Consider the following 136,778-nt stretch of genomic DNA (forward strand, 5'->3'; position numbering starts at 1 on the left):
CGCTACGCCGCCGCAACTTACGGAGCAAGTGCTTTGTGAATACTGCACTTGCTCCTGTAAGTTGCGTCGGCGTAGCGTAAATACAATACGCTGCGCCGCCGTAAACTTAAAGCGCAGCTACCTGAATCTACCCCATTATAAATACTTTTTATTAAATAAGTGATCACATGGCCTGTGTTCTCAGCTACATAAGGGGCTTAGAGAAGAGAGGGTGAAGACTGCAGGGCGGCATGTCACCAGGAGGTAAACATACGTACAGTGATCTTACCATTTATTACCTGTGCATGGGATGTGTTAGCATAAGTCTGACCATTGGAGTACAGGCATGCTGTGTGCAAGTAGTATGCAAAAGATGAAACTCCCACACTTCACCATCGGCCCGGAGAGTGGAACGCACACCATGTTATAGGCAGCGACCACTACTTACACATGTGTAAGGCCGTTTTTGCTGTTGTAATGCCCAATCTGGACATTGTTGACAGTTTTAGCTATAACTATTTCAATGAATTTTTATTTTGTATGATGCTGTTTTTCAATAAACAGTCTGAGGATTTTACACTGTGAGGAGTTTCTCTTTTTATATACCGCACAACTGCACTTTTTCATACTGGAGCCCCGAAGTCATCACTTGAGGTAACCTACACCAGAAGGAGAAACCAGAGGATATCACAGTGGGACAGGTCCCCATTAATGACCTACAAGCACAGTAGACTCCTATTGCTATAAGGTAAAGGAGTCCAACATGAGTATTCACAGCCTCCCACGAGGTGGATGCACAGATACTACTAACAACGGAGCACTATAGTACTTTCTCCCAAGGAAAGACTGTTTTGCACAGCCATCACCATATGCACTATAAATGTTGCGTTAAAGTTTTCAGAAATTACGGATTGATTTATTTAGATGAATTTACAAAATTGGACTTTATCTCAAGCAGTTATTAATGTATGCACTTATATGCTGATTTTCATTGTATTATTTAATCAGTCTATTGATCCACCAAGCACAAGTTGGTATATGACACTGGTATGGTGTAGTCACAAAGTATTGTAACACTGATATTTAGTACAACCTATACAGGGCTCAAGTCCTGCGGGAACGCGTGGGAACGGAGTTCCTGCACTTTTTTCACAGCAGGAACGCAGTTCCCTTTGCAGGACTAAAGCAGCCGAGCCGCCCGAGCCAATCCTTCACTAAGCGGCGATGCCCAGCTTGACTCACTGTCAGGGGCAGGCGAACCTTAGTAATCCTTTATGTTACTGGCCGCTTCCTGTATATGGATTCATTGGGTAGTGTGCGGGTATTCCGTCACTTCCTCGATGCCGCAATGTCTCCTGGGAGCTTTTGTCATTGTTCCCAGGAGACATTGCGAAGGTCTGCCACGAGTTATCGCGGGATTTAGAAAGAACTTGCTTTAAAAAAAACATGCGCTTTAGTAATTATGCATATGAGTGTATCATATTTTTGTTTTTGGTGGGGGAGTGGATCTTGGGTGGGAGTTCCCACACTTTTTTCCCCAGGACTTGACCCCTGAACCTATAGGTGGAGCAGACACTTGTTATTTCCTTCTTGGCCCTCTAGTGGGGACAATACTGACAGCAGTGGTCCAAATATATATGTTCAAAATTACAAAGATTGTAGATTGACCATTGTGGGATAGATGTACTTCCATGTGTAGCATTGGCACTTTGAAATAGGAAAGCAGTGGACTGGCAGGATCACCAGGTATTTCACACAAAAGCAAGAAAAGCAACGAGAACAGGATACTTTTTCGTACAAGTACACAATAACATAGACATAGATCAGGAATGTTAAATGTTGCAGTAGTACACACATTTTAAATGTTGGATACCATTAACATGATTGTGAAGGAAAGAATGGCATTAACATTATGATGGAAGAAGAAGAATTAATTATGCACAGGGAAGACAACTGTAAACAGTAAAGCAGAAAATATCTGTGGCACATACAATTTAAAGGCTAAGGGGCAAATCCACAAAGCAGATGCGCCGACTTAACTCGAGATTTCTAATTTTACTCCGCGCGTATCTTTGCGCCCGATCCTCAAAACAAAAAATCCGGTTTTTACGTCCTACTTAAAATAATTACTCTGGCGCATCCTCTGACGCAAATTACGCTAGTCACGCCGCTTTATTTGATAGGCAAAGATGCAAATGAGGGAGATAGGGCGATCCTCAAAATTAAGTGTGTGCGCCGTAGATTACGCCCTGTGCGCCGTAGATAACGCCCTGTGCGCACCTGTTAGTTTTCTGGAGCAAAATTAGACTTTATAAAAGCAGCCCTAATTTTACACCAGCCCTGTAAAGGTCTGTTGAAGCAACACGATTTCGGAAGAGCTGCCAACACTTCATTGTGACTGCCAAAATGCCTGGGCCATCAATGATAATAACGGCACTCGCCACTTTACAGGCGCAGAGAAGGAGGAGGGCACAGAGGAGGAGGAGGAGGGCACAGGAGAGGATCTACCGGCCACGCCAAGATCTCTTTGGCATGACTGCGTCTGAGGTCATTGGCCACTTCAGATTAAACCAGGAAGCCATCCTGGACTTAACCAGGATCCTGCAGGATGATCTGAACACCCCAACCCAACGATCCCATGCCCTGCCAGCTCATATTAAAGTTATGGCCACCCTGCATTTTCTGGCCACTGGGTCTTTTCAGAGAACATGTGGAGGTCTGGCTGGGATGGTACAGTCCTCGATGAGCAGGTGTGTGCACCAGGTTGTCCCTGCAATACTGAGACGCATGGGCAGTCAATTTGAAAAGCCCACCCAGGAGGACCAGCGAATAAAGAGCATGGCTGATTTCTATCAGATTGCACGATTCCCACGGACCATCGGGGCCATTGACTGTACCCATGTGGCACTACAGCCCCCCCATGATACAGAGCACCTGTTCAGGAATCGAAAAAACTGGCATTCCATCAATGTCCAGGTAATCGTGGATGCCCATGGCCTCATCTGGCATGTGTGTGCCAAATTTCCAGGTTCGTGCCATGACAGCTACATCTTTAGGCAGACCAACATAGCACGTGAATTGGAGCAGAACGTGTATGGAGACAGCTGGCTGGTTGGTGAGTGACATGTGTGTCAGGTATGTCCCCCCCCATGATGCAGACATCACATGGGGCACATGCATGACTAATATCCTCCTGTCTTTTGCCTTCCAGGTGACTCTGGATATGCCCTGGGCCCTCACATGATGACCCCATTCCGGAACCCCCAAACCCCAGGAGAGCAACGCTACAACGAGGCTCATATTCGCACCCGGGCAGTAGTGGAGCGTACTTTTGGCCTGCTGAAGTCCCGCTTCAGATGCCTGGACAAGACTGGGGGTACACTGCTGTATTCCCCAGACTTTGTGTGCCAAATAATAGGGGCTTGTTGCATTCTTCATAACTTTGCAACGAGAAGGGGACTGGAGATTAACTTGCGTGCTGACCTGACCCCCCACCCAGGCAATCCCCCCCTAGCCCACTCTACCCGGTCTACTGAGGGCACAGTAGCCAGGAGACGCCTGGCAGAAGGCATATTTTCTCAGTAAATGGCCAGAAAAAATGTCACAATGTTTTTTTTTTTTTCCGATGCAAACGCACATGAATTATGTGACAATGTTATTATTTGTTTTCACTGCAAACGCACATGAATTATGTGACAATGAGAATGTTGCTTTGCACAGTAAACGCACATGTTTAATGACACATTGAGAATGTTTTTGTCTCTGGAAACGCACATGATTTATGTCACAATGAGAATGCATGAATGCACACCACTGTGGTCCCTAGCACAAACACATCACATGCACATCGAATTGGATTAGATCCAAGTACCCCCCCCCCCCCCTTTGGTACTTGGGAGCAGTAACGCCCCGCCACGGCTCCAATTATGTCACTGTGCATTCATACACCATTCAGGAACCTAGGATGACTTTTCCCTGGTCCTGGGGATCCCTTCTCCACCAAAACTGAGGGGGACACCCTTATTTTGTCAGGAATGCCACCCCCCCACATTCACACATCATTCACACACATAAACCAAATCATAAGTACAGTATAATAACCAAAAGTTTTAAATAAAAAAAAAAAAAAAAAAAAGTACCCCTGGTATTTAAGTCCGGCGGCGAGTGCTCCGTCTAGGCTGCCCACGGGCAGGGGCACGGGCACGGGCACGGCCACGGGCACGGCCACCTGGAGGATCTTCACGGGGGGGGGGAGCAGGGGAGGGAGTATCTTCATTGGGGGGGGGAGCAGGGGAGGGAGTATCTTCATTGGGGGGGGAACAGGGGAGGGAGGAGCCTCCCCTGGTGTCTGACCTCCGGCTGGCCTGCCCTCCAAGGCCACTGCTATCCTGGTCAGGCAGGCAGTGATGGCAGCCGTATTGGCCTGGCCAGCCCGGGTGTTCTCCTGCACAGCCCGGGTGTTGTCCTGCACAGCCCGGGTGAGGGCAGTCACCTCCTGGCCCACGCCTGTTGTGGCGGTATGCAGGGACCACAAACAGGTGATGACACCCAATGAATTGGTGGCCACATCACTGAGTGACTCCCTCATTACATCCAGGCTGTGCTCCATCTTGGCCATAGTTTTTTTGATGTCACCCAGACTGCGGGTCTGCTTGGCATTGTCCCTCAGCAGACTGGCCGGCATATGCTCAGACCCCACCCTGGTGTCCTGGGTCGCCATCCTGCCTGCCCCTGAGGCTTGTGGCCAGGTAGGAGGGGATAGAGTGACCCTTGTGGGTTGCGGCATGTTGTGGGAGGAGTGGGAGGGGCTACCCCTGATGGTGGCCTGACTGGTGCCAGCCTCTGGGGGATCCTCTGGGGTAGCCTCAAGGGGAGCCTCTGGGGTAGCCTCAAGGGGAGCCTCTGGGGTAGCCTCAAGGGGAGCCTCAAGGCTAGCCTCAAGGGTATCATCAAAGGTCATCAGATCTGTGGCAATAATGATTTCCCGGCCAATCTGGAGATCTTCTTCCTCCTCCCCCTCATCCTCCTCCCCCTCATCCTCCTCCCCCTCAGCCTCCTCATGAGGGGAGGTTTGGCCACTCCCCTCCCCTGGGGACTCCTCAGCAGGCTCCTGTCTTTGGGGTGGTGCAGCAGCCTGGCCTGATGGCCCAGCAATCTCCTGGTCATCTGTGGAAGACACCAAACAATCACAGGTTTGAGGATCCACACACTTGCCACATGTTCCCTTCCCCCACCCACACATGCTAATCACCAAAAAAAACTAAAAAAAAACCTTACCTGGCCTCACAGGAACATCAGACTGATAACCAGGCAGGCCCACCACCTGCTCTGGCTCGAAACACCGGGCCACTGCCCATTCCTCCTCAGTCAGCCGGATGGGGCATGGTCCCCCTCCTCCAGTGCCCCTCCTATGCGCAGTGAGCTTGGCCACCTTATTGCGGACCACGCTCCTCAGATCATTAATCTTTTTCTTAATGCCAGCGGGGGTCCTCGTCTCCCCTCCCCCCGCCGCATTTATGTGATCTGTGATTTTGGCATATATCCTCTTCCTTTGGGCCGGGGAGGTGTTCCGGCTATCAGGCCCATGTAGATATCTTCCATATTGTATGACATACCTGGCTAGGATTTGCTTTTCAACATGTGAAAAATTCAGCTTCCTGCGTTTGGGGGCCATCACAGACACCACCCAGCAACAAGAAGCCAAACAGGACAAACACACAAAAATACACACACAAGCAGACAGCTACTACAAAGTCAAATACAAACACACAAAAATACACACAGACAGCTACTACAAAGTCAAATACAAACACACAAAAACCAAACACAAAATCCAAGCAGAAAAAAAAAAAAAAAAAAATTACCAAAAACAATCAAACAAAAATTACACTTATCACAAACAAACAACAACTACTATCTACTACTCCTCCAACACTTCTCTATCAAACACAACTTACCAACAAACACTGACAAACTAAGAGCAGAAGCAAATTGCTCATGGAAGGGAACACAGGGAAATACTTTTGCAAATGAAGTGTGTTTGACTGGAGCTAGTTAAGCACAGTGCGATCCTCAAACTAAGTACACTTGGCCTTTTACCTATCTCACTGATTGCGCCAAGCAAAGTTCTGCACATGCGCAGTGAGCAGCAGATTCGTGCGCGCATGCGCAGTACGGCCGGACCTTCATTTGCATGGGGTCACGGCTCATTACAATGAAGCACGCCCACTTCCTTCCCACTTGCCATAACCCCGCCTTACGCCTCCGTATTTACGTTACGGCAGGCGCACTTTTGGGCTGTGGATACGGCAATTACGACACCAACTTAGGGCGCCGTAACTTAAATGACATAAGTTAGTAAAAACTTATTTTGCGCCGCTGGCTGTGGATTTGGCCCTAAGTTCACTTTTTTTTCACTTTATTGTTTATTTTTTCTAAATTCCAGCTTCCCTATATACCAATATAGCATTAATGTACTTCTTTTGCAAAAATAAAATGGCTTTCTATTTATTCGATTCAAGCATACCTCACTGTCTTTATAGCTGTTAAAAAACACTGCTCCATTACCTTTGCCTTACTTCCTGGACAGACTTTGGTCAAGATACAGGAAGCTGGTAAGCTCATTCCTGTGTCATGATGTAAAATCTGACCAGGAAGTAATTCAGAAGTAATGGAGCAGTGTTTTTAAACCGCTACGGTATGTAGACAGTGAGGTAAGCGTGTGTAGAATAAAAAGACATCTGTTTTATTTTTTTGCAAAATAAGTACAATAATGCTGTATTGGTACATAGGGGAGCTGAAATTAGGAAAACAAAAAGATGAACTTGGCTTTTAAATCTTGAAGTGATGTTTTGTTTTCTTTTTTATTCAAGTTTGGATTTGTCAGTGACTGTTTCTCTTTAATCTTGCAGTTGCATGATCAAAAATTGTGTGTGGAGATTAGCCTAAAGACTGCTGCAAGTAGATGGTGTTCATAAATGTTCAGCATGTAGCTGGGAACCCTTTCAGCTGCTCACTGCACAGGTTTGAATGACTATGATCCCGGTATGCATCTCAGGCCCCGTACACACGACAGAGTTTCTCGGCAGAATTCAGCGAGAAACTCGGTCAGAGCCGGATTCTGCCGAGAAACTCTGTCGTGTGTACACTTTCGGCCCGATGGAGCCGCCGAGGAACTCGTCGAGAAAATAGAGAACATGTTCTCTATTTTCTCGTTGTTCTATGGGAGAACTCGGCCCGCCGAGCTCCTCGGCGGCTTCAGGGCTGAACTCGCCGAGGAACTCGATGTGTTTGGCACGTCGAGTTCCTCGGCCGTGTGTACGGGGCCTCACAGCCTACCATTGCCATCAGCTTTATCCCGTTTATCACAGTGTGAGTGGTTAAGCATTTAGAAGTGGTTAACTATTGTTTCTTGAGTGTGTGCCATTTTCTCATTGTGTAGTTAGCATTTGAGATGCTTTCAGACTGCTTTCCAAATGCTGCTTGAAAAGTGCATAAAAAGACACTGGCCCAGATTCTCAAAGGGCTTACGACGGCGCAGCGCCATGTACGCCGTCATAAGTCCTAATCTGGGCCGCCGTATCTATGCGACTGATTCTTAGAATCAGTTACGCATAGATATCCATTAGATCCGACAGGCCTAAGTCTCTTACGCCGTCGGATCTTAACTGCAATTTTTTTTTGGCCCGCTAGTTGGCGCTTCCGTCGATTTCCCTGTCGAGTATGCAAATTAGCTAGATACGAGAATTCCCGAACGTACGCGCGGCCAACGCATTAAAGTTACAACGTTTACGCTAGGCTTTTCCCGGCGTAAAGTTGCCCCTGGGTCTATGAGGTGCAACCAGTGTTAAGTATGGCCGTCGTTCCCGCGTCGAAATTTGAAAAGTTACGTTGTTTGCGTAGTTCGTCCGTGAATGGGGCTGGACGCCATTTATGTTCACGTCGAAACCAATGACGTCCTTGCGACGTCATTTGGAGCAATGCACCCTGGGATATTTTACGGACGGCGCATGCGCAGTTCGTTCGGCACGGGAACGCGCTTCATTTAAATGCTACACGCCCCCTACCCGCCGAATTTTAATTCCGCCGGGTGATTTACGTTACGCCGCCGCAACTTTACACGCAAGTGCTTTGTGAATAAAGCACTTGCCTGAAAAACTTGCGGCGGCGTAACGTAAATCAGATACGTTACGCCCGCCCATTTTTACGCCGATCTACGAGAATCTACGAGAATCTGGGCCACTGTAGGCATTCTGTGAAATGCGTGGTAGAACAAAGAGTCATTGAGTTTCCAATCTTATGCTGCCCGTACACACAGCTATATGTAGCCACCAGAGGTTGATGGCATAGATCAAGGTAACCTGTCATTCATAGCTATGTTTTAGGACTTTGAAAGAAACTGTTGGTAGTATGTTGCCTTGACCTGTTCACTTATTTCTGTGATTGACAGCTAGTTAAATTTATCTGAAAACTGTCCTGTGTATGATTAGAATTTGTATTGTATTTGGTCACTTTGGAACACAGAATACCATATCCTACAACTCTGTCACTCAATACATACAGTGCCTTGCAAAAGTATTCACCCCCTTGGCATTTGTCGTGTTTTGTTGCCTCACAACCTGGAATTAACATGGATTGTTTGAGGATTTGTATCAAATAATTTACAGAACATGCCCACAACTTTGGAGATGTTTTTGTTTGGGGCTATCACAGCTCCAAGTCACTTTGCATAAGTCTCTATGAGCTTGCCACATCTTTGGTTTGTGCTTGAGAATAGCAATCTTTAAGTCTGACCACAGATTTTCTATTGGATTGAGGTCTGGGCTTTGACTAGGCCATTCCAACACATTTACATGGTTCCCCTTAAACCACTCAAGTGTTGCTTTAGCAGTGTGTTTGGGGTCAGTGTCCTGCTGGAAGGTGAACCTCTGTCCTAGCCTCAAATCATACACAGAGTAGTACAAGTTGTGCTCAAGAATATCCCTGTATGTTTCCTAGTCCTGACTGCTGAAAAACATCCCCACAGCATGATGCTGCCGCCACCACCATGTTTCACTGTGGGGATGGTGTTCATTGGGTTATGTGATGTGTTGGGTTTGCTCCAGACATAGCATTTTTTTTGATGGCCAAAAAGTAAAACTTTTGTCTCATCAGACCAGAGCACCTCCATACATTTCGGGAGTCTCCCACATGCCTTTTCGCAAACTCAAAATGTGCCATTTTGTTTTTTGCTAAAGTAATGGCTTTCTTCTGGACACTCTGCCATAAAGCCCAACTCTATGGAGCGTACGGCTTATTATCACCATATGTACAGATATTCCAGTCTCCTCCAGGGTTACCTTAGCTCTTTTTGCTGCCTCTCTGGTTAATGCCCTCCTTGTCCGGTCCGTGAGTTTTGGTAGGCGGCCATCTCTTGACAGGTTTGATGCTGTGCCATGTTCTTTCCATTTGGTTATGATAGATTTAATGGTGCTCCTTGCAATCATCAAAGATTTGTATAATATTTTATAACCTAACCCTAAAGCCTTGTACACACGACCAGTTTTCCCATCTGGGAAAACTGGCCGTGTGTATGCTCCATGGCAGTTTCCCAACAGAAAAAACGCCGGGAATCCCGGCAGGAAAAATTGGAACACTTTTATTTTTTTTCCCGCCGGAATTCCTGTCGGTTTTTAACTTGCCAGTTTTCACTAATAATGTGACTTCTGAAGGTAATTGGTTGCACCAGAGCTTTTTATGGGCTTTATAACAAAGGGGGTGAATACATACGCACATGACAATTATCACTTTTTTATTTCTGAAAAATAGTTTTATGTATATATTTTTCTAATTTTACTTCACCAACTAAGACTATTGTGTTCTGATCCATCACATATAATTCAGATACAAAAAAAAAAAACATTGAACTAAAGGCTGTAATGTAACAAAATAGGTAAAAAGCCAAGGAGGGGTGAATACTTTTGCAAGGCAGTGTATGTGGAAGTGAAAGGTATGCATACAGAGATTTTCTATAATCTCATGAATTATATACATATCTCTTTACCCTGTGTTTTCTTATATTGAGAATGTTATTACTGTATTTTTATGTGTAATGATATTTTTAATAAAGAAAAGTACAACACATTTATTTTTGCCAATTTGTTTTATAATTTGTTTATTAATGTGTTGTAGAGTATTAATGTTAGATGCCAACAGCATGGACTTTATAATCCGTTTCTTTTGTAAAACTTTGCCCGTGCAACACAATCATTCGAGTAGTCCTTCCCAGTTGTACGACTGTCAATTGCATCAAAACTGTTGACGTTCCCTGGACCAGCGTTGTATGCAGAAATAGCACCTGTAACAAAAAAATAAATGATATTGTATAAAAGTTGGCCAATGCGGTTTAAAAAAGACAATATCATGTGCATGGGCGTCCGCTGAAATTTTTCAGGGGGGGGGGCGCTTCGGCACTGGCGATACACAGTCGCATTTAACCCTTTCTTCAACCGCTAGTGGGGGTTAAAATCGCCCCCCCCCCACGTTAAAATGTAAACACACCCCACTGTGCCCCCTGCATCTTTCAACATCTCTTTATCACTACTGTGTACCCCCTCTCCACAACTGCATCACTGCACCCCTTTGCATTACACAGCACCCTGCACCCCTTTATATTACACAGCACCCTGCGCCTCTGGACTCCTTTACATTACACAGCACCCTGCGCCTCTGGACTCCTTTACATTACACAGCACCCTGCGCCTCTGGACTCCTTTACATTACACAGCACCCTGCGCCTCTGGACTCCTTTACATTACACAGCACCCTGCGCCTCTGGACCCCTTTACATTACACAGCACCCTGCGCCTCTTGACCCCTTACATTACACAGCAAACTGCACCTCTGGACCCCTTACATTACACAGCACCCTGCACCACTGGACCCCTTACATTACACAGCACCCTGCATCCCTCGACCCCTTTACATTACACAGCACCCTGCACCTCTGGACCCCTTTACATTACACAGCACCTGCACCACTTAACATTACACAGCACCCTGCATCCCTGGACCCCTTTACATTACACTGCACCCTGCACTGTGCAGGACATTAATACATGAGTAACCATAACCAGTGCAGGACATTTGTCCCCCCCCCCCAACCCCACCATGCTGCATATTAAAAAAAATCACAGACAGTCATCACAGTTAATAATCTTCAGACTGCATCATTCCGTATGGCATGATGCCATATGGAATGCAGTCTGAAGATTTTTTTAATATGCAGCATGGCGGCGGGGGGGAGGGGGGTAAATGTCCTGCACTGACATTAATACATGAGTTACTATGATCACTAACCAGTGCACCCTCCTGGCGTTTTAAGGGTATATATCTAGTATTTTCAGAAGGGAAGTCAGTAAAAGCAGGCTGGCTTTTCAGTGCAGTAATGCAACACACATTGGCACACTTTGCACATATTAACCCCTTCCCGACCGCCGCATGTACATTTACGTCGGCAGAATGGCACGTACAGGCACATTGGCGTACCTGTACGTCCCTGCCTTTCCGCGGGTCGGGGGTCCGATCGGGACCCCCCCGCGACATGCGGCGGTCGGGTTCCCGCGGGGAGCGATCCGGGACGACGGCGCGGCTATTCGTTTATAGCCGCTCCGTCGCGATCGCTCCCCGGAGAGATACGTATAGAAGAATACGTATCGGCCTAAACTGAGGAAAATATTTTATTTTTTAATATATGTTTTTGGGGGATATTTATTATAGCAAAAAGTAAAAAATATTGAATTTTTTTCAAAATTGTCGCTCTATTTTTGTTTATAGCGCAAAAAATAAAAACCGCAGAGGTGATCAAATACCACCAAAAGAAAGCTCTATTTGTGGGGAAAAAAGGACGCCAACTTTGTTTGGGAGCCACGTCGCACGACCGCGCAATTGTCTGTTAAAGCGACGCAGTGCCGAATTGTAAAAACACCTTGGGTCTTTAGGCAGTATATTGGTCCGGTCCTTAAGTGGTTAATGTTTGCACTGAAATTTTTTTTTCCCAATAATTTTTATTGAAAATTATTCATATCAAGTTTACAAAGCAAAAGCACTGACATTTTTTAATGGCTCCCCAATGCACTAAAGGGACACACCTGCTGCATGGTAATCGAATAATAACAATCACAATTTCATATAGTAAAAATGAAAGTGTATTACCATGCAGCAGGTGTGTCCCTTTAGTGCATTGGGGAGCCATTAAAAAAATGTCAGTGCAAACATGTACAAAGTGTGCTAATGTGTGTTGCATTACTGCACTGTCTGCAAAGCCAGCCTGCTTTTACTGACGTCCCTTCTGAAAATTAGCAAACAATTAGCGCTTTAAGGGGATTGGTAACAAAAACCTTTACAGACTGTCTGTGTCTGTGTGTTAGACTTGCCTCAACAGCGCGCAGGCTCCTCTTGGTACAGCTCTCTACGCTTCTCCCTGCCATCAGTATCACCAACGTGATCCCCTCCCGGCGTGAGTGACGTCACGCCACCAGGACGAGCACCAGGCTGGACTGCAAAGTTAGGGGGAGTGAGCGATCATTGGCTGGCCGGAAAACAAGGGGCGGGGAGCGGAGCGAAAGGTAAACAAACACAGTCACAGACTGACTTGATATGCTGCGGACATGAGAGAGACAGTGACAATTGGCGGCGCAGGTTCGAGAGGCGGCCGCAGCTAAATCTAAATGTGTGTCACAGTGTCTTACTACTGATTCTAGGGGGGGGCGAACACCCTTCCTTGCCCTATGGAGCGGACGCCCATGATCATGTGCCTACAAAAGGCAACTAAGCTGTTGCAAAACTTTGCAAGGGAAATTGCAGTTTACTAGAGAATGTTCCCCAGAGCTTAGTGAATGTGGCGAAAATTGACTTTGCAAATTATACCCAAACAGCTAACTACGGGAGACATGACATCGGTCACAGCGGTGTGTGGGGACCGCTGCAACAGCTTCAATCTAAAGTAAGTATTTCATAATAAGCTAGTATGCTATGCATACTAGCTCAGTATGCCTTTGTCCTGCAGGTTTTTTTATTTTTCTGAGTTTACAACCACTTTAATGGTGAGTCAAAGAATGGGGCATTAAAATTAACCTGTTGCTAACAGGTTCAGTTTAAAGGGGTTGTAAAGGCTTGTTTTTTATTTTCTAAATAGGTTCCTTTAAGCTAGTGCATTGTTGGTTCACTTACCTTTTCCTTCGATTTCCCTTCTATACGTTTATTTTCTTTGTCTGAATTTCTCACTTCCTGTTTCTCCTCAGTAAACTTCACACCATCATCCGAGCGGTGTTTAGTCAGCCAGAACGGCTTACTGAACAGCTTACTGAGGAGGAACAGGAAGTAAGAAATTCAGACAAAGAAAACAAAGAAAAAAAAAACATGCACTAGCTTAAAGGAACCTATTTAGAAAATAAAAAACAGACCTTTACAACCCCTTTAAACAGGGGTCAAGTCCTGGGGAAAAAAGTGTGGGAACTCCCACCCAAGATCCACTTCCCCACCAAAAAAAAAAACAATTATGGGGGTGGGTGGTAAGTAGATGAGAGGGGTGCGGAGTGTATGGGGTGGGTAGTATCAAATACACCACTGGCCACTGATGCATTAGTGACCAGTGGCAGGTAATTAACCCCTTTGTGCTGCATTAGTGACATCAGTGTCAGTGTTTATGAACCCTTTCATGCTGCACCAAATAGGGGTAATAAACACTGACACTGGTGTCACTAATGCAGCACAAAGGGGTTAATTACCTGCCACTGGTCACCAATGCATCAGTGGAAGTACATTAACCCCCTCATTGCTGAATACCATTGTAAATTAAGTCCCCCCCCCCCCCCAAGAAGCAAAAACGTAAGACACTTAACATACAGTAGCTAAGCCACTGTGATACAACACTGTCTTAGGTAGGTTAGGTCTCCACAACTGCACCTCTGGACCCCTTTACATTACACAGCACCCCACAGCTCTGGACCCTTTTACATTACACAGCACCCTGCACCTCTGGACCCCTTTACATTACACAGCACCCTGCACCTCCGGACCCCTTTACATTACATAGCACCACACCTCTGGACCCTTTACATTACACAGCACCTAGCACCTCTGGACCCCTTTACATTACATAGCACCACACCTCTGGACCCTTTTACATCACACAGCACCCTGCACCTCTGGACCCCTTTACATTACACAGCACCCTGCCCCTCTGGGCCCCTTTACATTACACAGCACCCTGCACTTCTGGGCCCCTTTACATTACACAGTACCCTGCACTTCTGGACCCCTTTTACATTACACAGCACCCTGCACCTCTGGACCCCTTTACATTACACAGTACCCTGCACATATGGGCCCCTTTACATTACACAGCACCCTGCACCTCTGGACCCCTTTACATTACACAGTACCCTGCATATCTGGGCCCCTTTACATTACACAGCACCCTGCACCTCTGGACCCCTTTACATTACACAGTCCTTGTACCTCTGGACCCCTTTACATTACACAGTCCTTGTCCCTCTGGTCCCTTTTACATTACACAGCACTCTGGACCCCTTTACATTACACAGCCCCCCACAGCTCTGGACGCCTAACAGTTATGGACCCCCTGCATGTTACACAGACCCCCTACAGTGCAGACACCCCTATTCAGTACAGACCCACCTCCCTACAGTAGACCCCCCCCATTAAGTACAGATTTCCCCCTTCAGTATAGATCCCCCCCTTCAGTATAGAACCCCCCCTTCAGTACAGATTCTCCCCCCCCTTCAGTACAGATTCTCCCCCCCCTTCAGTACAGATTCCCCCCCATTCAGTACAGATTCCCCCCCCCCCCATTCAGTACAGATCCCCCCCCTTCAGTACAGATCCCCCCCCTTCAGTACAGATTCCCCCCCATTCAGTACAGATTCCCCCCCTTCAGTACAGATTCTCTCCCCCCCCTTCAGTACAGATTCCCCCCCATTCAGTACCCTAATGTACCCCAGATGATCGGGACATGCCAGACAGCACTCGTGGACTTGTCGGATCCCCTCCCCCTGTGTAGACATACAGGAGGAGGGGGAGGCGGGCCGCTTCACTCGGTTGTGCCGAGACTGATCAGAGCAGTGACTACAGGGAGCAGGGAGGGATCTGATGGCAGGGTGTCACTCCAGTGCGGTTCGCAACCCCACAAAGCCACACTATCTCAGGCTCTTCTCTCCGCGTTTTCTGAAATTGCGCGCCACTGCCTAATCCCGCCCGCTGTCTCTGAACCCGCCTGCTCAGCCTCGCTGTCTCTTCAGTCGTGAGGGGGGGTGGGCGCCTGCCGCTCCGCTGCCTAACCTGCCTGCAGTCTCCGCTTCAGTCGGAGGGGGGGCGCCGGCCTGACACCCTCCAGTGTGTGCCCCCCGCCCCTCACTTAGTACACACTGCATTCCCACCTATTCCCTGCTCGAGTCCTGCCAAGGGAACGGCGTTCCTGCTGTGAAAAAAGTGCAGAGACGCCGTTCCCACAGGACTCGAGCCCTGCCTTTAAAGCATACTTATACTTCATCCATTTTACAATACAACAATATATTCCTCTGCTAGAAGGTAGTTACTTGACAATTAGGAAAGATGAAGGAAACATAAATCACTGACAGCTCCCACATTTAACATGACATGTTCTTTAAGATATGTAATCATTTTATATATATATATATATACAGTTTGCTGGATATTTGAGCATTTGAATCTCCACGGATTACACATTTAGTGATGTGGATTATTACCTTTCATAACCTGGTTTGTTGACCAGCTTGGAAATTTTTGCTTGATTGCATCAAACATGGAAGTCAGTATTTCTGTGGCCTGTAAAATATGCTCTTCACTGTCCCATGCTCCTCGTGGACAATGCCACCTTTTGTCGATCTGATGTTAAGAAAACCATATGATTTGTTAATTGAACTTTAAAAAGTACATACATTTAATACTACCGCATTATCCACTTAAGGACCGGGCGTATTTTTCAGACTCAGTGGCCCAGATTCAAGAAGCACTTGCGCCCGCGCAACCATAGGTTGCGCAGCGCAAGTGCTTACTTGCTCCGGTGTAACGAGTGCTCCTGATTCAGGAACCTCGTTACACCGACTGCAGGCTAAAATCTGCGCGGCATAAGGCTCTTATGCCTCGCAGATTTTAGGCTGCATTCTTGCGGGGGCCGCTAGGGGGCGCTCCCATTGTGTATCAGCGTGTAGTATGCAAATTGCATACTACCACTGATTCACAAGCTTGCGCGGGCCCCGCGCAAGCCAGGTACGGAGTTTCCGTACGGCTACTTTTAGCGCAAGGCTGCCCCTTCTAATAGTAGGGGCAGCCAATGCTAAAGTATAGCCGGCCTTCCCGCGCCGTGAAATTTGGACGCCATTCACGTTCACTTAGAAACAAATGACGTCCTTGCGACGTCATTTGCCGCAATGCACGTCGGGAAAGTTTCCCGACGGAGCATGCGCTGTACGCTCGGCGCGGGAGCGCACCTAATTTAAATGATTCCCGCCCCCGTCGGGATCATTTAACTTGCGCGCGCTTACGCCGGGCAAATTTGCCGGCACGCCCTCGCAATTCACGGAGCTACTGCTCCGTGAATGGAGGGCAGCGCAAAATATTTGCGGGGGCGCAGGGCAAAATCGTTGCCCTGCTCCCCCGCAAATATCGCGCAATTCTACTTGAATCTGGGCCTGTGTTTACAAGTTAAAATAATTTTTTTAAATCCTTTTTTTTATAGAAAATTACTTAGAACCCCAAACCCCTTTTGGGACAACAGCCATGCAGACCAATTTGATGCAGTGTATGGTCTGAGCACCGACAGGCTGACCCCCCTACCCTTTCAACCTCTGCAGCAATGCTGGCAGCACTCATACGCCTATTTCAAAAAGACAACCTCTGGACATGATGCTAAGCATGTGCACTCAACTCCTTTGGTCCACCATGGTGAGGCCAGTTCTGAGTGGAATCTGTCCTGTTTAACCACTGTATAGTCTTGGCCACCGTGCTGCAGCTCAGTTTCAGGGTCTTGGCATTCTTCTTATAGCGATATGTAAGTACAGTACGATGTGTTACCCAAACGTACTTATGTTGAGCTGCTATTTGTCATGTACCAGGTGTGACCAGAACTGTGTGGCTAGCAACAGAGGAACACCAAACACATATAAGTGAAAATATAATGATTTATTTAGGTAAGTGAATAATATAAATACAACATCCTCCAATATGACACAGTGCAACAAAACAACCAACAGACAGAGACCCACAAATAACAACAGACAGATATGTACAATAAATGGGAAATGCCAGAAACATAAACAATAGGCCAGGGTCATACACAGCAGACAAAGGGATATTCCAGAAACATAAACGTTAGCCAGGCCAAGGTCATAAACAGGGACATCAGCAGATGGGGTAAGGAACACAGGACAGGGAGAGGATGGATGGTCAGGACAGGGAGACAGGATCAGGAACTCAGGTAGCAGATTTCAGGAACAGGTTCAGATAATCAGGCAGCAGGTACAGATTAGGGCACGAGGACGATACCAGGGAAAGGTATGTTTGCACTTGCCGGGTATTTATAGGAATGCCTGTAATTGGCCTCAAGTTACACCTGAGCGCAAAAGGTGCTGTCTGCTCCACACTGCCAGGATCCATCTGCTGGTGGATGTCAGTACTGCGGCCCAAGGATGACATAACACCAGCAGGGAGAAGTTCCCCTGACAGTTCAAAACTGCCAGGAGACACCTGCTGGTGGACCTCAGTACTGCATGCCAAATGAAAGATGTTACCAGCGGATGGAACCTTTCCTGACACTATTACAAGAACTGGTTGCTTGGAGCCGGCAAAAAAGATAAAGTACAGTAAAACAGAGTCTCAAAAAAGGAAAGAGTTGACAAATGTTAAAACACTTCCTGTGTATAAGGCACAACGGTGCCCAGGAAAGAAACACAGGGTTAAAAATTCTGTAAAGCTGGAGGTCAGTAGGTACCAGGTTGGGCTCACGAGTTATGAGCTAATCCTTGGCGCCAGTTAACGTGGTTTGAGTCTTTGCTTGTTACGTTGAGGCTGCGGAAAGCTGGTTAATGGCATCAGATGCGCTGGACCTGGGTTCTCTGAAGCAGGAGGATCTGGAATTATACCCCAGATATGAAGTTGTTGTAGGGCTGCTTGGAGAGAGGAAATTACATGCTTGGAGCCTTGAAAGGTAACTAAATTTTGGCATGATTAACCCATTGATACAGAATTTTGTGGTTGCGTAGGGCCTTTATCATGGTGTTTGATTGCCTGCGCCTTTTCAAGGTGTGTTGGGAGAGGTCTGCATACAGTTGTAACTGAGCATATGGTTCAGACCGCGTTCCTACAGATTTTGCTTTTTGCATGAGTTGATCCTTGACGTGATAGAAGTGGATGCGCAGGATGACATCCCTGGGTATCGAATCTGGCAAATGTCTGGGTTTAGGGAGTCTATGGATATAATTTTTGACTAGCTCAATATTTTTGAGCTCTGGCAGCAGTGTTTTACATAAGCCTCTAACATAGGCGGTAAGATCTTGCACATCTTCTGATATTTCCCTGATCTTAACATTATTTTGTTGGGACCTATCTTCTATGTCTGCCAATTTGTCTTTGATCCAGATGTGTTCATCAGATTGTGCTGCATGAGCATCTACTAAATCATTGATGGTATTAGCATAGTCCCCCATTTTAACTTCCATGTGCTCCACTCTGTTCCCCAGGGAGGAGATATATTGCTTAAATTGCTGCACGAGAGGGATCATATCTGACTGAATAGTACTCCTGAGAGACAATAACATTTCCTTCAATGTAGTATCCAGCATCGGCTGGTTAGTGGTAGGGAACAAAGAAATGGCATCAGACTGAGCTATTATAGACCCAGGATTAATGGATGGATGGCTCACCTCACTTGGATCTGTAGCAGGAGAGTCCATCCTCATCCGAGCCTTGGTTGGGCTTACTTTAAGTGGAGTGCTGGGAGGAGAGCTGGCTGTGCCTGTGTCATGGAGCTTGAACTCCATGTTGTTGTCAAGGAGAGCCGCAGCTACTGCAGGGTAATTCGCTGACATGACAGTGGAAAGGATTGAAGAAGGCACGGAGTCTGCGCCATCTTGCCAGTGCCTCCCTGCCGGCTGATGCATGAAAGCCATTAACTTCTGTAAGCGTAGCTGCTCGTCCTTTCTCTTGGCTTCCATAGTGCAGGGGAGACATGCAATGATGGGAGCCTGGTAAGTGGGGAAAAACTCTGTGGATTGCCGTGGAGAAGTCGCTGGTGCCTGTCCTGGTTCACAGAGCCTCAAAAATCCACGTCTATCTTGCGCTACGGCCGGCTACGCCCCACTCTGCTATATTCGTTTTATATGGACTTTAAACTGAAAGACCTATGAATAAATGGTTGTGGAACTAACCATCTTGAGTTTTCATTATTTCTTATAGGGAAAATTGCTTTGATATACAAGTGCTTGGGATTACAAGCAAATTTTCGAATTATGCTTGCAATGCAAGGTTTTATTGTACTCAGCAAGTGACCATAAGACATGAAGTAACTCTTCAATTCCTGGGAACCATTCAATGATCTCTTTCCAATCGATTATAGTGAATTTGGTCGAATGAACCCGGGATTGTTTTGGGAGCACCCTTCACTATGTTTCCCTTTTAGTCGTTATTAGCCTTTACCAGTGGCGGCTGGTGAAGTTTTAGGATGGGGGGGCGCAAGACCCCGCCCCTCCACATTTGGCCCCTCCCACTTCTCATAAGCCACACCCCCTATAGAATACACCCACTCCGTCCCCTGTATTCCACTTGCTTCCACTCATAGTGTCAGGCGTATACAGCTCAGCATCACAGCACAGAGTATATAGCCCCAGCATCACAAATCATGGTATACTGTATAGCGCAGCCTTACAGATCAGCGCAAACAAACTAAAAAATTACACTGTTAGTTATGAAGGACTCTAAATGGGCATGAGATTACCAGAGACTGCGGACATACTGCACAAGATTAAATATAAAAAAAACGTTAAAACTTTGAATAGGCGGAGGGGTGGATTAGAGTCCGGCCGCATTTTCCGCCCAAAGTTAGATTTAAAAAAACTTTGAATAAGCGTGTGGGGGGGAGGGGGGGGTGTTCCATTCCGCCTGCTATTTCCACCAATTAAATATAAAAAAACTATTGAATAAGCAGGGGGGGAGGGATTCCCTTCCTGCCGCTATTTCCACAAATTAAATAAAAAAAAACTTTGAATAAGCGGGGGGTGGGGTGCTGTTACGGCCGCTATTTTCGCCCAATGTTAAATATAAAAAAAACTTTTAACAAATGGGGGGGGGGGGGTTTCCATTCTGGCCGCTATTTCCACCAATAAAAAAAAAAGAAAAAGGTGCCGTTACGGCCTCCGCCTCTGGTATGACATGCACCCGGTCTGGCCAATCACCGGCCGTTTAATGCAGGCTCAAACATGAGCTGACAATTTTTGCAATTTAAATTTAGCTTATATGTTAAGCTAAGTTAGATACTGTATCTAGAAAAGTTATAACCAAAACATTAATAGCACCTTTATTGTCTTCACTTTTCTATATTCAGTTTTTGCAGCATTAACTAGTGTGTATATCTGTTATGTGCAAGTGTAATTTCTAAAATGTATTTTATATATTGTGCAAATCAGGGCTTTTTTTCAGGGGGAACTTGGGGGAACTCAGTTCCACCACCTTTGGCTCAGACCCTTTGGTGCCTGCTCACCACAATCACTTGTAAACACAGAAGTCTGGTTTCTGTGTTTACAAGTGACAGCTTTGCACTCTGTGTGTAACCCCCCCTGAACCCTGCACTCTGTATGTAATGCAATCCTTATATTTAATGCCCCTTTAAGACCCTTCTACTGTTTGTGAAATCTGAACAGGTCGTGGTTGAGTTCCTGCACCTATTTTCTGAAAAAAAAAGCTCTGGTGCAAATTATATTTAATCAGCATTTCCAGTGTGCTGCTAATTAATTTTACTATTAATGGAAATCTTTGATTACCTGCATCAGGCCAAAAGCATTGCCATGATCACCCCATTTATTAGCGTCCAAAGCATTGCCAGCACGTGATTCACGAGACATGATTGCTGCAATTATAGCTGCGTCCACACCCGTTTTCCTGGACACAGACATGATCTTCTCCTTGTAAGAGTTTACTCTTTTCAGATCTGTTTCTGCTAGTTTTTCAGATGCTATTATTCCTTTAAAAACGTGAGAAAAAAAATTGTCATTAAAGATATTAGCGGAATGTTTTTATATAGCAAGAAATGTTACAAATTTGACCCAAATATCAAACTACAACTTTGAAATTGTATACAGATATCCAATGGTAAGAAAATGAACAAAATATTTGTGATAGGGAGTGTTGTTTTTTTTTATAAAGATGTAAAATTCGTAAGATTTCTTTGAACTTGAATCAATTTGATCAATATGCGTTAATGTTTTAAAAACGTAATCTGTGTTTTTACATAGAGCAGCCATATTTTTTTATTGCGAAAAACACTCTATGCAGGACTACAGAGCGTAGATGTGTAATAGAGAACTGCTTTTGCAGCTTTCTCAAGGTTTTGTAATACTTGGATGGGGCTCTGTAGTTTGGAGATTCCCTAGTGTGTTGGGTGGGATGGAATCTCCAACCCTGTGTCCAGGTTTTACAGAGGACCAGCAGGGTGTGTGCTCAGGTGCACACAGCCCTCATAATAGAGGTTTAGAAATACCTCAGCACTCCCAGTTGGAGACTGCTTCACCCAAGGGAGACAGGAGGTCTCCAGGAGTCAGAGAGAATGCATGTGGCAGCCAAAGCCTGTGTGTCTGCAAGAGACAGTAAATGGCCTGAGGACTGAGGCCAGAGTAGCTGTGTACATGAGTGTGAAGCTGTCCACACTGAAGAACCTGTGGCCTGTGTGACCAGTGAAAAGAACAGAGGTACTGCTAGGAGTTTCTCCCTCACAAGGCATGCTGGGGGAGGGTACTTCTGGGGCAGACGCCATTTTGAGAGGCTCTTCCTTCTGTTGCTGGTTCCGGGTGCGGCACCCACCTTTAGGGTGTGCGCACATCACGGGCCCCGGCGATATGGCCTACCAGGCCGGGGCGCACGTGCTACGCGGAGTTCTCGGTTCTGTATCCTCATGGCCCGGACCAATTGAAGCTGTGGAGGGGCCCCAGTGATTGACTGGGTCCCCACATTCTGAGAGGAAGATCCCAAGCGAGTTGTGCTGTTCGATGGGGAGTCAGTCTGAGGTGAGCCCGGAGGCAGGCGATCCAACAGGGCCTAGACAATCCATCGGGGATCGGGGTCACTGGACACTGGAAAGTTGTATGTTGCAACTTGTCAGTCAGTGACCCAAAACTAAGAAGCTACCTGAGGGAGATTCAGGCAAATTTGCATTTATTGAGATGGATTCGCTCTATCATCTACGTTCCAGAGCACGGGCCTGTGGCAGCGGGAGGGATAAGAGGAGGGGTTGCCGCGCCGCACAGCCAAACCCATGACTAAGTCTTTACAACAAAACATGTCGCGGCAACAGTGTACGCATGACATTACAAAGCTGATCGAGGAAGCGGAGATCCAGGGAGGAACAGCGGGGAGGTAGTGAGAGATCAGTGTGTTACCTCAGGTCCGCCGTGACCAATACACTCGACTTTGGGCTTTGTCATTTGAACGAGTTTGCTGTGCTGTGCATTGCTCAAATCTATGAGGTTCATGTGCGTGTAATGTTTGATGCTTGTACAGTGTGATATTAAAACAGATTTTTACAGTATCACGTTATTGGAGTATTCTTTATATATTTACATGTGGAGCAATCTGGCAGTTAATTGGTTGGAACCTGGAACATCTGCTATCTGAGAGGTTTTTGTATTCGCTTACACGCCGAGCACGAGAGTGTAAGACATTTTGAGTTGGTGAGTTTTGCATCTGACGGGAGAGGAATCACTGGCACCAGGTGTGGTGGAAGATTTGAAGTTAATTCGTACACTATCAACCAGATTTCATTTATGGGGAAAAAAAATGTATTTACGCACATATTCACATATGTCACAGGATGATGTTTCAAGGACATTATCACTTTGATTGTCTGTGAAAACGGACATTCCTTATAGTTTACTCACAGCGCTGCTTATATATTTTTTACACTATTTATAGGGTTTAAATATATTCACAATTTTAATCATATGCAATAAAATACTGTACCGAAAGTGGCAGTACTCACCTGAAATATTTTGCCCATCTTGACGGCCAGTTTCAGGGGAGGCACCAGTACAAGGGATATGATTGGGATCACCACGTGTGGCTGTGAAAGACATGTTACAGATTTTGATCCATGCAAATAACTTTTAAAGTAGACAAATGCATACACGTTTTATGTGTGTGTATACAAAGTTGTGCTCATAAGTTTACATACCCTGGAAGAATTTATGATTTCTTTGCCATTTTTCAGAGAATATGAATGATAACACAAAACAATTTCTTCCACTCATGGTTAGTGTTTGGCTGAAGCCATTTATTATCAATCAACTGTGTTTACTCATTTTAAATCATAATCACAACAGAAACTACCCAAATGACCCTGATCTAAAGTTTACATGGACATTGGCTTGAAGAAGGAACCAATCAATAGTTCCAAAACGCGTCCCATTTTGATGACCTATTTCCTGTTTGCGGTCCATGCTGGTTGTTGTCCCCTTCTACTGACGTCATTTACGGGATTCCTGCTCCATGCTGATTCAGACGGTGCAACTGCTTCACCTGTGTTCCCAGAGCCTGGGGCTAATCTGCCTGTTATCCTGGGATTTTCTGCTGCAAGCTGTAACATACTGGGACCTTCCTGACGCACAGTCAAATCTGCTTTCAGGGAAGGTCTCTGAAAGCATGTTAGTGTGTGGGTCAGGTGACTCCCCCCTCGGCACATCCCAATGTTCACCTTGCAGGGTGGTGGGCACTCACTCTCCGTGGCCATGCAGTGTACATGGGTGGGCAGCATGAGGAAGCTACTGCACATGAGAAGAATAGAGTTGATGCACAGCTGTGCCCCCCCTCCCCCCCAATTACAACAAGAGTCCTGAGCGATTGTCTCTGTGTGTCTCCCTTCCCTTCCTGTAAGCTCTCAGCTGCTGGAGGGATAGACACACAGAGAATCGCTCCGTACTGTGAGGAGAAGGGCTCAGCTATGGACTCAGCTACATGATGATATTTCAGTGTCCCGACTATCACAGGGAGGAGGGGGATATTTGCATCTCATATCCTCAGCCAATAATACTTTACCCAAGTTGCAGCTCCTCCCACTTGCCACATTTTGACTCCACCTCCATGAGGAAGAAGAAGCCCAGAATAAGTCCTCAGTGTGCCAGCAGCAGCCATGTGAGTTTTTTCTTTATGTTTACTTCAGGGAGGGGGAGGTTCTGCAGCAGTCATAGATTTGTGCTTTTAATGCAGGTGACAGAGAAAGAGGAGAACAGAACCAGTATTCTGTTATCTAGTCATGTTGTCATGTGTTTACTCTGGCACTACCACCCTAACCAGGCACTCTACCACCCCTAACCAGGCACTCTACCCCCCCTAACCAGGCACTCTACCCCCCCTAACCAGGCACTCTACCCCCCCTAACCAGGCACTCTATCACCCCTAACCAGGCACTCTATCACCCCTAACCAGGCACTCTACCCACCCCCCCCCCCCAACCAGGCACTCTACCACCCCTAACCAAGCACTCTCCCCCCCCTAACCAGGCACTCTACCCCCCCCTAACCAGGCACTCTACCACCCCTAACCAGGCACTCTACCCCCCCCCCCTAACCAGGCACTCTACCACCAAAACCAGGCACTCTACCCACCCTAACCAGGCACTCTACCCACCCTAACCAGGCCCTCTACCCCCCCTAACCAGGCCCTCTACCCCCTCAAACCAGGCACTCTACCCCCCCTAACCAGGCACTCTACCCACCCCAACCAGGCACTCTACCCCCCCTAACCAGGCACTCTACCCCCCCTAACCAGGCACTCTACCACCCTAACCAGGCACTCTGCCACCCTAACACTACCACCCTAACCTGGCACTACCACCCTAACCTGCCACCATACTACCATCCTAACCTGGCACTCTACCACCCTAACCTGGCACTACTGTATATCACCTAACCAGGCACTCTGCCACCCTAACCAGGCACTCTGCCACCCTAACCAGGCACTACTGTATCACCCTAATACTACCATCCTAACCTGGCACTCTACCACCCTAACCTGGCACTACTGTATATCACCTAACCTGACACTTTATGTTGGACTATCACATAAAATCCATATAAAATACATTTTTGGTTGTAACATGACAAAAGGTGGAAAATTTCAAGGGGTATGAATACTTTTTTAAGGCACTGTGTGTGTGTAGATATATATATATATATATATATATATATATATATATATATATATATATATATATATATATATATATATATATATATATTATAGTTGGGCCCCTTACTTTTGTTCCTGTCCCCCCATGTGCCTCCCCTAAATCCCTAATTATGAAAGCTAGCGATACCACTGTTGCACTGAAGACTGAGTGACAGCGCAGCAACAGGAGATTCAGGGGCCACTTGTGCAGGGATCGGTGGCACAGCACTTTCCCAAAATGATCAGCGGAAACTGATGGTGCGGGGTGCCGGGCACTGATTGCACCGTTGCGTGATACTCGAGCAAGTATCCTATGGCTCGGGATCATGCAGAAGAGTGTGCGCTATAACGAGGGTTACGCTCTGTACCTGGCTCTCCTGGCCTGCAAGGAGGGCACCAAGAGGGGGCAACTTAGCAAGAAGGAGGCCAAGACCAACAGTTAGCACTAACCATGGTTTGCCCTCTTCTGCTTCGAGGGAGAGCACCTGACCCTCTGGACTCTACATGCTGGAAGGTGCCAGCTGTGAAAAGATCCCCCCCACCCATAGTGGGCAGCGGGGGCAAGGAGAGCATGGAGAAGCAGGTATCCCCCTACCAATATCTATTGTACCCTGTGTACAGACTTGCAGTCTACATGGCTGATCACATTCTACACTGACCCTACAATCACAGAGGACCCTACCCATATCTATGTATACTTCCATTCAGTCCTGTCCAGCTCTTGGTGGATTTTGGGCCATCACTCATCTTGGATAATTTTTTGGACATGGGGTGATCACCCATGTAGATTGTCACTTTATACAGACTGGGGACCATCACCTACCAACATGGCTTTGGAGTGTGCCCTCACCAAAAGAACATGCAAACTACATGCAGATAACTTCCTGGCCCAGATTCAAACCAAGTGAGGCAAGTCCCAACCACTAACCCAGTGTTTCCCAACACCAGTCCTACTATATACCTGTATATACTGACAGTATTATCTGAAAGATGGGTTTCAAAAGTTTTGACAGGGGCGCAGTTTCAGTGTTTGCCATAGGCGCCATTTTCACTAGATACGCCTCTGCACATATCATATACATTCATGACATGCTCCTATTTACCTACGATTCTATAAGTGTTTTAAATCCCTTTTGGGGATATTAAATGTTTTAATTCTGCACTTAGAGGTGCCTTTTTCTTTTACCTCAAAAGTTTACATACCCTGGTGATTTTGGCCTGATAACATGCACACAAGTTGACACAAAGGGGTTTGAATGTCTATTAAAGGTAACCATCCTCACCTGTGATCAGTTTGCTTGTAACCGGTGTGTGTGTGTATAAAAGGTCAATGAGTTTCTGGACTCCTGACAGACCCTTGCATCTTTCATCCAGTGCTGCGCTGACGTTTCTGGATTCTGATTGTCAATTGTCAAAGGATCTGCGGGAAAAGGTAGTTGAACTGTACAAAACAGGAAAGGGATATAAAAAGATATCCAAGGAATTGAGAATGCCAATCAGCAGTGTTCAAACTCTAATCAAGAAGTGAAAAATTAGGAGTTCTGTTGAAACCAAACCACGGTCAGGTAGACCAACTAAAATTTCATCCACAACTGCCAGGAAAATAGGGCCAGATTCACGTAGAGCGGCGCAAATTAAGTTACTCCAAACGTATGTCATTTAAGTTACGGCGCCTTAATTTTGTGTCGTAAGTGCCGTATCCACAGCGCATTTGCGCCCAAATTTGCGCCAGCCTAACTTAAATCCCGAGGCGTAAGGCGGGGTTATTGCAAGTGGGAAGAAAGTGGGCGTGCTCCATTGTAATGAGCCGTGACCCCGTGCAAATGAAGGGCCGGCAGTACTGCGTATGCGCGCACGAATCTGCACTTCACTGGGCATGCTCAGAACTCGGCTCGGCGCAATCAGTGAGATAGGTAAAAGGCCAAGCGTACTTAGTTTGTGAATCGCCCTGTGTATAAATAGCCCCAGACAAACACACTTCCCTTGCAAAAGTACATCCCTGTTTTCCCCTTCCTAAAGCAAGTTGCTTTTGCTCTGTCGTCTGTTGGTGTGTGTTGGTGAGTGTAGTGTTAGATAAAAGATTTGGAGGAGTAGTAGATTGAAGTAGCTGTGTTTTTTTTCTGAGTGTTTTTTCTGTTTGTTTTTCGGTGTTTGTTTTTTCTGATTGTTTTTTCTGATTGTTTTTTCTGTTTGTTTTTTCGGTGTTTGTTTTTGAATTTGTATTAGCTGTCTGCTTGTGTGGTTTGATTTTTGTGTTTGTTTGTTCTGTGAGTATTTGTGTTTGTTTGTTTTTTGTGTTTGGTGTTGGGTGTTATGGCACCGAAGCGCAGGAAGCTGAATTTTTCTGTCAGAGAAAAGCAGATACTTGCTAGGGCCATCACCCGTTTCGGGCGTTATTTGCATGGCCCTGAGAGCCGGGACACCACCCCGACCACCCCGGCCAGGAGATCGTTCAGCGAATTACTGACAAGATCAATGCAGGGGGGGGAGACGAGGACCCCCAGTGGGATTCAGAGGAAGATCAACGATCTTAGGAGCCTGGTCCGTGACAAGATGGCTCAGATTAGTGCCCAAGCCACGGGCACTGGAGGAGGACCACCCTGCTCCGTCAGGCTGACTGAGGAGGAATGGGCAGTGGCCCGGTGCTTCCACCCACAGCAGGTGGTGGGCCTGCCTGGCTTTGAATCTGATGCTCCTGTGAGGACAGGTAATTTTTTTTTTCTGGTGAGTAGCATGTGTGCCAAGGGAATATGTACCAAGTGTGTGGATCCTCCAACCTGTGAATGTTTTGTGTCCTCCACAGATGGCCAGGAGATTGCTGGGCCATCAGGCCAGGAGGTTGCTGGGCCATCAGGCCAGGCTGCACCACCCCCAGGACAACAGGCTGCAGAAGAGCCCCAAGAAGGGCAGGAGTCCCCAGGGGAGGGGAGTGGCCACACCTCACATCATGAAGAGGTTGAGGGGGAGGAGGATGAGGAAGAAGATATGGACATTGCCAGGGAAATCCTTTTGGCTTCGGATGTGTTTCCCCCCTGAGGCTACCCCTGAGGCTGGCAGCAGTCAGGCCACCATCAGGGGTAGCCCCTCCCACTCCTCCCCCAACAGGCCTCCCCCCACAAGGGTCTCTCTCTCCCCTCCTCCCAGGCCACAAGCCTCAGCTGCAGGCAGGAAAGCGACCCAGAAGACCAGGGGGTGGCCGAGTGTCTGCCGGCCAATCTGCGGAGGGACCATGCCCTTCAGACCCGTCATCTGTGTCAGATCAACCGGACTTTGACCCAGATGGAGGACAGCCTGGGCTCAATTAAGGAATCACTCACTGATGTGGCCACAAACTCCTTGGCGGTCATCACATGCTTTTGTGACCTGCAGACCGCAACAACAGGCGTGGCCCAGGAGGTGAGTGCCCTGACCCAGGCTGTCCACGACAACACCCGGCTGCCCTCACACTGAGTCTGAACAGGATAGCAGTGGCCATGGAGGGCAGGCCAGCAGGAGGACAGCCTCCATGGCCAGCCCAGGCGTAGCTCACGCCGCCGCCGTTAAGTTTGGGGGTACTTTTGATTTTTGATTTTTATTATTTTTGTTATTATACTGTGCTTATGATTTGTTTTATGTGTGTGAATGATGTATGAATGTGGGGGTGGCATTCCTGATTAAATAAGGGTGTCACCCTCAGTTTTGGTGGAGTAGGGATCCCCAGGACCAGGGAGAAGTGATCCCAGGTCCATATGAAAGGTGTATGAATGCACAGTGACATAATTGGAGCCGTGGCGTGGCGTTACTGCTCCCAAGTACCATTGGGGGTACTTGGATCTAATCCAATTAGATGTGCATGTGATGTGTCTGTGCTAGGGACCACAGTGGGTGTGCATGCATGCATTCTCATTGTGTCATGATTAATGTGTGTGTTTACTGTGCAAAGATGCATTCTGCGAGGCGTCTCCTGGCTGCTGTTCCCTCAGAAGAGGGGGTACCCTCGGTTACTAAAGTCACTAGTATAGTTATGAGCATGGATGCCCCTGGCATGTTGGCATACAGATTGTTGTCCTGCAAGTGTGTGTGCTCAGCTCTTCCTTAATGGTGTTGCTTTAGCTGACATTTACACGGCTGGTGCAAAGTTAGGGCACCTTTTATAAAGTGTAATTTTACACCATGAAACTAGCAGATGCGCACAGGGCGTAATCTACGCCGCACACACTTAATTTTGTGGATCGCCTTATCTCCCTCATTTGCATCTTTGCCTATCAAAACAGTGGTGTGTCTAGCGTATTTTGCACTCGAAGAAGCGCCGGTGTAATTATTTTAGGTAGGAAGGAAACATCTGGATTTCAGGCGTATCTCGTTTTGAGGATACGGCGCAAAGATACGCGCGGCGCATTTTTCAATTACGCCGCGCATCTCGAGATAAGTCGGCGTAAGTGCTTTGTGAATCTGGCCCATTGTTTGGGATGCAAAGAAAGATCCAGGACTTCAGGCGAAGTACAGGACTCTCTGGGGCAGATCCTCAAAGAAATTACGCGGCGTATCTCTTGATACGCCGCGTAATTTCAAATTTTGCGCGTCGTATCTTTGTTTTGGTATCCACAAAACAAGATACGACGGCATCTGTGTTAGATCCGACAGGCGTACGTCTTCGTACGCCGTCGGATCTTAGATGCAATCTTTCGCGTGGCGTTCCCGTGGCGTTCCCGTCGCAATCCGCGTCGAGTATGCAAATGAGCTATTTCCGACGATCCACGAACGTACGACCGGCCGTCGCATTTTTTAACGTCGTTTCCGTTCGGCTTTTTCCGGCGTATAGTTAAAGCTGCTATATGGTGGCATACTCAATGTTAAGTATGGCCGTCGTTCCAGCGTATAATTTTGAAAATTTTACGTCGTTTGCGTAAGTCGTCCGTGAATGGGGCTGGACGCCATTTACGTTCACGTTGAAAACAATGACGTCCTTGCAACGTCATTTGGAGCAATGCACCCTGGGAGTTTTTACGGACGGCGCATGCGCCGTTCGTTCGGCGCGGTGACGCGCTTCATTTAAATGAAACACGCCCCCTACCTGCCCAATTTGAATTCCGCGCCCTTACGCCGCGAGAGATACACTACGCTGCCGTAACTTACGGCGCAAATTCGTTGAGGATTCAAACCAAAGCCAAGTAAGTTACAGCGGCATAGCGTATCTTACATCTGCGCCGGGCGCAGCGTATGTATGTGGATCTGCCCCTCTGAAAACATGTGGTGTGGCAGTTTCAAGATGCACAATAAGGTGGCACTTGAAGAAAGATGGGCTGCGTGGTCGAGTCGCCAGAAGAAAAAGTCATTACTAGGCAAATGCCACAAAGTATCCCGCTTACAATACCCCAAACAGCACAGAGACAAGCCTCAAATCTTCTGGCACAAAGTCATTTGGAGTGAGATAAAAATTTAGCTTTTTTGCCACAACCATAAATGCTACATTTGGAGAGGAGTCAACAAGGACTATGATGAAATGTACACCATTCCTACTGTGAAACATGGAGGTGGATCTCTGATGTTTTGGGGATGTATGAGCTACAAAGGCACAGGAAATTTGGTCAAAATTGTTGGCAAGATTAATGCAGTCTGTTATCAAAAAATACTGGAGGAATATTATCATTCATCAGCCAGGAAGCTGCGCATGGGACGTACTTGGACATTTCAACATGACAATGATCCAAAACACAAGGCCAAGTTGACCTGTCATTGGCTACAGCAGAATAAAGTGAAGGTTCTGGAGTGGCCATCTCAGTCTCCTGACCTCAATAACATTGAGCCACTCTGGGGAGATCTGAAACGTGCAGTTCATGCAAGACAGTCCAAGAATTTACAGGAACTGGAGGCTTTTTGCCAAGAGGAACGTGCAGCTTTACCATCTGAGAAGATAAAGAGCTGTCATTGACACAACCCAGTTTGGGTATGGAGTGCTGCACACAGTGGCTTTAATGAGGAGGCATGTATAAATGTATCACTGGTACGATACATTGTGCCAAGAGATGTTTGGTGAGAAGGAATTAAATTGATTACATTTATTTAAATAAAAAAATATGTTATACCTACCTGCTCTGTGCAAGGATATTGCAGAGCGGTAGCATTCCCCCCCTTTCAGTCTCCTGCAGATGCTGTCTGCTCCTGCTTTCTGTGGGTTCCCCCTCAGCAAGTCCTGCACTGGGGGGGGTTGCCGATGCCCTGGGTGGTACAATTTACTCCAGGAAGGGGGGGCACTGCGCAGGTGAAGTGCTTCTAAAATCTGTGTGTGTGTGTGTGTGTGTGTATGTGACTAACTAGTGTGACTAATAATAATTACCATTACTAATAATATGAACATCATTCATATTTTAATTACTTTTATGATCAGGGGGATGCCTAGTGACATGTCGGGGATATACTGTTCCCTGTGATCAGGAACAGTGATCGCTGACGTGTCACTGGTAGCTCCTCCCCCTAACAGTTAGAATCACTCCCAAGGACACACTTAAACCCTTCAGCGCCACCTAGTGGTTAACCCCTTCAGTGTAATTTTTACAGTAATCAGTGCATTTTTATAGCACTAATCGCTGTAAAAATGACAATGGTCCCAAAAATGTGTCAAAAGTGTCAGCCATAAAGTCGGTCTTTAAAAAATAATAAAAATGCCGTAAAACCATCCCCTATTTTGTAGACGCTATAACTTTTGCGCAAACCAATCAATATACGCTTTTTTACCAAAAATACAGAGAAGAATACATATCGGCATAAACTGAGAAAAAAAATGCTTTTTTAAACAAAAATTGGGGATATTTATTATAGCAAAGTATTTTTTCAAAATTGTCGCTCTACTTTTTTTATAGCGCAAACAATATAAACCGCAGAGGTGATTAAGTACCACCAAAAGAAAGCTCTATTTGTGGGAAAAAAAAGGACGACAATTTTGTTTGGGAGCCACGTCGCAATTGTCAGTTAAAGCGATGCAGTGCCGAATTGCAAAAAGTGGCCCGGTCATTTGGCAGCCAAATGGTCCAGGGCTTAAGTGGTTAATTATCTGCCCCAAGGACCCTCTACCACCACGCTAGCAATGAGGACATATATGTCTTACATCATACCATAAGCTGCAACATAGAAGGTAAATATGACATTAATAACAATGCAGGTTTAAATATGCCAAATGACGCTTGCCCCATAGGATATAATAGAAAATATATATATATATATATATATATATATATATATATATATATATATATATATATATATATATATATATATATATATATCATTGGAGTACCCTGTTGGGTTCCTCCAATAATACAAGAATTATGATTAATCATTAAAAGCCTTTTAATAGAGAAATAGCATATTTTAAAATCTGCCAGAATTTCATCATTATAATTATAAAGAATTTACCTATCGGCTTTAATGTAACTAGGATATAAAATGATAACAGTTTGTGATAAAAACTCCCACATTCTTTTGATCTAAATGGAATTGTGATATTAAAGCAAAAGGTAAATTATATAATATATGAAAATTACTCAGAAGAGATCAAAGTGAAACTATATAGGAGGTTAGAGGTTGAAGGATAAGGGGAGAGAAGGGCTTGTGGCACACCTGGGAGATACAGTGCCTTGCGAAAGTATTCGGCCCCCTTGAACTTTGCGACCTTTTGCCACATTTCAGGCTTCAAACATAAAGATATAAAACTGTATTATTTTTTTTGAAGAATCAACAACAAGTGGGACACAATCATGAAGTGGAACGAAATTTATTGGATATTTCAAACTTTTTTAACAAATAAAAAACTGAAAAATTGGGCGTGCAAAATTATTCAACCCCCTTAAGTTAATACTTTGTAGCGCCACCTTTTGCTGCGATTACAGCTGTAAGTCGCTTGGGGTATGCCTCTATCAGTTTTGCACATTGAGAGACTGAAATTTATGCCCATTCCTCCTTTCAAAACCGCTTGAGCTCAGTGAGGTTGGATGGAGAGCGTTTGTGAACAGCAGTTTTCAGTTCTTTCCACAGATTCTCGATTGGATTCAGGTCTGGACTTTGACTTGGCCATTCTAACACCTGGATATGTTTATTTGTGAACCATTCCATTGTAGATTTTGCTTTATGTTTTGGATCATTGTCTTGTTGGAAGACAAATCTCCGTCCCAGTCTCAGGTCTTTTGCAGACTCCATCAGGTTTTCTTCCAGAATGGTCCTGTATTTGGCTCCATCCATCTTCCCATCAATTTTAACCATCTTCCCTGTCCCTGCTGAAGAAAAGCAGGCCCAAACCATGATGCTGCCACCACCATGTTTCACAGTGGGGATGGTGTGTTCAGGGTGATGAGCTGTGTTGCTTTTACGCCAAACATAACGTTTTGCATTGTTGCCAAAAAGTTTGATTTTGGTTTCATCTGACCAGAGCACCTTCTTCCACATGTTTGGTGTGTCTCCCAGGTGGCTTGTGGCAAACTTTAAACGACACTCTTTATGGATATCTTTAAGAAATGGCTTTCTTCTTGCCACTCTTCCATAAAGGCCAGATTTGTGCAGTATACAGGGACTGATTGTTGTCCTATGGACAGAGTCTCCCACCTCAGCTGTAGATCTCTGCAGTTCATCCAGAGTGATCATGGGCCTCTTGGCTGCATCTCTGATCAGTCTTCTCCTTGTATGAGCTGAAAGTTTAGAGGGACGGCCAGGTCTTCGTAGATTTGCAGTGGTCTGATACTCCTTCTATTTCAATATTATCGCTTGCACAGTGCTCCTTGGGATGTTTAAAGCTTGGGAAATCTTTTTGTTTCCAAATCCAGCTTTAAAACTTCCATTTATCATCATTAGTCATTTAGGTCAACATTGGATCATTCAGAGATCCTCACTGAACTTCTGGAGAGAGTTTGCTGCACTGAAAGTAAAGGGGCTGAATAATTTTGCACGCCCAATTTTTACGTTTTTTATTTGTTAAAAAAGTTTGAAATATCCAATAAATTTTGTTCCACTTCATGATTGTGTCCCACTTGTTGTTGATTCTTCAAAACAAATTACAGTTTTATATCTTTATGTATGAAGCCTGAAATGTGGCAAAAGTTTGCAAAGTTCAAGGGGGCCGAATACTTTCGCAAGGCACTGTATATGCGAGTCCATAAATAGGAATTGTCCAGGCCCACATGCGGAAAAATCCCCTGGGAAATGCTATTACATAGTGTGTGAAATGTTTCTACACTTTCTTTATATATCGTTAAAACTTGTCATTCCATTTAGATGGCACAAATAAAGTCTACATTGATAACTCCTGATGAAGAGGACCATGTCCAAGAAACACGTTGAGCTTGAACGACTATATTTTATTTATAGCATTTTTATTATATTTTTTTACTAGTAATGGCAGTGATCAGCAATTTTTAGCTGGACTGCGACCTTTCAGTAGACAAATTGTAAACTTTTCATACTTTTTTAAGACCATTGAAATTAATAATAGCGATCAGAGCTAAAAATAGCCTCTGATTACTGTATACATGTCACTGGCAGGGAAGGAGTTAACACTAGGGGGTAATCAAGGGGTTAAGTTTGTTCAAGGGTGGCGTTTCTGTGGGGTGAGTGTACTGAGTGGGAGGAGAGAGAGAGAGAGATCGCTGTTCTTGATCACTAGGAATGGGAATCTGTTTGTTTACACTGGCAGATCCCCGATCTGCCTCTCTGTGGAGCGATTGCGGGTGGCCGGCGTACATGGAGTCCGCCAGACCCACTGATTGGCTTCCCCGCTAGCAAATGGGCACGCGTGCCCATAGATTGCCGTGTAGTAACCAAAGCAAACAAGATCTAATTTTCATTGTATCAACTGCTGGGGGCTCAGTTCACACCTATGCGTTTTTCAACGCTTTTTGCAAAAACGCACTATGAGACACGTTCACATTTATGCTTTTTTTCAACTACTGCATTTTTGCAAAGGGTCAGCGACTTTTTTTAAAAGCAACGATTTTGGTTCAATAGACTTCAATGGAGAAGCTTCAGAAAAGCATGTAGCGCGTTTTTGCTGTGATTTTACCGCACTTTGCATTTTTTATTCTGCCCAATAACAAATTGCCCATAAAAAAAATGCAAAACGCGTGTAAAACTTGTTTGTAAAACACACTGCAGAAATATATCAAAAGCCAACTGCATAGGTGTAAACCAAGCCTTAGGGTTCATTTACATCATGTATTTGCAATGCGTTTTCGGTGCATTTGCATGTTTTTTTTTTTAAATTTATTTGAATTTATACGTTTGCGTGTGTTTATGGTGCATTTGCACACGTTCATGTGCATGCGTTTTTTGGTGCGTTCTGCTGCTGAAAAATGCAGCATGCTGTACTTTTTTAAGCGCACATGAAAGCACTACAGTGGTGTAAACTAGACTCATTGGAACACGTTTTTCTTGCATATGTGTTTGTACTGCATTTATGCCGTGTTTAAAAATGCACCTGACTGCATCTGGTGTAAACGTCTCATGCGATTTAAAAGGTCCAATTGTCACACCCTATTGTCTGCAATGGCCATGTTCAAATCGATGCGCTGACTTTGCAGTGCTGCATCGATTTAAAAATGTAGTTTCTGCACTAATTTTGGCGATTTTTGGGTAAGATTTGCATAGACATCTGTGCACAGATTTTCTCCATGTCACCCACATGTGACTTTGAAATCATGTGATTGTAGATCAAATTTAGAAGCCAAATTTTATGCAAATGAGCGCTTAAAGTGTATTTTCACTTTTGCAGTTGAATTTTAGAAAACCCAACTATGTTTGTTATGTGTTACTTTCACACAGCATACTTTTGTAGTATTTCCTACTTTTTAGAGGTTTCTAATGAAAAGGTGTCATGGCTGACTGCAAGAATTTCTCAACTAGCTCAGCACGGTCTGTCCCAATAGCTGCATTAGGAGAGTCCAATTCTCAATAACATACAATGGTGACGCCAAGAATTTCCTAAACCTTTCACTCTTTCTTAAAGGGGTTGTAAAGGTACCATTTTTTCCCTAAATGGCTTCCTTTACCTTAGTGCAGTCCTCCTTCACTTACCTCATCCTTCGCTTTTGCTTTTGTAGCGCTACCCCCGCAGGAGCCGCTGGTTGTTTTGGGATCTACTCTCTTTTACTTGGCTCACCCCTATTTAATTGACTCGAACCCTCCCTTGACACATCAGAAGTCTGGTAGGTAAGGTATTGTAACCTCTACTTGGCTGGGGTCACAATAGCTGACACACAACATGCAGTAACAATATGACAACAGTATTACCTGCTTTTATGGATGGTCCCTCCAGACGAGAAAATACACTTCACACAGTTGATATATTTAAATCAGAAAGGATAAGTTTACTTTATGTGAACTTAAGAAACAGGCTTAGATTTGAACCACAAACAACTGTCAGGCAATGACTCACTATGATTCAGCAAGGGCCCTTGCAGGAATCAGCAATCAATAGCAATGAAAAGACCTAAACTAAAGAATGGTACCATTCACTTAAGCTAAAATAGGCAGTCTATGCTCGCGAGCGCCCTCTATTGGGCAGTCCTGTGAAACAGTTAAGGTCCACGTTGCGGCCAGTTGGTGCACGTTAAATTTATAATCCACAAGTGGAAATTGGCGAATGAAGCTACGCAACAAGTATCTGGAACAACAAACGTTGGTGGACTGATCGCTCGTCAGCGTCAGTCACTCCTATAAAACACTTAAACGGTTAACGGGGCCTCCAAGTTTTAGCTGGAGGCCAACATGTGTCTCCAGCCTGTGAGACGGCAATAAGGTGTCTGTTTAAGGGGAGAGTTAGAAGTTGAGCGTGTGCTCTCTCATCCGACAGGCCGATCCGCCTGAGTTCTTCTTAGAAGGCGCGTTGGTAGATCACTGCTCCACAGCACAAGGGTCACGGACGAGGGTGTTTCACTGTTTCAGTTGTCAGCTGGGCTGCCTCTTCGATTTCCGGGAACACGGGCTGGATACTGGAGTCTTGCTTCTTTCCGGATGGCTGTTCTCTCTGTGAATTTAGTTCCAGGCTTCTGGCCTAGCGACACGCTGTGTTGTCCTCAGCAGCTCCGCAGAGGAAAAGATGCTGGTCCCGAGAGAGCGAGGTCAGGCGCGCCCTTTCCTTAAATAACCTCCCCCATAAGTCTGTGCGGAGGTGTCACATGTTCCAGTGCCGCAGGGCATTGTGGGATGTGTAGTCCGTTTCTCCTAAGAGTCAATGGAGTCCATATCTCCCTCTATTTGCAATCCCACAATGCATAACTCCTTAAAGGTATTTTACATATTTACAAGCGTAAATAAAGTTCCAGCGAGGATGGACTGTCATTAGACTCTGACAGGATGACCCTGCTACAATTTTAAATGTCCTTATTTTTTCTGAGAAATCCTCACTTCCTGTTCTTCTGTCTGTAACTCCACACAGTAATATGAGGCTTTCTCCCTGGTGTGGCGTGTCATGCTCACCCCCTCCCTTGGACGTCAGGACGCTCTCTACGTTGCAGATAGAGAAAGGAGCTGTGTGTTAGTGGGCGTCCTGACTCTCCTGTAGTCCAAGAGAGGGGGAGAGCACGACACTCCACACCAGGGAGAAAGCCTCACATTACTGTGTAGAGTTACAGACAGAAGAACAGGAAGTGAGGATTTCTCAGAAGAAATAAGGACATTTAAAAGCAAAAATCGAAGGATGAGGTAAGTGAAGGAGGACTGCACTGAGGTAAAGGAAGCTATTTAGGGAGAAAAAAAAATTGTACCTTTACAACCCCTTTAAGCCAGACGGCGTAAAAATCTAGTATGACTGAATATCTACCTGCACAGTACAGACAGAGTTAATTATGGCAAACACAGCTTCCCTGCCCCCTAATAACAAATATAACAATTCAGAATTTTTCTTGCTGGAAGTTCCCAATTTGGCTGCAACATTGGAAATACCCATATGGCCCCATTCCCACTTGGGCGATAAGGAGTCAAAGGCAGTCTGCCCGCGACTACATTTTGCAGCAAAATGCACATTCGGGTGCCGTTCATCCTCAATAGCACCCTAAACGTTGTGTTATTGTGCTGCGCAACAAAAACATGTTTATAAAATCTCGCCTGGTTGGGAGGCCAAAATTTGGCACCTGAGCTTCTTTGCCACAAAAAAACACGCATAGGGCAGCCCTGTCAAGTAAGCGGGCTATGTGTGACATGCAGAAAGGCGCAAGAATCTCGCTTTTCAAATCACTAGCGGGAAACCGATATATGAACAGGGCCTAAACTGCAGCTGTTACCTCTCTGATTGTTTTTACTCCTACTTATTGAATAAATCTGTCTTTATAAATGGGACTTCAACGCCTGTCTATTTCCATACAACTGAAGCACATCCAAAAATGTCTAGTTGGGACACTACTCACGCTATCCAACTACCTGAGATTTTCTAAAACTAGAGCGCTCATAAATTTGGTGCAGCTGTGTATGGCAACCAATCAGCTTCTAACTTCAACTTGTTCAATTAAGCTTTGGCATTAAAATCTGGAGGCAGGTTTCTCTTTATGCCCCTTTCGCACTGGGGCTGTGGGTGCTATTTTTAGTAGTGATTTACCGTCAATTTCGCGGTGCTATTCGACCGCTAGCAGAGCGCTTTTAACCCCCACTAGCGGCCGAAAAAGGGTTAAAACCACCCGCAAAGCGCCGCTGGCGGTATAGCCGCTGTTCCCATTCATTTAAATGGGCAGGAGCGGTATACACACACCGCTCTTTCACCGCACCAAAGATACTCCCAGCAGGACTTTTTTCACCGTCCTGCTAGCGCACCGCTCCAATTTGAAATCCCTGGGGGCTTTCACATTAGAGAGACAGCAGCCGCTCTTTCAGGGCGCTTTGCAGGCACTATTTTTAGCGTTATAGCAAATCACCCTAGTGTGAAAGGGGTCTTAGAACAGGATGTGAACAACAGAATTTCTGATAAAACCAAATTTCAAGCCTTTACTTGTTTAAAATGATTCGAATAATCATCTTGTTAGGGATATCACATTTTGGCGGCCTAACTAGTTATAGGATAGCATGTTCTTATTTGTATGTGTTGTCCATTGCCAGTTTGGCACCACTGCTTTGGTATCAGCTTTCTATAGTCTCCACCGAAGATAACATTTTTATAGTAATAATTGAATACTCACAGGACATGATGGCTTTTCAAATTTTCCTAGTAACAGAAAACAAAATGTTATCATTAACATCAATTGTAGTTTTGTCATTTTAGAAAGTTATAATAATTGTAATTATACAGAAACTGTAATGTAATAAAATACCTACACACTTTTCATAACCGTATGCTCACCACTGCTGAAAAATAGGTTATTTAACCACTTCCATACCAGGCACTTACGCACCTTCCCGCCCAAGCCAATTTTCAGCATTCAGCACTGTCGCACTTTGAATGACAATTGTGCGGTCATGCTACACTGTACCCAAACAAAATAGGCGTCTTTTGGTGGTATTTGATCACCTCTGCAATTTTTTTTTTTGCGCAACAACTAAAAAAAGACTGAATTTTTTTTAAAAAAATCGTTTTTATTTTTTTCTGTTAATTTTTTTGTAAATAAGTAAGTTTTCTCTTTCGAATACGGGCACTGATATGGCGGCACTGATGGGCACCGATGAGGTGGCACTGATGGGCACCGATAAGGTAGTACTGATGGGCACCGATGAGGTGGCACTGATAGGCGGCGCTGGTATGCGGCACTGACGGGCACTCATAGGCGGCACTGATGGGCACTCATAGGCGGCACTGATGGGCACTCATGGGCGGCACTGATGGGCACTCATAGGCGGCACTGAAGGGCACTCATAGGCGGCACTGGGCACTCATAGGCGGCACATATGGGCACTCATGGGCGGCACATATGGGTGCCACTGATGGGTACTTATGGGTGGCACAGATGGGCTCTGGGCACGGATTGGCACTGATGGACACTGTGGGTGGCATTGATGGACACTGAGGGGTGGCACTGATGGATCCATGTTGCCAATCAGTGCCCATTTGTGGGCACTGATTGGCATCTTTTTTTTTTTCTGTCTTTTTTTTATTTATATTTAAAAAAAAAAAAAAAAATGTGCCCATTTTTTTTTTTTTATTATTATTACCTGGTGGTCCAGTGTGGCAATCCGAGGGGGGACTGCGCTGATAAACAATCAGTGCAAACCCCCCCCTGTCAGGAGAGCCGCCGATCGTCTCTCTTCTACTCGCGTCTGTCAGACGCGAGTGAGGAAGAGCCATCAACGGCTCTTCCTGTTTACATCGTGATCAGCCGTGATTGGACACGGCTGATCACGTGGTAAAGTGTCTCCGTGAGAGACACTTTACCTAGATCGGTGTTGCGGGGTGTCAGACTGACACCCCGCAACAACGATCGCCGTGATGCGCGCCCCCGGGGGCGCGCAGCGGCTCAATATCCTGAGGATATTGACGTCCAGTCAGGATTAGGCAACCACTTTGCCGCCGTCAATCTGTCATTGGCGGGCGGCTAGTGGTTAATCTATTCATATTAAAATATTTTATCACTTATTTTTCTGCCATATTTCACACCACACATTTTGGGAAGATCTTGAAGCAATCAGCTCTGTTTTAAAGAATAACAATAAACAATATTCATTGCAGTGAAACTAGTGAAACTACCCAAAGTATGAAATCATGCAACAAACTTCAGCAAACTGTTAGGCTCCATGCACACTGAAGCTGATAAACTGCAGTTTATTGGCGTTTTGGCTTTTTTTTTACAGCCCATAAACTGAACTCTATGTTAGCCTATGTGCCCATGCACACCTGGGCGTTTTTTAGTGTTAATGAGCTTTGGAGTTTATTGGCTTTTTTCTGAACGCCAGAAATTCACGTTTAAAGTGCCGTTATTCGGCGAAAAAAAATCGCCCAAAAACGCTTTAAAATGCTCAAAAACGCTGGCGCCAGCGTTTTTTGCGCTTTTTTGTCCATTGAAAAAAAAAAGTAAAAAAAAAGCTACACTCAAAAACACTGATTAAAGCTATTGCAAAAACGCTAAAAAATGTTGAAAGGCTCCCTGCAAAGCTACTGCCGTTTATTTATAGCTTTTATCAGCTTCAGTGTGCATGGAGCCTTAAAGTGTGCCATAATAACAGTGAAAGTATTTGTTAACCCATTTTTATAAGTCTATGCCAGCCAGCCTCTCTATTAGAGGCTGGCATAGCACACTATTGGGTTGATTTACTAAAATTGTAGAGTGCAAAATCTGGTGCAACCAATGGCGGATCCAGAGTCTAGTCTCGGGAGGGGCACTGCCAGATAATAAGGTGTTGCTTACAGAACTCAATTAGGTGTCCGGTGTGTCCGCTGCAATGTTGCAGTACCGCTAAAAAATCAATGATCGCCGCCATTACTAGTAAAAAATATTTAAATATAAATGCCATAAATCTATCCCATAGTTTGTAGACGATTGTCAGGGACTGCAGACATGGTACAAGAGATGGTCAGAGACTGCAGACATGGTACAAGAGATGGCCAGAGACTGCAGACATGGTACAAGGGATGGTCAGAGAATGCAGATGTGGTACAAGAGATGGTCAGAGACTGCAGACATGGTACAAGAGATGGTCAGAGACTGCAGACATGGTACAAGAGATGGTCAGAGACTGCAGCCATGGTACAAGAGATGGCCAGAGACTGCAGACATGGTACGAGAGATGGTCAGAGAATGCAGACATGATACAGGAGATGGTCAGAGACTGCAGACAAGGTACAAGGGATGGTCAGAGACTGCAGACATGGTACAAGAGATGGTCAGAGACTGTAGACATGGTACAAGAGATGGTCAGAGACTGCAGACATGGTACAAGAGATAGTCAGAGACTGCAGACATGGTACAATAGATGGTCAGAGACTGCAGACGTGGTACAAGAGATGGTCAGAGACTGCAGACATGGTACAAGAGATGGTCAAAGAATGCAGACATGATACAGGAGATGGTCAGAGACTGCAGACAAGGTACAAGGGATGGTCAGAGACTGCAGACATGGTACAAGAGATGGTCAGAGACTGCAGACATGGTACAAGAGATGGTCAGAGACTGCAGACATGGTACAAGAGATAGTCAGAGACTGCAGACATGGTACAAGAGATGGTCAGAGACTGCAGACATGGTACAAGGGATGGTCAGAGACTGCAGACATGGTACAAGAGATGGTCAGAGACTGCAGACATGGTACAAGAGACGGTCAGAGACTGCAGACATGGTACAAGGGATGGTCAGAGACTGCAGACATGGTACAAGAGATGGTCAGAGACTGCAGACATGGTACAAGGGATGGTCAGAGACTGCAGACGTGGTACAAGGGATGGTCATGGTACAAGAGATGGTCAGAGACTGAAGACATGGTACAAGATATCAATGCAGCCTCATCAGTGCCCATCATTGTAGCCTCACTGTACATATGAATGCAGCCCCACTGTATATATGAACGCAACCCCACTTGTGTATATTAATGCAGTCCCACTTTTGTATATAAATGAATCCCCACTTTTGTATATAAATGCAGTCCCACTTTTGTGTATAAATTCAGTCCCACTTTTGTATATAAATGCAGCCCCACTTTTGTATATAAATGCAGTCCCACTTTTGTATATAAATTCAGTCCCACCTTTGTATATAAATTCAGTCCCACTTTTGTATATAAATGCAGTCCCACTTTTGTATATAAATTCAGTCCCACTGTATATATAAATTCAGTCCCACTGTATATATAAATTCAGTCCCACTTTGCATATGAATGCAGCCCCACTTGTATATTAATGCAGCCCCACTTTTGTATATTAATGCAGCCCCACTTTGTATATGAATGCAGCCCCACTTGCATATTAATGCAGCCCACTTTTGTATATTAATGCAGCCCCACTTTTGTATATTAATGCAGCCCCACTTTTGTCTATGAATGCAGCCCCACTTTTGTCTATGAATGCAGTCCCACTTTTGTCTATGAATGCAGTCCCACTTTGTCTATGAATGCAGCCCCACTTTTGTATATTAATGCAGCCCCACTTTTGTCTATGAATGCAGCCCCACTTTTGTCTATGAATGCAGTCCCACTTTTGTCTATGAATGCAGTCCCACTTTGTCTATGAATGCAGTCCCACTTTTGTATATGAATGCAGTCCCACTTTTGTATATGAATGCAGTCCCACTTTTGTCTATGAATGCAGTCCCACTTTTGTATATGAATGCAGTCCCACTTTGTCTATGAATGCAGTCCCACTTTTGTATATGAATGCAGTCCCACTTTTGTCTATGAATGCAGTCCCACTTTTGTATATTAATGCAGCCCCACTTTGTATATGAATGCAGCCCCACTTTGTATATGAATGCAGCCCCACTTTGTATATGAATGCAACCCCACTTTGTATATGAATGCAGCCCCACTTTGTATATTAATGCAACCCCACTTTGTATATTAATGCAGCCCCACTTTGTATATTAATGCAGTCCCACTTTTGTATATTAATTCAGCCCCACTTTGTATATGAATGCAGCCCCACTTTGTATATGAATGCAACCCCACTTTGTATATGAATGCAGCCCCACCTTGTATATTAATGCAACCCCACTTTGTATATTAATGCAGCCCCACTTTGTATATTAATGCAGCCCCACCTTTGTATATGAATGAAGCCCCACTGTGCATGGCACTCACCATGGCATTGCCTCGATCACACACAGCAGGTATCTCCTCTCCCGACGTGTGTCATGGAACAAACAGGAGCTGTAGGTCTGTGTTCGGCAGGGAAGTGCGCTCTAGCAAGGCCCCCCCCCTAGACGGGCTTGTGTGATAGACAAAACACTGATTCAATCAGTGTTCCATCTCCATCTACTATCACACAAGCAGGTCTAGCACAGGCAGCACAGCCGAACACAGACCCAGCTCTCACACACAGCGAGAGATGCCCGGTGTCATACACGCAGGAGAGAGGGGGAGCACTGCAGTCAGCTACAGCTCAAAGCAGCCTCAGGACAGGCAGCCTACCGGGCTGGGCCAGTCCAGCCCTGGTGATGAGAGAGAGAGAGTGAGAGACTCGGCAGCGGTAGCTGCAGGCACCGCAAAGCAGTTTTAAAAAAAAATGATAAAAAAATGTGACATGATTGTCTCGGGGGGGGGGGAACTGCCCTGTTGCCCCCCCCCCCTGGATCCGCCGGTGGTGCGATGCGGGAAACCCTACGATTCAGTGCCGGTTCTTACATCGCACCTGAGACCTGCGAACCGCTGGAGGTGTCAATGTAAAGTTAATGATGCCCCCAGCCCCCCTGATCGCAGTGCGAAATGTCAAATGATGCAGGAATCGGATCGCATAGGTGTGAACACCCATGTGATCCAATTCCAGTGTGGACCAAAAACAGGGTCCTGCATCATTTTGGTGCAAATGCGATGTGATTTGGCTGAATCTGCACAGACATCACAGCAATGCGGTGCGAATCACATGTGATGTCTGTCATGGCACAAGTGTGAACCCAGCCTGAAACTCTACCCATCTGTGACCAGCTTAAACCTGTGCAGCTCAGACAATTATAGATGCATCCTTTCACTGTCCATGATAAACCCCAGCTGTGTGAAGGATTGCATATCTCCCTGTACTTGTATCCTAAACAAAATATATATACAGGGCTTTTTTTCAGCGGGAACGCGGGGGAACGCAGTTCCGGCACCTCTAGCACTGAATGTATGTGAAGTCAAGAGGTGCTGGGTTGTGCTACAGTGTCTATTGCTGCTGGGGGATCTAGTGTTGCTGGAAGGGATCTGTTTTTGCAGGGGGTAGGGTCTATTGTTGCTGGGGAGGCATATTTTTGCTGGGGTGGGTCTTATGTTGCTGGGAGAGTCAGTTGCTGCCTGGAGGGATCTACTATTGTAGCTGGCTGCTGGATGGCCTATCGAAACTGTCTGCGGGGAGATCTTTTGTTGCTGGGGGTCTATTGTTGTTGGCTGCAGGGGATCTATTTTATCATTAACAAATTAAAGGTGCAGTACTGGGAGGTGGGTAGGGGGTGAGATCAAGGAACGGTGCTCGGAGTTAGGTAGTGGTGAAGATGGGGTAACTCCAAAAGGGAGAGTTCCTGCACCTATTCTCTGAGAAAAAAAAGCCCTGTGTGTGTGTGTGTATATATATATATATATATATATATATATAAATTAATCCTTTTAAACACTTGTCCCCCAAGGAAGTCATATGACGTCCTCGACTTTGTGCAGTGATATCTGAATGATGCCTGCAGCTACAGGCATCATTCAGATATCACTGTCTTCTGCTGGCAATTCTGTGCATTATAAGAATGATCATAGCTGCAGTTCCGATGCTTAATTGTTCTTATAGGCAGCGGGAGGGGACGTCCCCCCTCCCGCCGTCATCCGGTGCTTCTCCGGGCTCTCCCGTGCCATTGGGGGCCCGGAGAACGAATCAGCCGGCTCACGACGATGGAGATGACTGGTGACCAGATGGTCACCAGTCATCTCTATGACCATCGGAGGCCTGGGCGTGACGCCCGGGTACCTGGAAGTAAACGAAGCCGCAATCGCGGCTGTGGGCAAGAGATCGGTGAATTTTTTTTCACAATCTCATGCTTTCAAGCCTAGAGGAGAGATGTGGGGTCTTATTGACCCCACATCTCTCCATAAAGAGGACCTTAACAGTGACACAATCAAAGTACAAAGGTTGTTTACATTCCTTGTAATAGTAATAAAAGTGATAAAAAAAAGAAAAAAAAAAGTGTAAAAAAAAAAAAAGTAAAATAAAATTAATTAGTAATTTTTTTTTAAACGCCCCTGTCCCCGGTAGCTTGCGTTTAGAAGCAAACCTGCATGTAAGTCCCGCCCACATATGTAAACGCCGTTCAAACCCCACATGTGAGGTATCGCCGCGTGCGCTAGAGCGTGTGCAACAATTCTAGCACTAGACCTCCTCTGTAACTCGAAAATAGTAACCTGTAAAAAATTAAAGCGTCGCCTATGGAGATTTTTAAGTACCGAAGTTTGGCGCCATTCCATGAGTGTTCGTAATTTTAAAGCGTGACATATTAGGTATCTATTTACTCGGCGTAACATCATATTTCACATTCAAGAAAAAAATTGGGCTAACTTTACTGTTTTGTTATTTTTTAATTCATGAAACCGTTTTTCTTCCCCAAAAAAGGCGTTTGAAAAATTATTGCGCAGATACTGTGTAAGGAAAAAAAGTTGAAATGACCGCCATTTTATTTCCTAGGGTGTTTGCTAAAAAAAAATATATATATAATGTTTGGGGGTTCTAATTAATTTTCTAGCAAAAAAATTTTGATTTTTACATGAAGGAGAGAAGTGCCAGAATAGGCCCGGTGGACAAGTGGTTAAATAACGGCAGTGCTGCTGTTTACTTATGTGCAGTTATGTAAACCTTTTACCGTCGTATTCAATATTTTGAAATAATATTGAAATATCATGGTATGCATTTACTGCTAATAAAACCAAATTTGGGGTTTTTCATTATTTTCACCCAGAATTACTCTGCAACTGGCAGAATAACTGTGATCCTAAGGCCCCTTTCACATTAGCGGACCGTTCGTCCGTTTATTACAAGTCCGTTTACGGACTTGTAATGCATCCCTATGGGATTGCGTCCGTTAGCGGATGGAGCGTCCGCTAACGTCCGCAACCATCCGCGTCCGTCAGGATCCGGTTTTTCGGACGGAAGAAACCCCTATTTTTCTTCCGTCCGGCGGAACGGATCGGATGAAGACGGACAGACGGTCCGTCTTCATCCGATTCCCCATAGGGGAGAGCGGAGAAGAGACAGGGCGGTCTCTGCACAGTGTGCGGGGACCGCCCTATCCGCCGACAGCTCAGCGGGGATTATGGATGATCCCCGCTGAGCCGACGGACACACACGGAGCGGACACAAAAACGGTCAGCTCCGTGTGAAAGAGGCCTAACATAGTTGTAGAATATATACAAACTAACATTTGTGTCCATTTATCTCATGCACTTACCTCTTCTAGATAACTTGCACAGCCTCCCTTCCTGTAATAAAAAGAAACTGGCACACGTCCTTCCTAGTTATAGAGACATTGTGTTCTGCCCACCTAGAAACTGAAAGTGAAAATAACAAGCTGAAGATCGTTTTCCTGGAAACATGAACAGTTACAATATTCTACGTGCAGAAAGATATCAGTGCTTCACACGCATTCCTGTTTAGAGGAAACTTCCTCCCATTTCAAAGACCATGGTAGCCTGCATAAGTAGATGCTAGTAGATACTTTCTGATGCAGCTTTATTCTGCTACCACCAGACAAGACTCAGGCTAGATTCACACTTGTGCAGTGCGAATTCCAGCTCTGTTATCTCTACAAAGAGTTAACAGAGCTGTTCAGCGATCATCTGCGTTGTAGCTGCAAATTTGCTGAGCTGGTAGAGGGGAGGGAGGGAAGTGTAGTGAGCAGGGAGAGAATTCCTGTTCAGAACAGAACACATCTCCGAATCAGATGTGTGCGCATAGAAGATAATGGGCCTGAATTCGCACCTGGGTAAAAAGTGAAGGTGAAACCTGCGCTTAGGATAAGTTGGTAGGTGGAAGGTGGGTGTAATGACCAGACTGCTGCCCCCCCTAAGGAATATTCTCCAGGGAAAATATAAACGAAAAACCAAATAATAAAGTGGGGGTGGTGGCGCTGTCTGTGTACTTCCTGTGATGAGCAGGGAAGGCCTAGCTAATAATAGCAGCCGAATGATAGTCCTGACCGCTGGTAGCGGAAGTAAATGATATGCAAATATGTGTTATACTCATGAAAGAATATATAACTAGTGTCCACTAGGTGGCAAAGTGTGTCGTTACCGTGGGGTGCAAAGATATAAATATGTGTGAATCCTATACACACACCATGTGAAAGTATATATCTCTCCACTGGTAGCGGAAGTGAAGGATATGCAAATGTATGTTATACTCACAAAAGAATATATAAATAATGTCCACTAGGTGGCAGTGTATACCGTGGAGTGCAAAGATATAAATATGTGTGAATCCTATACACACACCATGTGGGAGTATATATCACAACTCTCCAACCTCAATAAGTGAAATATATACAATGCATAAAATCAATACAAAAAATCAAATGAAAAATAAACATCAAAAAGTGATGCCCTAAATATGGGGCAGTAGAATCCACATAATACGAAAATACCACTAATTGACGTGGTTAATAGGTGAAAGTGCACAATATTAGTGAGTATAATAAGTAATGAACAAAATTAGTGCAATAAAGGTCCTTCCAGCCTGTTGCGATAGGCAAACAACAAGTAACAGCAATGAATCAGTTCATTCAGTGAGTGACATCTTGGTGACTTGATTGTTGCATAAATATGCTATGCCAGGTGAAGTCGCTGTGTTCCCGGTGCTCCCCCTTATGTATCCCCACTCACCAGAGATATGCACCCCTACAGGGGTAAAAGGCATATAGGGGGTCCCGGTCAGGTGTTCCACAATTCGACTTTTCGACAGTAAACTTTCCGGACGGTCCCTTTAAATTTCCAAGCTGGACTGGATTGTTTGGGTGTCCTTATTTATCTCCAGAGTACAGGAAAAACAAAAGCAAAAGCTCCCATAGCGTAGTTCGTTTTTTGTAAAAAGCAAGCTAGCTTTATTGGCAATGCCAGCTAATGCGTACAGCAGTATTTAAAAATGCACAGGGGCAAAATATAAGTTTAAACAGAAAATAAAATAAAATAAAATAAAAAGGTCCAAACTGGGTAGCTAGTAAAGCCGTCCAGTTATAAGAACAATGGCTGCTGGAAGCAGCAGTGTTCCCACTCAGCACTTGCCGTCCGGTTGTCAGTGACAGAGCTGTGAGGCAGCGTGCGCTGCAGATGCGTTCCAGCTCGTCTCCCGGAAGTGTGTGGGGGTGTGCGTGTATCCGCTTGAATTCGCACCTGAGCTGCACCGCAATGCCTAAAAAACGCACACGTTTTTTCAGCACTGCGCAGTGCAAATCCACCGCAGATATGTGAACCAGCCTCATAAAAATGTATGTATTTTCTAATCACATGCGAATTCAATGCATTTTAAGCCACATCCAATTCGCATAGGTGTGAACCCGGGCCTCAGGAACCCAGAAACACAATATAAAAGCATTGTACGCTTTCAAATGTTTTCATTGTCTTACCTGTATTTGCTAAGTTATATTTCCCCTCTCCTTTGTTTGCATTACTTTGACTAAGAAGGCGTAGCCCTCTTTCAGTGGGGGGGATGATAAATGGCCCTCCCCTATAGGTGTGCGCACACCCTTATCATCCTGTGTGGTGCAGATTCCCCCTGTTTAAACCCCTGATATTTCACCAAAGTTTTGTAACGGGACTCCTAAAAAAAAATGTAAAAATAAAATTGAAAAAGTATTAAAAAATGTAATAATAAAAATAAAAACTACTGACCCCAATCTCTGCCCTACTGACACTGTCAGTATAGATACACATGTACATACATGTGTGTTTGAGCTTTGAGGGGCACAACCTAATGCACCTATGCCTCCCCAAACAGGATATTGTGCTGTAAGTAAATAAGAGAACCAGAACCTTCGCTATAGTGGAAAAGTGGGTTTCATAATATACTGTATTTTCTGGCGTATAAGACGACCTTTTGTACTCAAAAATATCCCCTAAAGGTCGTCTTATATGCCGGTACCTGTAATGCAGAGTGAGTCAGATTGCGGGCGTCCATTGTTCAAAAGCTGCGCCTCCTCCTTGTCCTGTTCCGTGATATGCAGAACAATTCGTTTCCCAGCAGAGCCTGTGTTCAGTGCTCCGCCTATCATGGAGGTCCTCTCATCCTCGGCCTCGGACGAGAGGACATCCGTGATAGGCGGAACACCGAACACAGGTTCTGCTGGAAAACTGAGTGTTTCGCCTATCACGGAACAGAACAGGGGGGCGCCGCGGCTCTGGAACAATGGATGCCAGAAGTCTGACTCTGCATACAGGGATAAGGCATGGAGATCTGGAGATCAGCACAGTGAGGTAGGCAATGGGCACAGTGAGGTATGCAATGGGCACATGAGCACAGTGAGGTATGCAATGAGCACAGTGAGGTATGAAATGAGCACAGTGAGGTATTAAATGAGCACAGTGAGGTGTGTCGGAAAGGGGGACACTTTCTAGTAATATCCCACTTGAAAACTGCCTAAAAAACAGCAATCGTTTTTATGGCGCCTTTGAGGAGCTAGCGGTGCGTTAAGGTCACGTGACTCACAAAACTGATGCAAGAACCATTTTGAGGAGCTTTTGAATCTCTTTCAGGCGCTTCCCATTCATTTCAATGGAGAGGGGCGCTTTTGAGGCTCTTTTTTTGGCGCTCTAAACATGCGCCAAAGATGCTCCTTGCAGGAATTTTTTCACCTCCCCACCATCGCAGCGCCCTAGTGTGAAGGCATCCATTTATTTTAATGGAAAGCATTTTTTGTGAGCTTTTTACTCTTCAGTGTGAGCAGTGTGCGGGGTGAGGACAGTCAGTGAGCAGTGTGCGGTGAGGACAGTCAGTGAGCAGTGTGCGGTGAGGACAGTCAGTGAGCAGTGTGCGGTGAGGACAGTCAGTGAGCAGTGTGCGGTGAGGACAGTCAGTGAGCAGTGTGCGGTGAGGACAGTCAGTGAGCAGTATGCGGTGAGGACAGTCAGACCCCTTTCACACTGAGGCACTTGAATACTGAAAACTGCCTATAAAACGGCGAGCACTTTTATGGTGCTTTTGAGGAGTTAACAGTGCACTTTTTTTGAAGGGCACGTGACTCGAAAAACTGCTGCAAGAAACATGGGAGCAGTTCTCCAGTTCTTTGTGTGCAGTGTTAGGCCGGGGTTCACACCTATGCGAATTGAGTGTGGATTAATTTGCATAACAATATAAAATACATTGATTTTAATGAGGCTGGTTCACATATGTGCGATTCATTTGCACTGCGCATTGCCCAAAAAATATGTGCGTTTTCTAGGCATTGCGGTGTGGCTTAGGTGCAAATTCAGGCCCATTATCTTCTATGGGCACGCATCTGATTCGCAGATGTGTTCCTTTCTCTTTAGGATTTCTCTCATTCTCCTCAATACACTTCTTCCCCTCCCCCTCCCCTCTCCCAGGTCTCCAAATTCGCAGCTAAAACGGAGATGATCTGCTGAACAGCTCTCTTATCTCTTTGCAGAGATAAGAGAGCTGAAATTCGCACAGCATAAGTGTGAATCCAGCCTAAGGGTTGATGAAGCAGCACAGATGGGGCATGGAGGTAAACCTCTCCCCCATCAGCCACTTACCACATGGCTGGAAATAGAGGATTCCCAGGTCCCATCACTGCTGTGCCTCCTTCCCAGTTTCAGCTGCTCTATCAGCCAGAACAGCCACATGTGAGTGTGCATGAGGGAGAGTTCAGCCACACCCCCGCCCACCACCCAAGACCGGGGAGATACTGCACAGCATAGAGTCCCCACAGCAAGCCTCAGCATGCTGTGTGAGGGGCACAAGAGGAACACTGCAGCCGAGGAAGAAAGACAAAGATAGACCTTGCCAACCCAGTGACAGAGATCAGCGTAGAGATGAAGGGGAATCCAACCCAAGCACCCTCTTGAGCTGCTTTTGGATTTGGCACACCCAGCACACGCCTATGGCTGACAGGATTAGTGGCATTGCTTACACTACTTCTGTCAGCGGCAGTGCCCCTCTCAATGTGGTGCTAGGGGTACTTCTGCCCTCCCCCTCCATAGTTTTGGCTCTGCTGATGCTGCAGTAGGAAGGTTTCTATTTTACTTATTCCATTACTCCTTTAAGTTAAGAACAGCTATTTCTCATGGAGAAGAGGCCCTCAGTACCTATGCAGCCTTTATTTTGCAACAAAGTCTGCTTTATATGATTGGTTTGAATGTATGAGTGTTAAACGGTAATTGTATCTTTATTGCAGTTATCCATTACATGGACCTTCCCCTAATGCCGCGTACACACGATCATTTTTCGGCATGTAGAAAAAACAACGTTTTTCCAACTTCATCATTAAAACGACGTTGCCCACACACCATCGTTTTTAAAAAATGCTCTAGCAAAGCGCGGTGACGTACAACGGCACTATAAAAGGGAAGTTCCATGCGGATGACGCCACCCTTGGGGCTGCTTTAGCTGATTCTGTGTTAGTAAAAGACGATTCGCGCTTTTCCGTCTGTTACAGCATGATGAATGTGCTTACTCCATTATGAACGGTAGTTTTACCAGAACGAGCGCTTCCGTCTCATAACTTGATTCTGAGCATGCACGGGTTTTTAACGTTGTTTTAGCCCACACACGATAATTTTTTACAACCCGAAAAACGACATTGTTTAAAACGTCGTTAAAACAATGCAGCATGTTCGGAAAAAAAAAATTGTCGTTTTTCAGAACCCGAAAACTGATGTGAAGCCCACACACGATAATTTTAAATGAATTTTTTTCATGCTGAAAAATGATCGTGTGTACGCGGCATAAGTGTTATATTTACTGGTTCTAACTCCTTCAGGATCGTCACAGTGTGCCCTGCTCGGAACCACAAAGCTACTGATGTAGAGATCTTTGGTATGAGCTGTACTTCATGAAAACAGTTATATTCATTTCAATTTAGCGATGCTGCTGGGGTGCATAATAGACAGTCTCCCAATAGAAATTAAAAGAGATTGTGGTGTGCATGCAGGAAAGAAGAGCCCGACTAGCACTGCACAGCACAAACTCATAGAAGTAAGGAAGGACTGGAAAGTGCTTGTATTTTGGGGAAGTGAATACTTAAAGTGTAATGAAATGCCTCTTTAAAAAACATTGCTGGCCGGCAGGTTTTTATTGCAGAAGAGAAAAAAAAAAGTCGCACCTGCCAGCAATGTCTTTTTGTGATTGTACACTTAACTGTGAATGTGAGCATCTGACAGTTGCCCGGGTCCCATTTTCTTCTGTGGCCATGCACAGGAGTTTACATCATCCCAGGCCAGCCAATTGAGAGAGCCGAAAAGGCCAAACCCAGAAAAAAAGATCAGTAGAAGTTTTCTGCAGTAGCAGAGAAGCAACGTTTCGGTGAGTGCATCACTGGAGGGGGTGCTATGGCAAGCCTTCCATAATATGAAAACAACTGCGCATGCTTGCACATTATGGCACCAGCAGTGGAGTTTAAAGCGGGGGTTCACCCGCACATAACACTTTTTCCCCTTAGATTCCTGCTCGTTTTGTCTAGGGGAATCGGCTAGTTGTTTTAAAATATGAGCTGTACTTACCGTTTACGAGATGCATCTTCTCCGCCGCTTCCGGGTATGGGCTGCGGGACTGGGCGTTCCTATTTTGATTGACAGTCTTCCGAGAGGCTTCCGACGGTCGCATCCATCGCGTCACGATTTTCCGAAAGAAGCCGAACGTCGGTGCGCAGGCGCAGTATAGAGCCGCACCGACGTTCGGCTTCTTTCAGCTACTAGTGACGCGATAGATGCGACCGTCGGAAGCCTCTCGGAAGACTGTCAATCAAGAAGGAACGCCCGCTCCCGAAGACCCATACCCGGAAGCGACGGAGAAGATGCATCTCGAAAACGGTAAGTACGGCTCATATTTTAAAACAACTAGCCGATTCTCCTAGACAAAACGAGCATCCATCTAAGGGGAAAAGATTAAAAAAAAACATCATTGGGTGAACTCCCGCTTTAATTCAGTTTATTGATCTGAGCTGTATCCTGATATATATGTGAGAAAAAAATGACTACATTTTAAAGCATAAACATTTAACACAACTTTCATAATGGTGAGATATTGCTGTAACTGCTGTCTTTCAGGCATTCAATTAAAGCAATTTTAACAGTTTTGGCTCCAGTGTATTTTGTGAACAATACACATATTTCAGCTTTTCTCCAGGAAGCGGGCCTTATAAACTTCGTTTTGATTCTATTATAAAAAACAAGGTTTTGGTTAAATACATCTGCATGTATATGTAAAAGCCGCACATTACTATTGAGGTGTTGGTGTGGTTCACTTAATTTAAAAAAGATACCAACTAGACATATAAATTAATTACTTTGCCGATATCATATATAGGGATGAGCGTTATGTTTAGGTCTAACATGAGTTCGACTTGAACATTGGCTGTTCGCCTGTTTGCTGAATAGCAAACAATTTGGGGTGTTCGCAGCAAATTCAAAAGCCTTTAAAAGTCTATGGGAGAAATTAAAAGTGCTAATTTTAAAGGTTAATATGCAAGTTAGTGTTTGGGGACCCGATCCTGCCCCCAGGGGACGCGTCAATGCAAAAAAAGTTTTAAAATTACAGTTTTTTTGGGAGCAGTGATTTTAATAATGCTTAAAGTGAAACAATAAAAGTGAAATATTTCTTTAAATTTCATACCTGGGGGGTGTCTATTGTATGCCTGTAAAGTAGCGCATGTTTCCTGTGTTTATAACAGTCCCTGCACAAAATTACATTTCTAAAAAAAAGTAATTTAAAACTACTCGTGGCTATAATGAATTGTCAGGTCCAGGCAATACAGAAAAAAGTCATTGAAAAAAACGACAGTGCCAGATCTAAACTAGATGACAAGAGGTGTATCGCGTCCAGGATGACCAAATGTTGATGAAGCGGTCTCGAGTACCTCTGCAAGTCGCTATCCATTCCTTCGCTTCCCTGATTTCATTTACCTTACGGATCCACTCCCCTCTACCAGGAATCTAGGTTCTCTTCCAGAATATAGGAATAAAGCGCCGCATTCTAAAGATGAGGCACTGCACTCTTCCTGTATTGGCTAATAGGGAAGGGATGTGCAAGAGGTAGTGAAGCGGGGAGCGAGGAACATCTAGGCCCAATATCTCCTTTATCTGAGCCTGAATATAGGGCCAGAAAGGTTGTATTATGGGGCATTCCCACCATAGGTGCAACAACGTACCCAGGCTCGGATTTACTCCCTGTGCCGCCCCAAGGCAGGGTCCTTCAATGCTGCCCCCCCCCCACACACACACACAGGGGCCAAGTGATACAGTCGGCGCCGTCTGTATCACGGGAGCGCGCCCGCAAGAACTAACCCATATGCGAGAGAGCTCGCATGAAGGGGGTTAGTTCTTGCGAGGAGGAGCCGAGACAGCTGCCGATCCCCCATCGCAGATTCCCCCCATCAAAAAGCCCCCCATAAAAGATCCCCCATCACAGACTCATCTATTATTACAATGTAATATAAAATTAAATAGTTCAACTCACCATAATGCAGAATGAGTGGGAGCCCTGATATCACTGTCCCCAGCCAGCGGAGTGCTTCCTTACATCTCAGGTGTCACTGTCCCCAGCGGAGTGCTTTCTTACATCTCAGGTGTCACTGTCCCCAGCCAGCGGAGTGCTTCTTTATATCTCAGGTGTCCCCCCCCCAGCCAGTGGAGTGCTTCCTTACATCTCAGGTGTCCCCCCCCCCCCCATTAGAGCCCTTCTATGTCCCAGCAGGCAGCAGCAGTGTCTCCGCCGCCATTACTGAAGGCTGAGGGGGAACAAATTAGAGTCAACCATTTTCCAGAAGACCACAGAAGACTTATAAACAAGAAGGAAGCCTGCCGAGTGGCTACAATAGAAATTGAGCGGCGGCACCACCCACCTGCCACCCCTTTCCACAACAGGTCACAGATGACAGACCAGGGGCGGAGGGGTGCCGCAGCTCCATTTCTATTGTAGCCACTAGGCAGGCTCCCTTCTCGTTCATAACTAGTATGTGGTCTTCTTGAAAATGGCTGCCGGTGGAGACATTAACCCCGCCGTCCGCGGACCTCCAGCGGCGGCGGCAGGCGGTGAAAAATAGTTACAATGCCTAAGTAGCAAGTGCCGCCGCCCGCGGGGGGGGCTATGTTAGTGCAGGGGGGCGGCCGCAAAAGCTGAAAATTTGCCTGGCCTCATGCATTTTAATACAGATGCAATAGTTATATATATATTTTATAAGTTACAGTAAAGGATAGATACTTATAGTTATTATTAATTATTGCATGTTTGATATTACACAGCCCCCCCCCCCCCGCTACATGCGGCGGTCGGATTCTCGCGGGCAGCGATCCGGGACGACGGCGAGGCTATTCGTTTATAGCCTCTCCGTCGCGATCGCTCCCCGGAGCTGAAGAACGGGGAGAGCCTATGTAAACACGGCTTCCCCGTGCTTCACTGTGGCGGCTGCATCGATCGAGTCATCCCTTTTATAGGGAGACTCGATCGATGACGTCAGTCCTACAGCCACACCCCCCTACAGTTGTAAACACACACTAGGTGAACCCCTGTGGTTAACTCCCAAACTGCAACGGTCATTTTCACAATAAACAATGCAATTTAAATGCATTTTTTGCTGTGAAAATGACAATGGTCCCAAAAGTGTGTCAAAATTGTCCGAAGTGTCCGCCATAATGTCGCAGTCACGAAAAAAATCGCCGATCGCCACCATTAGTAGTAAAAAAAAAAAAAAAAATGCAATAAAACTATCCCCTATTTTGTAAACGCTATAAATTTTGCGCAAACCAATCGATAAACGCTTATTGCGATTTTTTTTACCAAAAATAGTTAGAAGAATACGTATCGGCCTAAACTGAGGGAAATTTTTTTTTATATATATGTTTTTGGGGGATATTTATTATAGCAAAAAGTTAAAAATATTGCATTTTTTTCAAAATTGTCGCTATATTTTTGTTTATAGCGTAAAAAATAAAAAACGCAGATATGATCAATTACCACCAAAAGAAAGCTCTATTTGTGGGGAAAAAAGGACGCCAATTTTGTTTGGGAGCCATGTCGCACGACCGCGCAATTGTCTGTTAAAGCGACGCAGTGCCGAATCGCAAAACCTGGCCTGGGCATTTAGCAACAAAATGGTCCGAGGCTTAAGTGGTTAAAGGCTCAGGAACACTTTGCAGGCGTTATGGTTTAATTAGCTGATTAGAGTGGGACACTTTGAGCCTAGAATATTGCACCTTTTCACAATATTCAAATTTTCTGAGATTGTGGATTTGGGTTCTCTGCTGAAAATGCCACCCCCTTTCCTAATTAAATATAAACTTTGTTATGGTTTCATCAAGTAACAGTCCTGATGCATTGCATGAATGAGTCTATTATTCAAAGAAAGGTAACGCCGCGTACACACGATCATTTTTCGGCATGAAAAAAACGTTGTTTTTCAAAAACGTCATTTAAAATGATCGCGTGTGGGCTACACATCATTTTTCAGGTTCAGAAAAACGACAAAAAAAATTCGAACATGCTGCATTTTTAAACGTCATTTTAAACTATGTCGTTTTTCGGGTTGTAAAATGATCGTGTGTGGGCTAAAACTACGTAAAAAACCTGTGCATGCTCAGAAGCAAGTTATGAGACGAGAGCGCTCGTTCTGGTAAAACTACCGTTCATAATGGAGTAAGCACATTCATCACGCTGTAACAGACAGAAAAGCGTGAATCGTCTTTTACTAACACCGAATCAGCTAAAGCAGCCCAAAGGCGAATGGAACTTCCCCTTTATAGTGCCGTCGTACGTGTTGTACGTCACTGCGCTTTGCTAGATCATTTTTTAAAAACGATGGTGTGTAGACAATCAATTTCACATGGGGTGGACAACATTTCCCAGCAGTTTCCCTTCTTCTTTAGGGACAGCTCCGGGGACAAAGGGTACAGCTGCATTTAGACAACAAGCAGCCAGGCCATGGTGCCAGGGACCGCACTTTGAGACATAAGTCCCCTTGCAATGATGTCCTCAATCTGTCCACATGACAGCCGGGAACTTAGATGGCTTCCTTCCTCAATTGAACAAACCACAACCTGCCGAAGATCACAGGTCGCTTTTCAGGGTGGATCACTCAAACAACTTCAACATTAGCAAATGTGGCTCAGATGGGCACTCTATGTAATTTTGGGGGCAGCATTAAGTCCAGAACAATCCTGGCAGTACAGCTTTCTGGAATGTTCTCCACTAGCAACTAGACATGTGCAATTTGTTTAGTTCCGAATTAGTTTTTTAATGAATTTTGACAAATTCATTCATTCTGAATTATCGAATTCCGAATTTTCCGAAATTCGAAATTATGGAAATTCGAAATTTTGGAAATTTCAAATAATGCGAAAATTTCAGTTAGGAAATTCAAAATTTCGGAAATTTGGAAATTCAAAATGAGGAAATTTAAAAAAAAAACTATTCGAATTTGAAAACCATTTGAATTAAAATTTCATCCGAATTCGAATTTCGTTATTTTCATATTTGTTTAAATTCGGTACTATTCTAATTCGGAAATTCAGATACAATTTCCAAATGATGAAAATTTGTCTGAATTTTAATTTAGAACGAACCGCACATGTCTACTTGCAACTGTCCCCAGCCAACTCCTCCTCTAAAGTACTGGTGGCACTTGATATAGAGAAGGCATCCGATACAGTAGCCTGGCCATATATGTTCCCTGTCATGGAGGTCTTGGGATTTGGTGTGGAATTCCATGGGTGAATCGCCACAATTTTTATTTTTAACAAACTTTCTCCAGTGTCCCTGATCAGCACCACACCTGTTTATATGATGATGATGCTGTACTGCACTGGTGACAGTATGTAAACATTTTTTGTAAATATTATTTTTAAATTTCTTAGTTTTCCCCAAAAAATTTACAAAAAAAAAATAACTCAAACTGTCTGCTTTCCAAAAGTGATCATTTTGGGGATATTTGTACTGTCCTGGCATTTCAGAGAATATATATAGATATATATACACACACCATAGTTTGTGGACATTTTCCTACAGAGTAAATAATATACAATGATTTTGATTATATTCACCAAAGAAATGTAGCAGAATAAATTTTGGCCTAAATTTATGAAGAAAGATTATTTATTTGCAAAAACAAAGAAAAACGCGTGTTTTTTTTTCTTTCAGAATGTTTGGCTTTTTTTCATTTATTCATATATGTATCCATGTATTTGTAGGATGAGAAGCCTACAGTGTGCAGTGAAATCAGCAATTCAGTACATCAGAGGAGCCTATACAACTGTGCAGGTATAGACTAAGCATGAAGGCTGAAGTTCAGCTTTAATATCCATTACTTTTGAAGAACTGCGCTCGTGCAACAACATCGTTGCCATAATCGTTTCCAGTTGTGCATTGATCAACATTATTTAGGTCCCTCACATTTCCAGCACCGGTATTATATCCAGCAATAGCCCCTGCAAGAAGTGTTATAGCAGTTAGGTTATGCATACTGCTTTAGTGTAATGAGTGTTAATGACATAAATTCAAGTTATCAATTATATTAACAAGCAATGGGTCTATGAGGCCAGAGCTGATTCATTCCAGAAAAGACAGAGGAGAATTCTATATATCTATAGCCTTAAAGCTGTACAAATAACAGATAAATGGGATTTAAGTGGGGATACCCTGCCATTCTTCTCATTCTGACCAGAACTTGTACATACCCCCCAACTTTTTGAGATGAAGATAAGGGACACCTATTAACAAAAGTATGTAGGCATAGGACTACCCCCTGCCACGCCCCTCTTAAAGGAGAATTATACAAAAAGAAATAGTTAAATCCACTAGTGCTTTTTTTTTTTACCACTACTATTCCTTTATACTGGCTTTTGAAATACAAACACATCAATTTAGAAATCGGATGAAAGGTTTAGCGCTGGGAATAACTTTCTCGAAAAATAAGTAGTGCATATCATATAGAATTATATAGATCAGACAAAAATGAGGGACAAATGAGGAGGAAAGGGGGACAGAGGGATTTTGTTCCAAATCGGGGAAAGTCCCTCAAAATCAGGGACAGTTGGGAGCTATGCTTGTATGGTTGTGCCCTATCCCTGTGTATACCTATTGGACATCAAATGTAATAAGCAGTCTCAATGAGCAATAAAGAGGTGCCAAGGTAAGAAGAGGGAGGCTAGAGCAGAACTATGTGAATTCTGGTCAAAAATTGCATAATAAAGCAATCCTTGGTTTTGAAGCTCTAGGGGGTAACATTATAAAAAAAACTAATGATGGGCACTCCTGGATGTACCTTCTATACACGAAAAAAAAAAAAAAATTATGAACTGTTAACTCTTGGGGGCCCAAGTGAGAATCCTCATCTTCCCCCTGCTGTGACCTGAACAGTTAAGGCTGGTCATATACTATACAATTTTCTTGTATACTTTTTCAAACCTAAACACACTCAATTTGTATGCCACCAGGCAGGACTTTGTATAATGAATGTCCAGCCCTAATTTCTGGCAATATTGTCATTTTAACAGGGCAAGTTGGGGGCGTGGCCTGACGAGGCATGTGAGCAGACGTGCTGCACGGAGCTCCCGCCGCTGATCCTGGATTCGATCCTTCCCTCGCCACACTAAACGCCCGAAATCGCCGCTAAAAGGTGCGGACCGTACCCGGGGTGCCTCAGGAACCAAGGGAACTGAGAATCCCGGCATGATGACCAGAGGAAACCGCGGAGACGCCGCGGTCTCGGCCTCCCAGGATTCGCAAGATGGCGCCTGGATGCTCCAGCCTCAGAAAACACCACGGGGCCAGGATAAGAAATCGGAGCAGGGGGGTAAGTCCACCAAGCCCCCTAAAGCAAAAGAACAGGCCAGAGACATGCTTTATTACACCCAGAAGCTTGCAGGCCCTAGTGACCACACACAGGCTGGGAACCAGCAGCGCTCAGCACAAGTGGAGCTGCCAGAGAATGACACTGCAGGGGGGATGGATGACTGTGAGCCGATGGAGTCAGTCCCTGATCCCATGCTAGCTCTGCAGGGGATACAGTCAGAAGACAGCCCCCAGCCCACTCTAAGTGAAATATTGTATGCTGTTCACAAGTGTACTGCCTCTGTAAATGCTTTGAAAGACCGTTTTGGAGGGCTGGAAGAAAAGGTGTCTCTCCTCCGTCAAGATATACAAAAGATCAGGGAGCGTACCACGGCTGTGGAGGGAAGAGTGAGTGATATGGAAGATCAGCTGCCCCATATTACTAGGGATGCGCGCGGTGCGGCCCAGCAGGCCAGACAGGCCTATGACAAGACTGATGAAATTGAGAACCGCCTAAGGCGCAATAATGTGCGTATTGTGGGGCTCCCAGAGAAAATTGAGGGCAGAGACCCTACAATATTTGTCGAGAACTGGCTGCAGGAGGTGTTCGGTAAAGACGCGTTCTCCCCCCTATACGCCATTGAAAGAGCTCACAGGGTGCCCCCGCGCCCTCTACCCCCTGGCAACCCACCCAGAGCAATGCTGGCAAGACTCCTAAACTACAGGGACCGTGAGGTGGTGCTGAGACTAGCGAGGGAAAAAGGCAAGGTGCTGCACAATGGCACGAGAATCTCTTTCTACCCGGACTTCTCGGCAGAAGTACAACGCCGACGCTCGAGATTTGCCGAGGTCAAGAAACGCCTGCAAAAGCTGCAGCTCCCGTACGCTATGCTGTTTCCTGCTAAACTTCGCGTAACGGCAAGAGACCAGAACCACTTTTTTGAATCTGCTCAGGATGCAGCCGGATGGCTGGATCACAACGAACAGGATCTACGTAGAAGAGGCCGTGACGGGGGAGAAGGTTGATAATGCTTATGATGTCCGCACCAGGCCTGGAGGGCGTAAGCTTTCCCAAAAAAGTGTTCATTTGGCCAGTTGAGGGCCGGTTCCAGATCCATATTCAAGGCGAGTGAAATCCCTACTACAAGTGTTTGGCCCTTGTTTTTCGGCGAAAAACTTTTTTGCTTCCCCCCTTCCCTTTCATATTTTTTGTTTTTTGTTAAATTTTTTCAAGCCCCTGGGAGAGGGTGAGAGGCAAAGCTGCACAGTGTTTGCATGGGGCCGGGCGTATGTGGGGGCCTGGCTCCACTGCTGGCGCCCTGTTGGCGCAGAGGGGGTTTACCCACACACCCCTCTAGGTTCTAATGAGTACCCCTGTCGGGTATGTTTGAGGAGGTGTCTATATTTTTTGTTTTTTGGCTCACCTAACGCTACTATTTTTTCTTCTTCACTTTTAACCTCACTCCATTGCACAAGTGTTATTCCTACTATGGAACTGCAGGGCCAGATACGGCTGAGGATTGTCCTGCTCTGCCCACGAACCAATCAACATACATACTCGGGACTGGCCACTGGATATGTGAGTTTCACCTACCTCTCTGTTTTACTGACTAATTGTGGGCAATGTCGGATACACCTTTAGTGACTTGGAATGTTCGGGGGGTAAATGATCCGTTGAAAAGGACGATGATTTCTGCCTGTCTGAAGAAATTCCACCCGGCCATCATAGGCCTGCAGGAAACACACTTGCAGAAGGACACGGTGGGGTTCTTACAGTATGCCTGGGTAGGGAAAGCATATCACTCCACCCACTCTGCGTTTTCGCGTGGAGTGAGTGTATTGATACACAAGGCATTGGCCTATCAGGAGTTAGACTCCCTAATAGATGTGTCGGGTAGATTCGTATTTCTTTATTGTAAACTGTACACAATGACACTTATTTTGGCTTTTGTTTATATTCCCCCCCCGTTTTCTCGGGAGGTGCTGCAGGTGCTGCTATCCTATCTGGCCAACAAGCCGGACATTCCAGTATTGATAATGGGTGATTTTAACTGCTATTTAGATCCCAAGCTTGATAGGCACCCCCCGGTGTCTCCCCCTAGGGGGGGCCGGGGCACGGCTCTCAGCAGGCTACTGCTTGAGGTGGGGTGGACCGATATTTGGCGGAGCCGCAATCCCCACGGCAGGCAGTTCTCATGCTTCTCCAAGACCCATGGGTCATTGTCCCGAATAGACCTCTGTGTGGGTACCCCGAATCTAGTGGGAAATATATCCGGGGTAGAGTACTATCCTAGAGGGGTATCGGACCACTCCCCATTGGCGCTTTGGCTGGTTGCACAGCCCCCCAGTTCCCTGCCTAGAGCTCCATGGAAGCTGAATGCTTTCTGGCTTAAACTATTTACATCACCAGACAGGGTCGTTTCTCAGATACGGGAATTCTTTAGATCACACGCCAACAGTAGTGATAGCCTTCAGACATGGGAGACCTTTAAAGCATTCACTAGGGGGGTGTTCATTCACGAGGTACAAATCATTAAGCACAATTCTTCGGCCTTGCAGGAACAGGTGGGTGACCAGGTAAAACAGCTTGAATTGGCATATGTGACTGATCCGTCTGATTCTGCACGGGAGGCATGGATGTCGGCCCAGGACTCCCTGGACCGTCTGAGATCCTCCACGGCGGAGCGGAAAAGGTTCTTTACTAAACTAGCATTTTTTGAGGAGGGGGAGAAGACGGGCCGCTTGCTTGCCAGAATTGCACGCTCTCAGCAGCAGTCGCCAGCTATTGGTGCGATTCGGGCGGCTGGTGGTAGGCTGGTTAATTCCCCTGATGCTATTGTATCCGAGCTGGCCACTTTCTATGAGGATCTCTATGGGTCAAGGGAGGACTACACAGATGAGGAGTTAGTCACATATATGTCCCAAATTAATTTGCCATCACTGTCTGTAAGGGCCCGCAAACAATTAGATGCACCTATAACTCTGGAAGAACTTCAGGCTGCGGCCTGTTCCTTTCCTACGTGTAAAGCCCCGGGCGAGGATGGGTTGCCCATGGAGGTGTTCACCCAGTATGGGGAGCTACTACTTCCTGAACTATTGAAGACTCTGAATGCTTCGATGGAGAGGGGGGTACTCCCTGACTCCATGAACAAGGCTAATGTGATTTTGTTGTTGAAGCCAGGGAAGGATCCAGTGGACCCGGGCTCTTATAGGCCAATTTCGTTGCTACCTAGCGACGTAAAGATCCTAGCTAAGGTTTTGGCGATGCGGGTCAATGGGATAGTGTCCACAATTATTCACCAGGACCAGGCGGGCTTCATGCCACAAAAGTCCACAGCAACTAACTTGCGTAGGCTATACCTGAACATGCAAGTGCAGGCGGACAACGGAGGGCGGAGGGCCCTGCTGTCGCTGGATGCCAATAAGGCGTTTGACAGCGTCAGCTGGAGATACCTGTGGGCAGTGTTGGGAAAGTTCGGTTTTGGAGAACGCTTTGTAGCATGGACCAGGCTATTGTATGCATCCCCGCAGGCGTCCATTAGGATGGCGAATAAGATGTCGCCGGCGTTTGCATTGGGCAGGGGGACTAGGCAGGGCTGTCCTCTGTCCCCCCTGCTCTTTGCGATCGCTATAGAGCCTCTGGCGGCCCTGATACGGACGAATGACCGAGTTGAGGGCTTCAGGTATGGTGACCTCCATGAGAAGATAATGCTATACGCTGACGACATGCTGCTTTTCTTGGGGGACCCCACCCTGGCGCTGCCGGGGGTCATGGCTGTTATCCAGGGGTTTGGCCGCTTTTCAGGTCTGACCATTAATTGGTCCAAATCTGCCCTGATGATGCTTGATGAGGACACGGAGGTGACCCTCCCGGCCTCATGCCCCATACCTGTAGTGAATAGTTTCAAGTACTTAGGGGTGCAAATTTCGCCCAAACTGTCAGAATATTGTCTGTTAAATATATACCCATTGCTGTCCCGATTTAGAGACAAAATAAACACATGGAACAACCTTAAGATGTCCCTGGCAGGCAAAGCAAATTTAATAAAAATGATCTTAATGCCCCAACTGTTGTACTTCCTACACAACTCCCCAGTGGTTATTCACTTAAAGATTTTTAGAGTAGTGAACACCCTGTTCAGGAAATTGCTATGGAACGGGAGGGCTCCCAGGATTAGGCTGGAGCAGCTTCAGCGTGCTAAAGACGATGGAGGGTTGGCGGTCCCCAACCCTTGGGTATACTATCTGGCTGCACAGCTCCAACATTTGGTGGGCTCCATGGCTCGGGACCCTGTGGGATCGGCGGCACGGCTACTGCTGTATGCTTCTGGAGCCGAGACCATTCCCCTGGGCCTGGAGGCGCAAATGTTTCTCAAATCTAACAAGCTAAACCCGACTTTAACGTTGTCTCAAAAGGTGTGGAATAAGGGCAGGCAGCTTCAGGGGGTCAGGGGGTTCACTGAACATAGTCCTATATGGAATAACTCCTCCTACATTGAATTAGCTAAATTGCAGCAGGAATCACGTTGGAAGATCTATGGGATAACTATGTTGTCCCAAATATTTCATAATGGCAGGCTGCTGACGTTTGCTCAGCTGCAGGCTCGCCATGATCTTCCGTCATCCATGTGGCTCTCATATCTCCAGCTTAGGCATGCGGTAGCAGCTCAGGGGAATGCTGTGGAGTGGACATTGTCGCCCGCTCCGGTGTTCCACTTGCTGAGAACGACCTCCGAGACCAAAGGAATTATTTCCCAATGCTACCAGATGCTACTTTCCAGGCACCTGGACGCGTACCCTAGCGGGGCCTTGTCTGCCTGGCAGAGGGATCTCGGCCAGATAACGGGTGACCAGTGGGAGGAAGCCCTCCAATCCCTAACTACATGCTCCCTTAATGTCGCACAAAAGGTTTCACAACTCTACATATTACTGAGGGTACACTATACTCCGGTGAGGTTGCACAGGATGGGTAGGCGGGCGGACCCATTGTGCTGCAGATGTCAACAGCACGAGGGGGACCTAATACACCTCCTGTGGCGCTGTCCAAAACTACACAGATACTGGGGAAAGGTGGTGGAGACGATTAACTCTGCATTCCAGACAAAGGTCCCGGTCGATCCTGTGTGCTGCCTGCTGGGGGTGCTGGAAGATGCGGTCCCCGAGGAGGCGACCAGGGTGGCTGTCTCTAGGGCGCTGTTTCAAGCCAGAAAGTTGATATTAATGGGGTGGAAGTCTGTCTCCCCGCCAACTCACTCCTCTTGGATTTCCCATATGGGAAAGGCATTAATAATGGAGAAGTGCATTTACCAACATAGAGGGTGTCCAGGGAGATTTGAGAGGATATGGGGGCTGTGGCTGGACACACCGGGTTTGAGTCCCGGGGAACTGGTCATGACTAGACTTTTGAGGTGCCTGTAGATGTATATGTATGTGGGATTCGTGAGGCCTGTCGCATGTATTGTTGATGGTGGGAGGGAAGGCTTGTATATTGGAAACAAGGGGAGTGCCGGTTCCAGTGGGCGGAGTGAGGGATGGGATGTGTCCGAATTTATAAGTTGGTTATATGTTGGTAAGGACTTGACTTGTATACGTGCAATGGAGAGCTGTAACACTTGTGTGAACCTGTGTATGTTCAATAAACACCTTTTTGATTTAAAAAAAAAAACAGGGCAAGTTTTTACACAGGAGTATATCCAGGGCTTTTTTTTCCCTCAAACAATAGGTGCTGGAACTCAACCACGACCCCCCAAAACCCTTCTACTCACACACACCCTCCAAATCGCATCAAATAGTGGGTGTGGTCAGTCAAATTTCACGAACAGTAAGAGGGTCTTAAAGGGGCATTAAATACCAAGATTGCATTACATACAGAGTGCAGAGTTCATGGGGGTTACACAAAGAGTGCAGAGCTGTCACTTGTAAACACAGAAACTGGGCTTCTATGTTTACAAGTGATTGTGGTGAGCAGCCCCCACCCCCAAGGGTCTGACCCAGAGGTGGTGGAACGGAGTATATCTCTATCTATACAAATGCATATACTGTAGAAGCCAACAAATATCAAATGTTCCAAAATCTACCAAAGCAGGTTTCAATTAGTATAGCCTGGGAAACACTAATTTTCTAGTTTTACTGGAGATGCACAATGTGGAGCCCAACTCAGTGCTCAAATTATACTGAATTTAGGGCAAGGACTGAAGTGAATTTACAATATACAGTATATGTAAAGCTCTGTGTACGTTGATGGCACTATATACGTACCTGTAATAATAATAATGTTAGCCAACCAAATACTATTACTATAATACTATGATCCTTTTGTGTTGTCTGTTACAAAAGCCAGTGGTAAAGCTAGTAAAATCTAATAAATTGTCCAGTTCTGTTATCAGCCACATGTTAAGACCTCATAGACATTTTAGTTTGTGTGTTATTGTCTCCCTGCATCCTTTACATCCTGTGGGATGGACCTGTGACTGAATTTCTTATCAGTTCTTGGCCTCATAGATGTCTATGGGATTCTACTATGTAAGTGCCAGCAGCAGAAAGTAAAAGATGCACCAGCCACAGGTAAACGTTGCAGTAGAATGCTGGTGGACTCCGTGCCAGAACTGTGTGAATATACAGTGGGAAGGTTGGGTTAGATCAGCACGGTGGGGAAAGAGGGGCCCAAGGGTGAGGAAACATTCAGAAAATAATGTTTGAAAGTTTCCTCATCTTGCAAGTTAAAATCGCAAGGCATTTATACATGAGTTTTTTTAATATATTGCCTGACGATTCTTTTAAAAATAAATACATCCAATTTATTAAACTCTGAACTGCTTTAAAACATATTTGCTAAGGTCTTAAACATATACTGCTGCTGGATATTTAACAAGCTCAATGTAAAGCATGTACTGCCTGCCATTTTCGGAATGACCTTCCCAAGTCCTCAGTCTATCCGTCACAGGGCCAACAAATTAAAATACTAAAGCCCCTTTATTACTATGCCATTCCATTGTGGTGTGCTACAGCATACAAGTTAATGTGTGTTGTGTTAATATTTCTTCAAGAATGGGCTGCCAATGTATGGCAAGGGGGGGAAAAAAACATACCTGCACACCAGCACATAAGATGTGGTGCAAGTCCATTGCCTACTGTACTTGTGCATAGGGGTGCAATTCTAAATGAGTGCCTTGTGTTGCTGACGTAGTAAAACACAAATTACCATAACCATAGGGCTGAAGATGGCTTTAAGGCTACTATATGTTGAGACAATTTAGTCCTAATGATCTCCCTCCCCACTCTAACTAAACTCTCTTGCACTTACCTTGATCAGTGGTTGCTGCAGTCCAAAAGCCTGTCCATATCGGGAGGTGCTCTGTAAGAGGACCCTCCCTGCAGGCATACAAGTTGACAGGTGTCGTATTCAGGTCAGTACACCTGGCATTATACACCCTGACATTTTTCTGTCACCCAGTACCTCCTATCACCAACCTCCCTGTACCCCTTCTTCTGAACCTCTTATCACCCAGCACTCCCTTACATTGCACCTCCTTGTTCCCCTGACTCTCAACCTCCCTGCACCCCTGTCTCTGAAAACCCCAGCATCCCAGACAACGCATATTTCTTTCAACTAACAAATAACAAAGCAGTTAAAGCAGTTCTAAAGAATTTTTAATGTTTTAATCTAAAATAAGAAACATGTTATACTAACCTGCTCTGTACAATGGTATTGCATAGAGCAGCCCTGAACCTTCTCTTTTATGGTACCCCGCCGGCACTCTCTGCTCCTCCTTTTATGTGTCTTCTCCCATAGCAAGATAATAGCTATCTTGCTCCTGAGCTCAACTCTGTGTGTCCATAGACACATATAGCTTGACTCAGCATTACCCATGCTATCGGCTTACAGGATTTAATTGACAGCATCAAGAGCCAATGGGGTTTATTTACTAAAGGCAAATCCACTTTGCACTACAAGTGCACTTGAAAGTGCAGTCGCTGTAGATCTGAGGGGAAATTCTGAAATGAGGGAAAGCTCTGCTGATTTTATCATCCAATGATGTGCAAACAAAAATTATGTTTTTTCCCTTGCATGTCCCCCTCATATCCACAGAAACTGCACTTCCAAGTGGATTTGCCTTTAGTAAATAACCCCCAGTGACTCCCGCTGCTGCCTCTGTGTCCTGTAAATTCAGGGAGAGGAGACACGCAACAGATGGGCATAGCACTAGATCGAGTGGGGGGGGGGGGGCAATACTGCTACTGGGACATTTTTTACCTTAATGCAAGGAATGCATTTTGCTTTAATACAGGTTACATATGTTCTTACCTTTCAGTAAACCTTCTTTGGGTTGCCCTGGAAATTTCTTCTCAATCTGATTGTATGTTGAATTAAAAATATCTACTGCCTGGGCAATATGTGTCTCGCTATACCAGGTTCCCTTAGGTGTATGGTACCTTTTATCAACCTGTCAAAGTGAATTCAAGTTATATAGGCAGATTTAATCAATGCCATCAAATAGCAGTGATGATCTACAACATTGCTAATGCTTTATTATTTATGTTAATAACATAAGTGCTGTATTGGTTCACTATAAAATAAGAAACCACTTTGCTTCAATCTAGCACCCAAGTAATGGCAACATGAAGAGAACAGAAGAAGATAAGATATGTCACCGTTTATAGTTATTACAAGTTGGATAAAGCAGGAACCTTATTTCCAAAGTGTAATAAATACTTGTAAGGTGATTGTTGTGTTTTCCCCCCCATTTTTGTACTTTTTCCTGCCCACCCCAGCAGCCCTTTAAACTCTTTGGAATGTGCAGGGGGCGGGAAGGATCAGCGATCAGCAATCATGTGGGCCTATCCCTCCTCATGGGCATTACTAAAAAGTGTGAGTTGCGGTCATATTGGTCCACTGACCCAATTCATCATATGCCCGTGTTCCCTGCTTCCAAGACCAGGATGCGATACGAGCAAATCCTGTGGTTCATGCTAATGATAATGAACTCCGTCGTCCTCGGGGTGACCCTGAATACGATCGGGTCCATGAAATTTGGCTCCTTGTAAACCACTTCAACCAATACTTTGCAGTCTTGTTTATTCCTGATAAAGTTGTCTGCATTAAAGTGGTTGTATGCGCGCGGAAGCCTCCGGTAACAGCACAACGTGCCATTGCTTCAGTGCGCATATGCCAATCACTTCGGCACATGCAGACACAGGGGGATATCTCCTAAACCGTGCAGGTTTAGGATATATCCAGGGTAGCTACAGGTAAGTCTTAATATAGGCTTACATGTAGCATAAAGTGTGTTGTAAGGGTTTACAACCATTGTAATCAGCCCCTGATTAAATTTTATGGCCGCTTGTCTTTCAAACAGTATCTTACCAGCAAGCATGTCAGATATGAGGTAAATATGTATAAGCTTTGTGACAGGGCAACAGGCTATAAATACAGTTTTATGGTGTACAAGGGAAGAGATAGTCACGTGGAGCCCGAGAACTACCCAGACTACATAGGGAGCGCTAGCAAGATTGTTTGGGACTTGGTGTAACCCTTATTCGGAAAGGGGTACCACTTGTACATGGACAAATATTACACAAGCGTGACACTTTTTAGTCACCTTTTTGATTGTGGAATTGATGCATGTGGCACCGCGCAATCTAATTCCCCCAAAGGCTTGTAGAATCCCGACTTAGAAGGGGGGAGAGAGCCTGCTCGAAATGTAATAATTTGCTTGCAGTGAAGTGGAGGGATACACAGAATGTTTTCGTTCTGTCCTCCCTTCATGCAGATACAACAGTCAAAATTCCAACAATGACTGGTGTTGTTGTGAAGCCACTCTATGTCCACGAATACAACCTTAACATGGGATTGGTGGACTTCAACGACCAGATGTTGGCGCTGTACTTAATTGCCCATAAGGCCAGATGCTGGTATAAAAAAGTGTCTGTATATTTATTCCAACTGGCTCTGCTGAACACTTATATGCTATACAAAGCTTCAGGGTGAACTGGTTCCTTCCTAAAATTCAAGGAAGAGCTCATCACAGCCCTTCTGTTTTCAAATGGTGCTGTGCCCAACCATCCCAATGCAAATGCAGTGAGCCAGCTGCATGAGAGGCATTTTCCATATGTCCTCCCTAGTACCCCTGCCCAAAGAACACCCCAAAGAAGAGATTGTGTCTGCAGAAAACGTTGATTTAGGCGTGACACCCGCTTTTATTGTCCCTCCTGTCCTGACCAACCTGGTCTCTGTATTAGTGTTTCCAACGCTACCACACACTAGTGGAGTATTAGCGTAGGGTACAGCACTGCACAGTCTTAGGGCACACATACACAGGGTTTTGAAAATGAGATGGCCATCACATTTTGAGAGACCCTAATCTGGAACGTTTACAGTTTATATAAAAGTGCAAAAAAAAAGCCCAAAATAGTAGTCATTTTATTTTTCTTCTCTCGCTATTGTTAGCTCTCTATTCTCTGCTCTCTATTGTTCTATATCTATTGTTCTCTCTCTATGGTTACTGTATTTTATAACTAATGTTTTTTTACTGTGTTTTATTGTATTTGCTTTGCAGGTATGGTATGTATGTCTTACTGTTATACTGTAATGTTACTTTGTTTTATTGTTAACCATTATTTGCTTTGTAAGTACACCATTCAGCTGCAGCACAGGTTTATTTATTCTGACAGCGTTTGCTCCCATGACACATAAAGTCGCGTCTCCAGCGCTGTAGGAGGTGATTTCACCACCACAGTTAAAAAAAGAGCATATATGCCAAAGCATAGGGGCAAGGGTGGACAGTCGATTTGCCACTAACATTCTAACATTGGGGGCGGATTGCCCCAATGCTTCGGCACAGATTGTTGTTTTATGGAGTTAATGATTTATTATTACCATTGTTTGCTTTTCAGATTTAGCTGCAGCATTGCCATTTAGCTGCAGCATTGCCATTTACCTGCAGCATTGATTTATTTATCTTGACCACCACAGCATATACTGTGTGAAAAAATATATATATATTTTTTTTTACACAAAGTTGGCACTAAATGATATATTGTTCAAACATGGCATGGCATGGGTATGGGTATATGTAGAATTACACCCAAAAAAACATTCTGCTGCTGCTCCTGAGTATGGGGATACCACATGTGTGAGTATTTTTGGGAGCCTAGCCGTTTACAGGACCCCGAAAACCAAGCACTGCTTTCAGGCTTTCTAAGGGCGTAAAATGATGATTTCTCTTCCTTACTACTTATAACAGTTTCGGAGGCCCTGAAATGTCAAGATAGCTTGAAGTGTTTCTTTCCAAAATGGGATAATTGGAGGGAGGGGGGGTTGTGCTATCTTGTGATCTTATGGCCTCCGAAACTGTGACAGGTAGTAAGGAGTGAAATCAAAACTTTACGCCCTTAGAAAGCCTGAAGGTTTTAATTGGTTTTCAGGGTCCCGTACGCAAATAGGCTCCCAAAAAGTCTCACACATGTGGTATCCCCGTACTCAGGAGTAGGAGCAGAATGTATTTTGGGGTGTAATTTCATATATATCCAATGGCATGTTTAAGCAATATATCATTTATTTACAACTTTGTGTAAAAAAAAAAAAAAAAAATTTGGTAATTTTTCAATCAATTGTGCCAAAAAATAAAATATTCAATGGCCTCAACATGCCTCTCAGCAAATTCCTTGGGGTGTCTACTTTCCAAAATGGGGGGGGGGGTGTACTTCTCTGCCATTTTTGCACCTCAAGAAATTAGATAGGCAGTCATAAACTAAAGCTGCTTAAATTCCAGAAAATGTACCCTAGTTTATAGACGCTATAACTTTTGCACAAACCAATAAATATACACATATTTATTGACTTTTTTTTACCAAAGACATGTGGGTGAATACATTTTGTCCTAATTGTATGACTAAAATGTAGTTTATTGGATTTTTTTTATAACAAAAAGTAGAAAATATAATTTTTTTTCAAAATTTTCAGTCTTTTTCTCATTTATATCTCAAAAAAATAAAATCGCAGAGGTGATCAAATACCACCAGGGTTGGACTGGCCATCGGGACTACCGGGAGTTTCCCGGTGGGCCGATGGCTCAGTGGGCCAGTTGTCACTCAGGGGCGTCGGGAGGGGGTGGCTAAAGCCCCCAATGGGTCCCCAAAAAGCCCGGAGTCCGCCCTGAGTGTAAACATCCAGACCAGTGATGATTGGTGGGCAAGCGGGGGCGTGCGGCCGCAGTGAGAGTGGAGCTGTCAAAACGATGTCGGGGATGGGCGGGGCCAATATGCGGGGGCACCCCCATCATCAGTGCTTGGATGTGACAGCTCCACTCTCACTGCAGCAGCAAGCCCGATACCAATGTGCGGGGCCCCTTTCCTCCAGTACATTTGCAAACACTGCCTGTATACACTCTGACAGTTAGAATGTATACAGGCAGTGTTTGCTATGTACTGGACGAAGGGGGCCCCGCACATCGGTATCGGGTCATGCGGCTGCAGAGTCTGACTGCTGGCTGGGGAGGAAGGTGGTGGCCGCACCCGTTGCCACTACTGCAAGTAGGGTGAAGTGCACTGTGCAGGGTGACAACAGTGAACCCGTTGAACATCCTGCCTGTGTGTCCTCTCCCGTGTAACTCCTCCTCCTTCCCCCCCACAGCCGCTCTCATCCATACAATAGAAGACTGTCCGAGCAGAAGTTGCTGTTAAAAAGTTAAAAAGCCTGTGATTGGTTGCTAGGGGCAGTCCTAGCAACCAATCGTCTGTCTGTAAAAGTTGAACAGCTCCCGCCTTCTGCTTGGACGCTTCGCATCCTCTGAGTGTCTTCTCCCTGCTGTGTAAGGTAAGGAAGGGGGCACTGACATAAAGGGAGCTGTGTTTTGTTGCAAAGGATACCAAAAAGAAGGGGACTGTGTAAGGAGGGGAGGGGGGTCAGTGTTTGTGTGAGGAGGGGGGTCAGTGTTTGTGTGAGGAGGGGAGGGGGGTCAGTGTTTGTGTGAGGAGGGGGGGGGCAGTGTTTGTGTAAGGAGGGGGGGCAGTGTTTGTGTAAGGAGGGGGGGGTCAGTGTTTGTGTAAGGAGGGGGGGGGGCAGTGTTTGTGTAAGGAGGGGGGGGTCAGTGTTTGTGTAAGGAGGGGGGGGGCAGTGTTTGTGTAAGGAGGGGGGGTCAGTGTTTGTGTAAGGAGGGGGGGTCAGTGTTTGTGTAAGGAGGGGGGTCAGTGTTTGTGTAAGGAGGGGGGGGGACAGTGTTTGTTTCAGGAGGGGGGTCAGTGTATGTGTCTGATTTTTTTTTTTAATATGCAGCGGGGGGGGGGGGGGTAAATGCACTGCCGTTGGTCATAGTAACTGATTTATTAGACCCTTTCACACTGAGCCGCCAATAGCGTCGGTGGTAAAACGCCGCTATTTTTACCGCCGACAATTGCGTATAGTTTTTGTGTGTGTGCAAAAATTAAGTGGGCCGGTCTGGATGAAGTCCAGGGCCAAATTTTTGTCCCAGTCCACCCCTGAATACCACTAAAAGAAAAAGCTCTATTTGTGGAGAAAAAAGGAGGAAAGTTTTGTTTGGGTACAGCATTGCATGACTGCCGCAATTACTAATTAAATCAGCGCAGTGTCAAATTGTTAAAAGTGTTCTGGTCATTAAGGAGCCAATTCTTCCGGAGCTTAAATGGTTAAACTCACTTGGTGTCTTACCTGCATTAAATTAGCCTCAGAACCTGTGCAATTCATATGTGTTGGGGTTTAAAGGGATGAGGTAGCAACCCTACATATGTACGGCGTGTGGGCATTAAAGCCCACCCTTTTACTGCCACACATATGGGTCAGGTCATTGTAAAGGGGTTAAAGACTGAAATGTCAGGGATACAAATGGGGATTTCATGACCTTCACCAAACATATATATAGCATAGCAAACACATTTACATAAAAGACTGCATATTTTTGACTGAACCATTAGACATAATACAACGCAAAACCCCAAAAAAGCATTAGTCTTAGGTGATACACAGTGATGAAACAAATCCACCTACATGAGCTTTACCTGTTTATTTGCTGCCCCCTCTTCTCTACATCCTCCTAAAACACACAGGTAAAAGGCTTTTTTTCCAGCTCCAGACAGGGGGCAGGGATCTGATGTCACACACTGCATAGCACGAAGCGGAGAGCTGAGTGTAATCTGATACCTGAGTAAAAAGAATGGACACACCCCCCCCTCTACACACCATCATAAGAAAAGGTGGACAGTTGAGGCTGTCAGTCACCTGCTGTGTGCCGGGGTTGGGGGGGGGGGCATCACCAGGGATTCTGTGGTGTTGAGTCAGAAGAGACTAATGCAGATAGCAAAGTGAGGAGAGATAAGAGAAAGGAGCCACACTAGATGCTTTGGAGTGAAGTACACACTATAGAAGGATATGCTTTGTTCATTTTTTATATCAGAGGTTTACAATCACTAATTCCTGCACACCTCAATAACAAATAAATATTGCTAAAAAAAAATATGTATTAACCACTTCAGCCCGAAAGGATTTACCCCCTTCTTGACCAGGCCATTTTTTGCGATACGGCACTGCATCAATTTAACTGACAATTGCGCGGTCGTGCAATGTTGTACCCAAACAAGATTTATGTCCATTTTTCCCCCAGAAATAGAGCTTTTGGTGGTATTTGATCACCTCTGCGATTTTTCTTTTTTGCGATATAAACAAAAAAAGAGCAACAATTTTGAAAAAAATAAAACAATATTTTGTACTTTTTGCTATAATAAATATCCCAAAAAATAAGTAAAATAAAAAAACAAATTTCTTCATCAGTTTAGGCTGATATGTTTTCTTCTACATATTTTTGGTAAAAAAAAATCGCAATAAGCATACCGGTATATTGATTAGTTTGCACAAAAGTTATAGTGTCTACAAAATAGGGGATAGATTTATGTCATTTTTATTATTATTTTTTTTTTTTTTTTACTAGTAATGGCAGCGATCTGTGATTTTTATTAGGACTGCAACATTGCGACGGACACGGGAGTGGTGTATACAGCACTCCTCCACCGCCCCTGCCATTGAAATCAATGGGCAATGCTGCCAAAGCGCCTGCCAAGCACTTTGGCAGTAGTGCTTTGTGGGCACTTTTAAGCCTTTATTCGACCACTAGCCACGCTAGCAGCCGAAAAGCGCCGCTATAACAGCGGTAATGCGCCGCTTTAACAGCGAGAAAAGCGCCTCTAAAATTTGCTAGGAAAAAAATGGATACTGTTCCTTTAAAGCATGTTATACAGCACAGTGCCTGTGCTGTGTAATTTGGCTCTTTCACCTGAAATACCTGCCCTCCCCCCTGTAAACTGACCATGGTTTATCATGGCTGCTGAGCCCTGACACCGTGGTCAGTTTACGTGCCTCTGTCATTCACAGCTCTCCTATGTCCTCCTCCCACCCCTGCCTGTCAGCTCCGATCTGCTCCCCGATCCTCCCCTCCTGCACTCTGACGCTGAGACAGAGGTCTCCTTCCCTGCCAGAACATAGAAATCCTTGTGCATTATTATTACATCTTATAGTTGCTTATTGAATAAACCCATGTACACATACAAAATTTTATTTTACATATAAAAATAGCATACAGTGAGCATAGTGAATAAAGATGTCAGCACCACTTCATGTGTTCCAAAAGTAAACAAGTTCCTAGTACCTGCATCAGGCCAAAGCCATTGTTATGGTCACCCCAACCATCTTTCAGAACGCTTCCTCCACGTGATTCCCGAGACATAATACCAGCAATTATAGATGGATCGGTATTTTTTTGTTTAGCCACTGAGAGAATGTTACTCTTGTATTTATTTATGCGTCCTAAGTCATTTTGGGCCATTTTTTTCGAAGCCTCTACTCCTTTATAACAACGAAAAGATGAAAATATGTCAGTAGTGATCTTTATATTGTTATTACAAAGTAAAATATTCGTGCCTTAGCCAATATGGTCTAACCTCCAATTATAGACTTGCCCTTGTCCTTTCAGGTACAAAGATAACCCACAATTGAGGTTGGACCTCTTTCTTTTTTTTATTGGTATTAAAAATATAACAAAAACCTAATAGAGCAGAAGTTGGTAAAATATAGCAAAATGAATCAGCACCAGCCCTTTTAAGCACCTTTGCAGCAATGGCAGTGACTGTGTATGTTAAACTGTTTGTAACCCTAAAAAAATTGATATTGTTCCTTTAAAGCATGTTATACAGCACAGTGCTTGTGCTGTGTGTGTAATTTGGCTCTTTCACCTGAAATACAAATACCTGGCTGATCCTGCTTGGTTCTGCCCTCCCCCCTGTAAACTCACCATGGTTTATCATGGCTGCTGAGCCCTGACACCACGGTCAGTTTATGTGCCTCTGTCATTCGCTCTCCTATGTCCTCCTCCCCCCGCCTGTCAGCTCCGATCTGCTCCCCGATCCTCCCCTTCTGCTTCTATCATAACAGTGTCATGTCCCTACAAACCAATTTCTACCTTATTTCAGAGCGCGTCTCGGCACTCACGTTACCGGCTGCCTCTCTCATCCTCTCCTCCTCCCGATTGACGTCAGCAAAAGTTCTTGGCCCCTCCCACTGTAGCTGTCAGACTGGGAGAGGAGAGAGGAGGCCGGTCACGTGAGCGCTGGGAGGTGCTCTAAAATAAGGTAGAATTTTATTTTTTATTTTTTTAATAAAGGACATACAGTGGGGCACGTATTGTTACCAAACAGTGGATTGTTGGGCCATGACAAGTGGATTTACAATCACTTTAAGTAACAGGATATTTAATTTTAAGTATAGTGTTTGCTATAATTTATATCATAGCATTACTGACAAAATATTATGGAGCAACATTTCATATTCATAGTCATATGCCTTTACAGATAAAGTGCACCTCATGCAAAAAAAAAAATGTCTGGCCCTACCTCACGTCAGCACACAATGGGTTAACGCCTCCTCTGGAGCCCACAGCACCACCTTTTCCTAGCTAAATAAATGACAGCCCCTCCCCCACTGAAGTGTTATGTTTTTTTTTGGTGATGCTCCAGGCCACATGTGGATTGCAGTTGGTAAGTACTTTGGTTGCTGCAAGTATATCCCCCCTACCGCACCGCACCTCTATGTTCAGCTTCTCATTGAGCTGGATGACCCTGAGGCTGGGTTCACACTGCCGTGCGGAGTGGCTCACAGCAGGGGCGGTGCAACCCTCTTCACTGTTTCAGATCCGATTTCAGTTCGAATTTTGTGCTGAATTTGGACCTGAAACAGACCAGAACACGCAAATTAGTAATAACTTACCACAAACTTTCAATTTGTCTTGCTTGGCTGTTGCACAAGAAGCACCAGTCGTGGGAATGTCATTGATGTCCATATTGTTTCCAGATGTGTATACAGTGGCTAGAAAAGATAGCATATACAGAGTCAGATTTCCAAATTTAACTGGTTCAGCAGGGACCAGCCGAATTTGATTCCATATATGGGCAGGCTGATTATACCAAAGTTGGTCCATCGGTACAATCAGCCTGTCAGACTTTTCTACATATGATTACTGCCAGTGGCTATATCTCTACTGCCAGTGGCACTAGCAGTAACCATTGTATTCTTCTGGCTAGGAATGCTCCCTACAACTCTCTGCTGACAGAATACAATAGCGTTGTGGGGGGACATTCAAGCTATTGTCTTTCCTTCTATCGCCCGCCTTAGTTACATAGTTAGTCAGGTTGAAAAAAGACACAAGTCACAACTACTAGTTTGACTAATAGAAAAAAAAAAATGAAAACCTCCATATGCACAAATCTATAGCAACAGTTGATCCAGAGAAAGGCAAAAAATACAATAAAGCATGATGCAATTTGCTCCTGTTGGAGGAAAAAATCCTTCCTGATCCCCCATGAGATAATCAGATACTTCCCGGATCAACTACCCCTGGTTTTATTACCTATAATTGTTCGTATCCAGTTAAGATTTTGTGCATTTTGAACTAGTTTAATAAAGTAATAAACACTAATGTTGAGTTTGATGTGCAGTGTCGCCAGCAAATGCGACATATTACCTCCCAGCCATCTGTCAACTGCTCTCTGAAAAGCCATGCAGCGCATATTGCTTTTTGAGAGGGGTGGTGACGATGACTGCCGCTAACTCTGCTAATATGCACTTTTCCAAGGTTTTGACTTTCTAAAAGTTTCAATCATGATACCCTTTATACTCTGATCCTTGGCAGACCTTAAAAGGTAGAAAACACCTTGGGGCTTATGTACTAAGATTATTAACATCATGCAGAAAGAAATAATGTTTAAGTGTGCAGAACAAACACATGATTTCTGAGTCATTGCTAGAGGTTACTGCACCTGGTTAGTTATATATTTGTTTGTTTCTGTGTACCTAGTGAATAAATGAATTTGAGATAAGGTGTGTGCCTCAAAAGAGCTATATGTGGGGGAATCATCATCTTCAAACTAGTAATGTTTAAAAAGGAGAGCCCGGGGCTGCCCCTATCATGGAAGAACGGAAAATGGTACCCAGAAAGTGACAATTGTTTTTTATAAAAAATATAACATTTTAATTCTACAAATTCATTAAAAAAACAAGATACATATCCATGTATATGAATAAAACAGTAGTTACAACAGTGCATTTGTTCTGATTGGTTCTTGTTGGTGATATGCTGACCCCAGTGGGTATTGACAGCACAGGATGTATGGTCCTCTAAATGTTTTCCTTTCTCACCTCCTAGTCCCCTTTTGGATTCCCTCTTTTCTTTTCCTCCCTTTTCTCTTTCCATTCCTTCTGATCTTTTCCTGGTTTCCGTTATCCCTCTCTGCTCATCTCTCTTCATCCCCTTCTTGTTACCTCCCCCCCTTTCCCCCCCCCTCCTTTCGTCTTCTCTCTTTCTTCTCCCCCCTTTTTTCGCCCTATTTCTCCCCTCTCTCTTTTTCCTCCTCCTCATCCTACCTTCTAATTTTAGTTTTATACTATAGAGAGACAACCTTAGGCTCTATGTGGAATATTATTACCATTTATCTTGCATGATTTATAGATACGTGGATTTGTGATTGCCCATTGTGGGGGGGGGGGGATAACCCTCGGGCACCCCTGCTGATGCTGTTACTATGGGTTGTTGGTTATTCTGGGTAAGCACCATAGTGACCAAAAAATCCCCTGTTTATTTCGCAATAAGGACCGCTTCTTCGGTAGAAATTAATTACTATCATCTAAAAAAACTATAGATCATGGTAAAAATTTTATGTAGAATTGAACATGTGGTGAAGAATACACAAAAGAGGAGAAATACAAACAGGGGATTTTTTGGTCACTATTTTTGGATAACAAGCAACCCGTGGTAACAGCAACGGCAGGGGCACCCGTAGGTACTCCCTCCACGGCGGGACACGTAGGGCAATCACAAGTCCACGTATCTATAAATCATGCAAGATAAATGGTAATAATATTCCACATAGAGCCTAAGGTTGTCTCTCTATAGTATAAAACGAAAATTAGAAGGTAGGATGAGAGGAGGAAAAAGAGAAAGGGGGGAAATAGGGAAAAAAAGGGGGGAGAAGAAAGAGAGAAGACGAAAGGAGGGAGAGGGGGAGGAAAGGGGGTGAGGTAACAAGAAGGGGATGAAGAGAGATGAGCAGAGAGGGACAAAGGAAACCGGGAAAAGATCAGAGGTAATGGAAAGAGGAAAGGGAAGAAAAGAAAAGAGGGGATCCAAAAGGGGACTAGGAGGTGAGAAAGAAACAAATGTAGAGGACCACACATCAAGATTAATTACATCCTGTGCCGTCAATACCCACTGGGGACACCATATCACCATCAAAACAAATGCACAACTACTTGTTTATTCATATACATGGATATGTACAGTATGTTGTTTTTGAATGAATTTGTATAAATAAAATGTTATATTTTTTATTAAAAAATGGTCACTTCCTGGGTACCGAGATAGTCCATTTTCCTTTCTTCCCAATGGCATGATAGGGGCAGCCCCAGGCTCTTCTTTTTAAAATAAATAGATTAGGGTAGAATGGGTTGTACAAAAGCCCAAGATGTATCTAAGCAGGCTATGTGAGTGCAGAGTGTTCTGCGAAGCACTTCTTCTGAAGTTCTATAAACAGGGAATGTGGTCCCTTCACTGTGACATGAGAGAAGGCTGCAAGGGATTCCAGCATGCACACAATCACATAATTATGGTATGTGTGATGAATTATTTGTGCCCTGACTAGAATTAATATTTATTACCCCAGAAGCCAAGACTACAACAGTACATTACTATACCTGGTTCCTTTTGTCAGTATCAAAGCATAGGTACATGTATATCAATAGTAATCAAGCATTTTTTCATTTTAAGGTTTGTAGACTTCACCATATTTGATTACAGATAAAGAATAAAACATACATTTGTTGTATCATTTATTTCATTTTAGTGTACTTACCGGCCAGAGTGTTTGTGTTCTTAAAATGCCTAAGAGAAACAAAAACATGAATGCAGCATTCTTAGATCTGATCTAAAATATCCGTTTAAGAATCACTGGTTATACCTCTCAGTCGTCTTGCTGTGCAGAAAGCGGAAGGAAGCTTGAAGTGAATTTTATAGCTGTTTAAAGGAGAGGTGTGGCTTCTGGCTGTTTACAATGAATGTATCTGATTTCAGGAAATTGTTGGGATATTTTGTAAAATCCCCTTTCAAAATAATTCATATAAATACTAAAAATGTGATGGCCTTTCACTTTCTACACCCACATTCTCTAAGGTACAGAGCAGCCATTCTTCCACCATTGTTACACAATTGCCCTCTTCTTCCTCCTCTACTAATCCAGCCATAGCATTTGAATAACTTCTCAACCTAATTCTTTTACAGGTTTATTTATAATACCTCAATGGATATCTGTGCTATCCACATAAAACTGAAAAGAACACCAATTCTGTTCTGCAAATAACTGAATGTTGGAAGGCAAAGGCAAAGATGGTATTTATCTTTGGAGTATAGGTTGGTCTTAAGTAGAGTGCCTCCTACAACTTAGGTACAAATTGATATAGATATATACTGTAGATACCTTCAATTGTGGAATACTTTAGATCAACTTTAACCAATCTTCACATAGATAATAGCTGGCTGTGCGGACAGTCATGGATAGCTGCAGCCACTATCAATCTGTAATTGCATTGTATGGACTGAACAGCTACAGCTCTGAGCACACACCTGTCAGTCAAGTTTCAGAAATAATCCTCCAATTCTTGCTGTTGGAATTCGTAGCATGTGCTAAAAGCCAGTGTGAATGTACAGAAGTTTTAGGCCTCATTCACACAAGGAGGACTCCGTTGCTACGGAGTCCGCCTGCTCCCGCCAGCTCAGCGGGAGATCAGTCCGCAGATCTCTGCTGAGCCGACGGATGACAAGCTCCTCTCTGCTCACTGAGCGGGGAGGGGCTTGTCAGGCACCGCTGTCTCCTATGGAGCGATCTGATGAAAACGGACAGCATGTCCGTTTTCATCAGATCTTACCCGAACCGATCTGCATGGACGGATGGGGACGTGCCCCCTATACGTCTGTTTTTATCGGATAGGGTCGGATGTCAGGGGACATGTCTCCGCTGACATCCGACGCTCCATAGGGATGCGTGGAGCGGCCGTTCAGGTCCGCCGTCAAAGCTGACAGGCGGACCTGAACGATCCGTCCGTGTGAATGGGGCCTTAGGCCCCGTACACACGACCGAGTTTCTCGGCAGAATTCAGCCAGAAACTCGGTTCAGAGCTGAATTCTGCCGAGAAACCCGGCTGTGTGTACACTTTCGGCCGAGGAAGCCTACGAGGACCTCGGCGAGGAAATAGAGAACATGTTCTCTATTTCCTCGTTGTTCAATGGCAAAAGTCGGCCCGCCGAGTTCCTCGGCGGCTTCCACACTGAACTCGACGAGGAACTCGATGTGTTTGGCACGTCGAGTTCCTCGGTCGTGTGTACGGGGCCTTACAGTTATATTTACAGGATAAGCTTTCGAGTTTCTCCTAAGGTTCGAGCAGTAAACTACAGCGCTCTGAAAAAGTATTTGCCCCCTTCCTGATTCTTTTTTTTTTGCATATTTCTCACACTTAAATGATTCAGATCATCAAACAAATTTAAATAGTACAGAAAGAATCCCAGAATAAATCCAAGACGCAGTTTTTTATTTAATATTTCATTATTATTATTATTTATTATTAAGGGAAAAAAAGCTGTTCCAACCTGCCTGGCCCTATGTGAAAAAGTAATTGTCCCCTCCCATGCTGAATCATAAATGAACTGTGATTAACCACAATTTTTGGGAAAGCTGAGTTAGATTTTACTTGCCACACCCAGGCCTGATTACTGCCAGACCTGTTGAATCAAGAAATCACATAAATAGAAGCTTTCTGACAGTGAAGCACGCTAACAGATCACAAAAAGCTGCACATCATACCACAATCTAAAAAAAAATCAAGAACAGATTAAAAACAAAGTAATGTAATGACTGATCGCTGTTCATACATTGTATGAACAGACAATCAGGCATTTCTCCCCCTGACAGGATCGGGAGCTGTTTGTTTACACACACAGCTCCCGGTTCTCACTCTGTAACGAGCGATCATGGGTGCCCGGCGGTGATCGTGACCACTGGGCACGCGCATCGGAATCAGGGGCGTGCGGGGGTATAGCTACCTGATCTCGCCCAGCAGAGCCGAGCTGCCGCCGTATAACTGCGGCAGCTGGTCAGCAAGCAGTTAAATACAGTATAGGGCTATTCTGTCACTGGATGCTACTAAAGCGTTCGATAGTGTGGAGTGGCCCTATCTCCTGGAAATACTAACTAGGTTTGGATTGGGAGGCAGGTTTATAACATGGGTAAAGGTGCTTTACTCTAAGCCTAGAGCTAGACTCCGTATCAACAATAACCTCTCCCTCCCATTTGAGCTACATAGAGGCACCCGGCGGGGATGCCCGTTATCCCCATTGCTGTTCGCCCTGGCAGTTGAGCCCTTGGCGATACGGCTCAGAAATACATCGGAGGTGGTCAGGTTCCGCAGGGGCCAGAGGGAAGAAAAGATCTCCTTATATGCAGATGATATACTTATATATTTAGGTGATACGGCAGCGTCGTTGCGAACAGCAATGGGGATAATAGGAGAATTTGGAGGCTTCTCTGGGTTTAATATAAATTGGTCCAAATCAATATTAATGCCTATAGATCCGCTGAGTGAGCAGTTGCCGGTAGGAGCAGAGCAGATTACTATATCAAGTAGTTTTTGTTATCTGGGTGTGACGGTTTCCCCGGATACGACTGAATATCTTCAGCTGAACCTGGGTCCACTATTGGCAAAACAAAGACAGAAATGCGATAGCTGGTGTAAACTCCCCTTATCAGTGGTAGGTAGGGCCAACCTAATTAAAATGGTCTGGGCTCCGCAACTTTTATACATCTTCCATAATTCACCGATATGGATACCGAACAAATGGTTCAAAAGAATTGATACCCAGATGCGGGAGTTGATATGGAAGAAAAAGGTAGCCAGGATTAGTTTAACCACTCTACAATATGGAAAGTATAGGGGGGGATTGGCGGTACCTCATCCTAAAATGTATTTTTTAGCCTCACAGATACAACAGCTGGCGGGATGGGAACGGGAAGAAAGAGGGGATCCGAATAGAAACTTGGTGGTTGGTACAGCTCCCTCATTAAAGGCAGCCTCTCATCTTGAGATGGGCTTGCCCAGTATGCCACAGTCAGCACCCACAGGACCCCTACTCAGAAAGGTATGGGGGGGAGCTACGGAAAACTCTGGGGACAGAGGGTGTGCTACCATTCACTCCAATATGGAACAATCCGAGATATGCAGAGCTACAGGATCTAGCAGGCTTTACCTCCTGGAAAAAAAGGGAAATTCGTTTTTTTTCACAGCTGTATGAGGGTGAGGTGTTGAAAACGTACGAGCAGCTGTGCAGGGAATACCAATTAGCCCCGCGGGGCTTCTATCAGTATCTCCAGCTCCGGCATGCCCTACAGAAACAACAAAAAATACGATCGCTGGTGGTAACATCACCGTCGCCTTTGATGAAAACGGTTCTGCAACCAGAAGCCCGGAGAGGACTGATAACAAAAATATATGAGGGATTGCTAGCAACAATTCAGAACCATGCTTCCCTTAGAAGCCGTAGGAAGTGGGTGGAAGACATCGGGGAGATAGATTGAGACCAGTGGGAGAGGGCGCTTGAATCTGTCCCAGTGGTGTCCGTTTCTGCGTCGCACAAATTGTCGCAACTCTTTATCCTACACAGGGCATACAGAACAGAGCCACAATTACATAGATGGGGAAGAAGAGACACCCCTATGTGCCCAAAGTGTAGGGCTCAGCAAGGGGACTTCATACATTTGATTTGGAGATGCCCAAAGCTTCATAGGTATTGGGAGGAAGTATCCCGGTGTATTGCTAGAGTAGCACAGGTACCAATTCCATTGGATCCACATGTATACTTGTTAGGGGCCATTGACCCTGGAGAGTATACAAAAGGAAAGTACTATATGGTAATTAGATTGCTGTATTTGGCAAGAAAACTCATTGCACGTTATTGGATGGCCTCGGGGGTCCCCACAGGGAAGCAATGGATTGCGTATGTCAACTCACTGTTGGGTAGAGAACATCTGGCCTACAAAAGAAGGAAAGCAGAGGGTAAGTTTGAGGAAATTTGGCATTCCTGGTTGAGAGATACGAGTGTCGCACCACCAAAATTGGTGATGGATAGATTTTCTATGTAGAGTACAGAGGACAGGGGGGAGGGGGTGGGTTACAATAAAGAGATGTACATGGGAATATTATAGGAATGTAAAAATGTTGTATAATGCATGTTAATTAAACTGTAATGGATGCCGAATAGGCATATTTATGTATGAAATAAGAAAATAAAAATAAAGTGGATTTAAAAAAAAAAAAAAATACAGTATTTGTAAATTCGTTTTGTGTTGAAAATAACTGTGAAATCTAAAACTCCGGTGGGTGTAACAAGATCTCCGCTTGCCCCCTTCTCAGTCTATCATTACCGTGCACAAGTGATGGGTTTAGCAAGATGGTGGCGACAAAACGTCACTTCCAGAGAAATCTGTGATGGGGAGCTGAATGTGACAAGACACTGTACCGCAAAATCTCGAGAGATTTCACTGCTTCACAATGCCCACAAGCAAAATGGAAACTCCCTCAAACGGATTTTATAAGTCCTTCTTTGCCGAGAAAACGGTCTGCGGTTATATACAGCAACCAAAGTAGTGAGTGTACCTTCCTATGCTTAGACCCCAGTGAACGCTAAAAAAAAAAAAAAAAAGTTTAGCCGCGGAACCCCCGCGTTAAGGGGCTCCTTCGGGGGTGGTGCTACGTAAGGTTAAATAGATTGTAGCACATTTCTGTGGATCTGCTATTGCACTGAAAATGCAAGGTCACCTGATGTACACAACTTAAAAAGCTAGGCAATATACCTTTCACTTATGCCTGTGGTTAGGTTGATGTCACCATCATTCAGTGCCTGCACTGAGCCGGGGGACACAGTGATCATCTATTGCTATTCTATTGATGGGACACTGTGGTCCTTTGATGGAAAGGACCTCAGTGATGTATTCATCTTTGACAACTGTCCACATATGACGACAACTTAGCTTATCCAATTTGTAGGGATATCCCTACCTTGTGTTACACCCCCTTCCCCCCTCCATATACCAACTGTAACGGGAGGGCCCGTGGAATCCAGAAGCTCTTACAAAGTATGAGCCAGGAAATAATGGACATATCTTGGATTGCTGTAATTCACAATATATTTGAGGAGATCTGGAAGAACTATTTACAGGTTGTTTATTCTGAACTCAACAGGTTAATTGAAAGAGTGACTCATTCAATGTGGGAACACAGACTGTTAGGTGTTAATGTCGTCTGCTACTGTGATGTAAATGAATCTTATGGCTCCCAAGACCTTTTCATTGTGTGGTGCTAATTGACCCTGTATTGTGTGAAGGGCTATTGATGATAAATGTGTATTGCAAGTTAACAGACAGTCTAAAGGTCAGATGTCCGACTTGTCAGCTGTAGTTAATTAGCTCATGTAAATTAGGTCTACTAAAAGAATGTGTATTGTATAGCAGGTGAGAGGAGCCGGAATGTCTACCTTAAAAAGGTCATATCTCGGAGTCACCTTGTCTGGGTAAATGATTAGTTAATTAGCTCATGTTAATTTATGTTTTGGCTACCTCCTCTAACTGTATATAAGAGCCTGATTTTCTCATTAAAGGTCTATTCGTTTTGAACCTCAAACAGAGCGGTGTCTCGTTATTGGGGTTCGTCTGCCTGACTGTGGAGTGTCGATAGCTGTCTTGGGTTCGGAATAGAATATCTTAAAACAGTGTTAACCCCTGTCCCATTTGGGGTTCTGTTACACCAACTATAGTGATTTTTAGCAGTGCCCATTCGAGTTATTGAGGTTTATACAGATGTTATACATGCTTTACAGCTCCTGAAGAAACCTACAAGCGAAGAATCTCGAGCAACAAGCATTGTGAATAGCATAATATCTGTATGTGTGTGTGTTATATATGTAAAAATGCTTTTAAGAAATATTTCATTGGGAAACAATTGTATGCCTCAAGCTTTACAATTTTTTTTATTAAATAAATACTATATTTTTATAAAAATCTATGTGTTATGGCACCATTAAAATCCCCATTTTCTTGTTATCCCAAAAACACCACATCCTTCTGGCTAGTTTCCAAGGTAATACTGAGTATCCCAAATCTTGTGAGAAGACCCTCCTGCACTCAGTATTCCCCCAGGATCTTGTCAGAAGGATGGTGATATTACCCATGCAGTACAGCAATTGGTGGTAAATGTACGGTAAGTATGTTAAAAACAAAAAAAAAATGTTTAAGAGAAGTAGAACCAAGGCTATTACCCACTATTGATGAGGCTATTGATGTATATGTTGTTATTGATCTTTTCTATCAATTGGAATAATAAAGTATATATATTTTTTTTATATTCAACAAGTATATTCCTTGTAAGCTGCACAAGAGCCCCTGGGAGTTTTCCTTTCTTTTTTTTTCCCCACAACTGAACCTTGAAGTACTTGGAAAAAAATGCATAAAATTTATAAATTAGCACATCTAGCCATGATTGCTTTCATAAACACTAATTTTATTCGATTTTAGAAGCAAAAAGAAAGATTTATTATCAGGGAAAATTATATTTGGCTTAAAGACATCGGCTTTAAAAAAGTGAATGATTTTAGCATTTATCCTGATATCTGCAATAAAATTTAAAAGAATAAACATTTAACACAACTTTCATAATGGTGATATTCCTGTAACTTTCAGGCATACAGTTAAAGCAGTTCTAATGCTGCTTACATACGATAATTTTTCGGCATGAAAAAAACGTTGTTTTTAAAAAAATTTATTTAAAATGATCGTGTGTGGGCTTCACATAATTTTTCGGGTTCTGAAAAACTAAAAAAAATGTTTTCGAACATGCTGCATTTTTTAACGACTATTTAAACAATGTCGTTTTTCGGGTTGTAAAAAATGATTGTGTGGGCTAAAACGACGTTAAAAACCCACGCATGCTCAGGAGCAAGTTATGAGACGGGAGCGCTCGTTCTGGTAAAATTACAATTCGTAATGGAGTAAGCACACTCATCACGCTGTAACAGACAGAAAAGCGCGAATCGTCTTTTACTAACAGGAATTCAGATAAACCAGCCCCAAGGGTGGCGTCATCCGCATGGAACTTCCCCTTTATAGTGCTGTCGTACGTGTTGTACGTCACCGCGCTTTGCTAGAGCATTTTTTAAAAACGACCGTGTGTGGGCAACGTCGTTTTAATGATGAAGTTGGAAAAACTTCATTTTTTCTACATGCCGAAAAACTTTTTTTTTCATGCCGAAAAATGATCGTGTGTACGCAGCATAACAGTTTTGGCTCCAGTGCATTCTGTGAACAATACACATTTTTCAGCTTATCTTGGCTTGCCAGGAAGAGGACCTTTTCAAACTGGATTTTGATACCATTAGATAAAAAACAAACAAGGTTTTGGTAAAATACATTTGCAAATAAACGTAAAAGCCGCACACTACTATTGAGATGTCAGTGTGGGTCACTTCATTCTATGAAAACACCAACTTCAAGACATATAAAGAAATGAATTACATTGCAGATATTAATATATATATATATATATATATATATATATATATATATATATATATATATATATATATATATTTGGCATTGGCATCAGGCCCATAAAGTGGAAAAGATTCACCAGAGTGTGGTGCAAATTGTAAAGTTGAAGTAATTTCTGGTATAGCAGAGAAAAAATATATATTATGCATTGTATGCCTTAGACAGGTGATGGTTACAGTCAACATATTCTGATACCAGGAGAACTAAATGAATGTGTGTATAAGATGTCCAGCATGAAATGGGTATATAACATATGCATGACAGTGAAAAAAACTTATCAACCATATACAGTTTATGTAGGATGAGAAGCTTACAGTGTGTGCAGTGAAATCAGAGCGAGCAATTTTAGTAAATCAAAGGATCTTGTACAACTGTGCAAGCTTTAAACCTCAGCTTTAATATCCATTGCTTTTGAAGAACTGCGCTCGTGCAGCAGTATCATTGCCATAATCTTTTCCAGTTGTACGACGGTCAACATCATTTATGTCCCTCACATTTCCAGCACCGGTATTATATCCAGCAATAGCCCCTGCAAGAAGTTTACAACAGTTAGGTTATACATACTAATTTAGTGTAATGAATGTTGGTTACATAAATTATGGTTTTTATTTATAATAACAAGCAATGGGTCTATGAGGCCAGAGCTGATTCATTCCAGAAAAGACGGAGGATTTTTCTATATATCTATAGCCTTAAAGCTGTACAAATAACAGACTAATGGGATTTAAGTGGGGATACCCTGCCATTCTTCTCATTCTGACCAGAACTTGTATGGTTGTGCCCTGACCCTGTGTATACCTATTGGACATCAAATGTAATAAGCAGTCTCAATGAACAATAAAGAGACGCCAAAGGTAAATAGAGGGAAGCTAGAAATATGCGCGTTCTGGTCAAAATTAACATAATAAATCAATTCTTGGTTTTGAAGCTCTAGGGGTAACATTAGAAATAAACTGATGATGAGCAATCCTGGAGGTACCTGCTATACAAAAGACAACAGACTGTTTGAGGCCCCTTTCACATTGGCAGACTGATTGGGTTTCTTAGGTGGACCCGATCGGACCATCCATTGCCCTCTATGGAGCAGCGGATGTAAAACGGACACCTGTCGACATCCGATTTTAAAAACGGATGGTAGGTTGGATTGGATAACAGTTGGATGGAAACAGACAGTCGGTCCATTTCCATTCAGCCACCCATAGAGGAAAGCAGCTGTGTCTGAAAGCAGATCTGTTATCCGTCTGCTCAGTGGCGATCAGAAGACAGATGCTCAACTTGTGGAATCCACCAGCCTGAAGGGGGCCTAACTCTTGGGGGGGGACACAAGTTAGAGAAAGGGTGAGGAAACATTTAGAAAATACTGTTAGAAAGTTCCTTATATTGCAAGTTAAAGCAGTTGTAAAGGCAGAAGGTTTTTTATTTTAATGTATTCTATGCATTAAGATAAAAAAAAATATCTGTATGCAGCAGCCCCACAGCACCCCCCTAATTCTTTACCTGAGCCCCTTCTCTCTGTAGTGATGTCCGTGAGTGTCTTAGCTGTCCCATTGGCTCCCACGGCTGTCAATCAAAATCAGTCAGCCAATCAGGTGAGAGAGAGTAGGCAGGGCCAGGTCGGGGCCCCGTGTCTGAATGGATACACAAAGCTCTGACCCGGCTTGGGTGCCCCCTGTAGCAAACTTCTGGCTTAGGGGGCACTCATCAGAGGGAAGGGCCAGGAGAGCAGAAGAGTGACCCGAGAAGGAGGAGGATCTGGGCTGCTCTGGGCAAATCCAACTGCACAGAGGAGGCAAGTAAAATGTGTTTGTTTTTTATCTTAATGCATAATATGCGCAGAAGCCGCCCTAAGCCCCCTAATCTTTACCTGAGCCCCATTCTCCAGCGATGCTGCACAAAAGCCTTGGCTGTACCGGGACTCTCCCTCTTCATTGGCTGAGGCAGCAGTGGGCGCCATTGCTGCAGTCAAAGTCAGTGAGCCAATGAGGAGAGAGAGGGTCTGGGGCCGAGCCACGGGGCTGAGCCACGGCGCTGTGTCTGAATGGACACACAGAGCAGAGGCTCGGCTTGGGTTAGTAAGCTGCTTGCTGTGGGGGCACTCAGCAGGAGGGAGGGGCCAGGAGTACAGAAGAGGGACCCGAGAAAAGGATCGGGCTTCTCTGTGCAAAACCACTGCACAGAGAAAGTAAATATAACATGTTTGTTATTTTTAAACAAAAGAAACAAGACCTTAGTATCACTGACCGCTGATCGGCGAAGAGGATGACAGGACAGAGCTCTGTGAATATAAACAACACAGACCTCTGTCCTGTCAGTGGGGATGTGGGAAAAACGGACACATCCCTTAGTAAAAACAGCACACAGTGAATGCACCAAACACTGTTAGAGTTTGTTCACACTTGCTCATAATGCCGCTTATCAAAGGTGCCTTTAATGCATGTTAATAGGTGCGTTTGATATACACATTTGTGACGTGGTTGACTTGCGTTTTTGCCATGTTAAAACTGTACCACACATGCCTATTAACTGTAATGTACTAATGCAACTGCACCGCAACCGCATGCTTGCGGTGGGTTGCGGCACGTTACCGTAGACTTGAATGCAAGGAGTTGAAATGCTTCAATTCCTTTCAAACTTGACATGAAGTGTCATTTTGAAGCGAATTGATGCCAACACTTTCTGTTTCATAATCTGAATCTGTCTATATTATCAACTCCATAGACGTTTCAATAGGGTTAAAAACACCCCTAAAATGCCTGCTTTCAATGCCAGTGTGAACTAGGCCTTAGGCCCACATTTAACCCCTTGATCGCCATAGATATTAACCCCTTCCCAGCCCATGTCATTAGTACAGTGACAGTGTATATTTTTTAGCACTGATCACTGCATTAGAGTCACTGGTTCCCACAAAGTGTCAAAAGTGTCAGTTAGGGTCGGATTGCCCGCCATACTTATAAGTCACTGATCACCGCCATTACTAGTATAAAAAAATATATATAAAAATTCCAGTATACCATAGTTTGTAGACGCTGTAATTTTTGCGAACAAAGATATGTAGCATAATATGTATTGGCCTAAAGTTATTAAGAAATCTGATTTTTTTTAAGTTTTTATGGGATATGTTTTACAGCAGAAAGTAAGAAATATATATATTTTTTTTAAATGTTCAGTCTTTTTACATTTATAGCACAAAAAATAAAAACCCAGTGGTGATCAAATGCCACCAAAAGAAAGCTCTATCTGTGGGGAAAAAATTATAAAATTGTATTTGTTTACAGCGTTGCATGACCACGCAATTGTAAGTTAAAGCAAGCGGTGCCAAAAAAGCAAAAAATGGCCTGGTCACAAAGGGGGGTACATCTTCGGGAGGTCAGGTGCCCAGCCGAGTCCAGCACAGTCCCAATGCAGCACAAGGCTAAAACCTTATTCCCTTTCATTCTAGTTTACACCACCGCATTTTTTTCAGTGCAGTGTGGTAACACAATCCACCACATCACACCATGCTGCGGCCAATAAAACTTAATGAGATGTTACTTTGTCAAAAAAAAGCAGTGCAATGTGCTGTTTACAACATATCGGCAGCCTCATTCTGATGCAGTTGCTGGTGTGCACAGGCCCTTAACCATGAGTGTGATGCAGACAATGCATTTAACAGAGTTTTGCTTTAATACAGGTTACATATGTTCTTACCTTTCAGGATAATTTCTTTGGATCGTCCTGGAAATTTCTTCTCAATCTGATTGTATGTGGAAATGAAAATATCTACTGCCTGTGCAATATGCGTTTCGCTATCCCAGGTCCCCTTAGGTGTATGGTACCTTTTATCAACCTGCCAAAGTAAATGCAAGTTATATATATAAGATTTAATCAATGCCATCAAATATACAACATTGCTAATATTACAGCTTAACCCTTTTATTATTTATGTTAATAACATGAGTGGTGTATTGGGCCACTAGAAAAGAAGAAACCATTTTATTACAATTTAGCACCCAAGTAATGGGAACATGGAGAGAACAGAAGATAAGATATGTCACCGTTTAGTTATTACAAGCTGGTTAAAGCAGGAAGCTTTTTTCTGAAGTTGATTGGGTGTTTGTGGTTTTAACTCTTTCCCTCCCACCCCAGGATCCCTTTAAACTCTTTGGAATGCCCAGGGGGCAGGAAGGATCAGCAATATGACATGATCCTGGGCGGGAAAGATCAGCGATGTCACCGACAGCTACTGGTCTGTAGCCTGGACTGAGAGCTGTCTGCGGCAGCTCGGTTTTGTGCTGCCAGTGGGCCCTCAGCACATAAACAAGGGCACTCAGCGATGCATATGTGCAGCGTGTGGGCATAAAAGCCCACCCTTTTATTGCCACACGTATGCTCCAGATGATTGTAAAAGGGGTACCTTTCGATCGTTGGATCGAACCGCGTCGGGACCCGCTGACCCCACTGTTCACGTTTTTACATGCTTGTATCGTCTGATGATATGCGAGTGTGACATTTTTACTTTTTCATCTTTAGTAAATTTTTATACAGTATCACACTATGTCCATTTCCTTTTTTCCTTTCTGGGATATTATGCTTTGAACCCCTGGATACAATATTTGTGAGCTTATCTGCTCATTTCTACTGATCAATTGTCCAGCACTGGCTTGTGCTCATATGGTTTCATCTCATACTGCATCAATTGGAAATCATCCTCCTTATTGCTGAAGTCACCCTGAAGCTAGGACATCGCTACCATTAAGCCTTTGTGACCTATTAGGTATATGCCTATCTAGGTCTACATCATCTGGTAAGCCTCCGATTCATCTTGGTGGTGGGCCTCCTGTTTATTATCTACTACACTTTCTTCTCAGCACGCAGTCACTTTTTGTTGGGACACTAATATTGAAATTCATCATTGGACTTTAATATTTTATTATTACATTTTATAGTTATCAACTTTAAGCACCTTGATTTTTTGTGAAATTATCACTTATGTCCTTCACGCATGAGGGTCTCACTTGTTCATAGTATTGCACGTACTAGTAGCGCTACACTTTTTTTCTTGTTTTGCTGTTTTTTTCAGAATTTGATCTAATTCTGTAGTGTTGGATGCCACTTATATACGTTTACTGGTAATTGATATTATAATTATATTATTATATTATATTATATTATTATATATTATATATATTATTATATTATATTATAATTGATATTATTGATATGGTGATTGATATACTTTTAGTATATTGGATTTTTCGATTGTAAAAGGGGTTAAAGACTGAAATATCAGGTATACAAATGGACATTTTATGACCTTCATCAAACATATAGCATAGTATACACATATACATATTTTTTGGATCAAAAGGCTGCACATCTATAACTGAACCATTAGACCGAATATAAAGAAATGCTTTTTAATATATACAAGTAGAAAAAAAAAGCAAGAGTATGCACGTCCCTTTAAAGTGGATGTAAACCCTTACATTCACTAAAGTAACTAGTCTCAGGTGATACACAGTGATGAAACAAATCCTCCTACATAAGTTGTACCTGTTTATCTGTAGCCATTTTCCTCTACGTCGTCCTAAAACATACAGGTCAAGGGCCTTTTCCCAGCTCCAGACAGGGGGCAGGGATCTGATGTCACACCCTCACCCTCTTCGTGCTATCCCTTTAGAATCACATACATATATAAATCGTGCAAAAAAAAACAGGCAATCTTAGTGCTGTCCTTTAGGACCACATCTCAAAAAGAAAAATCCTTATTATTGCAAAGTGTTCAATCTCTTGATTGTAGAAATTTCCTTTTTACAACAGAAGTCTTCACCGTGCTTTACTCACCTAATATACTGTGCCACCTTCACCAGATGTGCCTTCACCTTAATGATGTGTAAAAAAAACCTTTCCTCTTATCCCTATAAGATATATAAATCTCCACTTTGTGCTTCACATGCTCACTCTTCTCGCTGTTTAGCAGCCTACAGTTTCCAGCTATTTTTTTTCTCAGTCTCATGCAAGAGATTAGAAAAGTGCAATCGTGCTTTATCCTTTAAAAAAACTACTCGTTATTACAATCATATGCAAGTACAACACAACATTTTAACCATCAAAGCATTTCCTTTGTATAACACATATACCGTGTGCACTGTAGGTACATATGCTGTCGGTCCTGCAGTAACCTTTAGCTTGCACAACTCGATAGTATTTCCAACAACGTCAGCCGATCAGGTCCCGCCCCTACATGTTTCGTCACACCTCGTGACTTCCTCAGGGAGATTTAATTGGTCGTCTTTGCTTTTACCTTATATATACGGATTTCTGTGCTATTTTGTTGTAGATGACTATGCCTTTGTTCGGGCACCACTTTACCGTGGACCTAGTACACGATATCTGCTAATCTCTATCTTTTTTTATTGCCTGTTCTATATTGTTAACTATTCATTATACTTAATCAGGTGTGCTCACTCACCGTGATTTGGAATTAATAAAAAAGAGTCAAATAGAATCAGAACAAAAACATTAAAAAAAAAACCTGATCGGCTGACGTTGTTGGACATACTATTGAGTGGTGCTTTCCAACGGTTACTGTAGGACTGACGACATATGTACCTACAGTGCACACGGCATATGTGTTATACAAAGGCAATTCTTTGATGGTTAAAAATATGAGTGTTATACAAATGTATGATTGTAATAAGGAGTGTTTTTTAAAGGATAAAGCATGATTGCACTTTTTTAATCTTTTGCACGAGACTGAGAGGGAAAAAAAATCTGGAAACTGGAGGAGTGAGCTATATACTGCTCACAAAAATTAAGGAACACTTTTTAACCACTTGAGACCCGCGCTATTGACAAAAGACGTCAACAGCGCGGTTCTCAGGTGCCAAGTGGACGTCATTTGAAATGCATTACCCGCGCGCGCCACTAGGGGGCGCGCGGCGGGTAACCATTGTGCCGCCGCATCACTGGGGACCCGATGCGTGTACCTGGCGGCCGCGATATTCCGCCGGGTACACGCGATCGTCGGGAACACAGCCGGTAACAGCAGGGACGTGGATCTCTGTGTGTAAACACAGAGATCCACGTGCTGTTAGAGGAGAGGAGACCGATCTGTGTCTCTTGTACATAGGGACACAGCATCGGTCACCTCCCCCAGTCACCCCCCTCCCCCCACACAGTTAGAACACACCCAGGGAATACATTTAACCCCTTCCTCACCCCCTAGTGTTAACCCCTTCCCTGCCAGTCACATTTATACAGTAATTAGTGCATTTTTATAGCACTGGTCGCTGTATAAATGTGAATGGTCCCAAATTTGTGTCGAAAGTGTCCGATACGTCCGCCGCAATATTGCAGTCCCAATAAAAATCGCAGATCGCTGCCATTACTAGTTAAAAAAAATTAATGAAAAAAAATCATAATTCTGTTCCCCATTTTGTAGGCGCTATAACTTTTGCGCAAACCAGTTGCTTAATGCGATCTTTTTTTTTTTTTTTACAAAAATACGTCGAAAAAGTACGTATCGGTCTTAACTGAAAAAAAATCGTTTTTTTTTTTTTAAAAAAATGGGAGATTTATTATAGCAACAAGTAAAAAAAATATATTTTTTTTTTAAATTGTCGCTCTTTTTTTGTTTATAGCGCAAAAAATAAAAACCGCAGAGGTGATCAAATACCACCAAAATAAAGCGCTATTTGTGGGGAAAAAAGAACGTCAATTTTGTTTGGGAGCCACGTCGCACGACCGCGTCAAATGTCAGTTAAAGCGTCGTAGTGCCGGAAGCTGAAATTTCGCCTGGGAACGAAGGGGGTTTATGTGCCCAGTAAGCAAGTGGTTAATCAGAGTATAGCATCAAGTCAAGTAAACTCCTGGGGTATTGATCTGGTCAGTTAAGTAACAGAGGGGGTTCTTAACCACTTAAGACCCGGACCAAAATGCAGGTAAAAGGACCCGGACAGTTTTTGCGATTCGGCACTGCGTCGATTTAACTGACAATTGCGCGGTCGTGCGACGTGGCTCCCAAACAAAATTGGCGTCCTTTTTTTCCCATAAATAGAGCTTTCTTTTGGTGGTATTTGATCACCTCTGCGGTTTTTATTTTTTGCGCTATAAACAAAAATAGAGCGACAATTTTGAAAAAAATGCAATATTTTTTACTTTTTGCTATAATAAATATCCCCAAAAATATATATATAAAAAAAGTTGTTTTCCTCAGTTTAGGCCGATATGTATTCTTCTATTTATTTTTGATAAATGCTTATTGCGATTTTTTTTTTTTTTTTTTTTTATCGATTGGTTTGCGCTAAATTTATAGTGTTTACAAAATAGGGGAAAGTTTTATTGCATTTTTATCAATATATTTTTTTTACTACTAATGGCGGCGATCAGCGATTTTTTTTTGTGACCGCGACATTATGGCGGACACATCGGACAATTTTGACACATTTTTGGGACAATTGTCATTTTCACAGCAAAACAAATGCTATAAAAATGCATTTTTTACTGTGAAAATGACAATTGTAGTTTTGGAGTTAACCACTACTCATCTTTTCTGACGTTTTTTTTACTAGTTTTGCATTTGGCTAGGGTCAGTGTCACTACTGATAGCATGAGGTGATACCTAGACCCTATAGAGGTTGCACATGCAGTCCAACTCCTCCAGGATGGCACATACGTGCCATTGCCAAAATGTTTGCTGTGTCTCCCAGTACAGTCTCAAGAGCATGGAGGTGATTCCAGGAGACAGGCAGTTGCTCTAGGAGAGATGGACAGGGCCTCAGAAGGTCCTTAACCCATCAACAGGACTGGTATCTGCTCCTTTGTGCAAAGAGGAACAGAATGAGCACTGCCAGACCCCTTCCACATGACCTCCAGCAGGACACTGGTGTGAATGTCTGACCAAACAATCAGAAACAGACTTCATGAGGGAGGCCTGAGGGCCTGACGTCCTCTAGTGGGCCCTGTGCTCACTGCCTGGTACTATGGAACTAGATTGGCATTTGCCACTGAACACCAGAATTGGCAGGTCCGCCACTGGTGTCCTGTGCTTTTCACAGATGACAGCAGGTACACCCCTAAGCACATGTGACAGACGTGAAAGGGTGTGGAGAACCTGCAGTGAACATTCTGCTGCCTGCAACATCGTTTAGCATGACTGGTTTGGTGGTGGGTCAGTGATGGTCTGGGGAGGCATATTTATGGAGGGACACTAGACATGGCACCCTGACTGCCATTCAGTATTGGGATGAAATCCTTGGGCCTATTGACCCTACGCTGGTGCAGTGGGTCTTGGGTTTCTCCTGGTGCACGGCAATGTCTGGCCTAATGTGGCGAGAGTATGCAGCCAATTTCTAGAGGATGAAGGAATTGATACCACTGAATGGCCCCCATGCTCGTCTGACCTAAATCAGATAGAAAACCTCTGGGACATTATCTTTCGGTCCATCCGACACCGCCAGGGTGCACCTCGGTTTGTTCAGGAGCTCAGTGATGCCCTGGGTCCAGATCTGGATAGAAATACCCCAGGACACCATCCGTCATCTCATTAGGAGCATGCCCCAACATTGTCAGACAAGCATACAAGCACATAAGTAAAATTTTGAGTTGCTGCAATGAAATTTCAGCAAAATGGACTAGCCTGCTGCATCATTTTTTCACATTGATTTTTGGGGTGTCTTTGAATTCAGCCCCCTGTAGGTTGATAATTTTCATTTCCATCAAATGATTTGGCATTCTTTTGTTCCTAACACATTACCTAGTCCATATCAGTATAGATATCCAGTATGATATTTCTACCCATTGAGATCTGATGGGTTTTCAAAGTGTTCTTTTTTTTTTTTTGTATATACTTGAGTATAAGCCGAGTTTTTCAGACCTTTTTTTAGGGCTGAAAATACCCCTCTCGGGTTATACTCGAGTCAGTGTACCTTGGGCGTCCATTTTTTAAAACTTGCGGCTTCCTCCTGGTCAAGTCCTGATCTGTGATAGGCGTTTGACACTGTGTTCAGTGTTCCGCCTATCACGGATGTTCTTTCATCCTCGGACTAAATAGAGGCCTCCCTTCAAAGAAGAAATGTAATACTCACCCCTCATGGCACCTCCCGTGCCACCAATCTCTACTCTAGTAAAGAGAAGGTGCCACCTGGAGAACTGCAAAATATGACACTTCTGGGGGTGTCAATTTTCTTTTCCCCCTGCTACATTCATAAGCAGGAGTAACCACAGCGTTTTCTCTAACTGACATAGAGACAGAAGTTTCCTTGCCTGCCACAACTTACAAATCCTTGTCCCCAGATCCTAGTGGAAGGGAAAATGTCAAAAATACAAGATCTGGGACCTGAACATAAACACAAGTGGCTACAATACCATCAATTAAACATATTTTGCTACAAACATAGAATTACCTTTAATAAATAGATCAAAAACTAAATTTTAAGAAATATTAATAGATTAACAAAAGCCAACTAAAAAGTTATCCAAGATATATGGCTTACTACTCCCCTCAGGACCCTTTAGAGAGCCAACAGGAATGAAAAAATTAGAAAAATAAATAGGAAGATCAATATCGGAGATGGAATGGGGGGAAATATTTGAAACAATTCACAAAACATCTATAGCGAATAAATATCAAGAAAGAAACTACAACATAGCAATGAGATGGTATTGGAGCCCCGTAGTGTTAAAAAAAAAAAATTGTGGACAAACAGATCTGTGTTGGAGATGTAAGGTGGAAAGAGGGACTATGGAACACATTTGGTATGAATGTCATATGGTGAGAAAACTCTGCAAAACAGTTCATGAGATAAATAAAAAAATATCGGGAATAGAGAGCAATATAAATATAGATCTCATTATCTCTGATGCCAGAATCAATAAAGAGTATTATTAAGAAGGATATTTTTCATCATATGACATCAGCAGCTAGCACAATAATAGCTTGCAAATGGAGAGAAAATAAAAGTCCAAATATAGCAGAATGGATTTGTGGAATGAACGAAATACAATATATGAAAAGACAGATAAGAGGAAAAGGACACATAAATAGTCAAATGCCAGAAATATGGCAGAGATGGGATGAATTTCGGCTCTCAAAAAGAATGAAAGAATATTTATAAATGGAAAGGAAGGAAAAATATGAAGGGGAAATTTAAATGAGGTACAGGGAATTGGAGAGAAAAGGGGGTTTATGTTTTTTTTTTTTTTATGGGTGTGAGGACTAATGGGAATGGAAGATAGTAGAATATATGTAGTTATATGTGGTAGGACATTTTGTTTTAAAGGTAATGTGAATTATATAAATGGATCAAGATTCTGTATATTGAATAATGAGCAGAAATAGATACATAATGTGACAGAATCTTGTTTGAATGAAAACTTTTTGTATTTAGAAAAAAAGACCAATAAAAATAAATTGAAAACAAATCCTTGTGCATTATTATTTCATCTTATTATTTGCTTATTGAATAAACCCATGTACACATACAAAATGTAATTTTACACATGAAAATAGCACACAGTGAGCAAAATGAATAAAGATATAGAGTAATGTCAGCACCACTTCATGTGTTCCATAAGTAAACAAGTTCCTAGTACCTGCATCAGGCCAAAGCCATTGTAATGGTCGCCCCAACCATTTTTCAGAATGCTTCCTCCACGTGATTCCCGGGACATAATACCAGCAATTATAGATGGATCAATCTTTTTTTGTTTAGCCACTGAGAGAATTATACTCTTGTATTTATTTATGCGTCGCAAGTCATTTTGGGCCAGCTTTTTTGAAGCTTCTACTCCTTTATAACAATAAAAAGATGAAAATATGTCAGCAGTGATCTTTTTTGTATTGATGCTGAAAATAGAACAAAAACCTAATAAAGAAGTTAGTAAAATACAGCAGAATGAATCAGCACCAGCTCTTTTAAGCACTTTTGTAGCAATGGCAGCGATTGTGCATGTTAACAAGTAAAGAAGGGGTGATAAGCGCTCCAGGTATGTGATAAATCACAACCAAGGTGTAGAATATATGAATGAACCACAATCAAAGAAAGGAATAGTGACCAAACTCAAAATGTGCAGTACGTGCTGAGTAAGAATTATCTGAAAGTGGGTGTTCAGATACTGTGAAACCACTTGGGGATATCCAGTCCCCTATGAGTCTAAGAATCACTGTGATGTGCACTCATAAGAACAATATATAAATATATATAATATACAAAGGAAAAAATGTGGAGATAAAATGTGTAATAACAACAATAATACTGATGATCAAACAGTCTATAGATGGAGATGATAAGGTGTTCTCATATATGGATAGCTGTGTGAAGGCAGCAGTTTCAAAATCCTCATTGGTGTTGTAGTACTCTTACCATGAAGGTGCTATATGTGCGCATATAGTGATATCCCTCTGGATTTCCGATCACCTTTCTCCTAGGGTCACTCAATGAAGGTTGTTCCAGCTGCTGTATACCATAAAGGTGCAGGATGCATGTGTATAGTAGTAGCCCTCCGGATCTCCGATCTCCTTTCTCCTGGGGTCACTCGGTTCAGGTGGGTTCCAGCATGCATCCTGCACCTTTATCTTGCACCTCGGTTTGGTCCGATGAAAACGGTCCATCAGACCGTTCTCATCGGTTTGACCGATCGTGTGTATGTGGCATTAGTAGCTTTGTCAGAATTGTATTGCTTTCTGGGGAGTTACTTCACTGTAACTGTCTTATCAAGGCGATCTTTAGTTTCAAACATCATGCTTTTGCTTAATCTTTTAACCCTTTGGTTACTTAAAGTTAAACTCTGGAAAACCTAAAAGTCATCCCTTGCAGTGGGACTTGCTAAAGTAGATTTACTAACCCGATCCTCAGCTCCTCCATACTGTTAGACCCATCTCTGCTGCATTCCAGTAGTCTAATGTCCTGACATCATCAAGATCAATGCAGGGTTCATAGCTTTGCATTGGATTTGATGACGCCATGGAACAGTCTATCTCTAGACTAAGCAAGCAATTGACCCTTGCAGTGTGGGTGCAGCCCAACTGCAAAGGATAATTTCAAGTTTTCCAGCATTGGGCTTTAATTTCACATAGTACCCGTAAATACTCGGGTATAAGCTGACCCGAATATAAGCCGAGACACCTAATTTTACCACAAAAAAATGGGAAAACTTATTGACTTGAGTATAAGCCTAGGGTGTCCATCTGCATGCCTCACTGTGCCCATGCCTCACCGTGCCCATGACTAGACTTACGTTTAAAATGGGAGGGGTGCCTGGCTTTGAAAAATCGGTGCTCCCCAGTCGTAGGTCCCCCGGACAACAAACTTTGCACACTTATAGAGGAAGAGTGGGGCTATATGCGGGAGATCAGGCACAAAAAGGTGACTCAAGTATAAGCCGAGGGGGCCATTTTCAGCACAAAAAAATTTGCTGAAAAACTTGGCTTATACTCAAGTATATACTGTACTGTTCACTGAACTAGATAAAGGAGATTTTTTTTTTTTTAAACTACAGCCAAGAAATAGACAGCAGAGGTGTTCAGGGTTAGGAAATCCCTGAAGACCACAAGGAACTGTTAGATGATCAAAAGGAAATGTACCGAGACAATATGCCATTGCTGACCTTTTTCTGAAGATGCTGTCCTTGGCTTCAATATTTTGTAAGTCATTAGCAAATGAAGACTAGCCACTCAAAGTACTTGTAAACTTACCACAATCTTTCAATTTGTCTTGTTTGGCTGTTGCACAAGATGCACCAGTCGTGGGAACTTTCTTGATGTCCCCATAGTTTCCAGATGTATATACAGTGGCTAGAAAAGAAAGCATACACAGTCAGATCCCCAGTTAGAGATTATGCTGCCCAAAAGTACTTAGTTATATTGTCAGGTTGAAAAAATGTCCATCTTTTAAAGGAACCAATTGAAAAAAATAAAAATAAATTAGAAAACCTCCATATACACAATTTTATAACAGTTGATCCAAAGGAAGGCAAAAAGAAAATAACTCATGATCCAAAAAATAAATAGAAGCAATTGGATATTCCCTAGATCAACTACCCCCGGGGTTATTACCTGGACATGTTACTATCCTGTTATATTTTGTACATTTAGGAATAGCGTAAGGTAGGGTTGTCCCGATACCACTTTTTTAGGACCGAGTACAAGTACCGATACCTTTTTTCAAGTACTCGCCGATACCGAATACCGATACTTTTTTTTAAATGTGTCCCCAAATGCAGCCCTGTCCCCCCACAAATGCAGCCATGTACCCCCACAGATGCAGCCATGTCCCCCCACAGATGCAGCCATGTCCCCACACATATGCAGCCATGTCCCCCCCATATGCAGCCATGTCCCCCCTTATAAGCAGCCATGTCCCCCCTTATAAGCAGCCATGTCCCCCTTATAAGCAGCCATGTCCCCCTTATAAGCAGCCATGTCCCCCTTATATGCAGCCACCTTGCTCGGGATTGGACAGATCACCCAAACAAGGGGGAGTGTCTATACGCGGCGGGAAACACTACAGCTATTCAAATTAAAGCTGTAATGTTCCCCGCGCGTATTAACCAGGCGGTGGCGGGATCCTGCATAGTGGCGATGACGGCGGCGGGGGGGTGGGGGATGGGGGGTTTGAGTATTCGGCCAGGCATCGGGGGTATTTGCGGGAGTACAAGTACTCCCGCAAATACTCGGTATCGGTCCCGATACCGATACTAGTATCGGGACAACCCTAGCGTAAGGAATTATTAAACACTAATGACCTCCCCTGTTGAGTTGGATGGGCAGTGTCACCAGCAAATGCAACATAATCGCCTCTCACCCATCTGTCAACTGCTCCCTGAAAAGGGATGGAGCACAGATTGCTTTTCAGAGGGACAGCAAGGACTGCCTCTAACTCTGCTAATGTGCACTTTTCCTAGTTTTTACTTTTTGAAAAATTTCAATCATGACACCCTTTATACTGATCCTTGGCAGACCTTAAAAGATAGAAAATATCTTTGGGCTTATGTACCAATATGATTAACATCATGCAGTAATGTTTAGGCATGCAAAGCAAACCAGTGTCTTCTGAATAGTTACTAAAGCTAACCTTGTAAGTAGCGTTAGTAAAAAAAATAAAAAAAATAATATATATATATATATATATATATATATATATATATATATATATATATATATGTGTGTTTGTGTGTGTGCCTTTTGAATAAATGGATTAGGGTGGAAAGGGTTGTCCCTACATGCATGCACACAATTATGGTACGTATGAATTATTTGTGCACTGACTAGAATTAAATTTTTATTACCCCAGAAGCCAAGACTACAACAGTACATTACTATACTATACCTGGTTCCTTTTGTCAGTATAAAAGCATAGGTACATGTATATCAATAGTAATCAAGCATTTTTTCATTTTAAGGTTTGTAAACTTCACCATATTTGATTACAGATGAACAATAAAACATAAATTTAGAAATGTTTCTAATTTTAGTGTACTTACCAGCCAGAGTGGAAAGAATAAGAATTGTAAAAAAACTCATGTTTGTGTTCTTAAAATACCTAGAAGAAACAAAAACCATGAATGCAGCATTGCTAGACATGATCTACATTACAATATCTGTTTTAGAATCACTGGTTATTATACCTCTCAGTCGTCTTGCTGTGCAGAATGTGGAAGGAAACTTGAAGTGAGTTTTATAGTTGTTTAAAGGAGAGGTGTGGTTTCTGGACCAGCTGTTTACAATGAATGCATCCGATTCCAGAAAATTGTTGGGACATTTTGTGAAACCCACTTGAATACTGTCTTTCACAATTGTTTGCAGTTAGTAAACATGTTATGACCTTCCACTTTTTAACATCCTCCTAGGTACAGAAGAGAACATGTTTCACCATTGTTATAAAAGTGCCTTCTTCCTCCTTCGCTAATCCAGCCATACCAGGATTTTTTTACTTTGAATAACTTCTCAACCTAATCCTTTTACCGGTTTCTTTATAATGTCAGCATGGATATCTGTGCCAACCAAATTAAACTGTAAAGAACACCATGTCTGTTCTGCATATAACCAAATGGTGGAAAGAAAAGGTAAAGATGATGTCCATCTTTGAAATATCAGTTCGTTTTAGCTAGAGTGCCTCCTATAACATAGATACAAATGGATAGATACTGTAGATACTTTCAGTTTTGGAATTATAGAACAACTTTAACCACTTAAGCCCCGGACCAATATGCAGCCTAAAGACCCAAGGTGTTTTTACAGTTCGGGACTGCGTCGCTTTAACAGACAATTGCGCGGTCGTGCGACGTGGCTCCCAAACAAAATTGGCGTCCTTTTTTCCCCACAAATAGAGCTTTCTTTTGGTGGTATTTGATCACATCTGCGGTTTTTAGTTTTTGCGCTATAAACAAAAATAGAGCGACAATTTTGAAAAAAAAGCAATATTTTTTACTTTTTGCTGTAATAAATATCCCCCAAAAACATATATAAAAAATGTTTTTTCCTCAGTTTAGGCCGATACGTATTCTTCTACCTATTTTTAGTAAAAAAAATCGCAATAAGCGTTTATCGATTGGTTTGCGCAAAATTTATAGTGTTTACAAAATAGGGGATAGTTTTATTGCATTTTTATTATTTTTTTTTTTTTTACTACTAATGGCGGCGATCAGCAATTTTTTTCGTGACTGCGACATTATGGCGGACACTTCGGACAATTTTGACACATTTTTGGGACCATTGTCATTTTCACAGCAAAAAATGCATTTAAATTGCATTATTTATTGTGAAAATGACAGTTGCAGTTTGGGAGTTAACCACAGGTGGCGCTGTAGGAGTTAGGGTGCACCTAGTATGTGTTTACAACTGTTTGGGGGTGTGGCTGTAGGAATGACGTCATCGATCGTGTCTTCCCTATAAAGGGAATGACGCGATCGATGCGCCGCCATAGTGAAGGACGGGGAAGCCGTGTTTACACACGGCTCACCCCGTTCTTCAGCTCCGGGGAGCGATCGCGACGGAGCGGCTATAAACAAATAGCCGCGCCGTGGTCCCGGATCGCTCCCCGAGCGGACCCGACCTCCGCATGTAGCGGGGGGGGTCCCGATCGGACCCCCCACCCGCTAATAGGCGAGGACGTACGTGTACGCCCATGTGCCTGTACGTGCCATATTGTGGACGTACATGTACATGCGGGGGTCGGGAACTGGTTAACCAAACTTCACCTTAGATAATAGCTGGCTGTGCGGACAATGGATGGCTGCAGCCAATGTCAACCTGTCATTGCATTGTATGGGCTGAACGGCTACATCTCTGAGCACACGCCTGTCAGTCCAGCAGCAAAAATCCACCGATTCATGCTCCTGGAATTCACAGGGTGTTCTAATCGCCTATGTGAATGTAGCTTTACAATTACATTTTTAGGACAAGCTTTTAAGCTTCTTCCCGATCAGAACCTGGTTGATCAACAAAAAGCACTTTTATTTTGGATCCTCCGGTTTGCATCTCCTTTAATCTCTCTTACCACTCTTATTGCCACTGGGACTTAAAAGGAAAAGAGACTTCCATAGTGCAATAACGTTACCACTCTTTTATTAAAAATCCAATTTGAATTAATAAAACACTCACAAGCTTAATAAAAATAGGCTTATCAATAATATATAACTTGTGGCATCAGAACCAGTCGGGCTGGAGAACACAGCGCCGCCGTCTCACCCGATCTCCTGATTGTGTCACTTCCGGTCTGCATCACTTCCAGTCTGGTGTCTGTCACTTCTGATATTTTTTGGGGAACCATTTAAACACTGGCACTAGCGGTTTCTTTAATTTTAAAGGGATCCAAAAGAAAAAAACATTTTTCCAATCATTTGAAAAGAGAGGAAAATAAGTCTAGTGAGTGTGATGACCTGTGGGAAAATAAATCACATTGTTTTTGCACAGATATGTGGATGGTGGTGGAATTAGAAGTGGTTATGTTATTTGTCCATTTGGAACATCATCGCATCTGATTGGGCACTTTTGATAATTACAGTAATTTCATGAACTTTATATTAATGCCCCCTGTTTTCTTCACTGGTGTTTTTTACTTTATGTGAGGTTTGTTTATTTTTGCATCACTTGTGGGTGATATCTCACATTATTTTTGGCCAAATTGAAATTTATTATTATTTATATGCAAAATTGAATGTGGCAGAACTTGCACATTAGTTTTATTTGTGCAAATATTTTCAGAGCACAAGGTCATTTAGTAAATTTGTAATAAAAATTACTTATTTGCAAAATTGTATAACAGAAACTAAGTGAAATGTGTTTTTTTTTTTCAAATTATTTAATATTTTCTATTTATTTAGCAAAAAAAAAAAAAAATGGTGGTTAAAATACCATGGAAAGAATGTTCTGTCTCAATAACATTATAGAAATTTCATTTTGGTTATCATTCAAAGTGTGAAAGACCTGAAAGCTGAAAATTGACCTGGGTAGGAAGGGGGTAAAAGTGTCTGGTATTGAGCTGGAGAACCAAATAGTTATCTGGTTGTGAGAAATTATGTCTCAAAGTTGCACAGTAATTATCTTAATTGTGTTCTTTAATGGCGTGTCTATATATAGTAGGTTTATTATTTTTTGCAATTTCTGTACGGTCTTACCAATGTAACATTCCTAGTTGCACTTGTTACATTAAGCCCAGGTTCACACTGTAGCGATACAGGAACCAGCGCGATTTCAGCGCTGGTTCCTGCATCGCATCTCTCCCACAGGCACTTCACACTGTCCTCTGCAAACTGCTGCGGGTGTCAATACAATGTTAATAACACCCCAGATCGGTTCACAGATCGCAGTGCGAACACCCATGCAATCCGATTCCAGTGCAGGGGGAAAAAAAGTGCCTGCACCTTTTATGTGTAAATCCAATTTGAGTTTAGCCATACAAACGGTCTGGCAAAACTCACATTGCACAGACATTGCATGTGATGGGCACAGCAGTGTGGGTGCGAATCACATGCAATGTCCGTTTTCGCATCAGTCTGAACCCAGGCTAAATGAGGTCACCACAATCCTGGAGGTACAGCTGTGATCGTGTAAGACTGAAATTTCCCTTTGTGTGTTTGAAACTATGTAATGGATTGATGTGGCTGCACAGTTCTCAGCATTTATTATTGAAATGCAATGTAACAACTTGCAGTGTTGCTCAAGGTGTTCTGATAATAAACAAGTCAGGTGTCTCACGGTATTGTACAGGTGCAGGCTGTCAGATACTTAATCCAGAAAGCAATGAAGCATAGGTGATCAGGAGGCTGCACACCCCCAGCTCAACATGTGAAGAGGAATGTAAACGGCCTCAGAAGGGGTGTGGTTTAGGAGAACTCCAAGGCTGAAGCCGTCCACATTCTTTTTCACTTGTTGAGCTGGCAGTGTGCAGCATTCTTCGTTTAATATTGCAAGGTTGCGTTTCCTTGCATCCCTGTATTTAGAATTTATTGTCCTGCTGATTCATTTAGGTCTCTGAAGCTGGGTGGTTGCCCTATAGCCAACATTAAAGGTTGTTGGAAAAATCACTTTTTAGCATTTCTTCCTCTCTTATGATGGAGTGCAGTGCTTTGATTATCTTTCTTATCCCTTATAGTGCTCAATTGTTTTTGGTTACTAGAGGTTTATGGTTATTTGACTTTTTCTCTTTGTATTGTAGCAGATTTTTTTGGGGGAGTTTAAAGGCAGCAGGTTCTTATGGTCTTGTTGCTGTAACCTTACTTATGGATGGATTCTGCTAGTACCCTGAGAGGTTTATTTTTGTCTTCTGGGGCAGAGAATACGCGGTAGTATCAAGTGGCCTAGCTGTGTATCATGGCTCGTCTAGTGTGGTGGGGTGGGGTTGAAGTTGGAACTGTGGGACAGAGCATGCGCGGTGGTATCAAGTGGCCTAGTTGTGAATGATGCCTGGTTTAGTGTGTGTGTGTGTGTATGTCAGTGAGTTTCCTGCATATTGAGGTTTGCAGTTTGTCCTCCCTAATGGATACTGTGGTTGTTCTGCCTTCTTATCCCCAAAAACTTCAGATACCATATTTATTTCTCAGTTTATTAGAACAAGCTAGGTGAAACTACAAAAGAACAGAAATAGACCTCAATAAGTACACTATTGCACACAATACAGCATACATAGCAGTAACAACGATATACAATACAAGATGAGATAGTAAAAACGTACTTTTTAAGTTCTCTTAGGAGTGATGGCAATAGATTTAGCAAGACTTGTCCTGCTCCCTGCAGGGTCTTCTCAGGGCATGGTGGCTGTTCACTTCCTGTGAAGATTCTACACAGAATTCCCTGCTTACTAACAACTTCCTTAATTTACAAACACAGGCCCATATTCTCTCTAAAAATCCGCGGGCTGCGCTTAAGGCACTTACACTCCGCTGTCCCAACTTACAGGAGCAAGTGTTGTATTCCCCAAACACTTGCTCCGTAAGTTGGGACGGCGGAGTGTAAATGCCCTGGCGTAGCCTGGCGGATCTCCAAGGGGGCGGCTTGTATTCAAATTAAGCGCGCCCCCGATTCTAATGAACTGCGCATGCGCCGGGCTTTAAAAAGCCCAGTGCGCATGCTCCAGTTCTCTACAGAAAACGTCAATGACGCCGACGTGTGCGGCATTGACGTAAAGTCGTATTCAAGAACGACTTACGGAAACTACGTACCCGACGAAAAAACACGACGCGGACCCGACGCCATCCGTAACATGGCCTACGTGGGATTTGCGGAAACTTACTCCTCATATAGCAGGAGTAAGTTTCCGCTTACGCAAACGACGTTAGCGACGTACGCAAATGAGTCCTTCAGGTAAATGCCATCTAGCGGCGGCCGGCGTCATTACATTTAAGATCCGCCAGTGTAAGTGACTTACAGATGGCGGATCTTAAGTGTATCTATGCGAAAATGATTCTAAGAATCAGTCGCATAGATACACGGGCCAAAAAAGGGAGATACGATGGAGTATCCTGAGATACTCCATCGTAACTTCTATGAGAATATGGCCCACAGTAATTAAATAAACAGAACTGAAGCAATACCAAAAAAGAACACTAGATGGAGCCTGCACTCCACATATGATTGTCTTTTGTAAATTACAAACGTTACATGTTATTTTCACAACACAGATACAGATAATCAGAATATAAATCTGGTGGACAGAACAGTGGTATCTAGAAAATTCACACAGCAGAATAACCCCCACCTTCCTTCTCTCAGGCAGAGAACCCCACATACATACAGCAAAATTTCACCCCATTAAAGACCCCCTTCCAGCACAAAGAGCTCCTCCCCACAAGAACCCCAAAAACATGCCGGAAAAATCACAACCACCCTCAGCAAAGAGCTCCCCACCAGAGGCACAACCCCAGCACAACAGTAGAACCGTCTCCCTCTTGCAAAGAGCTACACCCCACAAGAACAGCCCCCCCACACCCACCTTCCACAGCAGAATCACCTCAGTCCATAAGGTTATCTCCTGGCAGGAGGACAACCCCAGCCTGAAGGTTTTCACCAGCCACAAGAGGATCCCATGTTTCAAAAACATTGTTCTCTATACGAGACTGCTGAAAATGTTTCGTCTGTTCAGGCTGTCTCAAATTTTCCCTTTGTTTATGTTACTAATACCATCAGTTCCCCTGTTAAAGTACCAGATCCTTTAGAGGTGCCTAGCAATATGGTTATTGGTAAACCACCTAGAGTTCCTGGAATATGTTTGAAAGAAGTTTTGCCCTGTGATATTTCCTCATCAGGATTTCACTTACCTCTTTAAGGCAATTTTGCATTAAAATTCAAAATTTTCCACTCACAGCACTAGTAGTTCCAAATTTTGTCATGTTAACCACTTAAGGACCGCCCGCTATCATTATAAGTCGCTACTTTGAAGAGGAATATCGTTATGTTAGCAGCTAGCTACCATAACCCCGGTACCCTATTCAAGAGAGGGCGGTCCCTCCGGTGTCACATTTGGCACCTTTCAGGGGGGGCAGATACCGGTATAATGCAGGTATTCTGGGCATAGATGGCTGCAGTATCCGCGGCGATCTACGCCATGTCTGGCTCCTCCTCCATTCCCCCTCTGTCTTCTGGGATACAGACAAATCTTTCACCGCTCCAGGTGAGCCTCGTATATCATTAAGGGTTGTTGAACCACCAGGGTGCTGGCGATGCTGATTATAGCAAATGGACGAAAAAAACTCTGGATGGCCGCACTCCAAGATAACTAAAATAAAGTTGGTCTTTATTTTCAAATGCACATGCATTCACCGCAAACAACAGGTACAGTATAGGCCGACGCGTTTCACGCTGTACTTCAGCGCTTAGTCATGTGCCATAGCCATGACTAAGCGCTGAAGTACAGCGTGAAACGCGTCGGCCTATACTGTACCTGTTGTTTGCGGTGAATGCATGTGCATTTGAAAATAAAGACCAACTTTATTTTAGTTATCTTGGAGTGCGGCCATCCAGAGTTTTTTTGTCGTCCATTTGCTGTCTTCTGGGATACACACAGGTCCCAGAAGACAGCAGGAACCATAGAGATCGGGCAGCACTACTCGTGCATGTGCAGTACGGAACCAGGAAGTGAAGCCGCAAGATGGTGGCGGCAGAACCCGAGGGACAGATCCGCTTTAAGTGGTTAATCGGAAATATTCAGCTAGGGGGATCTTCTATTTGTGAGGTTACCTTGGGGTTTGCTAGCAGGGAGCCATTCAGTCTCCAGGAGGCTGTCATTGGGGAGGGCCCTCCAGGTGTCAATTAGTTGGTGCATTCCTATTAGGGATGAGCTTCGCGTTCGATATGAACGTATGTTTTCGACTCGAACATCGGTCGTTCAATCGTTCGTCGAAACTCGAACAAAACGGGTGGTTCGCGCCAAATTCGAATGACGCAAAACGTCCCATAATTCACTGCGGCGTTGAGCGCTGATGATTGGCCAAGCATGCTGTATGTCCCGCATGCTTGGCCAATCACAGCACGCAAAAAACGAAGAGCCATAATTGGCCAAAGCCAGGGTGGCTTTGGCCAATCATGGCTCAGGGGGATTAGCACACGCCCCACACTATATAAGGCAGCCTGCACGGCGGCCTCGTGTAGTGTGTTCCGGCTTTGTTAAAGAAAGCAAGTCAGACAGACAGTTAGAGATAGAGACACACAGTGTCTTTTCTATCAGATAGATAGATAGATAGATAGATAGATAGATAGAGAGAGCAGGAAGCTAGTCAGTATAGTTAAATCTACAGTTTGTAGAGAATATATTCACATCCCTAGGAGTTGTCAATATATTTATAAACTGTATAGCTCAGCTAGATCTGCTATTAGTTTCTGTCAGGCAGGAGTTTGTTCTACATGCAGTGCTCTAACGTGTTGTATTTCCTGCATTAGGGATTAGCTTTAAAATATTAGTCTGTGTTATTGAACGTGTGCTAGTTAATTGCACACACACGCATTACCTGTTACTGCACGTGTGCAATTTATTAGTACAGAAACGCAGTCGCTGTTAATACAACTGGGCTATTGCATTGCACAGAAACGCAGACATTCTTACTGCGTGTGTGCTGTTTAATAGCAACTAAACGCAGTTAGTGTCACTGCGTGTGTGCTGTTAAATAGCATTTGAGCGCAGTCGCTATTACTGTGCGGTTGCTGTTTAATACCACCTGAACGCAGTTGGTGTCACTGCGTGTGTGCTGTTAAATAGCATTTGAGCGCAGTCGCTATTACTGTGCGGTTGCTGTTTAATACCACCTGAACGCAGTTGGTGTCACTGCGTGTGTGCTGTTAAATAGCATTTGAGCGCAGTCGCTATTACTGTGCGGTTGCTGTTTAATACCACCTGAACGTAGTTGGTGTGACTGCGACTATTTTGTTACATATGACTTGAGCACACTCGCTCTTACTGGGCGGTTGCTGTTTAATACCACCTGAACGCAGTTGGTGTGACTGCGACTATTTTGTTACATAGCACTTGAGCGCACTCGCTCTTACTGGGCGGTTGCTGTTTAATACCACCTGAACGCAGTTGGTGTGACTGCGATTATTTTGTTACATAGCACTTCAGCGCACTCGCTGTTACTGTGCGGGTGCTGTTTAATACCACCTGAACGCAGTTGGTGTGACTGCGACTATTTAGTTACATAGCACTTCAGCGCAGTTGCTGTTTAATACCACCTGAACGCAGTTGGTGTGACTGCGACTATTTTGTTACATAGCACTTCAGCGCACTCGCTCTTACTGTGTGGTTGCTGTTTAATACCACTTGAACGCAGTTGGTGTGACTGCGACTATTTTGTTACATAGCAGCTGAACGCAGTCGCTCTTACTGCTTGTGTGGAGTTTACTAACACCTGAACGCAATTGGTGTGACTGCGTCTGTTTTGTTACATAGCACCTGAACGCATAAATATGACTGGAAGGACAAAGAGAGGCAGAGAGTCACGAGGGCAAGCAGGCTCTGCTTCTAGAGGTAATGCTGGTGGTGGATGTGGTTTATCCTCTTCAGCACGTGGCCGCTCGTCCTTCTTTCGGGGAGCTGGCCGTGTTGAGCCTCAACATGCAGAGAAATTAGTTGAGTGGATGACCAAGCCGTCCTCATCCTCTCTCACACAGACTAATCATAGTTTGTCTGGCAAAGCAGCTGCCAAGGCGTCCTCTACCCTCTGCACAATGGCATCACACAATCCTTCCCTAGTCCCACCGTGTCCTCCTGAGGAGTCCCCCGAACTGTTTCAACACAGTGTTGGGTACATGTTACATGAAGATGCGTAGCGTTTTGAAGACTCCGATGATGGAACACAGATAGAGGAAGGCATTGATGTGAGCCCAGGGAGAGGGGGTGGCCGAGAGGGACAACAATCTGGGAGTGATGTTCCCCCAGCTGGAGCATACTGCCAGGTTTTTGACAGTGATGATGAGGAGGGAGGGGATGATGAGGTCATTGACTCTACCTGGGTGCCTGATAGGAGAGAGGAGGAGGAAGAGGACGAGGCACAGTCACATCTCCAAAGAGGCAGGATGCCCTCCAGGGGTCAGCTTAAGGGCAGCACACCAACTGCATTACGTGGCGCTGCTGTGTCTCAGCGGTACAGCAAAAGTTCTTTGGTGTGGGCCTTTTTCGAAACCTGTCCATCAGATCGTACCTTTGCTGTTTGCAACATATGTCTCAAGCGTATCTCGCGTGGCCAAAACATCACCCGCTTGGGCACCACATGTTTGTCCAGGCATATGTCGAGCTGCCATGCAGCGCGATGGAAAGCATACCAGAAAGACCCACACCAAAGACCGAAGCGGACCTCCCCTTGCCCTTCTGTGACCTCCAACCCCACTAGACCCCCAGTCCTCTCTGAAGCCTGCACCGAAGGTGTAGAAATAGGTGTGTCACAACGTAGTAGTGGTAGTACATGCGGGCAATCTAATGATAGTAACAGACAAATTTCCCTGCCCCAGCTGCTGCAGCGCCGAAAGAAGTACGCTCCCAGCCATCCACATGCCCAGCGGTTGAATGCTAGCTTAGCAAAATTGCTAGCACTTCAACTGCTACCTTTTCAGTTGGTAGATTCTGCCCCCTTCCGTGAGTTTGTGGAATGTGCAGTACCTCAGTGGCAAGTACCCAAACGCCACTTTTTCTCACGGAAAGCGATTCCGGCTCTCTACCGGCATGTGGAAGGCAATGTCCATGCCTCGCTGGACAGGGCGGTCAGTGGTAAGGTGCATCTTACCGCTGACTCATGGTCCAGCAGGCATGGACAGGGACGTTACCGGTCTTTTACGGCCCATTGGGTGACTCTGTTGGCAGCTGGGAAGGACGCAGGGCAAGGTACAGTAGTTTTGGAGGTTGTTCTGCCACCACGCCTCCAAAACACTACTACTGCTTGTGACACACCTCTCTCCTTCACCCCCTCCTCTTCTTCCTCTGTGGCCTCTTCCTGTGGTGATGTTTGCTCAGAACCAGACGTTCTCCGTAGGCGTACGAGGGGCTACGCAGGAATGCAGGCCAAGAGATGCCATGCGGTGCTAGAGCTGGTGTGCTTGGGAGACAGGAGCCACACTGGGGAAGAGGTTCTTTCAGCTCTGCAGGGGCAGGCTCAGAGGTGGTTGACGCCACGCCAGCTGAAGCCTGGAATGGTGGTCAGCGATAATGGCACCAACCTCCTCTGCCCTGCGACAGGGAAAACACACCCATGTTCCCTGTTTTGCGCATGTTCTCAATTTGGTGGTGCAGCGGATCTTGGGCAGGTACCCGGGCTTACAGGATGTCCTGAAGCAGGCCAGGAAAGTCTGTGTGCATTTCCGGAGGTCATATAATGCCACTGCTCGGCTGACAGACCTCCAGAGGGAATACAACCTGCCCAAGAAACGCCTAATCTGTGACATTTCCACCAGATGGAACTCTACGTTGGCCATGCTGCAGCGGCTGCACACGCAGCAGAGGGCCATCAATGAGTACCTGTGCCAATATGGCAGCCGAACTGGCTCAGGGGAGCTTGTTTTTTTTTCACCACGCCAGTGGGCCTTGATCAGGGATGCATGCACTGTCCTGTCACCATTTGAGGAGGCTACGAGGATGGTGAGCAGTGACAGTGCATGCATCAGTGAGACTGTCCCGCTTATTCACATGTTGGAGCACACCCTACGTAGAATAATGGACAGGGCCCTTGAGGCAGAACAGAGGGAGGAAGAGGAGGACTTCCTTACCTCTTAAGGCCCCCTTTATCCAGACACTGTTCCTGCTTGCCCACCTGGAACACAGGAAGAGGATGAGGAGGATTGTATCAGCAGCATGGAGGTGGAGCCTAGCACTCAGCATCAACAGCAGCAGTCTTCAAGGGATCATTTACAGTCCCAAGGAACACGTGGACTTTTACGTGGCTGGGATGAGGTGGCTGCCGATCCTGTCGTCCTCAGTGACCCAGAGGACTGTGCCCCGAATGCCTCTGCAAACCTACGCTGCATGGCCTCCCTGATCCTGCAAAGCCTGCGTAAGGATCCTCGTGTACGTGCTATCAAGGAGAGGGATCATTACTGGCTGGCAACTCTCCTTGATCCACGTTACAAGAGTAAGGTAGCGGACCTTATGTTGCCATCGCAGAGGGAGCAGAAGATGAAACTTCTGCGGGAGGCCTTGCAGAAGGGTCTGTGCAATGCGTTCCCAGAACCGGGGGGATTAGCAAAACCTGGCCCTGGACAACGTCTTGCTGAGGCTTCGGTGAGTCAGAGAAGGAGCGGTGGAGAAGGTGGCCGTCTGACCGATGTGTTAAAACAATTTTTTAGTCCGCAGCCCCAAGGTCTGACCGGTTCCAGCAACCATCGCCAGCGTCTGGTTTACATGGTCCGGGAATACCTAGGGGCAAGATCCGACTTGGACACCTTCCCCACCGAAAATCCTCTGGCTTACTGGGTCTTGAGGATGGATCACTGGACAGAGCTTGCACAGTACGCAATTGAGCTACTGGCTTGCCCTGCATCCAGTGTTCTTTCAGAACGCACATTCAGTGCTGCTGGAAGCTTTGTGACCAATCACAGGGTGCACCTCTCCACCGACTCTGTTGATCGACTGACCTTGATCAAAATTTATCAGGCTTGGATCAACACCAGCTACCAAGCACCTGATGCTGATGTTACTGAATAATCATTTTTTGTTGAAATGTCAGATCCCTTGAAGACTGCGTATGCTGATGCTGAGTGACTGTCCTGTTATGCTGCTGATGGAATATCCTTCTCCTCCTCACTTTTCTTCCTGATATCTAGAAAGAAATGTTGTATTTCTGGGCTCCGCCACCAGTGCCTAAGGCCTAATTTTTCTGCGCCTAATAACAATTTTTGATGCAATACTTTGCACGTCCCTCCTTGTTGTGCTCCAATTAAAGATATTGGGAGGGGTTGCAGTGTTGTGTTGTGCCTAAGGCCTATTAGGGGCATCTAATAACAACTTTTAATGAAATACTTTACATGTGGCTCTTTTCTGCGGTCCAATTATAGTATCTGTGCGGGGTTGCAGTGTTGTGACACCGCCACCAGTGCCTAAGGTCAAAATTGTATGGCCCTGTTCCAGTAATTTTCTTGGTTGGATTCTTTTATCATTTGAGTTCATTCTAGCTTTCTCCTACGTTAACATAGTGTCATGTTTATTTCCCTTTACTAAATACTCATCATTGTCAATGTAAACACCACAAACATAGATTTCTTATTTTAGACAGCATTTATATTGTTATACCTGAAGGGTTCCACATGTACTTGCACTTTAAGGCTGGCTCCACCCAGCAGTGATGACAAGGGTCAAGGGGCATAGTAGCCATCTTAGAGAGACCACATGTAGGAAGCAGATAACCTGTAATGTCCTAAGATGCATTTTACAGTGTACAGCATGTACTGAAATAAACATCCATTGTTCCAGACCAGAGTCTTGTGTCCCTCACAACACAGATGATATAACAGATATAATAAGAAGCCAGACATTGTTCAGTATCCAAAAATATTTATTGTCTCACACTTAAAAAGTGTTTATTTATATTTATTCAAAATTATATCGTAATCTAATTATTTATTTATTTTGGGTTCAAGGCATATTATTTTTATTTTTTAAGATTTTTAAACTTGTATTTTTTTTTCTTTTTTATGTTTTTTTTAAATCCCTCCCCAGCTCATCTACCAGGCTCTTTAATTTTTGTTCCAAATGTTGTCTTTTATTTAAAACATTTTCTAGGATGAGGTTTGTTTCCTCTAGTTCAGAGATACATGACCTTATCTCCCAGAGAAGGACATTGGCACTGTTGGTGTCGACTGCGCCCCCAACACCTCCTGAAATTTGGGAAAAAAACATGTATTAAAATTATGTAGGCCTACATGTATTACCTGCAGCTGTGCTGTAGGACACTGACCTGATGTGGTTGGATTCTGCAATTCCTGCACAACCGTCGAGGGTGGGTCTTGTCTGGGTGTTGGCTGTGGCGTGTCTACTTCAGCAGCTTCATTGTGCCCTATGAGATTGTAAAAAAAAAAAAAAAAAGGATACATAAATCAAAAAGATTAGAGGCCTAAAAGAGGAATATCAATCATTCTTTTTAAAAAGTGTGGTACAATTGTCTGTTTTTGCAATCCTTCTAAGCTTAACACAGGATTTTATCCATTACCAAAGCTGCTGCATTTCTCTATCTTTGGCCAAGTTTCCTACATGGAAAAACAACAAGTATACACTGGATCACCTCTGTGTGACACCCTAACTGGTTTGTTCTTGTGGCCAACACTCAGTGCCAATCATTACCTCCCTGGGGCCAGAAGCAAAATGACATAACACATGAAAAAAGAGAAGCAGGGGCCGCTGACGACAGTGACATATCACATTAAAGAAAGTTGAGAAGTGGGGGGAGGGGGTGTTCTGCTTTAGGAAATGACATCTTACATTAAATTGCGAAGGAAGGGTTGCTGACTTATTGCCTCTTCTCCCATGCAGCCAGCGAGTTGAGAAGCGGGGTGAGGGTGCGAAAATGGCTTACCAGTTTGGGCCTCTAGTTATTTGGGGGGCCCTTCACAGCTTTGAGGGGCCCCAAGCGGCTCGCATAGTAAGACTATAGGTCGGATCGGCCATGCCAACCATTGTGCTACCGAGTCCATATGTGTAATCAACTTCTGCACTCAGCATACTCTCCTTATACTGTATATTGACGTGAGTTGGATTATTTAAATCTAGTTAATAACACATCTACAGTTGTGTTGAAAATTATTCAACACCCCAATGCTGTAAAGGGTTTAAGTGAATTTAGTGTACATTTGTAATTGTATTCAGAATGAAATCCTACAAGGACTTCTTAAAGAACCATATGCAACTAAAATGACATCAATTGGTTTTGTAATACAGTAGTAAATGTTTATTTTGTGAATTCTTCATTTACACAATTATTCAACCCCTTAAAGACTACTACTCTGAAGAACAGAGGTTCATTGAAGTGTTTTCAATCAGGTCTTAAAAACACCTGTGGATGTCAGGGAGCTGCAATAAAGCCTAATAAGCACCAATCAGGCAGCTTTCAAATGACTTTGATACTCGGCTCCTTCTAGACATTTACTAGTGTGGTTACAAACATGGTGAAGTCAAGGGAATGGTCCGGGAAGAGAAGAGGTGATTACTCTTCACAGGAAGGGCAATGGCTATAAGAAGATTGCAAAGATGTTAAACATACCAAGAGACACCATAGGAAGCATCATTCGCAAATTAGAGGCAAAGGGCACTGTTGAAACGCTTCCTGGTCGTGGCAGAAAGAAGGTGCTGACTTCGACTGCTGTGCGCTACCTGAAGCGTAGAGTGGAGAAAAGTCCCCATGTGACTGCTGAGGAACTGAGAAAAGATTTGTCAGATGTGGGTACTGAAGTTTCTGCCAAGACAATACGGCTCGCACTGCATAATGAAGGCCTCCATGCCAGAACTCCCAGGCGCACCCCCTTGCTGTCTCCAAAGAATAAGAAGATTCAACTGCAGTATGCAAAAATCATGTGGACAAACCACAGAAGTTTTGGGATTGTGTTCTCTGGACTGATGAAACAAAATTAGAAGTGTTTGGGCCCATGGATCAATGCTATGTTTGGAGGAGGAAGAACAAGGCCTATGATGAAAAGAACACCTTGCCTACTGTGAAGCATGGCGGGGGGTCAATCATGCTTTGGGGCTGTTTTGCTTCTGCAGGTACAGAGAAGCTTCAGCGTGTGCAAGGTACCATGAATTCTCTTCAGTAACAGGAGATAGTGGATAACAATGTGATGCAGTCCGTCAAAAACCTGAGGCTTGGGAGACGTTGGACCTTTCAACAGGACAATGATCCCAAGCATACCTCCAAGTCCACTAGAGCATGGTTGCAGATTAAAGGCTGGAATATTTTGGAGTGGCCATCGCAGTCACCAGACTTAAATCCGATTGAGAACCTCTGGTGGGACTTAAAGAAAGCAGTTGCAGTGCGCAAGCCTAAGAATGTGACTGAACTGGAGGCTTTTGCTTATGACGAATGGGCGAAGATACCCGTAGATCGCTGCAAGACACTTGTGTCAAGCTATGCTTCAAGTTTAAAAGCTGTTATAACTGTAAAAGGATGTTGTACTAAGTACTAAGATTGAATGTCAATTGGGGGTTGAATAAAACTGATAATGATGTGAGCACAGAAAAGACATTTGTGGTTATTTCATTATAAATGTTATGTTATATTTGTCTGACCTACACGTGCCTCTTTGATTTAATTATAAGCAGGATGATCAAAATCAGTGTCAAACTGGACAAAACAATCAATTTCAGTGGGGGTTGAATAATTTTGAATACAACTGTACATTCAATAAAAAAATGTTGTCACATAAAAAGAACTTAAATGGAATGACCAACCAAATATTATGCCCACAAACATGAACCTTGAAACATCTATTTTTGAACCGTGTATATATATATATATATACACACACACACACACAACCTGAAATAAATACCACAAATGCCGCAAAGTAATAAAAATAAATACTCAGAGTACACATGAAAATTACTTACGTCTGAGGACTTTTTTAATTCTCTCCATCTGCTCTCGATTTCTCCTTTTCAGGTCACACCACTTATTACTTAACTGAACCCTTGACCTCTGCACCCCGAATTTCTCATGGAGAGTCCTCCGCACCTTGTCCATAATCTTCCCCTTTAGCTTATTCGGTTTGGTGTAAGGCCCTAGTTGGCCATCATAGTCATATTCCTCAAGAATTGCAACCATCTCCACCAGCTCCGCAAACTTGAGACTGGTGGCTGGTTTACTGCTCCTCCTGGGGTGTGCCTGGCCTCTCTCCACACTTGAGGTTGCAGCTTCCTCTCTCTGAGTCTCCTCCATCATGCCTTCAGTGAAGTGCATTGACCGACCAAAAAGGGGCGCGACAATTGCTAGAACGATCGTCATAGGCGGGGATACACGCGGAGCTTCCCACATGCGCAGTGTATAAAGGGATATTGCGCGAGTTACGTAGTTCGCCGTCTGTAGAATATGTCGTGGAAACGGTCGTGCAGTACGACGATACGAAACATGATTTTTGGACTTTATGATCAGTAAATGAGTTTGTGGGTTAGATATGGGTAGAAAGCTAAGGCTTGACTGACATTATTGTTTTTGGCTAAATTTTGACGAGCAGAAATAATGGAGGCCTTCATAGAACAGGAGTTTTTCACAGTATTTGTTAAAAGGAGGCCACGGATGGCAACCCCCCTTTTCTCTGTAATTTTACTTCCCCAAAAAAAATATTTATTGTGCCAAGATCTGGCATTGTAATGGCCCCGCCCCACCCCTAAAATAATCGACATATTGTTGCCACACAGCAAGTGCACTTTGGGGGGCAAAGCCTGTATGGACAGTCTCACGGCCCACCACCACTGGAACATCAGTGGCCTCATCAGGCACAAGAGTCATGTAGTTTGTTCAGGGTCTCTTTAGGAAATTGTGCAATATGCAGGAGCAAAGTATGACATGGTTCTGATTCTACTTAAGAAACCTACAGTCCTTATCTTGTTTGCAATGCCTGTATACTGCTGTTCAAAGTATATAGGGCCAAACGGTCTTGTCAGGGCCGATCCTCGCTATAGGCTCACTATGCAAGCCGCTTAGGATCCCGCAAAGCTGCAAAGGGCCCCCCAAATTACTAGAGGCCCGCCTGGTGAGAAGTCATTTTCGCCCCCTCACCCCGCTTCTAAACTCGCTGGCTGAGTCATTTCCGACAGCAGAACAGCCACTCCCCCCGCTTCTCAACTTTCTTTAATGTGACATGTCACTGTCGTCAGCGCCCCCCCCCCCCCCCCCCGATTCTCATTTTTAATGTGCCATGTCATTTTGCTTAGGGCCCCAGGGAGGTCAGGATCGGCACTGGGTCTTGTAATGACCTGGGGGGAGTGGTGGCGGGGAAACTCATGCTATCTTTTTCAATGATTTTTATCCATATTGCAGGGACCAACCATTACATTAAAGCCGCAAGCAGTATTAAATTACTTTTTTCTGAGAGTAATCTCATGTTGTGCAGGGACATTTCTAAACACGTGCCACTACTATAGACACCCAGCAGGTACCATATTTAAAAAGGAATTTTATTTTTTCACTTTAAGTATCATTAAAATCGCTGCTCAAGAAAAAACTACAGTTTTTAAAACTTTTTTTTCCATTGATACATGTTCCCTGGGACAAGACCCGGGTTTTTAAAGACGTTTTCCATCAATAACTTGCATATTGGTCTTTAAAATGAGCGTTTTTGAATTCGAACGTTCGAGTCCCATAGACTTCAATGGGGTTCTAAATGTTCGTGCGAAACCGCGGTCTGTTCGACCGTTCTGGTGCGAACCGAACCCGGGTATGTTCGGCTCATCCCTAGTTCCTATAGATCTCAGTAAGAATTTGGGGAAGGCATTAGCTGTGCTTACCACTTTACTCCTAAATTTGAGTGGGCTACCAAGTTAAAATCTCCTACTAGCATATATGTAGATGTGTATATATTATATATATAGCACCTGGAAGAATGATCTGAAGAAGGAGCTCTGTGAGTTATTGGGGGCGTATACATTCGCTACCGTTAGGGCACGACCCTGCATCTCTCCCTGCAGGATCAGGAACCTGTTGGAGGGGTCTTCGTATATATGCTTGTCAAATAGCATATTGTTTTTGATAAAAAATAGCAACTCCCCTAGTTTTGGACTCCAAGGTTGTAAAGTAGTGTAGCTTATAGGACTTGTCAAAGAAATTAGGGTGAGAAGCGGAACAAAAAGGAGTCTCCTGCAGCAGTATGTCGTCTGCTCCCACCTATTTGTAATATTGAAAGGCCTTCCTCCATTTTTGTGGGGCGTTCAAGCCTCTCACATTGTGATTTATTATTCGCAAACCCATCTTAGGTTAATGAACTTTGGGGGTTGCAAGTATAGTTATAGGCTAGGTATCAAGGACCTGGCACATAGTTTAACCCTAGTTGAGTCTAATACGGTGCGGACCGCCAGAGAGCCCAGGGTGCCTAGCCGAGTACTTTTGCATTGACTATAACACATATGTACATAGTTCTTAGCAGAGTTAGCATCTGTCAGCATATTCTCAGCAGCCTGTAAAAAGCAAACAAAAACTTAAAACTATAAGTGGGGGGGGGGGGGGGTGTGTGTGTGTAAGGTAGAGGGTTAAGTCCGGGTTCTCTCACTTCAATAATAGGGCAGGAGAGAAATATGTATAAATGGATGAGAGTGGATGGGAGGCTGATCAAGCGTGTGAGAAGTGGCTCTTGCCCGAGAGTGTAAGACCAAAGTGCTCATATACATGCCAAAAAAAAAGTAGGTAATAGAGAAGAATTAGTAACAAACAGTACTGCAATTTAAACCAGTCTCTGCGAACAGGGAAAGTGTAGAATGGTTCTGTCGGTCTGGGTTTGGCCGTATAAGTCCCTAGAGCGTTGGCGATTCCTCCTGTCCCGCTGGGGTAGCCCAGATCGGTGTTGGGCAAGGCGTTGAGGGGTGCCTTGAGGATTCAGGAGGCCCACTTTCACCAGGATTCCCTTGCCTTCTGTGATCATAGTGGCGGTGTAGGTAGTGCCATTGTGTGCGGGATTGAAAGCTTAAACAGGAAGCCCCATCGTTAGTGAATCCTCGCCAATTGCAGGACCGAGGTGACCTCCTTCATCCGTCTCCTTTTCTCCAGTTGCTGGGGAGATGTCTGGGTATATTTGGATATGAAGGAGGCCTCAGGTTGGTCTGGGAGCAGGGAGTGAAACAGTCTCTTAATAGCGTCAGACAGGTCGGTGACTGATTCCGGCACTCCGTGTACCCTGATATTGTTTCTCCTGTTACGGTTGTCCAATTCCTCAAGGTGATTTTGTAACTGAACAACGGTTTCTGAGAGTACCTAGTGTTCTTTGCGGCGGTCTACATATGCCAGGGGTAATTTTTCATGCTTGATTTCGAATATGTCCGTCCACCACCCTAGTGTTGCAATATCCTGGGTCAGGGTCTCCACGAGGATGACAGAGTTCATTGTTGTTGAAGTGCATGAACCGCAAGATCTGCTCGTATCATACCCTGGCCATGAAGGCAGAGAACAGGGGCATATGGTAAATTGGGTCAATAGACCAATATGACCGCAACTTACTCATTTTAACTATGCCCATGTGAAGGGATAGGCCCAGAAAGGTCTTAAATTCAGAAACCGTAATTGGTTTTTATTCTCTGGCAAGGGAAGACTGGGGATTAGCGGCAATGAATTGACCAGCATACAAATTACTTTGGTCCACAATAGATCTATAGAGCTCTTCCGTGAAAAACGTAGAATAAAAATCAAGTGACGTAAAATAAACTGTTTCCACCTGAATTCCGGGTTGGCCAGTGAATTGGGGGGGGGGGGGGGGATACGGTGGCTGCAGAAGTTGAGGATTCTGAAGGAAGGACACTATGGGCATGATGGGCCTGTCTGTCTTCTTGGTGGCAGCGGGACACTACTTGTGCTTGCCAGCTTGAACTGCACTTATTGGACTCGCCACGTCACCAAGTGTTACTGCAGTGCTGGATGGTGCTTGCCAGTTCATCTGACAGATGAGTGACTTCCTCGTCACTATCTGTCGTGCTCAGAAACATGTAGGCCTCTTCACTACTGTACCTTCGATTTGCCATTTTGGGCTCTAAATTTACTGGAACAGTAGTAAGATTCACAGGAAAAAAAAGCTCCTACTGTTAGCGATCGCAGGGATCAGACCTCTGCGAATGCTGCAGTTATGGGTTTTTGTGATTTGTAAGTGACAGTGATCGATCGATACTGCACTTGGGTGGGCTGGGCGGAGGGGCAAAACGCAGGTGCTAGCTGGTATCTAGGCTGATCCCGCTAACACTGCATTTTTGGGAACCCTGAACTGCTGGGGACTTTAGTATAGAAATGATCAGTTCAGATACTATACCACTAAGGGAGGTGTATGCTGTGTGCGTGGGTGTTAGCGCTACTGGCACTAATCTGACGCTGCCAGGGGCGACATAGACCCTGACCCTAAAACCTAACTGATTTTACCCGCTGGGTTACCTTTATTGGGTAACAAAAAAACCAAACAAACCAACAAGCATCACCCGTAACACTTATAAGGTGATCACTGGTGACAGGGGGTGAAAGTATTAACTAGGGGGCAATCAGGGGGTTAAAACCTTCAGGTAATATATGAGGGTACCTGATGCGATAAAAACCTGACGGTGAACCTAAATTGCTAACTGGCTAATCAACGTCAGCAGTGACACTTATACAGTGATCACGCCCCCCCACCCACGGGAGGGGAGTAATTGCCAGACCACTGTCAGTAAAAATTAGGTACAGTCTACTAACTGGAATGGTACCAGCTGATTAAAGAAATGCCAATGTAGCACCAATATTTAAAAAGGGCCCAAAATACATCCCTGGGAATTACAGACAAGTTAGCCTAACATCAATAGTATGTAAGCTCTTGGAGGGCATGATAAGGGACTATATACAAGATTTTAGTAATGAGAACGGTATCATTAGCAGTAATCATCATGAATTCACAAAGAATTGTTCTTGCCAAACCAATCTATTAACCTTCGATGAGGTAGTGAGTTGCCATCTAGATAAAGGAAGGCCTGTAGACGTGGTGTATCTGGATTTTTCAAAAGCATTTGACACAGTTTCCCATAAACGTTTACTGCACAAAATAAGGTCCGTTGGCATGGACCATAAGGGGAGTACATGGATTGAAAACTGGCTCTCAAGGGCAAGTTCAGAGGGTGGTGATAAATAGGGAGTACTCTAATTGTTAATTTGTTCATAAACAACCTGAAGGATGGGGTAAGCAGTGTAATCTCTGTATTTGTGGATGATACCAAGCTAAGCAGGGCAATAACTCCTCTTTAAAATGTGGAATCCTTGCAAAAAGATCTGAACAAATTAATGGGGTGGGCAACTACGTGGCAAATGAGGTTCAATGAGGAAAAAATGTAAAATAATGCATTTGGGTGGCAAAAATAGGAATGCAATCTATACACTGGGAGGAGAACCTCTGCGGGAATCTAGGGTGGAAAAGGACCTTGGGGTCCTAGTAGATGACAGGCTCAGCAATGGCATGGAATGCAAAGGTGCTGCTAACAAAAGCAAACAGAATATTGGCATGCATTAAAAAGGGAATTAACTCCAGAGATAAAACGATAATTTTTCCGCTCTACAAAACTCTGATCCGGCTGCACCTAGAGTATGCTGTCCAGTTCTGGGCACCAGTCCTCAGGAAGGATGGACTGGAAATGGAGAGTACAAAGAAGGGCAACAAAGCTAATAAAAGGTCAGGAGGATATTCGTTTTGGCTTTGGCTCCCGCTGCTGTCAATCAAATCAATAATGCAGCGCGCTGGGGGGCAGGACAGAGTCATACACTTGGTGGCTATGGCCGCTGAGTGTATCACACGGGAGCGCGCCTGCAAGGTAACCCCCTCGGGAGACAGCCTCCCAGAGGGGTTATCTCTTGCGGGGAGGAGCCAAGAGAGCCGCCGTGGGACCCCAGAAGAGGATGATCGGGCAACTCTGAGCAAAATAAACTGCAGTGGGAGGCAAGTATGATATGTTTGTTTTTTTAAACCTTAACCTTTTGTGTCGATTTAAGGTAAAAAAAATTAAAAATAAAATTAGGTTTCAGCATCCCCCCTCTTTTTATTTAGCTGAGCTCTCATTCGATCCAGTGCCGTGCATGCCTGCTGCTCTTCTCTCCCGTCAATTCCAGGTCTCGCTGGCTTTGCTGTGCCCTTGGCTTCCAGTGCCGTCAATCCATACCAGTGACGAGGGAGCGGGGGGCAGGGTCACGTCCCGCTGTCTGTGTCAATGGACGCAGCAGCGGGGCTCAGGTGCGAGCAAGCGGCTTCCCATGGGGGCACCGGATAGAGAGGAGGGGCCAGGAGCGCCGATAGGGACCCAAAAAGAGGAGGCTCACCAGCGCTTTGTGCATTTCAATTGCACAGAGCAGGTAAGTAGAGAGATGTTTGTTATTAAATAAAATTGAAAAAAAAAAAAAACACCCTTCACAATTACTTTAAGACTTTAGAACCACTTCAAAAGAAAAGCTTAGTTCAGAACCCCAAAACCTTTTAATAGTGCCCCCCTTAATACTCACCTGAGGCCAATTTTGATCCAGTGCTATGCACATCTGCAGCAGCTCTTCTCCCCTCTCCCACAGGCTTAGCTTAGAGCATTGGGAGCTATTGGCTCCAGCTGCTGTCAGTCAAAAGCTTTGAGCATAGCCCGGGGGCAGGGCCTAGTCCCACTGTCAATTAAGTTTTTCATATCGATGTAACAATTTAAAAGAGACAGCGCACCAAACCAGCTATAGTGACATTTCTTTGGGTGTTGATGTATTTAAACACATTTTAGAGTGTTGCTTTCTCTGAGAGTCACAATTCTTTTCACTGTGTCATTTAATAGTCACTGAGTGCAGAAGTATTTTACACAATTGACAGACAGTGAGGCTCTGGATCGAGCACGCACAAGTGCCCCATAGTAGGCAATGGGAGGAGCAAGGAGTGCAGACAGGGGACCTGAGAAAAGGAGGATCAGGGCTGCTCTGTGAAAAACCCTTACACAGAGCAGATGAGTATAACGTGTTTATTATTTTAATGAAAAAATTGTAAAGCTTTATAGTCACTTTAAGAAGCAAGGGATTTTAAAATTGAGAATTTTACAATTATATTGGAGACTAGAGAAAGGCTTAATTCTAAAGTAAAGATTGTGAGGGCAGATCTGAATAGAGCAGATCCTCTAGCCCTGGATTACAGGAAAGAATTCCTTATATATTTTGTGAGGAGTGTGTAGGAATATAAAAATTAAAAATGAATATAAAATTCCCTGAGCACTTGATATATTTTCCTAGTTAAGAGAAATGTTTCATTACAGGATTTAATTGTATATCCTGTTCTTGGGGTGAAGCTAGAAGACCCCTGATGTCTCCACTGCGAGGACCTTGTCACTACTGTCACATAAGGGGCTTGTCAGTACATACATATATACATGGTTAGGACACGTGTTAATACATAAACACCTATTACACATCCCTACACACACCAGAAGTGGAAGGAGTAGCCATAGAGCCCCTTCCAGCCTTGAAAATGTGGCCTGTGCATGTGGTAATGACCGCCCGGTCATGAAATAATTAAATAAAAGAGGAAGCAATTCAAATGTAAATATACCAAATTTGTATTGTGTGTTTATGAAAATATAATTATGGACCTATACACATTTTTTCCATTTTCCAACGATATATACTCTGATTAAAGCAAGAGTCCTTTGGAAAAATCAATTGGCCATAAGTGAAGATCTAGTGACCCTCTTGCACATTCGCTGACACACTTTTTACCAAGAGATTCCAAGCCTGCCCACCATGGCAAGGTAGACTCTTCTAGGGCAGGACCTACACTAAACCACTCCAAGCTACCCTACTGGATGATACACAAAAAATCCCAGTGCAAAAAACTGAAAATAGATTTGTGCAAAAAGTCCATGTAAGATGTATCACAAAGGATTGAGAGGTTGTTAAAGAAGTTCTCCGAATGGGTGAAGCAAGGTATCCAGAAAAAAATCTTGTGAATCAGATGATATATCCACCACCACTTATGTATCAGCTGCTTACCAGAACAAAAATGAAATCAAACGTGTAAGACATGGATCTATAAGGGTCCTGGATAAACTGCCGCTCACTCTCCAATATCACCAATCCTTAATATCAGACCAGCTCTCTCCACAGAAGCGACCCAAAGGAGAAAGACACTCACATAGTGTGATAACGTTTTTAAAATTTTAATGAATAAAAGTATTACACTTACATGTAAACAGTGTAAAAAGTGCGATCAATAGTAATAGCCGGCCGGCTCTGCTGTCTGCTCGTCCTTCCGGGTAGACAGCGTGGATCGTGATGACGTCAGCACGTCGCTCCTCCCTACGCCGTTTCGTCACAAGAATGACTTCTTCCAGGGGATACGAGCGACGTGCTGACTCGCCACTCTTATAGCAATATACAACACCCGGGACCGCCCAGCTCTGAACCTTGGGAGATCGCGGGCATCGACCGCCATTTTTAAGTTGGGATCACTGCCAGTATTTGCTACTAGACCTAAAAAATTGCGGAGCATTTAAAAATTTATGATACTAATGAGTATCAACTTTGTAATACAAAAAAAGCGGCGTATTGACTCACCGTTTCTTTTAAAAAGAAAGAGCATCGTGACAGAAATCGCCTCCACTGCAATACAGGGCTGCGTATGTCTGTCACTGAGTAAATTTTAATACTAGACCAGTAAAGAAATTATTAGTATATAATATTAAAGGGCTTGAATTACCTAAATCAATATAATAAACCAAAAAATGAGTTACTCATAGATCCGCTGTGTGAACAGCTACGGATCTAAGAACGATAAATAAAGTGTAAATCTATCAACGGATAACCGCATTAGAGATTAATATGATAAGAATTCAAATGCTAGATATCCTAATAATGTGCAGAATTAATTGATAATCACATAGCATGAAAGCAGCCAAAAGTCCGCAATTTAAGCGGACAAAGCTGCATCAATGCCATAACAATATAAAAAAAAGACCTCATGAATGAATACGAAACATCCATAGGAAGAAAAAAAATGGTTATAGTGTAAATATTATGATCAAGAAAATCTTAATCTATATGATGACAAACTATGAAAGTGTCTCAAGCTAACCTCTCATAAATTAATTAGAAATTAATAAGTGCAAAAAATTATATAAAGATATATATATATGAAATATATATATCAAAGTGGTAACAAAGATAAAAATTGTAATATATTTAAAAGGGTAAGTCTATAAACGAAAGCCCATATGTACCAAGATTCAGAGATGGTTCACACAAATACATAAAGGTTAACCATTATCTATGAACGCGTTAACGTCAGTATCTATGTTTAGTCCATAAGGACTATATGTACGGACTCTGTATATCCAGGCCATCTCCATCCTAGAGAGTTCCCTAACCAGTGAACTGCCTCTCCAGTGGGGCTCAAACTTATCTATTCCAATAAAGAGTGTCCCCTCTGGGTTACGTGCATGGTGTTGGTCATAATGACTGGATACTGAATGTTGCGGGAATCCTGATCTAATGTTAGCGATATGCTCGCCAAGTCTGACATTCATTGGTCTTTTGGTCCTGCCAATGTATTGTAACCCGCAGGGGCATTCCAAAAGATACACCACGCCTGTAGTGCTACACGTAATGAATGGCTCGATTTTATGTTCATTCAGTGTACTTGTGGATTTAAAGCATATGGTTTTCTTAGATTTGATCTTATTTAATTTACACACTGTGCAATTCCTGCATTGGTGGTAGCCCTTTATGTTACGTTGAAAAAAGGACACTTTCTTCATGGGTGGATCCACCACATTAGGGGCTATCCTATCCCTCAATGAAGGTACACCCCTGAATATCACCTGAGGATTAATAGGCAAAAAGGAATTTAAGATTCTATCATTGGACAATATATGCCAGTGTTTTTTGATTAGCTTTTTGATGGCATAGTGCTGGTTTGAGTATGTCGTGATAAAAGGCACAATCGGTCCATCTCTGCTTGATTTAGGGCCTGACATAAGCAAAGTGTTCCTTTCAATTGCGGCCACCTCATTATAGGTACTCTCCAAAGTTTCGGGGTCATAACCCTTCTCCAACAGTCTATCCTTAAGGATGCCAGCCTGTATTTCATAGTCCTTCAGGGTAGAGCAATTCCTCCTCATCCTTACAAACTGGCTCTTTGGAACTGAATTTAGCCAATTATCATGATGACAGCTTCCCTTAGGGATAAAAGAATTCCTGTCGGTTTTTTTAAAGAAAGTTTTAGTCTGATATAGATCTTTATCTTTCGTTATAGTAAGGTCAAGGAAGTCAATTGACTCTTGACTGGCCTCAAATGAAAGACGTATACCGCGCTCGTTATTATTGAGCGTAGTGATAAAGGATTCCAATTCTGCTCTGTCTCCTGTCCATAGGAGGAGGACGTCATCAATATACCTGGCCCACAACTTAATGTGAGGATGGGTATCACCATAAATGACGTCCTCCTCCCATTTGGCCATGAACAGATTAGCCAGACTTGGCGCATGTTTAGCGCCCATGGCGACTCCACGAATCTGTTTATAGTAGTTATGATCAAACCAGAAATAGTTATGATCTGCCGTATACTCCAAGAGTTCCATCAGAAAGTCCTTCTGCAAGGATACCAGATCAGAGGAAAGATCCAAAAAATGTCTGACAGCTTCAAGCCCTAAATTATGAGGGATAATAGTATATAATGATTGAACATCGGCTGTCACCATCCATGTGTCTTTATTAGCCTCTATCTGGGAAAGTAAATTAATAACTTGTTTTGAATCTTTAAGATGGGAAGGCATCTTCTGAACCAAAGGTTGGAGGTAATAGTCAATGTACTTGCCCACCCTGGAAGTGATCGAATCTATGCCACTAATAATCGGGCGACCAGGGGGGCAAGTTAAGCTTTTATGGATCTTTGGTAGGCTGTACATGATGGGAACTCTGGGGGCTTTAGGAACCAAAAATTGTTGTTCCTTTTCATTGAGGATCCCTGACTTGGAGCCTTTTAGAACTAATGTTTCCAATTTTCCCTTATACTGAATAATAGGGTTGCCTGGTAAAAGAGCATAAGTATGCCTATCGTCAACCAGGGTTTTTAGTCCCTCAATGTAAAAGGACCGGTCCATTAACACTATCCCCCCACCTTTGTCCGCTGGACGTATAACTAGGTCTTTGTTAGTGCATAGCAAATCAAGACCTATTTCCAGTCCGGAATCCATTTTATGGCCTGAGACCTGAATCTTCTCCAGGTCCCTTAGGACTACATCTCTAAAAACTCGCAGTGAGGGAGCCAAATTGCCAGGAGGATTCCATGTGGAGGCATTGGAAAGGCCGGAATGTTGGACCGTTGCTTGATTGGCAACTATTTCTTTAGAGGGAAGGCCTGCAAAGTAACGTTTAATGTTAACCTTGCGAATATATTGGTGGACATCCATATACGTTTGAAATTTGTTGAGTTTCCTCGGAGGGGCAAATTTAAGGCCTTTATTCAATAAGGAAACTTCTGGTTGCGTTAAAATGTGTGAGCTTAAGTTATAGATGCCTTCACCTTTTAAGTTTTTGATTTCTTTGGGGTGTGACCTCCTCCCCCCTCTGCTCCCTCTTTTCCTTCTACAGGTCTTTTTGTTCCTCGATTTGGTTTGGGAAAACCCCAATTTTCTCCCCCATTAGTTTCCCATTGATCTAAAGGGAAATCTCTTGAGGGTCCAAACCGGTACAATTCTTGTACCTGTCTTGCCTGCTCATAGTCAGCCTGACTATTGCTTGGGCCTTCACGGTCCCTCAGCGGATAAAAGCGATTCCTGGTGTCAAAGTCGCTATCATAGTCTGGGCAATCCCTTGATCTATCAACAACATGTCGAGGATGTTGGTGAGATCTTTGATCCAGAGGTGGGCCATATTGATAATAGTCCACCTTATTTCTTTCTTGGTCTCTCTCTCTCCTTGGGGAATCCCTGTAGTGATGGTATTCTTGAGAGTTATCACCACGGCCAGGATTAGTTCCATGACCATCATGTGCAGGATTGACCCATCCAGAATGTTTAGTTTGTAAGGAGTTTTTAGAGGTACCTGCTGTCCTATTTGGTGAATGATGATTCGCCTTTTTAGTTCTTTTCCCCACTTTCTTAAAATGTTTGGGGGTCCTTGTTTGATCTTTGGCAGGCATTTGTTGTTGTGAAATAATTTCAGCTTTTGCAGGAATGCTATCCCCCTGTACTATAGCATCCATTCTGTTGTTCGCCTCATTTTGTTGCTCTGCTGCTAACTTTTTTTGCCAGTCAAACACCAGACTAGCCTGATAGTCTCCGTAATCTCTGTTGTATTTTTTTCTCTTTTTAATTTTTTGTTCTTTTTCCTCTTTGTCTAAGATCCCCAAAAGATAAGAGGATCTTTGTTTATATTCGTCACTCTCTTTACTTAACACTAAAGCTTCTTTAAGTGTTTTTATTTCATTGTCTAGTTTTTCTAATTTACTCGTTTTTCTAGTGACTAAAAAACGTAAAAAGTTTACTCCAGCTTCATTAAAATATCTGAACCATTCTTCTAGCTCAAGGTCACCATTCTGAGGGCTCACCTGCCACCTGAGACTCCTCGGGACCATATTGAGCTTAATGTAAGTGTTGAGGAATGCTATATCCCACTGAGTGTGAACCTCAGTGATAGTAAGATTTTTGAGTCTGATAAAAAGACCCTTCATGTCACTCTCATTAGCATCATACATCTTAAAAACACCATCAGTGTTAACGACTTTGGCAGCCCTATAGTCAAACACATCCATAATGGACTTGATGTTTAGATCAAAAACACACAGGTGTATGTGAATATAAGGTAAGTGTTAATTTATGTGAAAAACTAACTACTTAAACCCGTGAAGGTAAATATGTGAATATTATAAGAGACCGCTGCTGTATATAGGTATCTAAAGTAGAAATGTAAAAGTAGGAAGATACTGCGCAGGTCAAAAAATAAAACAGTAGTGACACTATAAAAATGTGTAAAAATAAAAACAAAAAATAAATAAATAAAAGAAAATAAAAAAATGCTGCTGCAACTTATATGTAAGATACATACACAAATACAATATGGAAAAGAAAAAGCTGCGCTGCAAGTAAAGTCAACATAAATAATAAATTATGTATATGATACACAAAAAATCCCAGTGCAAAAAACTGAAAATAGATTTGTGCAAAAAGTCCATGTAAGATGTATCACAAAGGATTGAGAGGTTGTTAAAGAAGTTCTCCGAATGGGTGAAGCAAGGTATCCAGAAAAAAATCTTGTGAATCAGATGATATATCCACCACCACTTATGTATCAGCTGCTTACCAGAACAAAAATGAAATCAAACGTGTAAGACATGGATCTATAAGGGTCCTGGATAAACTGCCGCTCACTCTCCAATATCACCAATCCTTAATATCAGACCAGCTCTCTCCACAGAAGCGACCCAAAGGAGAAAGACACTCACATAGTGTGATAACGTTTTTAAAATTTTAATGAATAAAAGTATTACACTTACATGTAAACAGTGTAAAAAGTGCGATCAATAGTAATAGCCGGCCGGCTCTGCTGTCTGCTCGTCCTTCCGGGTAGACAGCGTGGATCGTGATGACGTCAGCACGTCGCTCCTCCCTACGCCGTTTCGTCACAAGAATGACTTCTTCCAGGGGATACGAGCGACGTGCTGACTCGCCACTCTTATAGCAATATACAACACCCGGGACCGCCCAGCTCTGAACCTTGGGAGATCGCGGGCATCGACCGCCATTTTTAAGTTGGGATCACTGCCAGTATTTGCTACTAGACCTAAAAAATTGCGGAGCATTTAAAAATTTATGATACTAATGAGTATCAACTTTGTAATACAAAAAAAGCGGCGTATTGACTCACCGTTTCTTTTAAAAAGAAAGAGCATCGTGACAGAAATCGCCTCCACTGCAATACAGGGCTGCGTATGTCTGTCACTGAGTAAATTTTAATACTAGACCAGTAAAGAAATTATTAGTATATAATATTAAAGGGCTTGAATTACCTAAATCAATATAATAAACCAAAAAATGAGTTACTCATAGATCCGCTGTGTGAACAGCTACGGATCTAAGAACGATAAATAAAGTGTAAATCTATCAACGGATAACCGCATTAGAGATTAATATGATAAGAATTCAAATGCTAGATATCCTAATAATGTGCAGAATTAATTGATAATCACATAGCATGAAAGCAGCCAAAAGTCCGCAATTTAAGCGGACAAAGCTGCATCAATGCCATAACAATATAAAAAAAAGACCTCATGAATGAATACGAAACATCCATAGGAAGAAAAAAAATGGTTATAGTGTAAATATTATGATCAAGAAAATCTTAATCTATATGATGACAAACTATGAAAGTGTCTCAAGCTAACCTCTCATAAATTAATTAGAAATTAATAAGTGCAAAAAATTATATAAAGATATATATATATGAAATATATATATCAAAGTGGTAACAAAGATAAAAATTGTAATATATTTAAAAGGGTAAGTCTATAAACGAAAGCCCATATGTACCAAGATTCAGAGATGGTTCACACAAATACATAAAGGTTAACCATTATCTATGAACGCGTTAACGTCAGTATCTATGTTTAGTCCATAAGGACTATATGTACGGACTCTGTATATCCAGGCCATCTCCATCCTAGAGAGTTCCCTAACCAGTGAACTGCCTCTCCAGTGGGGCTCAAACTTATCTATTCCAATAAAGAGTGTCCCCTCTGGGTTACGTGCATGGTGTTGGTCATAATGACTGGATACTGAATGTTGCGGGAATCCTGATCTAATGTTAGCGATATGCTCGCCAAGTCTGACATTCATTGGTCTTTTGGTGGAGAAGATTCAGGTCTCAGGCCATAAAATGGATTCCGGACTGGAAATAGGTCTTGATTTGCTATGCACTAACAAAGACCTAGTTATACGTCCAGCGGACAAAGGTGGGGGGATAGTGTTAATGGACCGGTCCTTTTACATTGAGGGACTAAAAACCCTGGTTGACGATAGGCATACTTATGCTCTTTTACCAGGCAACCCTATTATTCAGTATAAGGGAAAATTGGAAACATTAGTTCTAAAAGGCTCCAAGTCAGGGATCCTCAATGAAAAGGAACAACAATTTTTGGTTCCTAAAGCCCCCAGAGTTCCCATCATGTACAGCCTACCAAAGATCCATAAAAGCTTAACTTGCCCCCCTGGTCGCCCGATTATTAGTGGCATAGATTCGATCACTTCCAGGGTGGGCAAGTACATTGACTATTACCTCCAACCTTTGGTTCAGAAGATGCCTTCCCATCTTAAAGATTCAAAACAAGTTATTAATTTACTTTCCCAGATAGAGGCTAATAAAGACACATGGATGGTGACAGCCGATGTTCAATCATTATATACTATTATCCCTCATAATTTAGGGCTTGAAGCTGTCAGACATTTTTTGGATCTTTCCTCTGATCTGGTATCCTTGCAGAAGGACTTTCTGATGGAACTCTTGGAGTATACGGCAGATCATAACTATTTCTGGTTTGATCATAACTACTATAAACAGATTCGTGGAGTCGCCATGGGCGCTAAACATGCGCCAAGTCTGGCTAATCTGTTCATGGCCAAATGGGAGGAGGACGTCATTTATGGTGATACCCATCCTCACATTAAGTTGTGGGCCAGGTATATTGATGACGTCCTCCTCCTATGGACAGGAGACAGAGCAGAATTGGAATCCTTTATCACTACGCTCAATAATAACGAGCGCGGTATACGTCTTTCATTTGAGGCCAGTCAAGAGTCAATTGACTTCCTTGACCTTACTATAACGAAAGATAAAGATCTATATCAGACTAAAACTTTCTTTAAAAAAACCGACAGGAATTCTTTTATTCCTAAGGGAAGCTGTCATCATGATAATTGGCTAAATTCAGTTCCAAAGAGCCAGTTTGTAAGGATGAGGAGGAATTGCTCTACCCTGAAGGACTATGAAATACAGGCTGGCATCCTTAAGGATAGACTGTTGGAGAAGGGTTATGACCCCGAAACTTTGGAGAGTACCTATAATGAGGTGG

General features: G+C 43.9%; 3 protein-coding genes across 5 annotated transcripts; all 3 read right to left on the minus strand.

Annotated features, from left to right (window-relative positions):
- Positions 1-10,101: 10,101 nt before the first annotated feature.
- Positions 10,102-47,505, minus strand: LOC120926442 (lysozyme g-like). Its single transcript, XM_040336355.1, has 6 exons — positions 47,406-47,505; positions 39,552-39,577; positions 23,243-23,323; positions 21,033-21,232; positions 15,747-15,885; positions 10,102-10,315 (listed from the first exon to the last, which is right to left on the minus strand). Exons 2-6 carry the CDS (start codon positions 39,556-39,558, stop codon positions 10,182-10,184), a joined length of 561 nt encoding a protein of 186 aa, XP_040192289.1. The 5' UTR covers positions 39,559-39,577; positions 47,406-47,505; the 3' UTR covers positions 10,102-10,181.
- Positions 47,506-59,277: 11,772 nt separating this feature from the next.
- LOC120926443 (lysozyme g-like) lies at positions 59,278-81,486 on the minus strand. Of its 3 annotated transcripts, XM_040336356.1 has the most exons (6): positions 81,434-81,486; positions 81,329-81,357; positions 78,192-78,290; positions 76,579-76,775; positions 69,231-69,369; positions 59,278-59,580 (listed from the first exon to the last, which is right to left on the minus strand). In XM_040336356.1, the coding sequence occupies exons 3-6, from the start codon at positions 78,262-78,264 to the stop codon at positions 59,447-59,449; spliced, it is 543 nt and encodes a 180-aa protein (XP_040192290.1). In that variant the 5' UTR covers positions 78,265-78,290; positions 81,329-81,357; positions 81,434-81,486; the 3' UTR covers positions 59,278-59,446. The 3 variants fall into 3 exon arrangements, with proteins under 3 accessions (XP_040192290.1, XP_040192291.1, XP_040192292.1); XM_040336357.1 differs by lacking the exon at positions 81,329-81,357 and having other exon boundaries at positions 81,434-81,467; XM_040336358.1 differs by lacking the exons at positions 78,192-78,290; positions 81,434-81,486 and having other exon boundaries at positions 81,329-81,427.
- A 7,666-nt stretch (positions 81,487-89,152) lies between these two features.
- Positions 89,153-104,833, minus strand: LOC120926444 (lysozyme g-like). The gene is made up of 6 exons (XM_040336359.1): positions 104,726-104,833; positions 104,582-104,640; positions 102,795-102,893; positions 100,694-100,890; positions 92,807-92,945; positions 89,153-89,648 (listed from the first exon to the last, which is right to left on the minus strand). Exons 2-6 carry the CDS (start codon positions 104,619-104,621, stop codon positions 89,515-89,517), a joined length of 609 nt encoding a protein of 202 aa, XP_040192293.1. The 5' UTR covers positions 104,622-104,640; positions 104,726-104,833; the 3' UTR covers positions 89,153-89,514.
- Between the last annotated feature and the right edge of the window lie 31,945 nt (positions 104,834-136,778).

This window comes from Rana temporaria, chromosome 2, assembly GCF_905171775.1.
Source record: "Rana temporaria chromosome 2, aRanTem1.1, whole genome shotgun sequence".
Classification (NCBI taxonomy): Eukaryota; Metazoa; Chordata; class Amphibia; order Anura; family Ranidae; genus Rana; species Rana temporaria.

Coding starts and splice junctions, on each gene's coding strand:
- LOC120926442 (XM_040336355.1), bottom strand. Junction 15,886..21,032: donor ATGCTTTTGGCCTGATGCAG/GTAATCAAAGAT, acceptor TCTTAACATCAG/ATCGACAAAAGGTGGCATTG. Junction 10,316..15,746: donor AACAAACCAGGTTATGAAAG/GTAATAATCCAC, acceptor TTTTTGTTACAG/GTGCTATTTCTGCATACAAC.
- LOC120926443 (XM_040336356.1), bottom strand. CDS start 78,264: ATGGACATCAATGACATTCCCACGACTGGTGCTTCTTGTGCAACAGCC. Junction 76,776..78,191: donor AGACAAATTGAAAGTTTGTG/GTAAGTTATTAC, acceptor GTTGTTATAAAG/GAGTAGAGGCTTCGAAAAAA. Junction 59,581..69,230: donor CAAAGAAGGTTTACTGAAAG/GTAAGAACATAT, acceptor CACTTCTTGCAG/GGGCTATTGCTGGATATAAT.
- LOC120926444 (XM_040336359.1), bottom strand. CDS start 104,621: ATGAGTTTTTTTACAATTCTTATTCTTTCCACTCTGGCTG. Junction 100,891..102,794: donor AGACAAATTGAAAGATTGTG/GTAAGTTTACAA, acceptor ATTGTTATAAAG/GAGTAGAAGCTTCAAAAAAG. Junction 92,946..100,693: donor ATGGCTTTGGCCTGATGCAG/GTACTAGGAACT, acceptor TTACTTTGGCAG/GTTGATAAAAGGTACCATAC.